Source organism: Terrapene carolina, unplaced genomic scaffold (genome assembly GCF_002925995.2).
Source record: "Terrapene carolina triunguis isolate 2854851 unplaced genomic scaffold, T_m_triunguis-2.0 Scaffold93, whole genome shotgun sequence".
Taxonomy (NCBI): Eukaryota; Metazoa; Chordata; order Testudines; family Emydidae; genus Terrapene; species Terrapene triunguis.
This window is the reverse complement of record NW_020664444.1, coordinates 29,577,998-29,703,586: the sequence shown is the minus strand read 5'-3', so window position 1 is coordinate 29,703,586 and position 125,589 is coordinate 29,577,998. Positions and strand designations below refer to the sequence as shown.

The window sequence follows — 125,589 nt, the reverse complement described above, 5'->3', positions numbered from 1 at the left end:
CTCTATGCATCCGAAGAAGTGAGGTTTTTACTCACGAAAGCTTATGCTCAAATAAATCTGTTAGTCTTTAAGGTACCACCAGACTCCTTGTTGTTTTTGCTCCTGAGAAGAGTCCATGTGAATCACTTTGCAGGATAAGGCCTTAACCAAGGGACACTCAAGTACAAAATAAATTTTTTAGAGATTAAATAAAGATTTTAGAGATTAAATAAAGAATTAAAAATGTAGTTTTCAATTTTCATACTTTCTTTTTCTTTTTTTAGTACATTCAGCTTGGTCAATGAAAATAGGCTGATCAGTTTAATTCTGTGACGTCAATTTCTGATCAGTTTTGTTTTCTTGTCTTTGTATGCTTAGTAGGACCTGGGTTGCAAACAGATGTTATTGCTCTAAATATAAACTGTTCCTGTTGGAAATTCAACCACGGCTGAAACATTTATTGATATGTTTTGCAAAAATAAGTGCTCAACCATAATATAAATGACATATTTACAGAATTACATATTGCTATATACAATAAGAGAGCTTCAGAGTAGCAGAAGGAGAACGAAATCAAAAGGGAGAAAGAAATGGGAAAAGGTGGTATTTGAAAAAGGATGGAATTGGTGAGACAGAGAAAAGAGAGGTTGTTCCAGGTGGTAAGAGACTAGAGGAGAAGGCTCTTGCATCAATAGGTGCAAGATTCTACATTGAAACAAACAGGATGAAGCTGGTAATCCATCATTGATAACTTCTCTCCATCGGTATGTTCTTTCTTTCTTTCCTGCTCCATCCTTCTTGGTTCTGTCCTTTCCCTTCTCTTCCCCTTTGGTCTTTGCTGAACCCTGATCATCTGTACAATAGCCAATTCCCAAATAAGGTGAATGGTATTTTTATACTGAGCACTGCTATCTGTGTTATATAAATGCTCAAAGGCATTGCCATGTGTCATGTCTCACCTCAGAATTGCTTGTTGGGATGAATTTCCAACCCTCAGCATGTTTTTGAATAAAAGGAGACAGGAGTTTTGGGAGTTTCTCATATCCTTTGGGGGGGGAAATTTCAAGTGATCCAAAAAGAATTGCATCCGTAGAATGGACCTCAGGATAACAGGATTTTTCACAGATGACATCCCATGCTTAGCTTGTCTCTGTATTGTTCAAACTACAACTTTTATCTTAGTTACTGTAAAGAATCTGTAATTGACAGAATTTTGTCCTAAGAGTCCAGTCCTGCAAACACTTAAGCATGTGCATACATTTATTCATGTGAATAGTCTTGTTGAAGTCAATTGGAATACTCCCATGCATAAAGTTATGTATGTACTTCAGTGTTTGCAGGATCAGAGCCTAAGTCATTTTCACATTTTCTAAGATGGAACTGTTTTGTGGTACTGAATAGTTCTATTCCTATTTCCTTCCTTTTTCCATTCTTATACATATCAACAAAAAGCTGACTTTCTGAGTTCTTTAATCAGTCTAATGCTCTTTTAATCATCCTAGATATGTACATTTCATGCTTATTCTAAGCTACTATTTCTCTGAAATAATTATAATATTTTCCATATCCTTAATAATATTAGAAGTGTGGATCCGTAGCCATAGGAAAAAGAATAGTGGGCTAGTAAATAAAAGCTAATGTGGCAAAAGGAGATACAGAAGAATACACTCACATGAAAAGTTTGATCATCGATAAATCCTTCCCATCATTTTTGTTTTCCTTTCCATATGAGTTATTTCAAGCAGACATGCAGGGAAAGGGTGGTCTTGTGACCAAAGAACAAGACTGTGCGTCAGGTGCCCTGATTACCTTTCCTATCTCTGACAGAGACTTACTATGTGACATCAGGCAAGTCACATAATCTGTCCATGCCTCTGTTTTCTCAGCTGTAAAATGAGGATTCTATTTTGTTCAGATTCTTATAACACCCTCATCACAGCAGTACCTCTGAATGTTTTCCAGTAGTACATTAAGCAGTATAACTAACATCTGTTCATGTGTGGACCATTCTATCTCTCACCTTCTTCCCAGGGGGAAAATTGTGTGTGCAGTGTAGTGTTTAGTTAGTGGATTTTTGAAAATATATTACACATTCATAGTTTATATTAGCAAAGGCAAGGTCAAAAAAGTATGTCTTGTATTTAGAGTGGAAGGTGGATGAGGTTTGGATAATAGTACCTACACAGAAGTGGGCTAACTTTTTGGCCAGAGGGCCACATCTCAGTATGAAAATTGTATGGAGGGTCAGCTGGGGCAGGGGATTGGGGCACACGGGGGGATCAGGGCTCCGTCTGGGGATGCAGACTCTGGGGTGGGGCTGGGGATGAGGGTTTGGGGTGCAGGAGGGTGCTCTGGGCTGGGATGGAGGGGTTCGGAGGGCGGGAGGGGGCTCTCGGCTGGGGCAGGGGATTGGGGCGCATGGGAGGGTAAGGCTCTGGCTGGGGGTGCAGACTCTGGGGTGGGGCTGGGGATGAGGGGTTTGGGATGAAGGGAGGTGCTCTGGGCTGGGATCAAATGGTTTGGAGGGTGATGAGGGCTGGGGCAAGGGGTTGGGGTGTGGGAGAGGCTCAGGGGTGCAGGATCCAGGCAGTGCTTACTTGAAGTGGCTCCTGGAAACAGTAGCCCATCCCCACTCCAGCTCCCAAATGGAGGCGGGGCCACGCCGCTATGTGCACTGCCCTGTCCTCAGGCACCGGCCCCGCAGCTCCCATTGGCCACGGTTCCTGGCCAATGGGAGCTGCAGAGCCAGTGCTTGGGGCGGGTGCAGTGTGCGGAGCCCCCTAGCTGCCCCTGCTTCCTGGAGCCACGTGGAGCTGCTGCACGCACAGAGCGGAGCAAGGCAAGCCCCCGACCCCGCTCCCCGGCTGGAGCACCGGAGCGGGGAAAGCTCCAAACCCTGCTCCCTGGCGGGAGCTCAAGGGCCAGATTAAAGGGTCTGACGGGCTGGATGTGGCCCGCGGGCCATAGTTTGGCCACCCCTGACCTGCCCGTGAGGCTCAGTTCATTAATGTTTAGTGTTTTATTTTTAGTTTTTTATTTTTAAAATCTCTTGTTAAAACAAAAACTTCACAAAGGTCAGACAGCTGGTGTGCTGTGACTGCTGCCTGTCATGTCGACCAATATTGTCTCATTTTTTCCTTGTGCTACCCCATCTGTCTCCACCAGTTGTCTCTTCTCTGACTTGATTGTAAGCTATTTGGGGGCAGGGATCCTTTTTTTATTGTATTTGTACAGCGCCTAGCACAACGAGCCCCGGTATATGACGGGCTGCTAGGCACTACCACAGAGCAAATAATACTGTGAAACCTACATACAAGCAGCTTGGCCCCGCATCCTAAACAAGTTTAAGTATGTAGCTTTATTCATGTGACTAGTCCCAGTGAAGATTTGAGTGGGGAGTTTTTTCCTAAGTTCTGCAAAAGGGAAAGACCTGGTCCATGGGCTTCCATTCCTTTCCATTGGCAAGAGTCAGTATCCTACAGCAGGAGTTCTCAATCTTTTTCTTTCTGAGCCGCCCTCCCCCAACATGCTATAAAAATTCTACGGCCCATCTGTGGCACAACAAGTGGTTTTCTGCATATAAAAGCCAGGGCCTGCGTTAGGGAGTAGCAAGCAGGGCAATTGCCTGGGACCCCATGCTGTGGTGCCCCCCCCCCCCCCCCGTGAAGCCAAACTGCTCAGGCTTTGGCTTCAGCCCCAGGTGGTGGGTCTCAAGGCCTCAGGCTTCAGCCCCATGCGGTGGGGCTTCAGCTTTCTGACCTGGCCCCCAGCGAGTGTCATGATGGCCCTGCTCACAGCCCCCCAGGGGGCCCTGGACCCCTGGTTGAGAACCGCTGTCCTATAGCACACTATGCTGGTATTCTTTGGCAGCTTGTCTGACAACTGTCTCAGGCAAGGAGCCAAAGAATACCAATGAGAATCTGGGAATCTGTTCTCCTTATTCTGAAACAGCTAAAATGTAATTTTTTTCTTTCTACCCAATGGAAAGATAGTAGCAATTTTATTCCGCATGTAGCACTAATAATTTTTTGGGGCTTCCATCTAGGAGCATAAGGAGTTGAGAATAAATTCCTATCAGCCAAGTGATTTCAATTTGCACAAAACCTCCTCCTATCCAGGTTATAACAGAGGCCTTTTTGGGCCATTACTTTTTTATTTTTAAAACTACTCAATTTTCAGGTTAAAAAAAAGTAGCTTAATATTTAAAACTCCATTGCCTTTGGTCAATGTTCCCACCAAAAATTTGCTTGTTTTAGTTTTTCATATGAAGGGGAAAGAGGGGATCATCTGATAGTCAAGTATTGCTCTAGAGATCTTGAGATTTTTTGGTAATTTGTTTTATACTCTGACATTGTACCAAATGCGTCTCTCAGCTTTACAATATTATTTAGTAGAGAGATGGGTCTTTGTAGGTGTCTCTTTTCTCTGTATAAAAGCAATATTGCTCTAGAATGTAATTTTTAGGAGTGGGGCCCAGAATTTACAATGCTGGGTTAACTTTGCAATAAAAAGAGATTTTTCCTCTTTATTTTATGTTTATAAAGATGTTGTTAGACTGGCGCTATTGGTGACTGGCATTTTATTAGCTTTCTGTTAGTTCATAGCATTTTTAATTCCCTCTACAGAACTGAGTTGTTCTAAGCTTTCCTCAGGGTCCCTCTAATGCAAACAAACGAGTCTTTTAAGTAATCATCAATTTGCTCTTGACTAGCCAGTGGAGAGGACTAAACTTTAGAAAACAATAAAAGCAAAGTCTCTGTGAGAGGGAGGCTGGAAAGCCTCAGCTCTCAGTGTACATCCAGGAAGTTTTATTTTTTTCCCTTTCTGCTCTTTTCTTTTTAACGTCAGTTTTTCCACCTCCAAGCCTCAAAAATCATAAGCCAGTTCTCAAAAATCACGAGTTTTTTTTAAAAATAGTAAACTTTTGGGAGAAGGGTAGTTATATATGCCTTCTGTTTTCTGAGTCTTTGGCTGTATTTGGATCAAGTTTTCAAACTTTTCTCTGCAGCCATGAAGAAACTTACTCTTCTTTAAAAATGAAAGGTCTGATTTTGACATAATCACTTGACTCCAGAAGCTGGGGCTTTAAAAAAATCACGAGACACAGTAAAATCACAGGAGTTGGCAACATTGTTATTCAGAGACAAAACAAACGGTACACACCTCCTTTCACCTCTCTGTGTTCATCCTTTTATTTCCTTTCCTTTTATAACATATCAGCTCTTTGCTGCTGTCTCCATCAAGAGCTGTCTTTTTCTAGACAGGATTCAAAATGGAGGACTGGTCATTTATGAAAGGGGCTTCTCCTTCAGGCAGGGTTATATGAATTAGATGGACTATAATTAGTTTTCCTATTTTATTTTATTTTTGTATTGTGGGAGCTCCCAAAGGTCCAAGACAGGAACATAGCCTCATGATACTAGATGGTCATAGAATCATAGAATATCAGGGTTGGAAGGGACCTCAGGAGGTCATCTAGTCCAACCCCCTGCTCAAAGCAGGACCAATCCCCAACTTTTCTATATATAGAAATATATAGGAAGACACAGTCCATACCCCAAAGAGCTTGCAATCTAATTGGAAACAGGACACAGGTAGGTGTAACAAGCAATAGAGTGAAGGTGGAGAGGAAGGATGAGGGTAACAGTGATGAGATCATATGGTTTCTGTGATGAGGTGTACCACAGCCACTAAAGGTTTAAGAGCTAGGCTAGCTGCCTCCTCAACTGTTGCTAATTGCTGGGATAAGAAGGCTGCAAATAGGACATACTGAGTAGTTGTTAGAGAGACTGAGAGCTACCAAGAGGAAGGTGCCCAGTAGCAGACTGGTGGGAAGCTGTGTAAGGAGTTAGACTTCCACTGAGTGAAGACTGGAGGAAGGAGTTCAGTGAAAGGTGCCTGTGCAGAGAGAGGTAGGAAGCAGTCCAGAGAAGCAGCAAGGGATTGTAAGGAGTAGGTTCTAGCTGCTGAAATGCAGGGTCCCTGGGCTGGAACCCAGAGCAGTGGGCAGGTCTGGGTTTCCCCCCGATGAGGGGATCGGAAAGCCTCCCTGAGGAAGAGTGGGCAAGGAATATAGAGCCTGGGCTGGGCCTAGTGACCTAATGCAGGCCCATTAGCCTTTGGGACTTGTACTCTTATCCCTTCTGGAGTAGTAGTAAATGATCTGGCCAGAGGGCTGGAGTTGTGTAAAGAGGCTTACCGTTGCCAGGCCAAGCAACTGTCTGGTGTGGTTAACTGATTTGGGGCTGCTGTCACGCCTGGCCATGAGGAGATGCGCTGGTCAGTAAGTGACTGTGGCAGTTACATAAGCTGTCTGAGGCTGCGGCTTCACCGTTTCCAGCTCACGTAGACACGATGGCGCTAGCTCAATGAAAATAGCAGTGTAGCTGCAGTAGCATGAGCAGAGGTGGCATGGGCTAGCTGCACTAAGTATGTACCCACAGAATTCAGGCTGGTTTTACTTGGCACGGCTAGCCTGTGCGACTGCTCTTTGCTGCCCAACACTATCATTTTTAATGTGCTAGGTTGATGAGAGTTAGTGCAGGTATGTCTGCCCAAGCTGGGAATCACATCCCTTGCTCATAGGGCCCTACCAAATTCATGGTCCCCTTTGGTCAATTTCATGGTCATAGGATTTAAAAAATGGTAAATTTAATGATTTCAGCTATTTAAATCTGATATTTCACAGTGTTGTGACTGTAGGGGGCCTGACCCTAAGGAGGAGGGTTGCAGTGTTGCCACTCTTGCTTCTGCGCTGCTGCTGACAGCAGCGCTGTCTTCAGAGCTGGGCTGCCAGAGTGTGGTGGCTGCTGGCCGGGAGCCCAGCTCTGAAGGCAGCAGCACAAAAGTAAGGGTGGCAATAGCATACCATGCCATTGTTACTTCTGCATGACTGTGTTGGCAGCAGTGCTGCCTTCAGAGCTGGGTGCCCGGCCAGCAGCCACCGCTCTCTGACCACCCAGCTCTGAAGGCAATGCAGAAGTAAGGGTAGCAATACTGTGACCCCCCCCTACAATAACCTTGTGACTCCCCCACCTCCTCTTTTTGGGTTAGGACCCCCAGTTTGGGGAAATGCTGGTCTCCCCTGTGAAATCTGTATAATACAGGGTAAAAGTACACAAAAGACCAGATTTCACAGGGAGAGATCAGATTCATGGTCGGTGACGTGTTTTTCATGGCTGTGAATTTGGTAGGGCCCTACTCATAGTACGCACACAGCCAAAGCGTGCAACCTGATTGTGTGGTTAATTCAGTAGGTGTTTTCTTATATAACAGCATTCTGTTTCCTGCTGTGCTACTCAACCTCCCTGTCACAGCTAGCTGAGTTCTCTTTAGCATCCCAGCAGAAGTTGGTCTTGAGAAAGGATTTAAAGGAGGAGGGGGTAGTGGCCATGGGGATTGCCTCAGAGAGGAGGCAGCATGAACGAATGTGCTGAGGTATTGTGGGAGAAGCAGACAAATGGGCATTCAAGGGGGCATTGCTGGTGAATCAGAGCAGCAATGAGCAGGGGTGATGTGCATAGGGATAAAATGAAAAGTAGGGAGGGGCAGAGTTCTGAAGGGCCTTGAAGGAAAGAATAAGAAACTTAAATTTGGGTCTATTTATATATGTCAACTCATTGAACAGTCAGTCTGGTTTAGTTCTGGAGCAGCTGTAGAGACCCAGAACACTTGCATGAGGCTGGTCAAAGACTTGTCTTCAGCCATCTACACATATACTATCTATGTTTACCTTAATGTTCTATCAGTTGTATTATTCATTTACACTTGCTGTTTAAAGTCACTTTTCATATATAAAACTCACCTGAGCACTATACATTGCACTCTGAATGATGATGGAAATTGTTCTGTTCTTTACCACCTCCTGTCTTCCATCACAAAAGACACTGGGACACCCCTTACCTGTGCCTTGTGAATACCTGCCATCTTTCTAATGCAGTTTCCTGGCTCTCTTGGAGCAGGTTTTTGTCAGCTTTGTTTCCTTTCTTGAGGAAAGAACTTGTAGAGAATCTGAGTGAGTGAATGGTACATTCTGTTACAATGGCATTCTTTCAAAAAAATAACAAGAAGTAGCACCTGGAATCTCCTACTTGAATGCCATAGGACCTATTTGGCACACAGGCAGTGAAAGATTCTCTGTGCATAGAAAAGAGATTCCAAGTGAAGTATTTGAGATCTATTTCAGAGAAACAGATCTTTATGGTAGGCACTTTCACAGGTTCCTGTTTTTAGCACCCTTCATGTGGCTAGTACGAAGAGTCGCACTGTTAATAGGTAACCAGTCCCTTCATTAGTGATTCAAATGTACCCACTTTTGAGATAAAATATGAGTACTGTTTAAACAATACACAGCAACACTGCATGCTAGTATAGGACAGGAAGTGAAGAAGAAAATTTGCAGAGGGAACTTTAGTAGACAAGATGTAATAACTCAGTTGAAATTTGTTCAGCGTATTACCTTTTGATATGGCTAAAAATGCCCTGGGATATCAGTGAGTTGACATCAAAACTGAAAGATGGCACCTCGTACTACACAGTGACTGTAATATGGCTGAGGTATTTAGTTCAGCAAGAATTACTGACTCACCATCACACCTTCCTGTATAACCCTGGATTTTTTTTTTGTGGAGAGGTCCCAGAGTATTTATCAAACCCAGCATTGCTTGTTTTATGACATGTAATGGTATGGCAGCCCAAGGAGGCATGACTGCAGGGCTGTTGAATGTTTTTGTTCAAATTTATATTGTACAGCTATAAACATTTCAACAGTGATGTTTAGATAAATAGAGAACACCCAATTGAATCTAGGTACTCTAATAAACCTGTTGGCAAACTTGGTGGAGATAGAGAGGATAAATGGTCCAGTGGCCTTCTGGGGTTGGTACATTCATGTCATGAAGGTGTTAATACTGAAGCCAACCACTTGTGGTCAATTGACCCTCTGGTCAGTTGTCCTTAGAACTGAAACGGTCAAAATGCTGCTAGGTGAAAATGACCAATGTAACCTTGCACCAGAGTATACTGTGTGTCGATGGCAAATGTAAAACTGGTACATGGAATGTTTGAATGTTGTCCAAAACAGCTAAGCGAAGGCCTGAAATTGTGGCCATTATGTCCAGGGCCAGCTCCAGGCACCAGCTTAACAAGCAGGTGCTTGGGGCGGCCAAGGGAGATGGGCGGCACCTGCGGCAATTTGGGGGCGGCAGGTCCGTCACTCCCTCTAGGAGCGAAGGACCTACCGCTGAACTGGGGCGGCAGAAATGCTGGAGCCAGCCCTGATTATGTCGCTTTAGTTCATGCTTAATTTGCAGATATCTTTTGGGAGGAAAAAGGAAAGAGAAGGCAAAAAGGGCTGTCTAGTCTAAGGATGCAGACCAAATACAGGATTCACAGGAGGAATAAGAACATACTAACTGGGGGTATTCAGGATTTTGTTTTTCAAAGATCTGTAACTCTCTAGTGCTTTCAAGAGTAAAAGTGACTAGTTAAGGAATTCCTTTGCTAAGCCTGTATTCCTTATTTGCATGCCATGTTGTCCGTGAAAGGACAGTAGCTGAGATTTCCCACAGCACAGTGAAGCACTGAGGGAATATAAATAAGCAAATAGGGGGCTTGAGAGGGCTAAGGCACTAATTCTGGAGTTTAAGGCGGCTGCGGAGCCCCACATCCTAAGGAAGGGTGGCAGACATGAGATCAGCACCTCGGAGTGTGCCTTAGAAACCCAGAGCTAAGAACAGTGACCTGACTCTGCCCAGAACCAGTTGGCTTAGGAGCATGTGGGATCCAGTGTTTGGGGCCACTCCCAATGGACTGTCCAGAGTGGGGAACAAGCCTTGTAACAGAAGTGGCAACACACACACGCACACACACACACACACACACACACACACTTTCATTGTACAGCTTTTTGTTGCACATACTGATGCTCTCTTGTTTGTGAAATGATACCATGTTACGATCCTCGCTGTTTTGAGACCAAGGATTTTTTTTAGGACCTGTATTGTAATGTATCTAGCCAAAAGTTTTAAAACAAAACAAAACATGTAAAATGATCATTTAATCTAGCTTTCTACCAGTTTCTGGTAGCAGACACACAGCAAATAGAACCAGAAAGAACAAGATGCAGACTTGGTTTTTCAAATACTATATGTCTTCTCTCAAAATGAAAATGGTTCACAACATTGTTGATGATGAAGGTGGGTTCTTCATTGCTTTGTGATGATCTTTCTTTAGCCTGTAGGTGGGGTGAGAAAATACTTGTTAAATGGATTGGAAGCTCTTTTTCATTGTTACAATAAATACTGCAAAAAACATTTGGGGCAAAATTCTCCTCTCTAAGCTGTACTATGGGTCTGTATTGCATATGATCTACTCCTACTTACAGATCTCCCACTGCTGTCACTTGGAACTAATATGTAATAGAGCAGAGGTGGGCAAACTATGGCCCGCGGGCCACATCTGGCCTGTGTGACCATCCTGCCTGGAACTTGAGCTCCCGGCTGGGGAGGCTAGCCCCTGGCCCCTCCCCCTCTGTCCCCCTTCCCCCGCAGCCTCAGCTCACCATGCCGCCAGCGCTCTGGGCAGCAGGGCTGCAAGCTCCTGCCGGGCAGCGTGGCTGTGAGAGCCCCGGTGCTCTAGACTGCGCGGCGGCATGTCTGGCTCCGACTGGGCGGTGCGACTGCCAGTCCTGGTGCTCTGAGTGGCATGGTAAGTGGGCATGGAGTGGGGGGGGTTGGATAAGGGGCAGGGGATCCTGGGGGGCAGTCAGGGGACAGGGATCAGGGGGCAGTTGGATGGGGTGGAGGTTTGGGGGGGACGGTCAGGGGACAGGGGCGGAGGGGGTTAGATAGGGGATGGGGTCCCGGGGGGGCAGTTAGGGGCAGGGGTTCCCGGGAGGGGGCAGTCAGGGGACAAGGAGTGTGTGTGTGTGTGGGGGGGTTGGATGGGGGCAGGGGCCAGGCTGTTTGGGGAGGCACAGCCTTCCCTACCCGGCCCTCCTTACAGTTTCGGAACCCCGATGTGGCCCTCAGGCCAAAAAGTTTGCCCACCCCTGTAATAGAGGTATACACAGTGGTGTTAAGTTTTCACGGGCCATAAAATGCATACCTCCAGACTGAGACTTTCAAAGCAAACTAAGGAGATTTAGACACCCAACAATTCCCATTAATTTCAGTGGAAACCATTTGGGCTTTGCGCATCTCAGCCTCTGTCTATAATGACCTATTTTGACTTCTGTTCTCTCTTTAATCTAAGTCTCCATAAGAGAGCAGTGTGTGTGCGTGCGCATCTCATCCATTACAGTCTGCAGCAACTCTGAGGATAATATGTCAGCTGAAATCTGCACACAGGGATTGTTCTTAGAAAAGTAAAGGTGTGGCATGCAGAAAATGAGACGCATAATTACACATCATACAAACAAATCTCACTAAGTGACCCCCTACTAATCTGGGCACTTTTCCACTTGCACCAAAAAAGGGTCATATCTTTCCTATTCTCAGCAAATATGAATAACAGATGTTGTGATGTCAACTATTACTAATACCTAGAACCAGCTTATGTGGCTGTTCTTCCTGTCATCCTGGGTAGCTTCCATGAATGTCAAAAACTATTACCCTTCACTTCTAATCTAGTTAAAGAACTGCTCTCACCATGACTACAGCTATCACAGGTGACTAAATTATGCTCATTTTGGAGGTTTAGAATCTCACGGTAGGTAAGATGTTTCTGAGGAGTCTGGTGGTTTCACATTTCACACTCGACAAAACCAGAGGAAAACATATGCTCAGACTAAAAAAGAAGCCTTGGCAACTGCATTTTGAGTGAGCGCATTTCACCAGTGTTCCTACAGATCATTGCCGCTTATAACAGATTGTTCAAGCCATTTCTAGAGTCTTGTACCCAGAGACAGATGATATAGCTAACAAAACATCTGGTACGTTACTGTTAATTAGAAACTGAAAATGCTTTCTGTGTGTGTGTGGGGGGGGAACCTATTTATTTCAAGTTATAGATGACATATATACAAAAGATATATATCTTGCATTACACTTAACTGAGAATGGGTTTCCTTCATCCAAACATTTTGAGCTCAATACCTTAAGCACAGAAAAACCGAATTGAGATGTTTCCTATACGTGCACAGTCCAACTTTCAAATGCAGGAAAGTAGGAATAGGCCTATTGGCTCAAACAGACACCCCATCTAGCTCAGTGTTTTTCTTTGAGAATGGGCAGTACAAGATGTTTCAGAGAAAGATGCAAGGCACCCTATAAGGAACAAGTATGGAATAACCTGTCCATAGGGAAATTTCTCCCTAACCCTAGGTGGTTATTCCCTGAACATGTCTTATTAGACATTTATGTGAATAATATTCTTTTGAATCCTGCAAAGTATGTAACTTTAATGGTATCTCACAGCAGTGAGTTCCACAGGTTATTTTATGCATAGGTAAAAATAGTATTTCTTTCCATCTATTTTAAATCTGGTGCTGTCCTAAATTTCATAAGCCATTCCCTTGTTCTAATATTATAGGAAAAGGTCAACAGGATCTCCCAATCTCTTTCTTCTATACTGCTCATTATTTTAGATTTCTCTATCATGTTGCTTTTTGTAGGCATCAGTGTTACTGCAATACACATTGCTATGTCAGGTTCAACTTTTACAACAGACTCATTCTGAGGTGAATTGTTACCTGAACTTGATGCAGAATTTTAAAAAAAAAATAATTTTTTTTTTAACATGTCACTGAACTGGTTAAGAGTAAACTGCAGTTTAAATTTCATAAAAACCTGGGTGTTTAGAGGACAGAAGGCAGCAGAAGCAGTGCTTCCTGCATATGTGCATTAACAGGAGTATATATTACGAGTTATATTCTCATCCTTAATATTCATCCACAACATGAATTGCAAGCACTCTTTTTTGTTTTATCTTCAGTTGAGATCTTTCTAAACAATGGAGATGTTAAACCTTCCCTGCTCCCACCCATCCCCCAATGGGGGAAGGGTGGAGGGAAGGAGGATTTTCATAATGTAACTTTATTTAACATTCGTTCCAGCTCTAATTTTTCACAGAACTTTATGGGTACACCAATGGCACTGCTGTGGTGCTGTTGCTGATTGTTTAAGAGTAAAAGAAGAGACAGGTTGCCCTTGTAGCCAAAATATTTGGCATGGTCCTTTTTGTTTGGACCGTGAGGACCAGGGGCATGGCCCTGAGACTCTTTTTGTTGGCTTCAGGGGGGGCTGGATCAGGAACCTAATGCTGACATGTAGTGCTGTCTAGTTTAGCATTCCATATGAGTGGAAGTGATTAACATGGTTGAAGAGGATGCTGTAAATGTGGAGAGGGAGATGATTGCTGGTAGCATAGGAAAGGAACCAGACGCCGTCGTCCTCTTTCCTGTTTAAATCTATTTAATATGTGTGTTTCCTGCAAATTTTTTCCATGAAATTGTTATTGTGCTAAGTGCTATCTCATTCTGATGAAGGGATTGGGTGTGATCCACAACTGCTAAGCTAATTGACCCACAACACCATCAGCATGGCTTTTGAAATGGGCTCCTCTCACTGAGGTGCTTGCTTTGACAATCTGCCTTCCTGGTGGTAGTGTGCTGTCCAGAAAAAACACTATTAAATGTATCAGTTGTCCAGATTTCATCTCCTAGCCTCTCTATCTTTGACTCCAGTGGGTTTGGATTTGTGCTGCTGCACAAGAATAATACTTCTAAAACCAAGACAATAAGAACTGCTGTACTGGGTCAGACCACCTGGTCCCTCTAGCCCAGCATCCTGTATTCCCACAGCGGCCAGTGCCAAATAGTTCAGAGGGAGTGAATAGAACAGGCAATCCATCGAATGATCCATCCCCTTTCATCCACTCCCGGCTTCTGGCAAACAGAGGCTAGAGACACACAGAGCATGGGGTTGCATCCCTTGGCTAATAGCCATTGATGGACCTATCCTCCGTGACCTTATTTAAAACCCCGTTATAGTTTTGACCTTCACAACATCCCCTGGCAACAAGTTCCACAGGGTTGCTGTGCATTGTGTGAAGAAGTACTTCCTTTTGTTTTAAACCTGCTGCCTATTAATTTCATTGGGTGACCTGTGGCTCTTGTGTTATGAGAAGGAGTAAATAACACTTCCTTATTCACTTTTTCTACACCAGTCATGGTTTTATAGACCTTTATCATATCCCCCCTTAGTCATCTCTCTTCCAAGCAGAGAAGTCCCAGTCTTTTTAATCTCTTCTCCTACGGAATCTGTTCCATACCCCTAATCATTTTTGTTGCCCTTCTCTGTAGCTTTTCCAATTCTAATATCTTTTTTGAGATGGCGTGACCAGAAAGGCACGCAGTATTCAAGGTGTGGGCATACCATGGACTTATACAGAGGCATTATGATATTTTCTGTCTTATCTATCCCTTTCCTAATGGTTCCTAACATTCTGTTCGCTTTTTTGACTGCTGCTGCACACTGAGCAGATGTTTTCAGAGAACTATCCACAATGACTCCAAGATCTTTTTCTTGAGTGGTAACAGCTAATTTAGACCCCATCATTTTATGTGTATAGTTGGGATTATGTTTTCAATATGCATCACTTTGCATTTATCAACATTGAATTCCATCTGGTATTTTGTTGCTCACTCACCCAGTTCTGTGAGATCCCTTTGTAACTCTTTGCAGTCTGCTTTGGACTTAACTATCTTGAGTAACTTTGTATGGTCTGTGAACTTGGTCAGCTCCCTGTTCACCCCTTTTTTCCAGATCACTTATGAATGTGTGGAACAGTGTTGTATGACAATTGCATGTTACCATCAAGATGTTATCACCTTGTGATGCAGTATTATGTATGATCCAACATCAGTATGAAGACACAGGGTCTGGGAAGACTCTCACTGACATCAGTGGATCAAACTCACAATGACAGTGCTGCCATGCAGAGGCTGAAATAAATTTAAGACCCTAAGGATACGTCTACATTGCAAAGAAAAACTCATGGCACTAAGTCTCAGAGCCTGGCTTCATTGACTTGGGCTCACAGGGCTCAGACTGCAGGGCTAAAAATAACAGTGTAGATGTTCCCACTCAGGCTTGAGCCTGGGCTCTGACCCTCCCCTCTGTGCTGGGCTTCAGGACCTGAGCCCCAAGCTGAGGCCAACCGTGTCTGCTGCTATTTTTAGCCCCATGAGCCCAAGTCAGTTGACTTGAGCTCTGAGACTCAGTGCTGTGGGTTTTTCTTTGCAGTGTAGACCTACCCTCAAGGGCCTGGTTTCCAGAGGTTATGAGCCCTTCCATTTCCCACTGACTTCAATTGATGGTGTAAGAGTTCAGCGCACTGAAAATCCAGCCTGAATTGTCTTGCAATCCAAAGCTGGATGTGGAAAACACCTGTGAAATTTGAGGTTGTTACACCGTTTGGGCAACTCTACCTCCTTGGGTCTGAGTGGACCCAGGACCCAGGTATTATGACTTTCTAGCAGGCTCCAACGTAATAAAGTTAAATGGGTACTTTTTGCTATTTACTTGCCCTGAATCAGACCCCTCTGTACTATAGTTAATGCTACTGCAGTCCCTTTTTAAATAACTAAAGAAATATAAAACAAAATTAAAACTTCTTGACATCTTCTATATTGTCACAAGAAAAATGGTCCTCATAATTGCTGGCTGAGAGAATCCTAAATAATGAAGCATTCCATAGATGCATGCTGTTTACTAGAATGTTTCCATTGAATGTAATAATGCTCACATATATATTTCATCCAGAATAATCAATGTGAGTGTGAAATATGACTAAATTATGACTGGAAAATGATTGAACCAATGTTTTATTGAGATTTCAAAGAGTGGAAATGCAATTTTTGGTGTCTTGTATATTTTAAAGGCGTGAATAAAACATGATTTGCAATGAACAACATGGTACCTCCTAAAATAAATCTCATATTTGCTGATTCTCTTTTTTCAAGTGCAACAACATTGCATTCCATTCCTTAGCACAGATAAATATTAATTAATCAGTAATGAAAACTTAGGGATTTATGGCACAGTCTCTTATCAAACTAGAACAAGATAGACTATTATTGCTGTCATAAAGTAGCTTTGAGGAAAAAGGTTATACTATGGAAGCTTAAGAGGGAAAGGATACAGAAGTTTCCTTTTTGCATTAGGTAACTTTTAAATGGAGGAATTTTTTTTTTCTGGGCCTCACTTAGCAGTCTCAGACGATGTTCTATAAAAAGCTCATTATGACAATGTATTTTGCTGTCACTCCTCCAGAACAGGTGCAAAATAATCATCTGACCAGAAGATAACTTTCTAACTGGATATTCGCCTTTAATTACAGTTGCATTTGCTGCTGTACAACTCATACCCATAAAGGGTCAAGTTCCGGTCTTACCCCTCTAACTCTGGCCTCAGTGGAGTTACCCCTGGTTGCCGGGAGTGAGAGAGAGGAGAATCAGGCCCAAAGAGGGCAGACTGCTTTGTTTCATGGGGAGACAAATAGGGGCTTGTTTACACAGTCACATAATGTGCTTTACAAGGGTGTAATTTCTATAACTTATTACATGTTAATTGGTCCCTGTAGACCACACTAAAGGTTCTCTAGTGTGCCTTAACATAGTGCTGTTTCATACAGCGCTGCATTACAGAGCACCAGCAGGGTCTACACAGATCAATTAGTGCACAAAATATTAGTGTGCTTTAGTAATGAACTCTGAGGGTGGGAGGTGACTTACCCTACTGTGCAGACAGTAGAGCCTGATTCTCCACTGTCTTGCACCTTGTGTAGCCATTTCCTCCTGTGTGAAGTTGGTATAAAATGCTACTGAATCAGACCAGTAGCATTACGTACCAGCTTCACACAAGTGTAAATGGCTCTATAAGGTGCAAGACATGGAGAGTCAGGTCTATTGCATGGCACCTGGCTCTGAGACTCAATGCTAAATGTTAAGGCATGAGCTTCAGGCACAAGAGCACCTGGCTAATCTAGGCATGTGTAGCACTGATGTCGATAATGCTGCTCTGCACTGATGTAGCACCTTTCACACAAGCATCTTAAGAGTCATCTGAGGCCTAATAAATAAAGGTTCATGACATCCTCTTTATTACTGGTGCTGATGTGGGGGAAGGCAGGGAAATCTGACTGGACTTTCAGAGTTCAGGGTAGGCTTGTAGGGCTTTCCCTATTTTTCAAGGGTAAAGGATTGCCCAGTGGTCAGGGTGCTGACCTGAGACTTGGAAACCTGGATTCAATTCTTTGCTTCACCACCCACAGCTTTCCTGTGTGACCTTGGGCAAGTCACCTGGTTGCTTTGTGCCTCCATTTGCCATTTGCAAAATGGGGATAATACTTTCCTAACTTACAGGGGTGTGATAAGGATGAATACCCTAGAGCAGGGGTTCTAAAACGTCATTGCACTGCGACCCCCCCGCCCCCATCTGACAACAAAAATTACTACACGACCCCCACAAGGAGGAACCAAAGCTTGAGCCCACCTAAGCCCCACCACCCTGGGTGAGGAGGCCAAAGTCAATGCCCCACTACCCAGGGCTGAAGTCCTCAGGCTTTGGATTCATCCGCAGGTGGTGGGGCTCAGGCTTCGGCTTCAGCCCTGGGCCCAGAAAGTCTAAGTCAGCCCTGGTGACCCCATTAAAATGGGGTTGTGACCCACAGTTTGAGAACCGCTGCACTAAAGTCTAAAGGTGCTCAGATATATGATGCCCATTACTACACTGAGTACCTTGTATAGTAACTACTGGTAACCATTTTTACTGATGGGAATGCTAAGTGAAAAGTTAAATGGCCTATTCAGGGTCCTAGACTCAGTGTCAGCCCCAAGATTTATTTCTTCTTTTGTCTGTGTGTGTACATGGTCCCAAGCATTGTAATATCTGAGCCCAAGACTCCTAATTCCCATCTCCCTCCTTCCAATGCTTTCCCCTGGTGTAACTATCCAAGCCCTAAAGAAAACTGTACTTACCCCTTCTTTCGTTGGATGGCAGTATAAGTCACCGATGAGATGAATATTAGCACAAGCACCGCTGCTATGGCACTTAAAATTATAGCAACAAGCAGGATGTTTGGCTCTGGCTGTGAAGTATCAATGAGCATTTTCTGTGTAAATGCTAGAGATCCGTTATTGGGCTGTGGATTGATGCCCAGGAGTTTACACATCAGTGGATAAATGTGGATACTGTCAAAGGGCTCAGCTAAGTAATTCTCTTTGAAATCAGGACCAAAAGCTCTGAATATTGTCTTCATGTCCATATCCTCATTGTCAAATCCATGATCTCCTTTGTTAACATATAATATAAACCTCTGGGAAAAAACAACCAACAATCAGTTTTAGCTTTATCTAGTGCCTTTCATCCCAAAGGCACTCTCAAACTTAACATCCCATACAGCAGTCACTTAGTCACTAGTCCTATCTGAAGATGCTTCTGCTTCTGGGGTGAAATACAACTGCTATATAATAGCACACAGCAATACAAACAAACTTAAATGAGGCAGTGAAGGAAAAGACAGTATCCAGCTGAAACTGCAAGGGAATTAAGGGAGGTGGAAGGCAATTTCAGTAAGAAATGTGTGAAGAAAAGCATTAGGTTCAAGAATGTGCTTTTGTGTTAGCTAATTGATGCGTTAGATTGGTGTAACACTGAGCTTTGACAATTCCAGCTCATGTGTCTCTTTAGATTTTCCAGATAACACCCCAAAACATTCACTTTCTTTGTTTTATTAAAATATGGAGCCAAAATGTTGTCCTAACTCTGACAATGGTCAAGACACCTGATTCCCCTCTGGATGCTAAGGCCAGATCGTGCCTTGATTTATGCAGCAGGGCAAGGAAGCAAGGAGCACCTTATGCTTCCTTGTGCTGGTTATCCAGGTCATGGGAAGGGCAGCTGTCTCAATGGGGCTGCTACGTTGGCTTCCACCCAGCTGTGGGAGTGGGTAGAGCCTTTGCTCCTGCCCCCACAATGCACTGGTTTGCATAGCTATGCGGGCACAATGGGGAAAATATGCTGTAGCAGGTATAGGCCATCTCCAGGGGAAGTATCTGCACAGCTGGGGAACTGGGAGGCAGATTGTGACTCTGAAAGTCACAATCTGCTTCCTGAAGTGCTCCTGGAGCAACACAACAATGCTCCGCCTTCTGCTGGAGGCTCATGGGAAAGCCACAGACGAGCTAACTTGTTTTAATATTAGGGGATTGTGATAATGCAGGACATGTAATTGCCAAAAATAACAGTGGTGTGAGTATCATTCCACCAAAGCTTTGCACTCTGTTACTGGGTTTATGGCTTTAGCCTGATTCCATTTATCTTGATATGCAGAAAGGGTGACTTCCTAGAAAAATCTTAGGAAAAGGTGGTTTGCATTCTTAAAATACTTGCAGTGATCCATTGTAGAAAATAGGTATTGCTCAAAAATGTTATAGTGCAATTTACCAGAACCGTAATACACAAAGATAACAACAAATGTTAAATAGTCTAATCCAAATCTCCCATCTGATTTAAATTCTAACCATGAGCAGTCAGCAAACCTTAGGAACTGCCTTGCTGGCCACTGTACATCCCTGTTGCTCCATAAAGTAGCTGTAGGCTCATTATTTTGGCTCAGATTAAGCTGACCAAAACTTCTGAGGACAAAACTGGAAGTTATAGTGTAGATTATTGAGCATTTGTCTACCACTTATAGGACAAGCTCTATAGCTTTTTATCTCCCCCAAATCTGTCATGTAACTATCAGTCCAACAGAGGGGAAAAAATACTCGTTATATCAATATGGGCAAATGGATACTCATTGCATAGAGGTATCCATGTGGGGAAGAGAATGACAGTGTTTTTGCACAGCGACTGAAGGAAACTCTATTTTAGCAACAGGGAAGAGCTGATCCCTTAGTATGTCTTTTTAGAGTCAGGGAGGGGATATTACTTTCTAGAATTCTGAGGATGATTTTTCAAAGTCCAATGGAAACAAATTACTCACAATTATACAAAGTGGTAATCTGAGGCTCAGAGCCATTAAGCGGGTCTCCCAAGGTCTTTCACACAGCAAGTGAGTGGGGAAAAAAGAGAATAGAACGTGAGATACCTGACTTCCACTGCGTTTGCTCTCCTCACTAGACTGCCCCATCACACCTACTGTATAAACTGATCTAGTTTTCTAAATAAAAAACTCAACCCCGCAAACTAATTAACAAACAGGCGGTGGTTTGTCTGCTGTAATTGAAGTTAAGTTCCAATTTCCTTTTCAGTTGCTCATAACTTTCTCAAACATGCTTCCATGTGTGTCCACAGTGAAAAGGAGAGCGGGCGAATCCCCAAACACATCATCATTAAAGTTCTACAGCGTCCCCTGCATCTGAAAAGAGCAAATGCTGGGCTGAAGCTTAAAAGAAGTGGCTGAGCTTAAAAGGACAAGAGGGCTGGCAACCCCACCAAGTCAGTAAGGCTTGCAGGGATAAGTGAACAGCAGCAGAAGATAGTTGGGAGGGGGAGCAGGGAGGAATAAATACACTAGGGGGAAAAGTCCATGAAAGAAAATGGCCTCACTTAAGGTACAGAGACCCAGTGCCAGCAGGCAGATAGGTTACCACTTGCTGCCATCATCCATGGGTGGAGGTAAGCAAGAGGGGAAAAGGGTTTGAGCCTCTGTCAGGCACTCAGAGGAGTGACGGGAACTCTGTAGAAGTTACTCCATAAGAGACAGAAATGGTTCTGAGAAGGCAGGGCTCTATGCCCAATTGACAAAGAAGTGGGTTGTAGCTTGAGCTTAGCCTCTTCTGTATGACACTGATGCCTCTGAGACCTCAAAAGTGAAACCTTGTGGGTGGGAAGAAAAATTGCTGCTGCTAGTGCAGAGGGCCCATTCCACAAGCATGCAGGTCCATTGCTAAGCAAGCCGTGAATGAAATTAACAGTGGTTTAAAATAGTTCGTACTCCTTTTAAAAATGTCTGCCACAAGAACAATGAAGACAAAGTTTGGATAGCTGTCATGTGGTGATGGATAGTTTATAAAAGAGATAAGGAGCAGTCTAGGGATTACATGGGTCATATGAGCATAAAGAAATCAGGTGTGTTCCTACTTAATATCTTTAGAGCTACAAGAGCAGAGTATTAATGAAATGTTCAGCTAGCACTAAAGCTGGGGGAGGCATGGTGAGAGGAGATAAATAATGCAAAAGGGATCTGAATAGACTAGACATGTGGGCAAAGTAAATAACAGTGAGATTCAAGGTAGAAAAATGCAAATAAATACATTTAGGGGGAAATAACCTCAAACACACATGCTGCATGAGAAGGAGAAACCTGGAAGGCAATAAAGCCCTTGGCACGATAGTGGGCTGTAGGTGAGATAAGAGTTTGCTGTGTAACATGGCAGTAAAATACAGCTATGGTTGTCACATTCAAGGGCTCCATATGGCATGCAGGGGGGTGCTAGTTTCTCTCTCTGTACAGTTCTTGGGACAGCCACATCTAAAATACTACTTTTGGTTGTGGGCACCCTATGATCAGATGCTGAGAAGTTGGAGGGGGTTCAGGGAAGGGCTCTGAAAGTGAACATGGTGCTGGAGGGATTGATCACAATGAAAGGAATAAAAGAATTAAAGGTTGGCTAAAGTAGGCTGGGTAAGCGACAGCTAGGATTGTTGGTGGGGACATAGTTGTCTAAAAATACTTGGCACATGACAATACAAGGAGAGAGAATTTGTTTAGGATGGACCAAATAAGTCTAATTAGGAGTAATGGGATGAAATTGCCATTGAACTTCCCAACAGTGTGGTCAGTTAGGTTGTGGAATAGTCTCCCAAGGGAAGTAGTTCTGTCGCTTGGACAATTTCAAACCAATCTGGATTAGATTAATAGGTCTTTTCTCTCGTTAACTTCTAAAATTCCAAGTTTGATTTAAGGTCTGCTGAGGTCAATGAAGCTCTTTCAGTTTGCATCACAGAGACTGTGGCCTAGGAAGCTCAGCTTCATGGGCATATTCTCCCACTCCACTCAGCCCAGGAGTTTAGCTGTTAGCCTTGGGAAATGGATGAGTCTTAGCCAAGCTGTGCATATGTAGCATTTTCTCTTCTGAAGAATATTCACGATAAATTCATAGCTGTCCTGAACTGAGCTATCTATAACTGAGCCTCCTTAACAACTGTCTAATTGAAATACATTAAAAAGTCATAGAGATATCCTAATGCACGTGCATGTCCACATTAAAAAAATCATAACTTTCAATCTACTTAACTGATTTCTTTACTTTTTAAGACTCAGAGAGAACTACAAAGCGGTCATGTGTGCAGCTTCTAGGTCCAGCTGTTTTGGAGTTGCATGGTCACAAAAATGTTATATGAATATGTGGAAAAATTGTAACTTGTTCATATGTGCATAACTCAACTAGAGCTCATCCAGTTCCGCTCAAACTTTTCCAACAAATGCAAATTTGGACTATGACCAACACTGATAAATTTCTACATAAAATAGATTTATTTAAGAAAATAATAAGCAGGGGAGGTATGCATGTTGAAAGTCTCATCTTATTAAGTGATTTGCATGTATAGTACTCCCAATCTGAGGCTTATGCAAAATTAGTCCTCTACAATTCCACCTAGAATAGTAAAAACAAAACAAACAAAAACAAAAAACACCCAACCCTCGTTTTTATAAAGAATATTTTTAAATAGGAACATCTAACTGACACATTGCAGAACTCCAGCAATTCATCTGAACCCAGATGGCTATGCAATTGGAATTTTAGTTAATGGGAGTTTTATTCTAGTCCTCTGAATGAGGACGGAAATCTTTGGCTCATAGCAAGTATAGTAGCGAAGAGATGATATCCATGGATGAAGATATTGTTTCTCTTAGAGAAAAGAATGATAGTTTTAAAAACAAACCCCCTGAAAGTGCATGGTACTGTAGTAGGATGAGAGAAAAAACAAAATGCTAGGGAATGTGTGTGATTTGGGTTTTGTAAAGGATCGTGTCCATGTAGTTAATAGTGTAAACTTTCACAGGAAATGAATTTGATGTGAAAATCTGTCAACCATTTTATGTTCTTAAACCTGCAAACTTATAGGTGAACACAGTGTCTCACCAGAATCCTTACACTTGCCTGTATTTTGAGATTCAGCTATGTACTATAGAAGACATGGCATTCAGATGCCATAACTTATTAACATGAAGCTGGAAAGATGAATTGAAGATATCATTCTTATTGGCCTTCCTAGAATAAAATGCTGGCTGAATATAAACTTGACATGCATCCGACGAAGTGGGCATTCACCCATGAAAGCTTATGCTCCAATACATCTGTTAGTCTTAAAGGTGCCACAGGACTCTCTGTTGCTCATAAACTTTACTGGAACTCATTTAGGGCCTGATCTGAAGCTCACTGAAATCAATGGTGGGATCTTGGGATTTTTTTTTTAAACCCTTCAGACTCCCTTTTCACCCTGTTTCTCTAAGTGAGCACCTCAAAAGACCAGGCATTTTAAATCCCCCAAATGGCTTAATGTTTTGATTGTCCACAAGGTTCCATTGGTCAGAGGTTTTAAGGCAAGTGAATTGTTCCAAATTCCAAACCAGAGTCCTCAAAGCCTGCTAAAACTCAAAGATTCATTAAGTAAAATGTGTGGGGCTCATGTAGCTTCATGGCAAAGCTCAGGTGGCACACTCGATAAGTCTGTTTTTTAATATGGGCTCCATCGTTTCATAGATTTCAAGGGACCATTTGATCATCTAGTCTGACCTCTGTATAACACAGACCAGGGTATTTAACTCAGTTATTCCTGTATTGAGCCCAATTACTTGTGTTTGACCAAAACATGTCTTTCACAAAGGCACCCAGTCTTGATTGGAAGACATCAAGAGACGGAGAATCCATCTCATCCCTCAGTAGCAATGAAAATGTTCTGTTGGTGTAATTGTTATTTTCCTGTAATTAATAGGATAAAATAGTATGTACATATTTATTTATATAGTAGTTGCTCTTAGGATCCCAGTCATGGACCAGCACCCAATTGCGCTAAGCACTGTGTAAATGCCATGTTAACAAAAAAGAAGTCCCTGCCCCAAGAAGCTACAATCAGTACCATAGGCTAATACATCCTTATTCAGGATGTGGTAAAAATACATGTTTTATTTACCAGCACTGGAAATTGCTTAATTTATTATGGAGCAAAACCAACACCAATTACAACTTGTGAATAATACTGTAAAGTGACTTGTCTGTGGAATCTTCTAAAGGTTACTCTATGGCTGCCAAGAAACCTGATTATGGTTTTAGATTCAGTAATGAACTTACCCCATTAACACTATAACCAGGGTCACCATAAACAAGGATTGGTAAAACTCGTTCATTTTTCGCATAGTGGAAGTGTTCAGGAAACTCTTCTTTTTTATACACCTTTAGATGAGGATGAGCATTCTTCAGTGCCTGATATAGTTCCTCTTCTTTTCCTACTTTGGGGGTTATCATCCCAAAGCCACCATAGTCCAGTATGTCAAACTTGACCAAGTTGCTGAATTTGATGTAGTTGGACAATAAGATCTCCTGTACTTCAGGTTTCTTCTTTACTGTGGTCATACCATGATCAGATGTAATGATGACATTCAGCTTATTCTTCAGGTTATGTTTCTCAATAGCTTCTACAAGGTAGCCAATGGTCCTATCAATCTGTTGAATGATAATCTTCCTGTCTTCTGTCTCCGGGCCCTTTGCGTGCCCCACTTTATCAGGTTCTCCATAGTAAAGTGTGACAAAATCAAAGTTCTCTTTGGTAAACCAGCTCATAACCATATCGATGTTTTCTCTCCACTCTGTCTCATTGCTGTCAGGATGATCAAATGACTCTACTAGAGTTCTGTCGACCGACTGTCCCTTGTAAGTGGCACCACCGCCAGGATAATGGAATGAGGCTGTTTTTTTCCCCTGAAAAATTGAATAGATGGAAGGTGATATTTGTACTATTAATAACAGGGCAAAATCTATAACGTCAGTTACTTCTGACAGCTGTGTACCATACCTGTATATTAAACAGATTTCAAAACATGAGAGCTAAGTGTAGTGTATGAAATATAAAATTATAAAATTCAAGAAAATGTAGATGAACATAGCTCTTAGGACAAATACAAAGCATATATCTTAAAAATAACATTTAACATAATTTGATGGCATATGTGAAATAAACTTGCAGTCTCATCTTAGTTCTTAAGGGATGAATGATGTGTAGATTGGATGTATATATCCACTCTCAGCCCTACTTCCTCTCTACTTGTCCCCCAGATCCTCCCCAAAATATCACTGCTACAGATACCATTGGAACATTAGTGGTAGACTCACTATGAAATGGTAAAGTTACATGGAAAACCAATTATCTTCTCTCTCATTCCCTCTATCCAGAGTTACCCCATCCAAAAAAGGATTGAAGCATGTTGGCAGTGCATCATGAAAGAAGCTCATGCTGCAACGAGGAAGATTTCAGGCTGTACAGCCATATTGACTGAAAAATGTTACGGCATGAAATATATCTTTAGTGAATTATGTGCACATCTGGATGATAGAATATTAGTGTTTGCTATTCAAGGAAACTAGAAATATTGAAGAACAAAACAAGAAGGGAGAGCAAGAATTTGGATTGGATTGTGCAGGAACATTGACGCAGGCAGAGCGAGATTGGGAGTTGAGAATTATAATTAGGAAAAGGTCTAAACTGATGACTTTGGATCTGAATCCAGATCCATCTTGTAGTTTATGCCAAGTTCAGAGAGATTTACATCTAGGATTACCTGTTTGCCCTTTTATAGTGATAAGCTTGCATCACACAACTGGATCCAGGAAGGTCAACCCCAAATATTCAACATTCATGAGTCAGGCCTCCCAAAATCATCGGACTAATAAAAATCATAAGTAATGTTGGATTCTTTTCATTTGTCTTGTGGTTCTGAAGCAATTGGTGTTCATGTTTTCCAGCTTTTCTCTGCCACCTTGAGGGCTAGAAATTGAATCTTTAATGAAAGCAGAGATTGTCATGAAATAACATGATACCAGAAGTTGGGGTTTTAAGAAAAGCACAGGATAACATGAAAGACACAACAGGTCACCAACCAAAGTTCATATTTACAGTGAATATGACTATTGGTTGGTGGCCTGTCTGCAACCACATTACATATTATATATTCTTTCTTTCTTCTCCCACAGCCTCAGGGCATAGAGTGTCCATGTTTTCTCCCACTTATTTTGGGCTTGTGCTGGTTTGTTCAGGCTTGAGTGTCATGTTGATGGATTTGGTTTCTCTCTCTATTTTGCATAATATTTCTTTAGGTTACCTACTTTTTCTCTTTCCAAGTGGTATCTGTATTATCACTTGCCATGGAAGTCATGTTGGTGGCAATCTTAAAGCCTGTTTTAAATATGGCCACTGTAATCATCTTACCATATTTGGTGCTTTAGATTGGTTTGTTCTACTTAGAATTTCCGTTGTTGCAAGAAACTCTTTCCAATGGACTCTGAACATCTTCCGTAGGCATTTACTTAGAAATTGATAAGATCAACTCATTCTGATTGTTCATTTCAATGACTCTGCTCCAGAAAGTAGGACAGAGATGATGCCGGTGTTAAAAGTTTGAATTTTGGTGACAATACCAATTTTTCCAAATCTGTTCAACTTTATTATATGGCACTATGAATTATTTATATTGATGCTGCTGGTGGGCATTCTGCTTTATAGACATCTAAGAAAACATGTTTTCCCCCACTCGAGGAGCTTTCAATATAAATGGTCAGAATACAGACAAAGGAAGGAGGAAGGGAAGCGCAAACAAGCAAAGGGATTGTGCGGTATATTTGGCCACAATCTGATTAGCTCAAGGTCATTGGATTTGTTTTTATGTTTAAATTATAGTGTGAGATAAATGTAAATGATTATAAGGTGAAGTATGTGAGCAGGGATGGATTCTGAGAGGTGAAGGTGCTTTCTGTACATAGTGCTTACTTATCTCCAATAAACATGGCCCCTCACCTGTGGGGCATGCAATATAATTTGAGCAGATGCATTATACACATGTAAAGGGTGAGCCCTGCTCTAAAGCTCCCAGACTTTAAACTCCCATTCATTCCACTGAAATCAATGGCAAGAGTCCCATTGACTTCAATGAGGTAAGCTCAGGACCAGAGTCAACAGCGATCTGCAATGAAGGGCTAAGTGAAAGAAGTGGGTGTTAAGGAGGGATTGGGTGGTGGAGAGGCAGGCGCATGGCACATGGGAAGTGGCGGGGTGTGGAAGGGGAATCTTCAAGTCATCACCTGCCTGTTGCTGCAAGAGAAGTGGGGGCCAACCTCTTGTGCTGGGATCAGCGCATTGTCAGCATTTCATTTATTATCCATTGGGCTATTGTCCAAATAAGCTGGAGGCCTCAGAGCTATTACGGTCCCAGTCACTGATGGGTTTTGTGTGCATTATAGTGAGTTTCAGCACTTTAAAAATGCTTTACAGAGCTTAACTAATTAATCACATGAGCAGTTGATCAATACATAGTATTATCTCAAATTTACACACCAGGCAGAGACGTTAAATGTCAAGATCATGACCAAGACCTAGGATTAAAATGCAAGTGAGTCTCTTGCCTTTCAATTAGTCTAAGTCCACAGGCCCATGCGGCCACTCAAGCTAGTGAGCTACTCCTCCTTTTAGCCTGTTTCATGTACCGCATGCTGGGTAATAACACAAAAGGACTCTATGCTTGTAAAACTAAACTGGCTGTTTATTAACAGAACTGTTTAAAGAGCTGCTGCAACTGCAGCTAGCATTCTAGCCATGTGCACATAGACGGACTTCCTTGTACCTCTTCCAAACTCTTTTCTTCTGCAACCTGTGCTCCTTCCTTCCAATTCCATGCAGGTTACCACATAGCCAGGGGTCACAATGCTGCTCAGCAGGGAAGCCTGCTCAGTTGCAGGCAACTGGCTGGAGGCAGCTTACAGCATCCCTGGCTTCTTTTTAGAATTGGTTTGAGGCTCTCCCAGAATTCAAGGGACCTTGGGGTCATAGATTTCATACACCGAAAAGTCTGTCATGGACCAGTGTTAGGGAAGAGGATTGTGAGGAACCTATGGCTTCTGGAAAAGTCATAGTCAAAAATTTGCATCCCTTGCAATTAGTTTACCATCCCAAGGTACTCTCTCTTTGTAATCAAAAGGGTCAGAAACATATTCTCCATTTAGTTACTCCAGTTGTCACCTGTGTAACTTCTTGAAATCACTAGTGATATAGAGAAGTAAAATGGAGCTACACACTCGAAAACCAGGCTCACTGGTTTGTTATGAAAATTGAGATTAGCCATGATATTTCTAGGTCCCAAAAATCAGGGGATGAGAAGAGGCAGAAAATATGGCTCTAATTATGCAGAAAATATCAACTGAAGGAGGAACAAAAAGCAAGCAGCACATATTAAATAAGAATTTTATCAATTGCACTGCCAAAGGGCTCAGATTTCATTTTTATACACACTTACGGCACATGAAGTATATTTTCATTGTTATATAATTAAAGACCTTTGATCCCTGCAATTTATCTGATATTTCACTGTGCTTTAGATTTTCCTACTTGCTTGGAGGTCACCATTGGCATGGTAATTCCCTAGTTGATTTTAAAGAACCCCTGACCCAAAATGTGAAATAGGCTTTTGTTTCTGCCACTCTCTGATTCACACTTTTGTACAAACTCTCAGTTTATACTGGAGAGAAGTCGCACAAGACCCTGTACTTATTCCATTGCGCATGTTCATAATGCGATATTCTGATATGATGCATGTCCTGGAAAGCTGCTGAAAATCAAGGTTCTTTTAAAGAAAGAAACATAGATTCATAGATTCTAGGACTGGAAGGGACCTCGAGAGGTCATCGAGTCCAGTCCCCTGCCCGCGTGGCAGGACCAAATACTGTCTAGACCATCCCTGATAGACATTTATCTAACCTACTCTTAAATATCTCCAGAGATGGAGATTCCACAACCTCCCTAGGCAATTTATTCCAGTGTTTAACCACCCTGACAGTTAGGAACTTTTTCCTAATGTCCAACTTAGACCTCCCTTGCTGCAGTTTAAACCCATTGCTTCTTGTTCTATCCTTAGAGGCTAAGGTGAACAAGTTTTCTCCCTCCTCCTTATGACACCCTTTTAAATACCTGAAAACTGCTATCATGTCCCCTCTCAGTCTTCTCTTTTCCAAACTAAACAAACCCAATTCTTTCGGCCTTCCTTCGTAGGTCATGTTCTCAAGACCTTTAATCATTCTTGTTGCTCTTCTCTGGACCCTTTCCAATTTCTCCACATCTTTCTTGAAATGCGGTGCCCAGAACTGGACACAATACTCCAGCTGAGGCCTAACCAGAGCAGAGTAGAGCGGAAGAATGACTTCACATGTCTTGTTAACAACACACCTGTTAATACATCCCAGAATCATGTTTGCTTTTTTTGCAACAGCATCACACTGTTGACTCATATTTAGCTTGTGGTCCACTATAACCCCTAGATCCCTTTCTGCCGTACTCCTTCCTAGACAGTCTCTTCCTATTCTGTATGTGTGAAACTGATTTTTTCTTCCTAAGTGGAGCACTTTGCATTTGTCTTGGTTAAACTTCATCCTGTTTAACTCAGACCATTTCTCCAATTTGTCCAGATCATTTTGAATTATGACCCTGTCCTCCAAAGCAGTTGCAATCATCCGCAAACTTAATAAGCGTACTTTCTATGCCAATATCTAAGTCGTTGATGAAGATATTGAACAGAGCCGGTCCCAAAACAGACCCCTGCGGTACCCCACTCGTTATGCCTTTCCAGCAGGATTGGGAACCATTAATAACAACTCTCTGAGTACGGTTATCTAGCCAGTTATGCACCATACCTTATAAAACATGTCTATTTTAAAGTGTTTTTCTATTAAATGCAGTGTTAATAGCTCATTTTTGAGGTGTAGCCTATAGGTATAAAGTATCAGAGGGGTAGCCGTGTTAGTCTGAATCTGTAAAAAGCAACAGAGGGTCCTGTGGCACCTTTAAGACTAACAGAAGTATTGGGAGCATAAGCAAGACTTGCATCTGAAGAAGTGAGGTTCTTACCCACGAAAGCTTATGCTCCCAATACTTCTGTTAGTCTTAAAGGTGCCACAGGACCCTCTGTTGCTTCCTATAGGTATAGGTACATAAGTCATAGGTATGGATTAAGGTAGTAATGTAAAGGCTTACATGTATTGAGCCTGTAAAGACAATATCTTAGCCAAACTAACTAAGGCATAAGCCCCAAAAAGCCTTAGCATAAGCAGCTAACCAGTGATACCTTAAGATCTAGGGTTACTCCTGGTTAGCTGCATATGCTAAGGCTTTTGGGGTCTTATGCCTTGGTTAGGGCTTGTCTACTCTTACTGTGCCGCTGTAGTGCACACTGAAGATGTTACCTATGCCAACGGGAGAGCTTCTCCTGTTGGCATAGATAGTCTACCTCCCCGAGGGGCTCCAACTATGTCGACGGGAGAAGCCATCCCATTAACATAGTGCTGTATACACCAGGAGTTAGGTTGGTATAACTGCGTTGCTCAGGGGTGTGGATTTTCCACACCCATAAGCAATGTAGCTATAGCAACGTAAGTTTGTAATGTAGACCAAGGCTTGGTTTGGCTAAGCTATTGTCTTTACAGCTTGAGACATGTAGGCCTTCGCATTACTGCCTTAATCCATACCCATGGTTTACCTGTAGGCTATTTCGGATTAGACTAGCACATCATAAGCCACCTATGAAGTTAATTCTCACTGGGCAGGAGGAACAGCATGTCTAAATTGTCGAGCTATGACAGAGCATTCTTTCTGCTATTGGAAACTGAGGAACAGTTCCCTGAATGTTTGCCAGTGGCCTGCCACTCATCTGGTAAGTAGGTTTGATCTTTACAGGCCTGATCCAAAGTGCATTGAAGTCAGTGGAAAGGATCCCACTTATTTCAGTGACCTTTAGATCACAGATTTTATGGCCAGAAGACCGTGATCATTTAGTCTGATCTCCTATACCTACGCAGGCAATAGAATTTCACCCAATGATTCTTGAACTGAGTCCATCAATTTGTGGTTAAATTAGAGAAGATCTTTGAGAAAGAGATCATACTGGAAGACTTCAAATGATGGAGAATCCACCGTATCCCTTGGTAAACTGCTCCAATTACCTTCATTGTGAAAAGCGTACATTTTAGTCTCATTTAGAAATTTGTTGACCTTAGCTTTTCAGCCTTTGGATCTTGTCTGCTGTTTCAAAGAGACCTCTGGTATCGGAGACCTGTATGAACTAGAAATTGTCTATTATGTTTTGCCATTTGCCTCTTAAGCCCATGAGGAAATGTACAATTTTGTGATGTACAGAACTGCGATAATAGGGTATTGGCTTTCTATGAGATCATTGCTTTATAACCTTATCCCCAGTTAGACTTTTTAGCAGTGGGGAAAAGGCAGTGGAACAACTGAAAGAAAATGATCACAGATCAAATTTTTCTCATTTACACTCCTGTGGAGTTGCTCCAGTTCTATGGACGTAACTGAGTTTGGAACTGTGACTAGGCCCATAGGCCTCCTGCAGGAGGCCTCATGGTCCTGCCATACTCATCCCAGGAAAGAAACAGTGGAGATAAGTCCTTCAAATGGCCTAGAGAGACTGCAAAGGGCTAGCCAACCAGAGAGGCTACAGGGAGCAGCCAATCAGAACCCAGGAGGGCCATATAAAAAGGAGATGTAGAGCCAGAGACAGGCAGTTCCTTGCTGGAGCCAGAGGAGTGCATATGGTGCTCCTGGCTGGCCAAAAGGAACTGCAGCACCATGGACAGCTCACTGCCAGCAGGGACCAGGGCAGTGAGGAAGAGCTCCTGGCTGCCTGCCGGGCCTGAACATAGAAGAGCTTGGTGAAGTAGTCTTAAGGCTAACAAAGACCTATCAGCATATTGTCTTATCTATGCTTTGCGTTCCCCTAGGTAGGCATGACTTAGTCTGGGTGTCCTCTGTTCTCTCTGGGCACTGAGTTACAGCTTGTTTGCTGCAGAGCCTGGCTCTCAAGTTAGCCTCTCTTGTGTGCTGACTCTGTGTCCTTGTCGGCTTCAGCTAAGCTGACCACCTTCCCCTTTCATTTCTGCCAAGGGCACCCTTTTAACCCCTCAGGTTCTTTGATCTCAGCCTGAGGCTGAGAAGAGAAAAACCTCCTATTTTGGATGGTTTTTCCCCCAATTGATGGCCCAGCCATTTTAACTCTTTTGAAGCAGGTACCTGAACCTCCTTTGATTGAATTCTATGCATTTGGCTAGGCAGCAATACAAATTTGAATAGGGGAAAAACAAAGTCAAACCCAATATTCCTAAAAACAGCATACGAACACTTTCCCGGTTAGTCACAGGCTTTGAGAACCGAACCTGTGCCTGTCTGGCAGCATATGACAGTACACAGAACTACCACTAAACTCCCACCAAACTAGCTTAGCTAGCCTCCAAAACCAGCCCCCTTGACACCAGTTTTATTGAACCGCGTCCGAGACCGAGGGAGTACGGACTGAGGAATAAAATGTTAATAAAAAGGGGCCACCTGGGATTCTCCACTATGAGGATGGAGATCCAGGTTTAGTTACTGTTCCCAGGCATAGAACACTGTTTAGCAGTGTGATAAACTCAGGACAGACGGCTACAAGGGGGCGGGGGTGTAGAAAACAGTCCCAGAAGGTTAAAAGGCCCCTCCTCCCTATCAACTGAGGAGGGGTGATTACAGGTCAATCAGGTTCATCTGAAGGGGGGTTACCAGAGATCAATTAGGATCAGCTGAGAGAGCATTACCTGAGGTCAATTAGGAGCAGCTGATTCCAACTAAGGGCTGCCTGAGACATTTTTAACCCCTCCCCTGTTGGGGGGAGAGAGAGAGAGGGAGGGAGGGGGGGAAAAAACAGTAAGCGTCAAGCTGCCAGTAGACTAAGAGCAGCAAGCCTCACCAGGAGGGGAGGCTGCATTCCCTCCCATAAGGGAGACTAACAAACCCAAAAGACTGGCTGAGAGAAGGAACGGACTGCCCCTTTGCAGCCAAGAGGGACTGTTTTACCCAAGCCCGTCTCGCCAAGGCTAAAAACAGCTGAGGCTGGTGAGACAGAGAAGGTGCCTTGCCACAGCAATTAGAGCAGGAGCTGGCAATCAGGACTCCTGGGCTCTGTCACTGTGACCTTGAACATGCCCAGTGAATGAGTTTTCTGTGGTCGAAACGTTGAGATTTTGAGGATAAGTGGTATGAAAGAGGCGACAATGAGGAGTCGGTTATCTCTCAGGGCTGTAGTAGATTCTCTTTCCTTCTCCTGCACAGAAGTTAGGGAGAAAACCTACCCCCATAAATAATTTATAGTATTTTGATTTAATTAAATGACTTTCAAACTAGCACTTAATTTTTTTTCTCCATTGACTTTCATTATAGATTATTAGCCTGAGGCTCATAAATCTGAAAAAAATTGTTTCTGGTGACATTCTTTTCCACATCATTTAGGATTATCGAAAGGTCAAAAATAACTTCAAAGTTAATTTTACAAAGAGAAACACCACAGAAGGCAGAAGACATATCCTAGTTAGTAATATCATTAATGAAAGAATGTTACAGAAATAATAGAAGAAAGTATGATCAATACAGTACCAGCTCCAGAGCCAAATTCCAGGAGGCTGCATGTACTGCTTAGGACCAGAAAAATCAACCGAGGAAGCAATGGCTGACTCTTTTTTTCACTGAAAAATGCAGATTTGGGTTGGCCATGTTTTGCAAATTTGTGTCAAATTCAGTTAGTTTAGTTTAATCTCCTTCCCACCCAAATTCTAAACCAATCAAAATGTTTTGTTTTGACACTGACAGAATGAAATCTTTTGTTTTTTTTCCAATTCAAAATGACTTTTGTTTCAAAACTTACTTACATTTTATTAAAAAAAGAAAACAAAAACGAAACAAAATATTTCACTTGACCTTAAATTCCCCCCCCCCCCACACACACACTTTTTGATTTGCCCCAAAATTTGAAAAAATCCTTGTTTTAGGTCAGCCCAAAACAATTTCCCCCCCCCCCAATTATTTTTCTTTTCAGCTCAGCCAGGAACCAAAAAATCAGACATGCACACAGCTCTACTTCAGGTTGCTTATACTGGCTTCAAGAATGTGGAAGGTGTTGTTGTATTATGATCATGTTTAAAGGCCCTGAGATGGGTGCCCCCACAGTGCTGGACACCATATACATGCAGCAAGAGACAGTTTCTGCCCAAATAGCTTGCAATCTAAACAGATATGACAGGAGAAAAGGGTGGGAGGGGAAACAGAAGTACAGAGAGTGGAAGTAACTTGCCCCAGGTCACAGCAGAGATGGGGATAGAACCCAGGTGTCCTGACTCCCAGTTCACTGCCCTGTCCACTATGTCAGTGTTTCTCAACTTTTGCTCCTTGTCCATCCTTTTATTCAAAATCAAAAGATTTTCACAATCTTTCCCCCCCCCTTCACATTTACTATACAAGTACAAGTGAAAACTGTCACAATGCCAACTCATTTGTGTGTTTTGTGTTTAGAAGCTGACCTAGAATAGTTGACTTTGAAGGGTAGAAGGATGCAGGGAGTGGGGGAGTGAGATTTTCTTTGCTTTTTATGGTAATACAATTTCAACGCCTCATGACCCACCCGGTTGCTTTTTGCAATACCTCGGGGGGTCTTGAACCACTGCCCTAGACCTCACTGCCTCCCAACTTGCCTTAGAGTGGGTGATAATCATGTGACTAACTGGCTTCATATACTTTTTTGTGAATGTTTTGAATGCAATTCTCTGCAGCCTAAGAGGTTGAAATCATATTGTGGCCAAATCCTTTTAGGGGAATTCCTCACATCCCTAATTCCAACAAACAGTTTAATGAAACACTATGAAAATATCATGCCCAAACAACTGGGTATTTACTGTTCTTCCCCCATTTTATTAACATAATCAACTTTATTAGCAGCAATCAATTTACAATATTGTTGGTTTTATTGGGACCATTATTTTTTGTTACTGCTGCATTCCTTTATTACAATGATCACAGCTATTCCGGTTACGCTTATTATTCTTGAAAATGCTTGTGCATAATGACTTTTTGTAGTCTGTTTCCTCAGTATAAGGAGTTTGGGACTCTGTGCTACTTTTGCACTTTCCTTTGCACTCTGCTTTCAGTACAAAACCCATTGAATTGAACCTAGAGCATCAGTTTGGGCTTTATTACTGTTCCACGTTAGTGTCAAATCCGTATCAGCTCTCTTGCTGTGTGAGGGTGAATTTCTTTGTTTAAAAAAAGCTACATTTCCCATGGGAAACAGAATTACCAGAACAGAAATATCTGAGGTAATGTAATTCAAGAAAGGCCATATAAGGGTATTCTAGAGTGTCATCCTCCTTCAATATTATGGTTTAATGCTCTAGCTCCTCATTCTACCATCCCATTGATTTTTTTTTTTTATTCCAGCCTTTTCAACATACCTCCAGTGAAACAAATCTTTCCTCAAATTTCCCTTCAAGGTCTTTTAACAGTGGATCGATTTTATTAATTTTTTAAATCTTGTTTATTACTCTAAAACCTAATATTGATGAGTTGACATTTGTCAACATTTAATTTAATTACCAACAGTCCAGACATGCACAGATGGTTTAATATTTTAAAACGACAGTGGCCTGTAATAGTTCTTTATATTCATCTAGGCACTGAGTTAGGCTAAAATAGAGATGAGGGACTTTGATCTGGGAACCTCAAATTGTTCTGTGGACACTAATGAAATAAGATTCCAAAGATCCCTGTGACCAGATGAGTCTTAACCATATGCCATTTACAAATTGAGAAACTGAGGCACAGGATGTGTAAATGACCTCTCTCTGTGTTTGTTGCTCTCTTGTGCCTTATTGCATTCAGCTTGTGTACAGTCTCTGGGCAGGAACCATCTCTCGTCATGCTATTGTATGCCACCTAGCATGTTATTGGATGCTCAAACCCTCCCTGCCCACCCCCATTCCTCCCGATTTAAAAATTTGCCCAAGGTCAGCCAGTGTGTCAGTGGAGAGGAGAGAATGCAGCACAGAAATACTGACTGCCAATCCCCGATTCTAATCACTATGAAATTTTGTTCATTGCTGACATTGATTAGACCAGACTTCAGCAGGGAGCTAGGTGACTCAGGGGATCAGTAATGGCATATTAAATCTTTTGCCTCAAGGTTAAAAGCCTAAAGTCAGCCAAGACTGGTAGTGGCCAAAGATTGTTTGTGCTTCACCTCTGCTTTTGCATCCTCCCACCTCCAACGGGGATCCCACCAGATTGGGGTGGGGGCTCTGTCACCTTGGAAGAACAAACTTACACGTATGCTGCAGACTTGTATTTATTTACATTTACACACACTGAGAACTGTGGTCCACACATTCTAGCTACTCTTGATAATTCCCTGCCATTGGAGGGACCTGGAGCGCTGGTGGCCCCTTGGTCTTACTTGTTGCGTTTCTGATTAGTCTCCTTAGTTCTGAAATGCTTTGGTCTAACTCAAGTCTTCCTGTAGGGGTATGTGGGTGAAATTTAATGACCCGTGACATACAGGAGACCTGACTAGATGATCTGATGGTCTCTTTTGGCCCTTAAACTCCATGAAACATTAAACTACCAATATCAAAACTCCATTGTCGCTATACCTCAGCCATCCTCTCCTCTGTAAACCCAAGCCTCAAAGCCAGGCAAATTGAAACTTAAACCATCTTCTTCTTCCAACAATTAATCACCCTTGCAATTTTCCCCACTTCTCAAATTCTTGGGGAAAATGGATGGACTTCATCTTAAATCCTAAAACCATCCAAATCAAGCCTATTTCAGCCCAAGGCAGGAGGAGTGAATTCCAAAGCTGTATGGCCTCCACAGAGGACCAATAGGGCTCCAGGTAGATCTTCAAGCTAAACAGTATGGTATGGGGGAGTGTCACAGAGTGACTGGCCTCTTTAAGGGGGGGGGAGAGGGAGCCACATCTGTGCCATAATCAGTTAGCTGCTTCCTAGCCCAAAGGGGCTGAGGACAGAACTCCAGGGGAATGAGCTTGGGTGCTTGGTGCTCTATCCTAATGCCAGAAAGACTCCCGAAAGTGGCTAGGAATGGGGCCAAGAGTAGCTCCTGAAGGGCAGAAGAACCTTTTTGTTCGTTGGGACTTCTTAGTTGGACTCTTGCTGGAAGGGATTACGTTTTGTATGTGACTTGACCGGAGGGCTAAGCCAAATCTCCAGCACAGACCGGTGTGTAGAGAGCTGAGGAGACCCACCTTGGGGAGGAAACTGAGGCAGAGATCACTGACCATGCCACACGTGGCCTGAAGTGGGTGGTACAGGGCAGCCAGGTTCTCTGACAGGGAGGTTGACAGGCGTTCTCTCAATAAGGAAGGTTCTAAGCCATTTCATTCTCTCCTATCTTTCAATCCAGCACTTTTCATGAAGAGTGGAAGAACGGAGCTTGACATTAATTTGTTTAGAATTTTTTACTGTGTCCCCCTTTCCCAAGGTACTCACTGAACCTGACACCAATAAAAACAATTTACAAAGACCAGCCAAATCATTGCACTGTGTATTGAAACTCACTAGGAATGCTGGAAGCAGCTAGCTCCAAAGTGAAGTCCCTACAGTGACAACAACTAACTGCTGGTCATGGAAAGTTTCAGTTCTGTGACTGATAGAGTGATCCAGCGTGATTCTTACTTCATGAACGGAAGTAGAGAGAGGCAATCTCTTGGCTCAATGGATGCCCGTTCAGTGGCATTCCTGCTGATCCCTCATACTGAATATCAATGCAACCTACTCGCCTTAATTCTCACCCATTTCTATCAAAAATCCTTCTTAGGCTTTGATGCACCAAAGCACTTAAGCATGTGCTTAACTGTTAGCACTCACGTAGTCTCTCTGCAATGAGGAGAGAGAAGAATGAACAGTGGTAGAGTTGAAAAGGACCTTGAAGGCGAGGACAAGAAGCTTGGACTTGAATGAACAACCCTGAACTTAACAGAAATCTGTTCAGCCACATTAAATCCTGGTATATTTATTGAAAAGATGAATCCCTTTTCTGAATAAATTTCTTGGTTCAACCAAACCTCTCATTTTTGGTTAGGCTATGCTGAAGGATCTTGTGGCATTTGTGAACTGGTGCCCCAGTGTAGGCGCACTTAATAATGGGACTCTTTAACAAAAGGCGGTTGGGTGATTCAACCATTGCTCTGATATCCTCCACCGAAAGCATACCAATTATCCTGCATTGTGATAGAATGTTGGCAACATCAGTTTGATAGAAAGAAAACATTTCCGCTTTACTAAAGGTTAATTCATCAATCTCCACAAAGTTGCCATAATGGACCAAGGAGTGCAATGGATTTCTTTATGGTGAATTCTGTCCAAGACCATGTCCCAGGCAGCCCATGCAAGTAAAATTTTGATGAATAGAGTTCTCCTGCTGAGTTAGTTGGCCTGCAGCAATCAGGTTGCTGTAATTGTAAACAACAGTTCTTTGGTTTGTGGAAGAATGCTTGCAATCTGCTATAGGGTAACTGTGGAGTTATTAAGAACCAGATGCAGCAATTTAACATTTACCTGCCAGATGAGTGATGAGTCACCAATTCAGATGTCAGTCGTGTTCTTCATTAAATGCGCTTGCTGAACAATCACTTACAAACTCAGAGGAAAGGAAGGGGACAAAAAAAGCTCAGATTATGAGTGATGGGGGTGGAGCGGAACAAATATGCAAAAGTGTAATTGGCAATCAGACAAATGCAAGGAATCAGACACCAATTGCAAACACCAGAGGAAATACAGCACAAAATCCTATAAAATGCAACCCCAGTGTAAGATAAAGATCTTTAGGGCCATATTATTAAAGCCTAACACAAAACAAGTGCCTGTCAAAATGCATGTGGAGCACTATGCTGTACAAACTCACTGTTGCAAACACAAATACCTATTAGCTGGTAATTACATACACCAATGGATAAGCAGGCAGTTATCCTGTTTGCATATGCAAATACGGCTTTCTGCAAGGGCAAAGGCTACATGCACATTGTAATGTTCTTTTGTCCTTTTGGTTTTGTATCCTATGAGGATATTGAGCCTGATTCAAACCCCACTGAAGTCAATGGAAGAACTCCCATTGACTTCAGTAGGCGTATCGATTTCTTTGGATGTGCCACCAGCACTTAGCTGTGATGTGTGAAATAAGTCACTGATATAACCACTGCTTAGCTAACATAGCTTCAGTGTTGCTTGATGTAGTACTGTCCATGTTCCATTCAAGCAAAGGGATTAAGTTACTAAAATGAAAACCAAAGTACAGGTATCGTATATAGTGTCAAGACTTTCTATGGTACCTGGTTCTGAGCTGTGATCCATAATGGCAATACCCCATTGTCCCACCACTCTGTCTTGTTTTGGGTTGCCTTATGAGAAAACTTCCTCAGGGTCTCTGGGTTAAACATCAGATTGTGAATCACTCCATGATCTTCAATCCAGCGACCTGGAATGCAAAAGAGGATGAGATAAGAGATAAACATGGGGGATGTCTCTGAAAGGAAATAAATAAGGATGTCACATAGGTGTGATGCGGCAGATCCCGGAAACACAATGCAGTCATTGAACGAGCTCTTTCCAGATAAATGGATTCAACTGTTCCAGCTAACTGGGAAGAAGTATAAGAAAAAGATAGGGCAGGGGTAGACCTTCCTGGAACAGGCTGGCTTACCACTATTGCTGTCACAAAAATCACTAAAGATGAAGCTAGCAATGAATGGCTTGAATTTCCAAAGAGTCAAATCTTGATCATATTGAATTTCATGGAAGAACTCCACATTGGTGCAAATAAAGCAGGATGTGGCCTAAAGAGTTATAGCTAGTTAAGGCAAGACTATTACACTGCATTTTAATAATTCTATTGTTTTACTAATTTCATTTTTACCACAGTTTTGTTTTTTGTTAGCAGCCCTTTTCATTCTCACTGAAGGGGTTGGTGAATGTGAGGTCAGAGGGGGATCTGGATGTTTGGTGTATCTGTGTTATCCTGCCTAGATCTGATGGGCCGGGTAAGGAAGAAAGAGGGAGTAATATCTGGTCCTTTTTTCACATATTAATTCTTCATCAAATAAACTATTTCATGAATAACTGTTTTACGTTATTTGATCAGCTCAGTAGCTGGTAAAATTCTGTTTCTTAAGTAACAGTGCTGGATTCATCATGCTTTTTCATTATTTTGCCTACTATGAAGCTCCATGTGTCCTCAAGAAATAATAATGATGCATATTAACAAACAGAAATCATCACCACAGGTTCTGATGCTGTGATGGGAATGTTAGAAATCAAACCTTTGGTGACAGTCCAGATTGAATTGTTTTCTTCCTTTTATAAACTCCCATTGGGATACAAATCCCTTTTCCTTGGGGTTTGAATTGTGCTGGATAAGAGGAAGTGCTGAGCTCTCTGAATAGGTGCTTTGGGCCTGGAGAGCACTTTTGGGGAGAGAGTGTGATTTGGACTATACATCCACACAGGGGAGTAAGAAGTGAACCCCTCAGTTACACTTTTCAGGGACTGCCCAGACACTGAATCCAGAGGGATAGGTGTGAGGGGGTGGGCGGGGCGGGAGGGCTTACAGGCCACTTACTCCCTTTTAGGAGCAGGCGGGTGGGTCGAGGAATGGGTAGAATCTCGGATGCATCCCTTGCTTGCTGGGCAGCATTGCTGAGTCAGTGTGGTAGGGGGTGGATGGGGAGTGTGAGTAATTCACTGCTGGTACAGGACAGCAGTACCTTGCCACACACCTTCCCCCCCCCCCACCTCTCTCTGAAGAACAAGAGAGACCTGTAGCCCTCTGAGCCCCAAATCACTGGAATGCTCCAGGGCTGATGCAGCTACATGGCTCCCTTTACTATGAGCTATGTCCTTGTGACAAACTCTAGCCTTCAATACATTTTATAGGATTTATCATGTTGATAAACTGAGTAAGAGAGCTGATCATCATATGACTTCCATTTAAACCTGGATACAGATGAATGAACATCAGTGGCTAGATTCATGAGCCTGTTTCACGTGACAAGCTCTGCTGGCAACACGGAATGTGAGGAAAGCACAAGCAAATGCATAATTCACTCGGTTCCAAACAGCCACTCTTCATGCTTCGCCTTGCCACTCTGAGTGTATGGAGAAGTGCAGTTAGCCTGGCATTGCACAGGACTAGATGATTTTATGCAATTCACCAGGGTTTCTAGTTACATATTATTAAAGTAGGAGTGAAACAGTTTTCCCGGCCTGTGAGGTTTTTAAGAATTGAAAATTTTCCCATCCCAAAATGGGATAAAATGTCAATCTTGAAAATTTTTGTGAACTGAGAATCTGTTTTTCCTGTCAGGTCAAGTCAATTATGTGTTTCAATAATATTTGATATGTTTATTTTGATTTTGACACTTTTAAATCTTTCTTTTTAGTGTAAATTAACAAGCTTAGAAAAGTCATTCTGAATTGAAAAATGAAACTTCTAAAAGAAGTCAGAATGGGATGTTTTGACAGTTTTGAAATTTTATTCAAAAATGTTTCAAACGGGAATATTGATCAAATCTGGCTTCCTTTTGAACAGCTGCAGTGAATTGACATCTTCCAATCTAAAAGTTTTGTCCGCAAAATATTTTGTTTTGGGTCACTGTGACGCTGAATTCCATTCATAGAAAATGTCCATTTTGGCTAAACTTTTCTGGTTTCTTGACTAAACAAACTGCACAAAACAAACATACCCCAAAAAACAAAAGTTATTCAGTCTTCAGTAAAAAAAAAATCTTAAACCAATTTTTTTAACTGAAAACTGAAATTGTTTATCAAAAATGGTTTTAGAAAACTGAATATTTTTAATAAAAAAGCAAATATTTTTAGAAATTTCTTATGAAAAATAATGAGCATTTTTTGACCAGCTTTGTACACCTGTTTCAGTGCTCTGCTGGCAAAGGCCCCTGCTTCTGGAAGTGGTTATATGCCTGTGACCAATTCTTATCTCTAGTGTCAAGGAGTTCCATTGTCTAGGCCAGCTCCTGTGAAAGTCCCAAACCCCGCAGTCCCCTTTCAGTCAATAGTTTCACAGTTCCAATGTAATGTAGCTGTTGTGGGAGGTCATGGTTGTGGACAGAGAGGAGATTTTCTAGTTCACTAGGGCCAGTCTCATGGAGGGCTTTGACTATCAGGACAAAGACTTGAACTGGACTCTGTATTCCATGGGAAGCGAGTGCAGAGAGCAGTGCACCAGCATTCTGTGGAGACCATTGTAGCAAACCAGATGGGCTGCTGTGTTTTCTGCTAATTAGAGCTTTTCTCAGAGGCTTGTTTTCATTGCTATGGGTAATGAAATGCAAGCCTGGAGGAGGATGAATCACTGTGGCCAGGTCAGTACCTGAGAGGATGGAGCAGAACCTTTGGGCTCTTCATAGACAGAAGAGGACATTTTTTTGCTATCATGGTTATTTGGGCATCCACCAGCACTGAGGAGTTCCAATGGACCCCATGGCTGTGGATCAATGTTAAACTGGAGAGCAGATGCCTTTAATGGTGGGAGATGTTATGCAGGATGCACATTTTATTCCTCTCAACTTATTATTGCAACAAGAAGTTAATACTTTCTCAGTGAATAAGGGCTCATGTACATTCAAAGGTAGCTTTGTGTCCAAATTTCTGAATTAATGGACTCTTAGGGATACATTCTGCCCTAAATCACACCACTTAACTTCAGTGGTTGTAAATCAGGGCAGAATTTGGTTCATAACCTTTCATTAACCCCCAGTTCTTTGAATGCTCCTTTCATGATGTGGCAAGTAAAGCAGATTGGTGAAGGTGGCCTCTCTGTCATGCTGTGGAGTATTTATAAAACATCAAGGAGATTCGCGAGCTCAGGTGCCCAAGTTTGGCTGTCACCCTAATTGCCCGTCAAACAGAAATGTTAACGGTAAATGCTAATGAGTATTTACAGTGAGGTAAGTTGTGACAAGGCTGTTTGCTCTAAACATATTTAGATAAATATTCATGTTTCCAGATTAAATGTATTCCAGCCCCTTAAAAAAATGTGAGGCCTTTGCAAAGATTCAGAGATTCTATGGCCAGCGACGCCCATTCAGATCATCTTGTCCGGCAGTTTTCAAACTTCATTGCACTGAGACCCCCTTTGAACAACAAAGATTACTACATGACCTCAAGAAGGAGGACCAAAGCCTGAGCCCGCCAGAGCCCCGCTGCCCTGGGGGGAGAAGCTAAAGCCTGAGGACTTCCATCCCAGATGGGGGGCGGGGGGGGGCGGGGAACTGTAACCTGAGCCCCACCGCCCAGGCCTGAAGCCTTCAGGCTTCAGCTTCAGTCCCAGACAGTGCAGCTCTAGCTTCAGCTTCAGCCCTGGGTGGTGGAACTCAGGCTTCGGCTTCAGCCCTGGGCCTGAGCAAGTCTAATGCCAACCCTGGTGACCCCATTAAAAAAAGGTTGCAACCCACTTTGGGGTCCCGACCCACAGTCTGAGAATTGCTGATCTAGTCTGACCTCCTGCATAACACAGGGCAGAGAATTTGATCCTTGAATTCTTGCCTTTAGCCCATAATTTCTAGCTGAGCTAGATCACGTATTTTAGAAGAAGACACAACATTGCTTTTGAGGCTACAAGTCACACTGTTGAGGTTATGAAACAGTTTCAGCATTGTAATCTGGCAGCTGGGCCAGCACAACTCTCTCCTACTGGATGCTTTGAAATGAGGCCCCAGCTCTTCCAGGCTATCCTGGTGTTAACATTCTAAGAAATATTGAGAAGGGAGTTGCTACTGCTTCTCAGCAGTGCCCATTCTGTATCAGTGAGGCCCATAGCAATGGAGAACTAAGCCTGAAGCCTTTGTTCCACTATGTTTACCTAGAACTTTGTGAGACTCCCTAGAGTTGTTTGTAAGGCTCCTGCAGTGGCGGGTGAGGGAGGCGAGAGCTTACATAGGAGAAGCCCCATTACTCTTGCCAAATTCCAACTTGGGAGACTGGATTCTGTATGACTATAACTGTATCAGTTGTGTAGCTCCAGCATGGAGCTAGTTGCTTTATGATAAGGTCTGAAGTTGAGGAGCTTATGGTCTAAACAGGAAGAAAGGAACAAAGAGGCAGTGAAAATTCAGTGTGAATGAATAGCGTAGTGACCCTTGGTTGGGTTATTGGCAGGGATTGAAGTTGGAACCTCTAGCATAGATCTTCACCCTCTAAGCAAAAGGACTTGAATCCATTAGCTGGAAGCAAGGACTGGGACCTGTCCTCTGTGGGTCAGCCACAGTGAGAAACAAAGACATAATTGGGCAGTGTGTTACAGGAGTAAAAGTGAGCATTCATCATTCACACTGCAGGATTTTTTTTTGCTTATTATGTTTTTTTTTTGGGTGTTGCATTTATTCTATCTGAGTCCCCAATGCAGTGTCAGTGGGATATGGTTGTGACCGCTAAGGCAGCTTTCTGTATGAAGTTTATGTATTATTGTCTGTCAGGGTGTATATGTGATTCCATGGAGGAGGGTGACCAAATCCCTCCAGGAACTAAGAACAGTGAGGGGTGACTAGGCTAATTTACTCAGATTGTAACTCTCCAGAGAGATACCACCCGCTGGGGAGACCTGCATATACTGGTTCCAGTTGGATTCTTTAGAGACCAACAGAAAAAGGACTTTTGGATAAACAGTTTAAACTGATTCAGGGCCTCTCTTCTGATCCATCAAATAGACAAGACCTTCTCTCCCATGGTAGCCCAATACCTGTGGAGGAGTTGGAAGGACTTGACCTACTGGGGCCCCATAAGACTGATGGATGACCTCTGCTGAGATTTTAGCTTGCATATAGGCACTCTTATTGTTTTTTATGTTTGTCTGTAATGCTTTCACTTTAAGAATAAGTGTGCTTGGTTAGAGCTGTGTGGCAATTCTTAACAGCTGGCAGTTATGTTGATATAGCCTCCAAGGAGAGCACAAAGCAGGTCTCCTGAGGCAGTCTGACTTGCTGGTGAATTCACAGTATAGCCAGGGAACTGTGCAGCCTGGAAATACTGTGGTCAGGGGGGAGAGAGATGCATGTCTCTGCCCAAGAGAGGTGACTGCTGGGGAGCCAGAAACCTGACAGTGGATGCCCTTGCTGGACCACAAGGGGTAAATACAGGTGCAGTTCCCTTGAACTGTGACAATGGTGTTTTTCTTCATTCCTTAGTCTAACCTGTTTTGTAGTGTTGCGGTGTGCAGATAAACAGCTGCTGTGCTTCACCCCAGGGGTTGCATATTTCAGTGAGGGGCAAAGTGATTCCTATGTCCCCTATGTATCGCTCTCGCATGATCAGTTAAATTCATAAAAGCTCTTTTGTTTGCAAGGTGTTGTGTTAACAATGACCTTACATGTATATACTGTAAGCCTAAATTGCTTTTATTCTTGCATGAACAAGATCTGTCAACAGAACTGTGGAGCACTTGCATCCCATCCTGACTGACTGGGTGTAGATATTGGGATAAGAGAAAATAGGGCAAAGCATAAGCTGCAGCACTTAATGGGAAAGGCGGCTCAAGGAACAAGCTAGGTGAACCAGAAATCAGTGACAAGCCATTTAACTATTCCAATTTCATCTGGGTATCGTGACTTTAGGTAACAGGGAGTTTGCTGTTCCACTGTCTCAGAACTGTCAGGCTGTAATATTTTTGAGGTTTTTTTTATAGATTTGTTTGCTGTCTTGAAAATATATGGTGGGCATCTATATCTGTGGTTAATTATATCAGACACCTGCCAAATCGTATTTGCTTATGTAATGCTGCACTTCAACAGAGATCAGAAGACAGGTCTGTTCCTGCCTAGCTATTCTGTTAAGAGGGAAAAAATGCTCTAATTTTCCATCTTGTATGTGGAAATTTGTCATCTTAGAGATAGGCCACTTTGATGGATGGAGGGCCTGATCCTGTGAGGTGCTGAGGGCCTCCTGTGTGTTGCTGGGAGCGCTCCGTTCCCATAGATCTCAGTGCCACCTTACAGGATGCACTCAGCAGCTGGCAGGATGGGGCTCTGAGTTTCTGAAATACTCATTACAAGGTGAAGATCTGACCTAGACTTTCCAAAAAAGAGTAAGATATGAAAGACAGGAGAACTCTTCTTTCCCCCCCAAGGCTTCCATTGACATTGTCTTGTTTAGAAGACAGTCCTATTAAAAGGACAATAGGCAGTGCATTGTGCAGCAATAAACTCGGATGATGGATTTATTTAGGGCCAGATTCAGTTGGACTATTCCTGGATTAAGGGATTACTCAGTGTGAGTAAGGGTGGTAGAATGTGGTTCTTATTGTGGCAATGTAAAGAGGACATAGTGTAAATGAGAATTAGTCCCTCCATCATTAAACTGATACTGTTGTGTTGCAGTGAGACATCAAGAGATGCAAGTCAGACCAGTAGAACCCACTAAACCCTAAATCTATGATAAATGAGGATATTCCGAACATCCGAGCCAGCATTCAATTCCAACATCCATTCAGTGACAAACAGTTTGATATCTTCTTTCAAGCATCTGTTTCCTTCATCCTTTCAACTTCCAGCAATGCAATGAACTAGAAGGCTCAAAATATACAGATGATAGGCTAATTCTTCAGAGGGAGTGCAGTCCAAGTGGCATGGCAAAAGGCTCTCACATCAAAGTACTGTAAACATGTACTTGAGAATCCAATCATTGAAAGTGCAGACAAATCATAAAATATTAACAGCTCAAGATAAAAGAGCACAACGGCCTCCCAAACAAATAATGTGCGATACAAAATCTATATACCTGGGACCAAAATCTGACTCCAGACTCAATCCAAATGAAATGGGAAAAGCACAAAAGGAAAAGTTAGCTACACCTATTGCTGTGGATCCAGTGGCTTCCAGGCTATGGCACATCAAACTCAAGTCTGAGCTGCTGCTCCATCTCTGTTTCTCCTTTTATTGGGCTCAGAGTGACTGGGGAACTGTCTCAGCTCATCCCTCCCAAAGAACAACATTGTATCCCTGTGGTCTAGTGGGTTAATGGACACGGTAGATGTCAAGAAGTTACTTTAGCACTTCTTTAGGGTACATCTACACTTCAAACACTACAGCGGTGCAGCTGCAGTGTTTAATGTAGACACTACCTATGTTGATTGGCATAGGGAATCCACCTCCCTGAGAGGTGGTGGCTAGGTTGACAGAAGAATTCTTCCATAGATCTAGTGCTGTCTATACTGGGGACTAGGACCATATACCGGTAGCTACATCCTTCGGGGTGAGGATTCTTTACACCCCGGAGAGTTGTAGCTATACTGATGTAAGTAAAGTCCTAGTGTAGACCAGGCCTTACTGTGATACAGCTACCTGGAATAAGTGAATAGCACATCAGTGAAATTCTCAGTCTATATTAAACTGAGAGGCATCACGAACAACAATGAGAACGGAGGAGTAGTATAATAATGATACACAATGGCCTTAGAAATGCGAGCAGGAAAGAATCAAAGGATATTCAGTTTGGGAAAAATACAGCCTAATGCAGCTGTAGAAAAATTCTCCAAAACAGAGTTCAATGGGAGGAGGAAACCTGCAAGTCAGTAATGCTAAAGCAGATCTAGACAGAAGACTATGTATGAGTTTGCAATATGATAGGCCAAGCTGCCAGTGACCTTAGAGCCTGATCCTATGAGCTGCTGAGGGGCTCCTGCAAGGTGTTGAGCGCTCTCTAATCCCAGTGAAGATAACGAGAGTTCAGGGCATTCTGAACCTCACAAGATGAAGCTCTCACTGGGTGTCTTGTTAGAGGCTGTGTCCACACCAGCAAATGTAGTGTCTGCTCTTCAGTACAGTGCAAGACTAGACTGAGCTCGGGCATTTACAGCACTGTGTCCTGGCAGGACTATGTAACAGGACAGTAGAAACACCTGTGTCTGATCTACACTTGTGCTGGCATTGTTGCTGGTCCCAGTGCAGCTGCATCAATTCTGAAAACAGGCACTAAGGTCTGAGTTCTGCAAGCTGACTTCAGTAGGGCTGGGCACAGGCACAGAGGCTGACATGTGCTAGTGTGAGGATGCACAGAACGAAGCCCTTAGCTAGGAGTCCAAACAACAGGTGAGAATGAAAATGTACATCTAGATAAAGAGCAAGGGAACAATACACTGAAGCCTTCTGGGCTCCCACCTCAAGTACTGTCCTAGAAGGACATGACTATCCCATAAGAGCAGCCCTCTTCTAAAGGAAGCAGAGAATCAATTTCTAAAATAGCCGAGTGTCAAAATGTCTCCTGCCCATAGTTAATCCAGGCCACCGAAACCCCCGAGCGCTGTGCCAGGCCGCCCAAACCCCCGGAGCGCCGGGCTGCGCCGCCGAAGCCCCCGCTCCCCCGAGCGCTGCACTGGGCCGCCCAAACCCCCAAGCGCCGCGCCGGGCCGCCCAAACCCCTGCCCCGAGCGCCTCGCCGGGCCGGCCAAATCCCCGGAGCGCCTCGCCGGGCCGCCCAACCCCCCGCTCCCCGAGTGCCTCGCCAAGCCACTCAAACCCCCGCCCCCCGAGCGCCGCACCAGGCCGCCCAAACCCCTGAGCGCCAGGCCGCTCAAACCCCCCGAGTGCCGAGAGCCTCACCGGGCCGGCCAAACCCCCGGAGCACCGCGCCGCCCAACCCCCCGCCCCGAGTGCCGCACCGGGCCGCCCAAACCCCCGGAGCGTCTCGCCGAGCCACCCAAACCCCCACCCCCCGAGTGCCTCGCCGGGCCGGCCAAACCCCCCGAGCGCCTTGCCGGGCCGCCCAACCCCCCCGCCCTCCGAGTGCCTCGCCGAGCCGCCCAAACCCCTGCCCTGAGCACCTCGCTGGGCCGGCCAAACCCCCGGAGCGCCGCGCCGCCCAACTGAGCGCCGTGCCGTGCCGCCGAAGCCCCCGCCTTCCCACCCAGCACCACACCGCCGAAACATCCCCCGCGCTGCCCGGCCAAAACAAACAAACAAAAACCCTTGAGCGCTGCCCCACCGAACAAAAAAAACAAAAAACAAAAAACAAAAACACCGCGAGCGCCCCCCGCCACCCCAACACTGGCAGCCCCAAGCACATGCTTGGTCGGCTGGTGCCTGGAGCTGGCCCTGGGTGCCGTTAGTGGAAAACAGCATTTGTGCTGAAAGGCTTTAGTTCATTGTTTACTACGGTGCAATGCAGGGAAATGCAGCCCCATTTAATGCTGTGGGACAGTAGAACCAAGAGGCCCCAACAGAGATCAGTGACCTGCACAAGGTCACATGGCAGGTCAAGGACAGAGTTGGGAATAGAACTTAGCTCTCCTGGCTCTGAGTCCTCTGTCCTGACCACTAGCTGACCCTGCCTCCTCTTGGGCCCCTCCTCCCCTTCAAATAATGACTGCTTCAAAATATTTGTATCCTTCATGTGGGGGAAGAATCCTGCTTTTTGAGCCAAATAGAGCTAGAGTCAAACTGGTGTGAATGACTGCCCAAGGTGCAGGACAATGGAGAGCTAAATGCAGTGTTTATCAGCCTGGCTTCGGGTGGGGAAGCCCCAGACTAGTGCAGGAAAGGTGTGGGTCAGAGAAGAACAATGGGGAAGATGGGGGAGAAAGTTACATGGCTGTGGACTGTCCCCAAGGCACATGTGTGCCTGTGGCTATGGAAAATGCAGTGGATGGCTCCATAAGCTTGCTCCCCTTCTCTCCTTGCTCCCACAGTGCCCCGGTATGCAGCCAGCCACTGGAGTAGCCTTACACGAGCAGGGCTGAAGGGTCAGGGAGGAGCCCATAAACCACACTCATTGAACTGTGCTAAGCTGCAGGACCATAGGCAAGCAGCCTCATGCAACCACCAGTGAAAAGCCCCATCCAAAGCAAGGGAAGTAAGGACCAGGGAGTCACAAAGCAAGATGGCAAAAAAAGAGCCAAATAAAGGAAAAAGGGAGAGAAGGAAAAGCTGAGAAGAAGGGGGTGAAAGAACCAGTCAGAAAAGGACAGATGAGAGAAAACAGTCAAGAAAAGAGATGGTGGTGGTTGTGTTGGAGTAAGGAGCAAGATGATATGAGGGGGTACACTAATCCATGGCAAAGGTAGATCTTTTCTGGTGGAGCCGACCAGGTCTCTGCAGTTTCTAGATTCTAAAAGAAGCATAAAGCTCCTTGTTTTAATTCTGGGAACTTGTGTGAAATCTGAACAGCTTTTGCGTGTTCTAAAAGGGCACTGGTATGGGTATGCCTTTGTTCCTCCTTAGTGAATTGAGATGTAGCATAGTGATGACGGATCACCAGCAGCTTGAGGAGATCCATATCTGGTTGAGTGGTTCCTTGAAAATGTCCCGGTGTTGGGACTTGGTGACTGATTACTTGTCATCGGCCATTTGCTTCCTCTTGGTTTGTGCTCTCCTACTGTAAAAAGTGTAAAGGCTGCCCTGCTTGCTTGCTTTTTGGTGACTTGAGTCACACATTTCTAGGTTTCTAAAGGAGGGAGCAATGCATTATTTTCAGGGTTGAACCTGATACAGACCTTCACTCAGGGACCAGCATTTCTGCACATAGGCTCCTTTCAAACCCATTGCCAAATCCTGTACACTTCTGTTTTGTTTTGCACATGGGTATGATGGTGGTGTTGGTAGTACTTAGCCTGCTAGTTACTATCATTGGTGCTAGACAATGAATCTGTTTAGATATGCACTTAATAAGCCACCTCTTTCTACTTACAACCCTGCTCCTTCCAAATCTCATTCTCCGGCTGGGCACACTCTAGGATTTTAGCTATTATGCCAGTTGCATAGCCAGCAGTGACTGTGTGTGTGACCTGATGTAAATGCTGCTGCTTGGCCTGTCCTGCTCTACAGAGCTTAACTTGTTCTGCCTAAAGATGTTTTCAGGGACCCAGGCATGCATGTAATTGCTCATGTGGTTCTTAGATTTTCAGAGAGTGGGCTCTATGGATCCCTTCCTTCAGAATAAAGATGATTATTTATTATTATTATTTTTAATCACTTGTTGCTCTAGGACTTTATTGCTTCACTACTAGTTCCACTTGAATATGGGATATATTATGGAGAGGGAATGACCAGTATTCCTTTGTTCTTCCTTGTGTCAGTGATAGCACATTTTTCATTACAGTCTTCACTTGGCATTTTTTTGATCTTCATTTAATTTCAGGGATTTTTCAGTTGCAATGAGCTGCTCCTGCAGGAGTTTTCTATTTGAGTGGTTTTTACAGCCCTGTCTAACTAGGATTCTAAAAACCATCTGCTGTGGCTTTAATTGGATTTGCCAGCAGTAGCGTAAAGTTCCCTTGTTGGTGGTGTCTGCTGCAGCTACTTGAGTTTTTGTCTTCACTTTGCTTTTTTTTTTTTTTATTTGAGGCCCCTCTGACCTACACAGTGCTTGTGTGCTATCAGTTGGTCATTCTGGTATGAGGAAGCATTGTCTTCTCCTCTGTGCTAGCCTCCCTGCTGGTCTACACTGGCTGAGCTCAGAGCTAGTTGTCTGCTAGCTGATATTTGCTCCATGTTGGAAGAAGTCATTTTGGACAACTTCCAACCCATTGAAACACAGTGGGTTCAAAAATCGGCCAGGGAGTGGAACTTAAAGGTGTGAGCTGTGGTTAAATTGACCCAACTTAGTGAGGGAACACAGGTGAAATGGGAACTGGAGACTATCAGTTACATTCATAACAACATTTAAAGCACTTAGGACCCAATCCAAAGTCCACTGCAGTCAGGGTGAGTCTTTCAATTAATTTCCAGGGGCTTTGGATCAAGCCTTTAGCTAGCAAAAGTGACAGGCGCTTTGTAGTTTACCTATCTGTCTACTAATCTAGGGTGAGCAAGAAGAAACTGTCAGCCAAGCAGAAATGGGCCGCAGCTGCCACAATTGGATTAAGGTGTGGATCAAAGTTTTTGGAAAACCTGGGAGTTTTCAAATTTGGGTTTCTGGTTTATGCCCAATTACGGGCCCAGCCACACAGTCTTCATGGACCCAAATCTCTGATTAACTTCAGTGGGAGATGTGGATGCCCATAAACTACACTGGAACAAAAACAAAAAAAGGGTGGAGGTAAGGGTGCAAATTCCCAAGGATGATACCTCAGTAGGGGGCAGATGACCCTACAGTTGCCTCCTGCAGGGTTCCTGCACCTTTCTTTGAGGCACCTGGTGCTGCCCACTGTCTGAGTCAGGATACTGAACTAGGTGGGCCATCGGTCTGAGGCTGACTGGCGATGCCTATGTTCCCAAGTTTCTCATGATGTAATGGAAACTAAATGGGCCCGAATCTTTTCTGGAGTAATTCTGCTTGATTCTTTTATTCTTTTACCCTCAGTTTTGTATGATTTAAAAGTCTCTCTTTGAACATTTGAACCAACTCACTCAAGGAAAAAGTTCTTCAACCTGGGTACAACAATAGAAAGCATTTTTCCAGCACAAACTCTATTGATTGTTCTTATTTCTAAACCTTTTCTTGAAAAGAACTGTGTGGAAATGTTCAGCTCTGTTAGATGGCGTTATGCTGTTTGCAGTGGCTAGCTCTCTACAGTACAAAGCTATTTAATTTTAATGTGTACCTTTCACCCAACTATCGTGCAATGCACGACTGTTATTACTATTAATAATCTGTACGATCATAGACTCTAGGAGCCCTAGGACTCCTACAGGGTCCCACTGAACTAGGCGCTGTACAAACAGAGGAAAAAGACAGCCCAGGTCCAGATGAGCTTACAAGCTAAGTTTAAGAAAAGACACAACAGGTGGATACAGACAGATGGGGGAGTGAAAGAAACCGCTGAGACAATGTTGTTTAAATACACAGCACAGACACAGGGTGTGTGTGTGGGGGAAAGGATAGAACACACAAGCAGAGTGAACAGTGTGATGGTGGCAAATGTCATATGAGTTACATGGGCTTTTTTGTGCAGGTGGTTTACTTAGGAGGAGATTAGCTAAAGGGGAAGGGAAGGCGGGTAAGGGGGACGGCAGGGGAGGAGTGAAATTGAGGTGAAGACTGGGAGAGAAATGAATGGGGAGCAAACCACCAATCAGCGCAGGGCTGAGAAATTTGGAGAACATTGTAGTTTGCACTGGACTGTCCGGTCATGGTACAGCCATGGGGATGCTATGGTGCAAAGGTTTGCGGTAAATGGGGTGTATCCTGACTTTAGTAAGGCTTTTGGTACTGTCTTGCATGACCTTCTCATAAACAAACTGGAAATAAAACCTAGATGGAGCTACTATAAGGTGGGTGTGTAACTGGTTGGAAAATTGTTCCCAGAGAGTAATTATCAGTGGTTCACTGGTTCCAGTGCAACTGGAAGGGCATAACGAGTGGGGTTCTGCAGGGATCAGTTCTGGGTCCATTCTGTTCAATATCTTCATCAATGATTTAGATAATGGCATAGAGAGTACACTTATAAAGTTTGCAGATGATACCAAGCTGGGAGGGTTGCAAGTGCTTTGGAGGATAGGATTATAATTCAAAATGATCTGGACAAACTTGAGAAATGGTCTGAAGTAAATAGGATGAAATTCAATAAGGACAAATGCAAGTATTCCACTTAGGAAGGAACAATCAGTGGCACATACACAAAATGGGAAATTACTACCTAAGGAGTACTGTGAAAAGGGAACTGGAGGTCATAGTGGATCACAAGCTAAATATAAGTCAACAGTGTAACACTGTTGCAAAAAAGCAAACATCATTCTGGGATGTTGTGGTGGGGCGGCTGCCCCATACCAGCAGAAGAAGGGTTAAAGCGGCTTTGGAGAGGCTGCACAGAACCCTGCCAATCAGGAAAGGGCTCATTGGGAGAGCCAATCAAGAGAAGGCTTGCTGGAGCAGCCCCTATATAAAGGGCTGCTCAGCAGAGCAAAGGCAGTCTCTCCTTGAAGGGCAAGGGGGAAGGACTGTCTGCTGAGGCGTACCGGAGATACTGCAGTGCTGGGCAGGGTAGCAGACAAATAGGGGAACTCTTGGCTGACCATGGCCAGACTGAGGCCCTGAAGCAAGGGCATGGAAGGTGCTAGGACTACAGGGGAAGTGGCCAAGGGAAAGTAGGCAGCGGGAATAGGAGGAGGGGCAGAAAGTGGCTGCCAGCGATAGGGTCCCTGAGCTGGGACCTAGAGTAGTGGGCAGGCCTGGGTTGTCCGTTTCCTCCCCCCCCCCACCTCTACTTGCAAATGAGGAGAGTGGCCTAAATCCAGACTGCAGTAGACTAGAGACTGCAGTTGGCTGCTGAGGCAAGTGCAAGGACTGAGGACCACCTGTCCCCCGAAAGGGGGCAGACAGTGGGCTGAGGCACAGCCGGAGGGCCATGTCCCAAAGAGGATGCCATGGTCCAGGAGCGACGCAGGTCCAGATGGTGGAGGAAGTGGAAGTAACGGCGAGTGAGACACCACTAGTAAAAACAACAAGGAGTCTGGTGGCACCTTAAAGACTAACAGATTTATTTGGGCATAAGCTTTCGTGGGTAAAAACCTCACTTCTTCAGATGCATAGAGTGAAAGTTACAGATGCAGGCATTATATACTGACACATGGAGAGCAGGGAGAACCAGTTCTCCACTTGCGAAGTAACTCCCTGCTCTCCATGTGTCAGTATATAATGCCTGCATCTGTAACTTTCACTCTATGCATCTGAAGAAGTGAGGTTTTTACCCACGAAAGCTTATGCCCAAATAAATCTGTTAGTCTTTAAGGTGCCACCAGACTCCTTGTTGTTTTTGTAGATACAGACTAACACGGCTATCCCCTGATACTTGACACCACTAGTAAAAGGCACCCTGGTGGTCCAAGAGAACTAATTCCCAGCATGACCAGCCGGTGGCGCCACGGCAGTGAGTTGGCACCACTACAGATGTATTAGCAAGAGTGTTGAAAGCAAGACCAAGAAGTAATTCTTATGTTGTACTCCATGCTGATTAGGCATCAGCTGGAGTATTGTGTCCAGTTCTTGGTGCCACATTTCAGGAAAGATGTGGACAAATTGGAGAAAGTCCAGAGAAGAGCAACAAAAGTGATTAAAGGTCTGGAAAACATGACCTATGAGGGAAGATTGAAAAAACTGGGTTTGTTTAGTCTGGAGAAGAGAAAACTGAGAGGGGACATAACAGTTTTCAAGTACATAACTGGTTGTTACAAGGAGGAGGGAGAAAAAATGTTCTTCTTAACCTCTGAGGATAGGACAAGAAGCAATGGGATTAAATTGCAGCAAGGGCAGTTTAAATTGGACATTAGGGAAAACTTCATAACTGTCAGGGTGGTTAAGCACTGGAATAAATTGCCTAGGGAGGCTGTGGAATCTCCATCATTGGAGATTTTTAAGAGCAGGTTAGACAAACACCGGTCAGGGATTCATATTTTTAAGAGCAGGTTAGACAAACACCAGTCAGGGATGGTTTAGATAATATTTAATCCTGTCATGAGTGCAGGGGACTGGACTAGATGACCTCTCGAGGTCCCTTCCATTCCTGTGATACATGGGGACAGCATGGAAGGCTGGGCGTGAAAGGCTGTAATTTACTGGGGTGATAGGAGGGGTCTGAGTTTAAGTCTACTGAAGTCAGATTATGAGACTTTTCTCTGCACTTGGCATCTAGAAATAGGTGAGCAGATCCATTCAGTTGGCTCTAACATGGAACAAGAAAAAGATACCTGCCTTTCAGTAGCAGTCCTTGGCTATTCCCCTTCCTGCCACACACCTTCCCTCCTAGATTACAATTTTCAGACACTCCTTGCCACAGTGGCAGAGCTACCGGAATGACACTTGAACATAGCAGGTGAAGCAGCAGGGAGCGCAGGCAAAGGCAGGAAGTGGGCATTTTGCACCTGTCTACTTACCAAACAAACAAACCCCCACCTGGAGATCCATGCATAATTTATGGAGACACGTGGGTATCTGAAAGCTTCAAGAGTTTAATCTTGTGCTGCAAAGATGCAGGGCCTGCCTTGAAGCAGGAGAGGATTACTGAAGAGAGGAAGAGATGATTGTCCTGTTAACACAATGGGATCACACATAAACCCATATGTCTGCCTCAGATATGTACATTTTCCTCCCACTCTCTGCCATTTTATACTTGTGCCCTTGAGAATAGGGGAGGGAGCATGAAACACATTGCACAGTGGGGACAGCCATGCTTAGCTCTGAACCCTCTTTCTTTCCACCCCCCACAAGCACTTGGTATCAACAGCCTTGCATACCGTGCAAAGGCCTACAAGATAGAAACAATCGTACGATGAGACTCTGAAGGGAGTCTTGCAAGCAGCTGCGGATCCTGCCTGGGATGGCTTGCTAATCAGCCACTAGATGCAGCACTTGTTCTGCCTACGCTGCCCAGTGTGTGCGTTCTGTGGAAGCAGAAAATCTGAAATTGAGAGGCGGGGGTGGGAGAAGTATATCTTAGAGGGGACAAAATCCCCTCACACTTATTTTTTGCTGTAGTCTGCCTTATATATAATAGTGTTCCCCTTTTCACCTGTCTACTTTCTTGTCTATTCAGCTCAGTCTTGAAAGATGTAATTGACAAAATTATAATATCAGGCATGATACTTTTGATAGCTTTTGTCCAAAACTCTGCTGCAATAGCTTCTTATTTCCAGCTGATTCATTGGGGGAGAAAATATATGCTACTCCATTAGAACTTTCCATTCACACACCATTTACTTGACAGGATTTTCTTAGCATCACAGCATAACTTATCCTTACTGCTATTCAATCATTTTGTAATAAAAACTGAGATTGCAAAAAATGTTCATTGTCATTACTGGTGACGGACCAGTAACCTTCTCCATGGGGGGGGGGGGGGGGGGGAGGGGGAGATCAAGGATATATTATACTTAAAATAAGGCTGACCTGCAGAGAATTTGTTTTGCAGTCATGAGAAGTCTGAATGGAATTCATATAGTAGAGGAGAGTGTCAGATAATACAGTGGTCTTGGATCTGTAATCTGTCCCTTTGAATTGGTTTCCCCTTCATTTAAGGAAATAAATACTTACCGTAATAATGCTCTAGGGATTATCCCTCCAGATTCCTGATTGGGACTTTGGAACAACTGAAGAAGAGACTCCCTTCTTCAGGGCAGAAGCCAACCTCTAATGGATGGGGTTCAGTGAGGAAAAGTTTCCCTAGGGATAGGTTATCCCATAAATGTAGTTTTCAGGGTTTCTTCCACCTTCCTCTTAAGCAGTTGGTCCAGCTCTACTTGAATCTGATGGGACCTGACTACAAGTGTCTCCAACACTGCCCCCTTCACTGTTCTCCCTTGCCCCACAGTCCTCCATTCCCTCCCTATACCCTTTCCCCTCCCATCAGCACCATCCTGGCTCCCTAGCACATCTGACTCCTTAGGGACCGGAGAGTCTGGCCTCTGGTAGTGAGGTACCCTAAGCAGGAATGACTCTGGTGGAGCTGTAGGATTCAAACTCCCGGCAGTGGGACTGGGGTTGATTTCAAGGGGAGTGGTAGCTGCAGTGGTGCTGCCACTGCCCAGGGAGATGGGAGCACCCCGGGGCTGCTGGCAGGTTGAGCCAGCTGCGGGGCTGGTCTGGTGTGGATATCCCATCTCCCTTTTGTGCCTCTGCATGGGATGGCAGTGATAGCCCCCCCCAGGCCAGCCCACACTGCTCTGACCCTTGGGCTCTGATGGCTGGGTACCAGATGCTCTGGGAGAGGTGGAGAAGCTGCTTGGCCTTATCCCAAAGAAGGGGCATCTGAGTGAACCACTGCCGGCCCCCTGGTCCCTGAGGAAGGGTTGGCTTCCCTGGTGAGTGGGGCCCAGCTCGTCAGCTCCTGTGGGTCCTGAGCTTCCATGTGGGCAAAAAACACTAATTCTCTGGGCATGGATGCCCCCACCTGAGCCTGCAGCCAGTGACCTCTGTGTGTCTACCCATAGCTTCCCAAGCAAAACTAACACTCAACAAGTGTCAGGTTTGGGTGGGGGATGAAAACCATGTAATACTGGGTCTTGGGTCAGGTTTGGATTGGCTGTGGTCTAGTTGGATTCAAGTCGGGTTTTAAAACCCGAGCAGACCTTTACTAGATACACCATTGCAGTGATAGTTTCTATATTCCAATGACTGTCCCCAGTGACTCCAACCCAGATTTTACATTTAGGCCAGTGTTGGCTGGAAAAGTACTTTTAAATTTAGTCAGTGCTGCATGGATCAGATGTGATCCAGGAAACCCAGCTTTCATACCCCGTACTGAATATCAGTTTCTTAGTTAAAGAAGATCCCCAGTAGTGTAGAGCATCACACTTATTACAGAAAATTAGAAATTGAAGTTATTACTATTTTCTCCATTCTAGAGTAAGAAGATTGCACTCATATAGCAAAGATTTTGAAGCACTGCACAAACATTGCATAAATCAAGTAACTTGCCACAAGCCAATAAGAGTTTTTGCCTGGATGAGGATTTCAGTATTGGGTACAGAGCAGATCAATGGCAGAGCAGGGAATAGGAGCCAGGAAGCCTAAATCTCTTCTGACCAATAGATTGCACTTTGCCACAGGATGAAAGTAATTTGTGTTAAATATAATTAATTGATCACAAAATAATACTAATTAAATCAGTTCCTGGGTGATGTGTTCACTTTGAGGATGTTCTCTTTAATGAACATATTTCTATACTTGTGTAAAGTAATTAAAATCTACTAGGCGGTTTCCAAGCATATCTATTCATTTTAAATAATGCTCAGTAAATAATGAACACAAATAAACTGCATGTAATTTGTTACTGAACTTCAAAGCTGCAATTAAAACGACTTCGTCTTTTTTCTCTTTGAGCCTTTCTGAGCCTTACACCCCAATGAAAATGTAACCAACAGCATTACTCATCACAGTAACTGGTGCTTCCTTGGGGTGAGGTAACTGATAATCTGAGCCCTTGACCTGTGAAACTGTTTCATCACTTTCACAGTCCGCAGCCTCTATAAAAAGTCCCAAATTTAGTCCAACTGAAGTTTGCTTCTAGTTGGACTTTTGCATGCCTGAATATTAGGGGCAGAATCAGCATGTTTGTATGACAGCTGCTGGCAATGTAAACCCCAGCATGGGGCTGTAGCAACAGAAAACCCCTTTGGTGGTTGGGGAGAGGCTGTGGTACTACAAAGCAGCCATAACCTCCCCTCCCCTGCAGGTGACATAGGAAGGGGACAAAGCCATGGTGGCCGAGGCTGCCCTTACTTAGTGCATCTCCTTGCAGCATATACTGATAGAGCTGGGTTTCCCCCCCTCACCCCTGTGAACTATATCTGCTCCTCTTTGTGTGGCAGTGTTGCCATCTCTGTGTAAAATCACCCTCCGGAGGAGCAGGGAGCCAGCTTGGTGCAGACAGCTAACACTTCCCTGAGCCATCTTCATTACACCCACTGCTATTGGTCAGGCAGCTTGACTCCTGTTTGCAAAGGAATAATTGTTGCTACCCCTGACTGGCTTAAAAACTTGTGGAACATTATATTCTTCAGGGAATAGAGAGAACATGTGCTGCAGGAAACAGCCGTGGTGGCTTCTTACAGTAGGTGACACTTTTCCCTCAGAGCTGATACCAAACCAATGCCCCAGGGTGGTGCTAGGGGGTGCTACGGCTCCTGTAGCGGCCAACTTTCTGAGGCGGTGTTAAGCTGAAGACCTAGCCTCTTGTGGTCACTAATTTTCCCATGTCACTTTTGCAAGAGTTAAGAGTAGGAACTCTGATGTCTTGGCCAAATTCCAACATGGGTTAATTTTATTCCGGTGTCATAAAACTGCCCTAGCAGTTTAGTTGCATCTGGTATCATATTCTTCATTCCCTGTCCTATGAGTTGTGCCTATTAACGGTTTTATTATATATTATTTGTTCAACATCAGTGATGTGCTCAGTGTTGCAAAATCCCTGCCACTGAGGCGTTGACAATCTGGAGTCCACAGTCGCCTCCATTTCACTGCAGAGGTGACGACAGTTTGGTGGTGGGTGAAGAGGTCTCTGCCGGTAACTAGCATATCAGCATGCAGAGGACTTTGGGCTTTGAAAGCGAGACATATGTTAGTTGTGATTATTTGTGTCTCAGGAACAGGCTAATTTTGCCTTTCGTAGTAGAAAATAATGACATTATTATGGGCCTTATCCACACAGGAATCACTGTGGATTTGCAATATCTCTCTTTATTATCTAACTCATCGGTGAGAACTACTGGTCATTAATAAAAATAAAAAACCACAATCCTTCACTAGCATCTCTTCTGCACCAAGGCAGATCCCAGCTAAGGTCAATGCACAAGGGTCAGCACTAGCAGAACCTTCAATCCCATCTTTGTCCCCTCTTTTTACAAGTCTGAAGGTTCACTGTAAGCAAATCCGTTAATTAGTAATTGACCTTAAAGAGCGAATTTTATGGTGGTTTACATCAGGAATATCCTCTGGGTAAGGGCAGAGCCAATATTTTTATTTTATTATTTTCCAGTCAGAGATATTCTTTATCACATTAGGGTCAGCCGGGGCATGTTACTGTCTGTTCGTAACATACACAGCAGTGAATTCTGATAAGTTTTCCATCATCATTATTTTATTGCAGAAATACAAGTAACTTATTCATTTAAAAAAATTGGTAGCTGGGCAAAACTCCAAGGCTTCAGAAACTCTAATATAATATAAAAAGGAAATGTAGATCAACAGGAGCACCAAGCTAAGTATTTTAGTTTTTGGGTGAATTCTTTTCTGTTAAATTTCAGGGCAGTTAGCTGTCTGCAACCCTAGACTGCTATGAAAATCTGCAGCCACAGTGAATGAAGATTATTATAAATAACAGTAATGGAGGGTATGTCTAAATCCTCTAAACCGATTAGAAAACCCCAGCCTGTGATATTTACACTGCTTTCTAGAACCTTCAGTTCTCAGTCTTTTCTTCTATTTCTTGATGCTTGTTAATTTAAAAAAGGTACAATTCTGTCCTCCTTTGAGCCCATCCAGTGGTGGCTGAGTTTAATGAGGGCAGCATGGCTGTATTACTGAGCGCAGAATTTAGATTTTAAGCAGTTTTGGGTCAGAGACTGCTCTTGCTATGTGCATGAACAATGCAGCCATGCTTAAATCCAGCCTGTAGGTGCAACTAAAATAGAGCTAATAAAAATCACAGTTGGGCTTGATGTTTTGATCTTTCTTGTGGTGATATTCTGCCACTCAAAATTATCTTGATCAGTGAGGATAATGCAATGGTCTCTTTTCTACCTCAACAGTACATGAATGCACTTGGATGTTGGTGGAACAGTGGGGCCTTGTTTAAGAGAACTGCAGCATTTGGCTTACTATGGTCATCCTCGGTCAGAAAAGATTTGTGTCCCAGGGACTGAATTAGAGAGAGAGAATGAAAATGAGGGGGTTGGTTTGTTCTTGCATAGAGATAAAAGCCCTGTTTCCCTCGGCTGCCAAGTCCTTAAACCTTATGAGTGCAAGTGAAATGAACACATAATTAAAATGATGTTTAGCTTGTGCTAAAGAATGCTCCAAAAATAAAATTAAAATAAGAAAATCAGCTGATAGATGTTACTAAATTTAGCTATAGCTTACTCCAGAAGTAAATGCAATTCCTGCACAGTGAAAAATAAGTGAAAATTCCTTAGATTCTGTAGGAATGCCTTCTCTAACAGGCTGTGGGCAGGGGTGGCACTGGGAGGTGCATTTTTCTAACACAATTAAACATTAAACATTAAAGCCTTGTTCAATTTTTTTTAATGGAACCTTACAATGCCTTCAAGCTGTTTATATCTGACCTTCTCACTGCTACGCATAACAGCAGAGAAGAGAACACAGATTGCACTGGCAGAACGGGACCTACCAGTGATGGTTGTGAAATGCGATGGGGAAGTCATGGTCACGAAAGGAGGGGTGATGTACTCAGCCTTCACTCCCTGCTTCACCAGGAGATCCATGTTTGGGGTGTCGACATCCTGGTCGTAATTCCAACGGAATCCATCAAAAGAAACCAGAAGGAGTTTGTTAGAGCTCTTTTCCTTCTCATTCCTGCCAGCCGGATGGCAGGTGAATGGCTTCAGGAGGATGAGCAGAAGCAAAAGAGAACTAAGTCTCTTCATGCTGAGATAGCTCACAGGACAGAAATCACATGCCTAGTTTTTTGCTCCTGCTTTTCTTCCTTTCTTATCGGTGGCTGAGAGCAAAGTTCAAGCCCGATAAACCTGTTCAAAACTGTATCCTTGATAGCATATGGATTTATGAAAGTAAAACCATCTGGGCAAAGATTTTCTGAAGTGATTAGTGATTCTGGAGTGCCTCAGTTCACTGGGTAGCTGACTAAGTTTCTTACAAAGGGGACAGATTTCCATAGGATGTGTGTTCAACACTTTCTGAAAACCAGGCCCTATAGCAGAGTTGGCCACCTCCTAAGCACCCCTTCATGGCCTGGGGTGGCCCTGTGGTGTCCTGTGTCAGTTTCCCCTCTGTGGTAACCCAAGGACTCTATGCCAGCCAGGTTCTCTTGCTTACATAATATCCTCCTGGGGCCAGTTTATTACAAAACATAGTGCGAGCACTCTGCAACAGAAGTCCCCAAACATAAGATACCTCTCGGCTTTTGCTCCCCCAAAGGAATACACTCACAAATAGCACAGGCATGTTTTTACAAGCCCTTTGAGAATTTGATCCCTTGTTTTTGCCATTAGATTTGGATTCTCAGATTAACCTTACCTTCCAACAGCTGACTAGCCACAGTAATAATATGTCGAGTGAGTCTTCAGGAGAGCCCAGCCAGGGAGGAAAACCATAGTTCTCAGAAGATGAGAAGGTCAATAATTAAAGCTGTGGTTGTTCTAGGAAAGGAAAGAAAAAAAAAATTAAACTGCCAGCAATGAATAATGAGAAATCTTTGATTAAATTAGTGATGCAGAACAGATACTTAGTACTTCCTTCTTTCCTCCAGAGTCTAAAGTTTTAACTGAGAATGAGTTGGTGAGGAGCAAGTGTGTTGAGAATCTGAGCCCCACAGAACTAGTCACAAGAATCTAGTTAAGCCGAGAGGGAGTGAGTTAAAGGACTTCAAACATGATAATAAAGATAAAGCAAATGAACAGATCAGCGCTTTCTGGATATATGGACAAATTATACCCATGCAACCCCATTATCTACAAGACCCTTCTTGTTACCACCAGAATATCTAGATAGTCAACCTGGCAATGAGACTATTTTATCATTGCTATTCACCTATATGTTCTCCTGGACAGCTAATGAGCCTGTATTCTTATTTTTAAAAGGATCTTGAGGTGGAGAAGAGAAATGTATTTGAAAAAAATAAAAATTGGGGAGACCATGTTTACCAGCTCCCTTTAATAAACTCACCTGTGTAGATTTTGCACAGGGGAGGGGTGGAGGAAGTGTCTGTATGGTAGGAGAAGGGGAATCCAGAAGACTTTGTAAGGAAAATAAGACTAGCAGATAAGAAGTAAACATGCTCTGGAATAATTAATACAGGTGCAGCAGCCAAACTGCAGCAGTAAAAACCTTCTGATGTTCAGAAAACTTAGATAAACATTCAGCTAAAGGACAATTCTTATAAATGATGTTCCCTTTTCTTCTTCATCTCTCAGTTAAAACAAATAATTTCTCAGGACATTGGCATGGAAACAGAATGTTTGTTTTTCAAAAGTTCATCTATTTGTGCTACTGCCACCAACCAAAACCCGTGATTCCACATCCTTTCATTTATGCCATTGGAACTGCAGTGAGGTCAGACAAGGGACAGTTTGACCTGTTATCTTCTTTTTGTGACAGCATGGTCAGTGGAGGAGGAAATGATTCTGATATTGCAGGATGCAATGCAGGATTCTATCTATCTAGGGTCTTATTGCATCCATCATCATGGTACCTGAACACTTCTCCAAATTATGAAGCGTGCACATAAATATTTATTTTTCGCATCTCTCCAGGCTGCAAAGACTTGGTGGACTTGGTTTAATTTGAGTTTTCCTTTTTTGATGTTTTTGTGGGATTGTGAGGTTGGAGAAGTGAGGTTTGCATTTTACTCTGAAAATGCTGAGTTTTGTGGTAGTCATGATCTATCCTGAGAGCTCCAGATTCAGAGGAATTGCTGTGAAAGCTTTCTCTTCCATGCACAAGCCTTGCTCTTGATGTTTGGTCATTCTGTTGTTTGAGTGGAAAGTAGCAATCGAAGGAGGTCATGGTCTTGCAGAGGCAGTTTAATTTAGGCCAGTCCTATGGAGGGATTTGAAGCTGAGGACCAAACCATTGGGTTTCACCCTTTGTTCCTGTAGAGACAGTGAAGATGCCTATGTTAATGAGCAGACAGGTCAAGGGATTAGGAAAGGAGAAAGAGAAAATTTAGGCTAAAAGTCAGCAAACCTTTCCTGGCTGTGAGATATTTTAGGATGAGGAATAGTTTCCCAAGGGAAATGGTTAGGACCCCATCTTCTGGGACGTTTAAAACCAGAATGGACAAAGCACTACAAGACATACAGTGGGGTATAGTTCCGAACTGTCAGGGTGATGGACTTGAAGCAATAGGCTTTTTCAGTCTAAAAATAAGAGCTCAAGCACCATAGGTAAATGAGGTCCCTATAGTCCTCTCTGGTTTGTAAAGCCTGGAGGGACAAACACACAATACATGTGGTGGAAAAGGTGCCATGGGAAAGGGGAGTGTATACAGGGAGGAAATGCAGCCAAATGGTATCCTTTCCCCATTGCACAGAGCTGAATACACATTCACAGAGGTGAATACTGCAATCAATTCCCTGTGAATATTGGTTTGAATTTTTAAACCAATTGGCTTCAGATGTGAGGGTGTTCCTCTTCAAGTTTCTTGCTTCTTAATAGTCTAGCTAGCGAGCTGGATGGCAGGAATGCCTGTAGAAGCAGCTCCTTGTCATGAATATTCACAGAAAGCAAAGTCTGGAGTCATAAGCACACAGAGGAAACCTGAGTTTTTAAAAGTTCTGCTTGTCCAATTAGGGAACAGGAACACACTATGTGACTTGTGTGTCCAGCAAAAAACAACAAGCCTGAATTTCAGCTACCCTTGAACTGCTTGTATATAATCCTCAAAACAAGAATTATTCGTGGTGGTGATTCAGCAAATAAATTTAAGAAAATTGACATCTGCTTGTGGGCCAATTGCAAACAACAACAGCTGTAAAATAGTTGGATAAAGTATTCATTATGAATTATTCACCCAACCTTAGTCCCAGCATCTTCTCCAGGTCAGCTGTGGGGGATTTCACTTTTACAATGTCTCACAATGAAAGTGGGTGGAGGAATTTGGGAGCAGCTGCTCTATGAGGCTTGCCTCTGGGAGAGATGGTCACAGTTAGTGCAGCAAATGTGTCTGCATTAAGTCTCCTTCTCTGTCACACAGGGACATGTTGGCGGAGCATAGATGAAAAGAGTTGTGAGAGCTAATACCGGCCTGGCATGTCGGTCAGCCACAATGGCATTAATGGGGAAAGGGCTTGAATGGGATGCAAAAGAGTCCCCTGCAGGAATGGCTGGGGAACCATCGGTTTGTGAGTAATTTTCCCATGCATCCCCAGCCTCTGCTATGCCCTTGCTCCCTATCGCAGTGGTACCAGCCACTGTGTGTGTGTGTGTGTGTGTGTGTGTGTGTGTTTAGGAAGGATGATGCAGCCTTGCAACTGTACTTGAGCAAGGTGGAGATGGGAAACCTAGAGCCAAATGTGAGTAGAAAGACCATGGGTCCATAGCTGCTGTTGAAATGGTCTATTAAACGAAAAATGAGTAGGGCAAGTTGGAGTAAAAAATCATGAAGCCTCAATCTAATGGGCTTCAATTTCCAGTGAATGCATGACATTGAGCGAGAGGGGGCAGAGAACTTCCATGGTCACTGTATCCAAAAGAGGCCCAGTTCTGCATTCTGAAATTGCTTTCAAGTATCTGTCAACATTAGCCCTCCGCCTCAGCTGAAATAGGGCTGTTGATACATCACTGTCAGGTAGAATGCAGAACATGCCATGCTTTGTCGACAGAGGTGGCACAAAAGAGTAAAATGAAGCATCACCATGGCTTATGAATGATTCTCACAATTAAGGGACGAACTCTGTTAGCTAAACCAGAGATGTGTTTGGAATAATATTGCTTGGAAGAAACCTAAGCAGGGTGACACAAACCCAGCTGCAATTTAGGAAGGGTTTCTCCCATGCCTTTTTTCAAGGCCCCTATTTCTAGCCATGATATTCAGTTTGTGGCTTTTTGGGGCCCTGCATTATGGCATCCATGGACCTGATGGGAGTTCATGATGCTCAGGAGTGAGATTCTGTATTGTGCAGACAATACTGGGGCAGCACAAAACTCTCAGCCCTGAGGAAGGAGAAGCTAGGGTGGCTTTAAGCCACTTTGGAGCCCTCCCATTCCTAGGCTGCTCCAGCAGTGGGAGAGGCCCTGGTGTAACATATCCCTGGCCACCTGTCTACATTACAACAGCCTTCTGGGGCTGCACTGTGGGCCACAGCATTGCCTGGAATCTTTTGCAGTATTTGTGCTGCAGCCCTGCGCTCAACATGCTCCTCCTGGCCTCAGTTCTGCCCCTGATGTGCCCTCTATACTAGGGCTCATGAGGCAGTCCTTGTGGGGCGGGGAGGGGCAGCCTTATGGCTATTTTCCACAGTGCCTGCACTGGGAGAATTTAGGGCTCCTTTACACTGCTCTGGCCACCTTATCCAGTGTTCAGGGGCTGGAGCAGAGGTGAGGATCTCACCCCAGGACCCAGAGGAAGTGCTGATCAAAGCTTCCAGAGGTGGGGAGGGACTAAGGGTATGTCCACCTTGGAGCCAGAAGTGTAACTTCCAACTCAGGGAGACATACTCGTACCAGCTCTGATCAAGCTAGTGCACTAAAAATAGAAGAGTAGCTGAAACAGTGTGAGCAGCAGGAGGCACTAGCCACCTGAGTACGTGCCTAGGTTTTCAGACGGGATCGTACTTGGGGTGTCTAGCCTGTCCTGCCACTCATGCTGCTGCCACAGTTACACTATTATTTTTAGTGCAGAGCTAGTGTGGGTTTGTCTTCTTGAACTGAAAATTACACTTTCAGCGCCAGTGTAGACTTATCTAAATGATGAGTCAGTGGATGAATGTGATCCACGTTCATGTCCCATCTTTCCAAGAGGCCAGGAAGTTGGGGTGCATAGGGGAAAGAAGCAGAAGAAGGGTAAAGGGAGAGGGAAAGGACACTATCAAACGGGGTAACAGATAATCCTAAAACAAAAACCTGGCCCAAAGCCCACTGAAGTCCATTGACTTCAGTGGGCTTTGGATCAAGCCTTAAATGCAAATATTGCATTACCATTTTTGTCGTGGGTGCTGCATCACAATAGGGAGATGTTGATGTAACATCACAATTCAAACATGGCAATGCAACATCAAGAGTCTTGTGCCAGCATTATTTTGTGGCTCTCTGTAAGTTCCTTTGATAGGTCTCTAGCTCTTCAGGGTTGCTTATAGTTTGCATGGAAGATGGAATCATCTTTTAAGTTAGCATTGCCATGTCAAAACACTGAGAATAGATATTATATATCTTGGTAACCTTTTGTTTAAAAATCCAGTGGAATTTTTTTCTGGCAATTTTCTCCAATATGACAGCAATACTATCCTAAGTTTGGGATGATTGCTGTAGTGTTTCTAATAAGAGTGCTAAACATTAATAAAAAGGTAAAGGGAATAATTTCTGTTTATCTTGAGAAGTTGTCTTGAGCTTCTGCAAATAAAACCCATGTATTTATATCTCAAGTGTTAAGGAAGTGCTGAGTCTGACAATGCAGTAAAAATCGGAGTCATTTTCCTTGACAGTCCAGTGTCTATTTACAACCTGTTAATTAAAATATCGATATGCAAATATAAATAATATGGCTATAGATAAGGAAGGGATAGTTATTTATTTAGATTTGTAAAAGTGAAACAAGAACAGCCCAACTAATTCTCTGGGTGCCCTTGACAATTTTTTTAAAATATACTAAAATACCTGAACCCGTCCATAGGTGCGGGAACTAGGGTGCAGGGGGTGTTGCAGCACCCCCTGACTTGAAGTGGTTCCCATTATATACAGGATTTACAGTTTGGTTCAGAGGCTCACAGCACTCCCACTATACAAATTGTTCCAGCACCCCTGTTCCTCCAGATCAACTCAATACAGTAACTATTCTATGTTATATAGGTTCTTGTACTGTGCTCATCACTATAGTACCACCACCACCAACCCCTTAAATTGGGTTTCTTTTCCTGAACATGGGGCTATCGCCAGTGCTGCTGGGGATCAGGCCAGAGCCTTGCTGCTAAGGTGGATCCCCAGCTCCTTGTCTCTAGTTGATTAAAAAATGTTGACCAAGGTTTTCTGATGCAGCTCGTCACCAGTGGGTGCTGTGAGGAGGGGAGTGGATGACTTGGATTTGGTTACAACCCCTTGATACTTAGGTTGGCTTTTTGGAGGCCTAAGCAAAGTTTAGAGCAGCCAAAGGCTGCGCTGAGCTCCACCATCTGTTAATGGCTCCCCCAGAGCCATCTGGGGACAGCCGAAGTGCAGTACATTTCATCAGCACTCACTCCTCTCTGCCCACCATATGCCCCCTACACAGGGTTATGAGCCAGTTATGGTGGCTCTCCACCATCAGGCAACTCCCTGCTCCAAAGAACATATAATGTTAGTTATTAAGACGCAAGAGATGGGTGAAATAAATGGGTGAGGATATGGGAGGGAGGACAAGATGACAGTAACAGCTGCAAGCTGTTTTGGTGTCAACTAGCCATGTATATAATATAGCTCGCCCCAGTTAGATGGAGATCACTATGCTTCAAGTAGATGCCTTAGAAAAATGCTGATAAAAATAAACTTTTAGCAGCAGGTTCACAAGAATCCATAATTTGTTCTTATTATATTTGTGCATGAGAAAGAGAGAGTGCGTGGGCAATATATGCTTAGTTCCTGTTCTCAAGTTAGTGGGACTAACCTTATAAAGTTTAAAATATAGTTCTGTCTCCTGCTTCCATTCAAGGAGTCTGCTCATTTCATTAATATTTGTTGAATGAAAGCAGTAAGACAACCTTAACTTAACTTTGAGTACTGCCTGGATTTAAGGGCCCAAATGTCACTTTTCACAGATCATTGATTTATTTCAAAATAGCTGTAGCCACATTAAATCATTAATGAAGAGATTGTATTTTTCCTCTGAAGACACAGAGATATAGCTGGTGGAAAGAAATCTCCCCAGAGCCTCACCATCCACAACAACAAATTTGAACAGACTCTAAAGAATGGAATTGTCCAGTCATCTTGGGCTTGCATAACTGAGCTACTCCTTGTGGTCTGAAAGGGAAAGGGCTGCATAAGGGGCTTCTTTAAATATCAGCTGAATTTAGAGCAGCAATGGGAGTTCAGTTTGAGAAGAATTGCCTAGTTGAGAGGAAAGATTGAACATGCAGGCAAGATACTTAAGCACGTGCATAACTTTAAGCACATACTCAAATTGCAATAGAAGATGAGACGGGAACTATCCAAGCAAGCCACAGGTATTGTCTCTGCAAAATGTGTTTGAAATCTTGATGTATGCAGAAATTAAATTTGCCTCTGGGCAGCTTTGACTGGCCTGACTCAGCATTTATCCAGCAGATCGCTCTAGGTATCGTTATCCTTGGCAATGTTACAAGAGTTATAATTTGCAATGAATGAATAATTGTTAAACAATTTCTTCAGTGTATTGGAAACATGCTTTATTTATTTTTCTTTTTAGCACTAGTGATTAGAAATGCACCCTTTTTCATTGCTCTCAAAACCATTATTTGTTGTGCTACAAGAAAAAATGAGGGTACATGACACCTTGCAGGAATGGGCCCCAGTTGAGGCCAGCTGTGGTGCTTCCTTCAGAGGAACTGTGGGAAAGTTCCAGTGAAATGAAGATTTCATTGATCTGCTATCTTTCAACCAAATATTTTGCTTCAGGGAGAAGGGAACGTACGGAAATGCTCAAGAGAGACATCACAAAACTTGAAAATCTTCAGACAAAGCAAAGCTGCTTTAAGAGGTTGACTTCTCAGCTTTTTAACTTACTGTGTTAACCATGGGATATGAGGGGCAGAAATGTGATTATTCAAGGAAACTGGTGGTAAAGAACTCTTCGGAGAGCAATGGCCAGCTCTCTGGAAATGGGCTGATAGCTTCAATTCAGTGAGACTCAAAGGAGACTGTCGCTATAAAATGATGTACCAAGGGTCAGACAAAAACAAATCTCTAAGCTGGCAGAAATGAGGCTTGCAGGCTTGTGAGGAAATAGAGGACTTAGACCATGTTTTCTTAAATCATTTTGGGACAAGTTATACAGGACTAATGGAACCCCCTTGCAATTCCCTTAGGATTCGTGTTGTGACATCCAATCTGGGGAGCCCAGCACTTTAGAAACAAAATTCTCACTGAAGCAACTAGATGAGTGATTTGCTGCATAGTAGAAGGACAAATTTAACTACCCCAGCAGTCAGTATTAGTGGGAGAGAAGCTGCAACAACTGACTCAAGTAAGGAACCAAAAAGCAAGGGAAATATTTAGAAATATGAGGAAACATTTAGAAACTCCTCAGCTGGTGTAAATTGCCATAGGTCCATTGACATCAATGGCCAGATACCTTAGCGATTTTCAGAGTAGAACCACTCTTTGAATAACGACACTAGAACTGGTTGAAAAATGGTATGTTTTTTTGGGGGGGGAGGGGAACCTTTCTAAACAACTTTGGTTTTTTTGAAAATTTTCATGAACTTTTTTTTTTTTTTTAAATCAAATTTTTGAAAATATTTTTTGGTAAAATGAAAATGAAAATTCTTACTGAAAACTGAAGCTTTTGTACCAAAAATGATTAGGTATTTGGTATTTTGGCCAAAGTGAAAATGTGTATTTTAGTTGAAAAAGCCATTTTTGTTTAAATACATTTTAAAAAGTAAAAATAAAAAAGGTGGTTTTTTTGCCATCTCTACGACTGATTTCCGCACATACGTCAATCACAATATAGTACAAGGAGTGAGGTCTTTTCTGAGATCACAAGCTGGCTGCTAAGGTTCCCCAAACCTTCAGACCTCTTCCACGCCCATCCGTGGCCAGCTCTTTCTCCATCAGGAGATGTTGAAGCAGATCAGCTATTTTCCCTGTCCCAGCCAGCTCTTTGGCCCGTGACAGAAAAAACACCTGTCAAATATGGCAACGAGGATGCTTTCTCAATGTGCGGTATTGCCTTTTTGGGAGGGAAATATTAGAAATAGTCAGTGGAGCTATGCCAGCTTTCACCATTTGAGGTTCTGGTCTTAGACCTACAGCTCTAGGAAGAAATAACACTTATTATTTTGAAAACTACATTAAAATCAAAGCATCAGAAACTCATAATTAAATCTTAAAACAAACACAATGAAGTGTGTGTGTGGGGGAGTGCTTTGTTTTTTAGTATTTTGAACTGTATCTCAAGATAATGTATTTAAAGCAGACAACTGTAGTGTTTGGAAGACTGAATTGCATGAACAAGTATCCATTATTCTTGCATGAAATGGAATAATTGTAAATGAATGGCCAAAACACTATAGGTTTGATACATCACAGCCATTGCTTTCATTCATTGATTTCTACTGATTTTTAGTGGTTACACTAATGTGAAACTGGAGTGACAGAGGGAGAATAAGGCTCTACTACATATTGCAATGTGCTTCCTGCAGCGATCTATAGCTTCTACTTCAGAGTGTAACAGACCCACGTGGGCCTGATTACAGAAGTAATGAGGGCTCACAGCTCCTCTTGATTTCAGGAGTTGGACACACTCACTTGCTTTTCAAATCAGGCCAAGAGTATGTTCTGATAGAGGAATATCACAGCCTCAGGTATATGTGCTGCAGGAATGCATTTGGGGAATGGTATGCATGTAGTATCTCCGTGCAATATTAGTGATTCATGAGTGCCACCTACTTAAAATGACTGTGTAACCAAAGCTGTCATGCTGCTATATATTAGGTTTTTTTTAAAATGCATCTTCTGGATGTGTCTGAGCTGAATGATAGGTTCTTAAAATGCAGCTTCTGTTGGTAAATCGTAATGCTAGGACTACCTTTCTGGTACTCTAGATTATGAAGTGGTGAATATACTAGTAGGCTGTATGTGTATTTGCACATGTGGGCATGCGGCTGTATTTCATTCTTGTAGGCACTTCATTGTGTGAAATGGAAGCAGGTCTGCAGTGCTATAGAACTTATGACCCTCTTTACCACAGCACAGGGTAGACTTACATACAGTCAGATTCTGTAGCCCTTATGTTGAGCAGCATTTCCATTACTGTCAGTGAGCCAAAAGCCAAACACAGTTCTCATGGTCACTGGTTTGAATGAGAGAGACCAGAATTTGGTTCAATGGAATTACTAGCATCAGGATGCAGAACTGAGCCCATCAGGATACTTTGTTTGAAATCTCCCTTTTTAAATTAAACTGGTCAGGCAGATGAAAAAAGAACCAGCTCCAATCTGCTCCACTATGAATTATCATTGCTAAGCTACAGATGATATTGACTTACATACAAGATTTACTCCTTTTTGGCCATCCTATCTAAAGGTCTTGGATGGTGAGCATAACTTGGAGTAAAATATATGGAGCCCTTTAAGACAGCAGGTACTGTGAAATCACTGATCTTTCTCTATCAGAAAGCCCATTGTTCTACGGGGTCCTGGACAATTTGAAGACTTTTAAGGATGCTTCCCAATTGACTAGAAGAGAGAAAATTTTCTCTTCACATTTTAAGCCTACTGAAGTGCCCAGACTTAAAAAAGAAATGATAAAAACACAAACCAAAATGCTTCCCTTTAATATCTCTGACTGTAATCCATTATCCAAGGCCTTCTTGTGTACTACATCATCAGAGCAATGTTCTTTGACTACTTGTATAAATTATTCATACATCTTTTTATATCACCGACTGTGGCACCAGCTGGGGACAAACAAATATTACAAACATGGCACCAATAAAAAAGAATGTATAATCAGTCTTTAAAAATTCTTTATGTTTTGCCAAGGCTCGCACATCACAGTAGAATGTTAACAACCACCAGAGCCCTCCAGTTCGAAGCATTCCTGACTACAAATGCTGTTGTTTTAATACTATTTTCTAAATTGCAGCCCATTTTCAGCTTTCATAAATGTGATGGACTTCTTTGAATACAGTCAGATTTTTTTTTTTAAATTCAAACATCAGACTTGTAAAGCTTATAACAGGCTTAACACTTTTATTTGTTACAGATTAAAGATAAAGTGTTTGAAATACAGGTGGGAAGCTTCTGAAAGGACACATGGTTTTATGGTGCTACTAGCTTGAATTCAAGGCAGATACTCACACTGATGTTACTGCCTGTGGGGGCTGTATTTCCACTTGTGGTAGATGAATTCATTTAGGAGAAGGATAGAGTAGGTAGTGGATTTCTCCAGGAAGTAGGGGCATGAGAACAGTATTCCAGAGAGTTTCAATATAGGCTCCATAATATTTTTTTGGGGAAGTGAAATGGGTCCAATCCAGGCTCCAGCTCTAGACTGTAAATTCTTTTAAGAAGGGGAACCACTTCCCTGCAGTATCTGTGCTGCTTTGTTCTGCTGATGTTTCAGCAAGAACAGATTAAGGTTACCTGCATCCACCAGATATATGGGGCCTCAAGTCTGCATGTGGATTGCGGGGTGATGGCACAGTCACAAAATTTGGAGCTTGTTAAAAGTCCCATAGCATCCAACCTGTTTCATCTTGCCTTAGGCCGCTGATGTGTTTTAAATTTGCATGATGACATACAGGTACATCCAGCAGCAGCAGAAGTATTGTCCTGTGTACAGTGCTTGATTCATTAGGCAGCAATGAACACATGTTCAAAACCAGTAAACTGATGTAGCTCTGTTTAAGTTGTTGACTTCCCCAGGCTGAGAATCCTGGTGCAATATGTTTAAGTGCCATTCATAAATGACCACATAAATTCCACCACCCTGCCAGTTCTTCACTTTTAGTTTGTACTTGAAGGCTGAGATTTTCAGAAGCACCCAAGGAAACCATGGGAAGCCTGGTACTGCAGCCCTGCTGCTCCCCTGTCAGTGCTCTGTGACATGTATGTTTGATTGTAGCAGTCACAGTTTGCACTGTACAGATTAGTTGAAAAGATCATATGGTATTTTTTTCTGTTCCCTGTTAGGATGTTTTGTGTAACTATTGGCCACAGGGCAAAGTGTGGCTATTACAGCTGAGTATACAATTCAGAATTCATGCTGAGTTGCTTAATTGAGTAAGTTATACACGCTAATTGATAACTTACATAGGCCATTTGCATATGGCTAGAGGGGGGAATTGCAAATGGTGCAATTAACTGTAATCTTAGCAGTTTCAAGGAGCTGCAGACTAAGAATCATCCAATGAAGAAATTCACAAATAATTTGAATTTGAGAACTTTTGCAATCAGCTTGTGGATAACTTCCAAATAGAATTATTTTTTAAAAGGGCAAAATTCACTGATTAAATTTATTCATAGTGAATTATTTATTCTCTGTTCTACCGAATGCCACAAGATTTGTAGCAATTCCATGCTCATCATTATTTATGCCCTTTTCTTGGATCCAATTCTACCCCTTAAGGCAACTCTGATTTGGGCTCCACATTTAAGGTCCAATCCACTTCCAAAGGCACCCATTAACTTCAATAGTTGTTGGGTTGGGTTTTTTTTTAACTTCCCTTCAGAATTCCCATTAACCCTTAAGGGAGTGCATGACCTAGACAATTTCAAACAAACTTCAAACCACACCGGCTCCTATTAACATTTATTAATAGTAAAATACACACAGTGGCTATAAATAGCAGTTTTTTCTTCTACTTTTTATTCCACAATATTTTGTAGACTTTGGGCTGTTAATATAGTGTGATACACAATTTAACACTAAAAGGCTAAGACTTTACATTCAGTATATATATTTTTACAATATTTGTATTATCGCACAAAGCATCATATTGTTGTAGATCATTCAGTTTTAGATTTCCTTGGGGCCTGGAAACTCATGACTTGAAATGCCTCTCCCTGTCAAATACAGGTGTATTTCAAATATTCCTGGGATATTTTATAGTAAGCAACTGTAAAGGTAATATATCGGTGAGCACATGCTAGTCGACAATAGATATTACCTTTTTGCTGCTAAAGCCAAGAAAGGAAGGGAGAGGCATTTTAACTTGTCGTTCAACTGGTAAAAAGAAGGAATGAGATGGACGTTTTCAAGGCTGATTGCAATGTTAGGTTGCTCTATGAAGGTAAAGATATATCTTTGTTGTTGTGCTGACAGATGTGGGTACGTTATTAGAGAGACAAGGTGGGTGAGGTAATATCTTTTATTGGACCAACTTCTGTTGGTGAGAGAGAGAGAGAGAGAGAAGCTTTCCAGCATACACAGAGGTCTTCTTCAGGTCTGGGAAATGTACTCAAGTGTCACCGCTAAATATAAGGTGGAACGGATTGTTTAGCATAAGCACTTAACCCATATTTCAAGGGCCTATTCAATGTGAAGTGGCCTGTTTACACTCCTCGGGTCAGGGGGGGGGGGGGGGGGGGCAGAGGAAAGCAGGGGGAAAAAAAAGACAACTTGGGATGGGCGGGTTGTTAGTGGGTTGTAGATTGTTGTAATAAGCCATAAATTCAGTGTGTCTATTCAGTCTATGATTTTTAGTGTCTAGTATGATTGTGAATTTAAATTCTGAGGCTCATCTTTTGAAAGTTTCCTTTGAGAATGAGGACTGAGAGGTCAGATAAAGAGTGATCATTTTGTGAAAAGTGTTCTCCCACAGGTGATATAGTGTTTTTGTCTTTTATCAGTTTTGTGAGTTCATTCGAGAATGTAGCAATTACCTAGTTTCACCCACATAGTTGTTATTGGGGCATTTAGTGCACTGGATTAGGTACACCACATGTCATGATAAGCATGTGTAGAGCTCATGTATCTTGAAAGGTGTGTTTGGGGGTGCTGATCATGATAGCAGTGGAGATATGTCTACAGATTTTGCATCTGTTGTTCTGGCAGGGTCTGTTGCCGTTTTGAGTTGGTGTGTCCTGGTCTGGGGGAGCTTGCTTCTGATGATGAGCTTGGAGAGGCTGGGGGGTTGCTTGAAGGCCAGAAGAGGGGGTTCAGGAAAGATTTCTTTCAAGATGGGGTCCCCATCAAGGGGGTTGAAATTGTTTAATGATACCCCATATGGGTTCCATTGTGGAGTGGTAGGTGACAACTAGGGATGTATGGTCAGAGGGGGGTTTATTTCTGTCTTGAAGCAGGTTCTCTTGTGGTTTTTGGGTGCCCCATTCCATGATGTGATCTTCTTCTATGGTGGACTGTCCTTGTTTGAAGGCAGTTGTAAGTGTTTTAAGGTGTATATCGTGGTGGGCAAACTTTTTTGCCTGAGGGCCACATCTGGGTGGGGAAATTGAATGCAGGGCCACGAATGTAGGCCTGAGGTAGGGGGTTGGGGTGCGGGAGGGAGTGTGGGGTGTGGGAGGGGGTGCAGTGTGCAAGAAGGGGCTCATGGCAAGGGGTTGGGGTGCAGGAGGGGTGCGGGGTGCATGAGGGGGCTCAGGGCTGGGGGTTAGAAGGCTCAGGACAGAGGGTTGGGGTGCAGGGTGCAGGAGGGGTTTGGGGTTTGGACTCTGGCCTGGCGTTGCTTACCTCGAGTGGCTCTGGGGGTGGGGTGGGTCAGGCGGCTCTGCTGTGCGCTGCCCTCGCCTGCGGGTACCACCGCCGAAGCTCCCATTGGCCACAGTTTCCTGTTCCCAGCCAATGGAAGATGCGGGTGGCGGTGACTGCAGGCAAGGGCAGCACACGGAGCCCTCTTCCCTGCCTCCCCTTCCCTAGGTGCCGCAGGGACATGGTGCTGGCTGCTTCTGGGAGCGGCATGGGGCCAGGGCAGGCAGGGAGCCTGCCTTAACCTCCACTGTGCCACAGGGCTGGCAATCCTGCAGGTCGGATAGAAAGCCCTGATGGACCGGGTGCGGCCTGTGGGCCGTAGTTTGTCCTCCCCGGTGTATATCTTGGACTTTCTCCTCAGAGCAATTTTCATGGTATCTGAGTGCCTGGCTGTAGCAAACAGATTTCTTGGTGTTTTGGGGAGGGTACTGGATCTGTGAAGATTGGTGTGGTGATCTCTGGGTTTCTTGTACACCTCTACCCCGATATAACGCAACCCGATATAACACGAATTCAGATATAACGCGGTAAAGCAGTGCTTGGGGGGGCGGGGCTGCGCACTCCAGTGGATCAAAGCAAGTTCGATATAATGCGGTTTCACCTATAACACGGTAAGATTTTTTGGCTCCCGAGGACAGCGTTATATCGAGGTAGAGGTGTATATAATTGTCTGTAGGGTTCCATTGTTGAAACTAATCATGATGTGAGTTACCCATAGGCAGCATATTGCAATGGAATTTGTCTTAACGTAAGTTTAACTATGGCAATTTTGACTTAAGGTTCTCCCCTTTCCCTCACTCCCAGTCTCTATGAAGAGTTAACAGCCTGTTTTAGTAGCTACTGAACATGCTGCACATAATTTTACATATGCATGCTTTCTCCATAGTAACCTTCAAAAGCCTTTCTTTTTTTATAATTTTACCAAATAGAATTTCATAAATGGGATTAACATGGGTGAAACTGACAGCAGATTTTGGCCCTCTCTATATGGAAATGGAATAAGCACTCGTGCATGCGCGCACACACGCGCGCGCACACACACACACACACTTAAAAAGATAGGGGAATTTTTATTGGAAACATAAGTGCCTCCGATTTATTAGACTCATGAGAATTATACTAGACACAGAAGATTACACAGACAATAATTCAGTTAAGAGGATATACCTGTGACGCATTCAGTCACAGAGATCCCCTTGGGACTGTCACCTGATGTGCTGAAATTACCTCTGAGACCGTTTCCTCTGCCAGCTTGGGACTCCAGAACCCTGCCTTGTTGAGCCAGACACGCTAGCCTGCTGCAACATAGACCCAGGGTCTTGGCCACGCCCCCAAACCTGCAGACTTTAACTAAAAACAGCTCAGCGGGTTATCTATCTCCAGCACCCAGACACCCAGCTCCCAATGGGATCCAACCCCCAAATAAATCCGTTTTACTCTGTATAAAGCTTATACAGGGTAAATTTGCAAACTGTTTGCCCTCTATATCACTGATAGAGAGATATGCACAGCTCTTTGCTCCCCCAGGTATTAATCACTTACTCTGGGTTTATTAACAAACAAAAGTGATTTTATTAAGTATAAAAAGTAGGATTTACTTTGTTTTGGCTGTTAAGTGTTGAAAACACTTAAGTCACAAAGCAAAATAAAACAAAACACGCACGTCTAAGCCTAATACATTAAGAAACTGATTACAGGTAATATCTCACCCTCAAAGATGTTTCAATAAGCTTCTTTTGCAGACTAGACTCCTTCCTAGTCTGGGCCCAATCCTTTCTCTTGGTACAGTCCTTGTTAGTTCCAGCAGACATCTCAGGTGGTAAGCAGGGGTTTTCTCATGTCTGGCAGCCACTTTTGTCGTCCTCTACCCCCTTTTATAGCTTTGGCACAAGGCGGGAATCTTTTGTCTGTACTTGTCCCCACCCCCGCCTCATCAATGGAAAAGTACAAGGATTAAGATGGATTTCAGCATCATGTGACATGGTCACATGTCACTGTAAGACCCCCTAGTCTCTATTCTTCCTGGGTTGGCCCACAGTATACAGGAAGGTTTGCAGGTAAATAAACCATTTACAACCAATTGTCTGGGTCAATGGGAGCCATCAAGATTCTAAACCACCATTAATGGCCCACACTTTGCATAATTACAATAGGACCTAAGAGTTATACTTCATATTTCTAGTTTCAGATACAAGAATGATACATGCATACAAATAGGAGGAATATATTCTGTAGGTTATAACCTTACAAGAGACCTTTTGCATAAAGCATATTCCAGTTACATCATATTTACACCCATAAGCATATTTCCATAAAACATACATAAATGGAGATATACCTATCTCATAGAACTGGAAGGGACCCTGAAAGGTCATTGAGTCCAGCCCTCTGTCTTCACTAGCAGGACCAAGTACTGATTTTGCCCCAGATCCCTAAGTAGCCCCCTCAAGGATTGAACTCCCAACCCTGGGTTTAGCAGGCCAATGCGCAAACCACTGAGCTATCCCTCCCCCGACATATGGAGTGCAACGTCAGAATACCAACGGAACATTATATTTCACTCTCTCCCTCCAAAACTGAATTGAAGTCTACCATATTGACAGTGCGGGAGACAGAAGTCTTCTGCCCCGCTACAGACAAGCTGTAACACAAGCAGCAGTGGTCATTCCCCTCCTCTTGTTTCAGCCGTGCCCTGAAGGGATGTGATTTAGTCAGTCTCCAAAGTCAGTACATTTGTTGAGAGCTGACATTATCACCAATTATGAGCATGATCCAGCAGCCATTGTGCACACAGCTGTTGTATTCCATAAGACAAGGACCTGAAGAAGAGCTCTGTGTAAGCTCAAAAGCTTGTCTCTCTCACCCACAGAAGTTGGTCCAATAAAAGATATTACCACCTTGCCTCTCTAATACCTTGGGACCAGCATGGCTACAACACCACCGTGTCACTACAGTGGGGTTTTAATCAGTGCCGTAAAGATGAAAAAGATCCATATCCCAGATTAATTCCCAGAGCTATCTAGTCCTCCTGACTCAGCATGTGCATGGGCAGAAACAGATTAAAGAGACAGAAGTACCACCCATAAAGAGAGAAAAGGAAAATTTAGGAGGACTATTCACAAGATGTCACAACTAGGATTGTCCTTTCCCTCTGTAAGACAAAGGATGTTCAAATAGATCTACGGTTGAAACTGCTACCAAACGCAGCATACAGTTCCATGTGACAGTTCCATATCAGTCCCTGATATTAGTTGGATTTTCCCATGTCACCAATTTTAGTTTTAGTGATCAATTTTAGTTACTTCACCAGGACAGGCTAAAGTAAGGTCTACTCAGTTGAGTAAATGCTTGCAGGATTAGGTGAACAGAGAGGAGCATTTGGAGATACTACAATGTCTTGTCTGTTGGGGGTTATTAAGACTGGGCATCTGATTGGGGGTCTGGCTAAGAGGAGTGTTTGGCTCAACATGTGGCAGGTAATTTTCATTTTGTTGTGTTTCCAAGTGCCTTTTTGGTTTTGTTTCAGGTTTCAAAAACTGAAATATAACTAAAAGTCTGGAATTTTTTTATTCAAATTAAAATTAAGCGAACATTTTAATTCCAAAATTTCCTACAATATCAAAACATTTTGGAAAAAAAAAGTTGAACACAAATTTTTAATTTGAAGTTTTGTGTAGGGGGAAAAATGGCTCTTCATCCAGCTCTAATACTGGATAAATTTAATCTTAAAGAGATTATAAAGTTTAATATTTAATATGTCTGCACTACAGTCAGAGATGTGATTGCAGCACGGGTTGTCATACCCTGCTAGCTTAAATCTAGATAGCATGGCTAAAAGTATCAGTGAAGGCACAGTGGCCTTGAATGCAGCACGGGTTAGCAACGTGAGAATGAACCCAGGGTTCTGGGTGGGCTTGTAAAGCCTGTGCCACTGTGTCATCACTGTTATTTTGAGCTATACTAATCTAGATTAAAGCTAGCACAGGTATGACTACCTGACCTGCAATCACACCTCTGATTGCAGTGTGGACACACCCAGAGATGGGGAGCTGACTCAGCCAGTCTATTTTGAAATTACGGCATTGAACTCTTAAAGCAATAAATAAGCAAACCTTGAGCCCTTCTAGCTCCTTAGTTATATAAGCAAGATACACACAATTCCATAACCTTCACACTTTTGATTTTTAAGATTTTTTTGTTATTGTATTTAACATAGGCCTGTTTAGATAGATCAGTAAAAACAATCATGTAATAATTACTAAAATATTAGATAACTTACACAGTTAATATATTACATGTCATTTTCTGTGGCTATTTCCAGTTAAGTAGCACCAGTGTATTTATAGTCAGCTATATCAGAATTATTAGTATAGTTCTTAAAATTAATAAAGATCAAGGCCAGATCTTGTGAAATTTTTCTTCTAGCTGCATTCCTCCACATTGCTAGTTTTCTACATTTTCTGGATCATTTAGTCCTATAATATACAGGGAATAAATGTGATATGTGTTATTTTAAAATAAGTCTTTTGGCTTTAATATGCGGCCTTAGTAGAATTTTAGATGTGCATATCATTAGCACATATGACAGACAAAATGCTGGCTGCAATTGTACAATGCCTAGCACAATGGTCTTAGTCTATGACTAAGGTCCCGACTCCCTAGGAGATATGGTAAAACAAATAGTAAATAATCATAACAACCATTTCATGCTGCAAAGGAAGAGGATGGATCTGAGGAACCTTTTCTCTTGGTCTCCCTGTGCATTCTGCAGAAGCCAGGCACCATCCAGACTGAATGCTTCCTGCAGTAGTAGTCTTTTCGACATGCAATGCGACGTGTCTGCATCCCCAAACCCTTGTGTGTTCGCTAGCCTCTGTCAGAAGTTGCATACTGTTCCTTTCAATACTAGGTGAGAGAAGCTTATTTTTTGATGATGTTTCCCTCTCACTGTTAGGGTGGTTTAATTGACCCATGCTAAATCAAAGCTCCACCCCTGGACCAGTAGCCACAGTTCTGCACTCCTTTAGTGCTTTGGCAAGGAGCAAAGTCACAAATAGGACTTTACTGGATTTACACCATATTCCCAATTAGTCAACTTTTATTAGTTTGAAATCATTTAAAATGAAGATTGTTTTCTTAAGTGGTATTTTTGTTGATTCATTTCATCTTCTTTTTAACCACATTTTCACATGTTCCCTGGAATTTCTGGTAAGAAACAATTTTCTAGCAAACGATGCACCCACAACAGCTAATGCCTAGAGCTAACCTACTCATTTCAGGCATCTGGTTTATTTAAAAAGGTATGCAATATGTATTTGATTAGCAATGTAATCTTTGTAACATAGGTAGAGCTACCTGTATATATTAAAAAATTCCAAACGAACAATTTTTCTAAATAGGCCTCTTCTTCTCATGGATCATCCATGCACAGATGGTGATTTTCCTAAATGTCTTCATTATTAAAAAGCATTTGATTTTTGTTTGTTTGTTATTGTGGTTTTGTTGAACTCTGGATTGATCACCAGCAGTTCTCTGTGTGTTTTCTTTATTTGAGCTGTTTGGATTAGTTGTGAGTGGTTAAATATGTCATTGTGGTAGTGTTTCTATTCCCTGATTGAATTATACAAGCGATTCTGGAGCAAATATTTGCCCAGGCAAATTTAAATTCAGCTTCCATGGGTAATAACATGGCACTTTTAAGTTTGCTATCTGTGAAAACTCAGCTGCATGGAATGGGAATACAATGGGGTGTAGGGAGGGCCTAGCAAATTCATTTCAGAATTGAACTGTGCATACATGAAAATCTTTTATTAGTACCCACCCAGTTGTAATACATAGACTATGGCTGATGTTAAAACTACTGATGTAAATAAATGTAAACTTGACCTCAGGAAATCCTATCCTGGTTGTTTTTATACAGAACCAGCACATGTATTAAAAGGAGAATGTGTTTCAAATGACCACGCCTGACTCTGGTTTTCAGAAGCATTGAGCACTCATCATTTTCATTAAAGCCAATAGGACTGCAGATATCACTGGCAACAGATCAGTGTGGACATCTGGGGAGTATACAGCTGTCGTCAAAAAAGGCAAATATTGCATTAAGAATTGGGTAGAGAATTATCCTGGAAATATGGGGCCATATTCAGGACAAAAATCCTTATTCAGGGCAGCACTTACATACATGATAAAGTCTGACTGACTTTAATGAGATTTAAGTTCATCGTGCTGTGCTGACTAGCTATGGACTTAAGTACCTATGTAAATGCTTCCCTGAAAGAGAGCCATAATTAGGGCCCTACCAAATTCAAAGCCATGAAAACCATGTCACGGACTCTGAAATCTGGTCTTCCCCTGTGAAAACTGGTCTTTTGTGTGCTTTTACCCTATACTATACAGATTTCATGGGGGAGATCAGCGTTTCTCAGATTGGGGGTTCTGATGCAAAAGGGAGTTGCAGGGGGGGGGTCACAAGGTTATTTTAGGACGGTTGCGGTATTGCTACCCTTACTTCTGCACTGCCTTCAGAGCTGGGTGGCCAGAGAGTGGCAGCTGCTGACTGAGGGACCAGCTCTGCAGGTGGCAATACCATACCATGCCATCCTTACTTCTGCACTGCTACTGCTGGCGGTGGCTCTGCCTTTATGTAAGCGGGGGAATGATCCCGCTATTGTGGGGAACTTTCCTGGCTTATACACTACCCCGATGAAGTCGGCTATAGAAAGGATCTGAGTCCTCGCTCCCACTTCCTTTACCCAGAGGCCTGCCTGACCTCGAGGGCTCCCCTTCCATTCTCCTGTGTGGTGGAGTCCTCGTAACCCAAACAAGGCTGGGCCCAGGATTCATGGGGGGCTCGACCCCCAACCTTGTTGTGGTCACTTAGGGCAGGGGCTAGGATGTCCCCACTCCGGGGTGCTCTCTCTGCACTGGACGCTTCCCTGACCCACTGATCATTACATACAGTTCAAAGCAAATAAACAGCAATCAATTAAAAAAAATAAGGAAAAAATGGGAAAGCTTAAAGCAAAACACGTCACCCCGCTCTGAGGCACGGGGACATCACAACTAACATCTCTGGGATGTATGGGAAGTTCGGTCTGTTCCTCACAAGGCCCAGGCCTCCTTCTCAGGCCCCGGCTGTGCTGCAGGAAAGCTGCAGGTCGGACACTTGCTCTGGTGGTGGCCACACGCTCTCAGGCTCTAGGTGGCGGGACCCTTCTTCCCAGCATCGCCCCCGCCCCGTCAGGGTTACAACCCCTCTCCAAGTTTGGCCTGCAGGGCCTCTTGGCTGGGGTCGTCTCCCTGTGCTGGGTCTGCTGCCCAGGGTCCCCCTCACTCTCCCCACCCAGCTCCCGACTGTTCCAGTCTCAGCTCCAGCTCCACCACTCCGCCTCAGCACAGCTGCTGCTGCTGTTCTGCCTCCATCTCCCTAGGCTGCTTCTCTGGACCCTCTAGCTCTGGTTGCTGCAGCTCTCCTCCCAGGACTGGGCTGCTTCTGTGACTCTGCTCTGACCGGCTTCCTGGGCTGCTTTTCTGGCCCCTCTGGATCTGGCACAGTTCTGCTCCCCAGCTCAGCTTGAGTCCCTGCTTTCTCCTCAGCCTCACTCTGTCTGATCCAGGCAATTCCAGCTCACATAAAGGACGGGACCCCCCTGGCCTCCTGACTCCCTCATTAGCCGGCCCACCCTGTCAGTCAGGCTGACCTGGTGCATTGGCCTCTCCCCATTGTTCCTGGGGACTGTCAGTCTCAGGGTCCTGATTTCCCATCGACTCTTCATGTTTCTTTTGGTACTGGGAGCTAGCCAACCAAAACACCCCCACTGAGTTTTAGTAGGGTTACCATTCGTCCGGATTCCCCCGGACATGTCCGGCTTTTTGAGCTAAAAATAGCGTCCGGGGGGGAATTTGTAAATGTCCGGACTTCCCCCCCCATGCAGAGCGCGCACGGCTAACAGGGCAGCCGGCTGGATGTTGCCACTTACATGGGGCTCCGACAGCCAGAGAGAGCCCCTCTTTCCCCCTGCAGCTGAGATCACTCCCTCCCTCCCTGCATTCGCAGATCGCCTCTGGCAGTCTGGAGCTCCTCCCCCGCTCCCAAGAGTGCCGGGACGAACGGCTCAGGCCGTTCCTGAGCAAGTTCACAGAGACATTAGGCGAAGGCCAACAACAAGGGAGCCAGGGGGTCGGAGAAGGGGCAGGGAGGTTCTGGAGGGGGCAGTCAAGAGACGGGGGGGGGGTCGGGAGTTCGGGGGGGGGCTTTCTGGGGGTGGGGGTGTGGATAAGGTTTTGGGCAGTCAGGGTACAGGTAGGGGGTAGGGTGCTGGGGGGCATTTTGGGGGGGTCTTAGGAGGGGGCAGTTAGGGGACAAGGAACAGGGAGGCTTAGGTAGGGGGTGGGGTTCTGGAGGGCAGTTCGGAGCAGGGGTCCCAGGAGGGGGCAGTCAGGGGACAAGGAGCGGGGGGAGGGTTGGGGGTTCTGAGCGGGGGGAGTGGGAGGGGCGGGGCTAGGGCAGGATGGGGCGGGGCTAGGGTAGGACGGGGTGGGGCTAGGGCAGGGCTCCTCCTGTCCTCTTTTTTGCTTGCTGAAATATGGTAACCCTAGTTTTAGTAAGGGGACAACAGTCCCCTTACATTTAGATCTGGGCTCCCAGCCAGCAGCCACCACTCTCCAACTGCCCAGCTCTGAAAAGCAGCGCTGCTGTCAGCAGCAGTGCAGAAGTAAGGGTAGCAGTACCGCAATCCCCCCCGCCCACACACACACAATAACCTTGCAACCACCCCCATAACTCCTTTTTGGGTCAGGATCCCTACAATTACAACACCATAAATTTCAGATTTAAATAGCCGAAATCATGAAAATTACTATTTTAAAAATCCTATGACCGTGAAATTGACCAAAATGGACCATGATTTTGGTAGGGCCCTCGCCATAATGAATACTGCAATCATTTCTGATCACCCGATCTCTGAATAGATCTAGCAGAGCTGGAAAAGTGACGGGATAGTGCAATGCATATCTTTAGAGGCATGGACATTTTTTCACATGAGAAGAAATTTATCAGATGTGTGCTGTTTACTATTTGCTATGCTCCTGTTTAAAATGTCTCACTTGGCCAATCAAGGAGCAGAAACAATGGGGTGTGATTCAGGTGTCCACTCCCCACAAACAATGAATTGTGAACAGTTTAAATGAACCCTGTGTAGTCTCAGAAAATGAATAATCCAGACTGCTAGGAGAACACTAAAGAATACTTAATCCATTCAAAAACAATCCAGATTCTGTGTCTAAAAGTGTGTGTGTAGGGGGGTGGGGGTGGATTTGTAACAAATAATATGAACAGTTGAGCCAGCTGTATCATCAAACAAAAATAGCACATTAACCTCCCTTTGGAATTTTACCTAAGTGCAGGATCCCAGCACAGGTTTAAATTCTTGAAGGTTTAACTCAGCTCTTCAGACGTGGGATGTAGATCAATTGAATACTCAATGTAGGTCATTAGGATGATGAGACCATAACAATTTATCTTGGGAAGGAGAGCAGAATTTGGCCTGAGTGGTGGAAATTAGTGACTGTTGCACCAGTGTAAATGAACGGCATCATATGGATTTATGACTTCCATTGGGGAATAAACAGCAAGAATCAGTGAAGTCTAAATTACCTACCCTCATGTTACTCTTTTCATGCTGTAATTAAAAAAAAAATGGAGAAGAGAAATTGGAACAAACTGAGTGATAAGCAGAATTGCTTTTACATAGAATGTTTCTTGATGTTTTCCAGGAAGCAGCTGCATCTCTTAAATGCTACAGCAAATGCACGAGAGTTTTAGTTTTCTGTTTCAAATCTGATTCGAAGGAACACCACAGGCACCATCCCCTTCCTCTCAGATTGATGTCCTGAATCCTACATTAAAACCATGAACGATCCCAGCTTAATCTCACTCTGGCATTTTAGAAAGGAAATATAAATGGATTTGCTCTAAATATTTAAAATTCAGGGAATTCTGCATGACTGGTTAACACCCGCATTCCTTCTTCCCCCTGAAACAGACCTAATGCTTTAGAACAGGATTTTTATTTTTAAATATAACATATCAGAAGCCCATCAAGTCAGAAAGGAAATTGTTTTTGAAATCTTGAATATTTTAAAGCCATTCTATCGTGCAATTTGGATTATCTCATTACTAATGGTATAGCCCATTGCTCTTTCCTCCACCGGTGTTCTTTTGCTCTGTGTTGGTTTCTAGTTAGTGGGTGGAGGTAGGATTACATGCATAGCCTTGGACTTGATGTCAGTCACTTTCCTCTGTACTCACTAAGGGCCAGATTTTGCCCTGCTGCTCTACCAAGGAGAGAAGCATCCCCAGGCAGCATGGGGACACATCTGCGGTCCCTGAGCTCCCTGAAGCACAGGATGTGTTCTGGGTCATGGTTTTCCAAGCAGAAGAAAATCTATAAAATAACGAGCACTGCTGCCTTTCCATCTTTCATGGAGAAACATAGACGTTCCCTCCCTGTCCCCAGCTGCTATTCCTCCTCGTATACGCTGACCCTTTAGGCTCTAGCATCCCAGTTGCATTTTTCTGGCTCAGAAAGACTTGACTCCTTCTGGAATGCTAGAAGGGTTACTCCTTAATCATCATTCTTCTCACTCTACAGGAGCTGAGGATGCTGCCTCTGCAATAATGCCAACAGCTGGAGATTCACCAACCTGTCGGACAAACTCAGATAATCTGAAATGGTGCAATCCCCAGGACACTGGGTTAGCCCATATGGTTCTGTTTTTCCAATTTAGACTGGTTGTGTCTCTCAATTGCTGGCCAGAGAATAGAGCAGACTTATTAATAGAGGATTCCAGCGTATACCCTATATTTTGCATATATCTCACAAATTGCCTCAGATGGTAGTCCAGCTGGGACCCTTGTGGCCAGTAGGCAACAAATCGTGAGCTTAACTCTAACTGGGCCAATAGGTGCTGTGCTAAACTCGTCTTGCAAGAAGCTCTTGCCATAGATCACATTTTGGCCCAGTCTCCACTGCAAATTGCATGTGTACATAAAACATTGAAGGGACAGCCATGTTGTAGGCAGGTTTCCTGATATGACGGTGTGTGTAGTATAGGGGGCCCTGAGTGCACCAGAAATGGGCCACACTCTTGGCCCTGCTTGGGCCGATTTGCACTTCTTCAGTGGCATGATCAGCCGAGAAGCTGAAGGAACTGTTCCTTTGACCATTCGCCTTCTGCATAGCGGACCCCAGGATGTGTGCAGATGCTGAAGTGGCTCTACACCCCTTCCAGTCCACCTTAGTACAGGACACGCTCTTAAGAGCATTGGAGACATGGCCACATCCCAGCTGCCAGAATGCCCCCTTGAGACCTGCAGGCTGCTCTAAATTACACTGGAGGTTGAGCCAGCCCTGGACTGCCCCAGGACTGAGAACATAAAGGTGATTTAAAATCACCTTTGTTGTCTGTCTCACTCTGGTCCTTCACCAAGGATGGCTTGGCCAGGGCAGACAATCAGGCCCAGTGTGTTTAACTGAAGCAGGTAACGAGGTCACCCCAACCTTTTTTTTTTATTGGCCTTTGATAACAAAGTAACTACAATGTAGCATTGTTAATATTCCCCCTAGTAAATGTAGGTGAGTTACAGCGTCAGGGGTACAACAGTGATGCTAGCTAGCTCAAAGCAGAAGAAGTGGGGAAGTCTTTAATAACAACCATTTAGATCTCTCTTTATCTCTCCATCAGTAAATGGTCATGGTAGTTCCACTCACTAGCACCCAGTTCGGCACAATCTCTAATATATTTTGTCCTTAGGTTTCACTTCCATGTAACCAGTGCCAATGCCATCATAAATTTAGTTCAAGAATGGAACTTTTAATCATTTAGATGCAAACAATGTAATTCTAAATACACTTTAGCAGATTTTAGACTCTTCAGTCCCTCATCAGTTAGACTTCTGACTAAGTTGTACAAATGGTTCTTTTCTTTAATGCTAATGATCTAAAACTGAAATGTACGGAATCAGAGCTAGCGCTAATGTTTAATAAATCATGTCTTCCGAGATTTTAGTTGAACTTCATGATAAATACTGGGCTTAAATCACAATTTGTTAAATGAAGGCAGATGGGCAGGGCTCTTTCAACATCGAGGTTATGCACATGGTGTGTGACCTGATCATCTTTCACAGCGCTGTCCCTAGGGAACACTATCCTAGGAGAGTGCTGGATGGAGATGCATGGATGGTGAGAAGTGCTGGATGGAGATGCATGCAGGGCCGGCTCCAGGATTTTGGCCGCCCCAAGCAGCCAAAACCAAAACCAAAAAAAAAAAAAAGCCGCGATCGCGATCTAAAAAAAGCCGCGATCGCGATCTCCGGCGGCAATTCGGCGGGAGGTCCTTCACTCCCAGGCAGAGTGAGGGACCGTCCGCCGAATTGCCGCCGAATACCTGGAACTGCCGCCCCTCTCCAGAGCGGCCGCCCCAAGCACCTGCTTGAGAAGCTGGTGCCTGGAGCCGGCCCTGGATGCATGGATGGTGTAGAGTGTGGGATGGAGACACATGGCATTAATGGGGGAGAAGTAGAGCAAGTATCTGAAAATAAAACCCATTTCAGCAATCACTTGGGTCTTTTCTGCCATTTTGTTCAGAGTGCCCCAAACTTGTGTTAGGTGATTCAAGAAACAAGCGAAAACCTGATCCAGGCCTATTATTGTGTATACAACCCCTAGCACCATGGATCCTTGTTGCCTGGCTGGGGGTCCCTAGATGCTACTGCAGTTGTCATAATCAATTGTTAGGGGTAATCACTAACAGCCAGCATGGATTTACTAAGAAATCACACCAAGCCAAGCAAAATGAAATTCAGTGAAGACAAGTGTAAGGTGCTACACTTAGGGAAGAAAAACCAAATGCACAAATACAGAATGGGGGATAAGTGGCTTGGCAGCAGCACTGCTGAGTAGCATCTGGAGTTGTAGTGGATCACAACCTCATCATGAGTCAGCAATGTGGTGATGTCTCAAAAAAAGCAAATGCAAATGTAGATTGTATTATCAGAGGCATAGCATGCAAGCCACCAATGTATAGAAAGTTTTGGTCACCAATGTATAGAAAGGATGTATAGAAACTGGAAAGGATCCAGAGGCGAGTGACAAAGATGATCAAAGGGATGGAATGCAAGTCATATGAGCAAAGGCTGAAGGAACTGGGTATGTTTAGTTTGGAAAAGAGGAAATTAAGGGGGGACATGATAGCAGTCTTCAAATACTTGAAAGGCTGCCATAAAAAAGATGGAGAAAAGTTGTTCTCTCTTGCCACAGAGGGCAGGACAAGAGGCAATGGGTTCAAACTACAGCATAGGAGATTTAAATTAAATCTCAGGAAACACTTTCTAACTGTAAGAACAGTAGGACAATGGAACAGACTCCCTAGGGAGGTTGTGGAAGCTCCTTCACTGGAGATTTTCAAAAGGAGGCTGGATAGCCACCTGTTTTGGATGGTTTAGATACAACATATCCAGTAGCTTGGCAGGGGGTAGACTAGATGACCCTTGCAGTCCCTTCTAACCCTATGGTTCTGTAATTCTATGAATTCAAGTGTGACATGACAAATGAGGGTCATAGATAGACAATAAGGGCTTGTATGCAGTGCAGTTGCTGCTGTGTTGGTCCCAGGATATTAGAGAGACAAGGTGGGTGAGGTAATATCTTTTATTGGACCAACTCCTGTTGGTGAGAGAATAAAGCTGTTGAGCCACACGGAGCTCTATGCACACACAAATGCTAGCCACATATCTAGCTGGCCATCTGCACATGCAAATATGCTATTTGCCCCAGATGTGGTGATTGCGGATGTGGAGTTGGTGTTCTGTAGCCAGGCCCATTCTGTTCCCATTTTAGGTTATGGTAAGTGTAGGAGAATGGCTATCCTCATCATAGGAGGATCTGAAACTGTAGGTATCTGATTTAAAACTAAACATTTCTCCCTTTGAAAGTGTAGGCCCTGTGGCTACTCATTTTTCTGGCTTGTAATATAGTGGCCAAGTTGTGCAAATATATTGTTATGATGGTGAGAACTGCTGGTATCCCTCCCTCTTTAGAACTCTGTTTTCACAGAGGAACTAGAGTAAAGGATGAAAATCTCTGGTTGGAGGAAAGGAACTGGACTCACTGGTTTCTTTCTTTTCCAAAGGAAGATGTGGTACTACCTATTGGAGTCTCCTTGCCTCAGTTTTCTAGTGCTAATAATGTAACTCTTCCTCCGGGTTATCTCATTCTTTTAATTAAACCAATCAGAAAATGCCCTTGCAATTAATCAGACAGTCTCTGCTCTTGCGTGTCAGTTGCACGGCTTTTCAGAGTTACCCAGGATTTAAATGATTCCAACATTTTTCAAATGAGCCCTGCACAATGGCAAAGTCAACTGTGTTTGTGAAGGGAACTACCAAGGGCTGGGGAGGATGGGAACCACACCTGGCTGGGAGCAGGGAATGGGGCAGCTCCATAACTGCTGCTCTGACCCAGTCATTGGGACTGTGACGGGTTCGGTCACAGAGACCCCCTTGGGACTGTTAATTGACGTGCTGGAATTACCTCTGAACCCATTTTCCCTGCCAGCTTGGGACTCCAGAACCTGGTCTTGTTGAGCCAGACATGCTAGTCTGCTGCAACACAGACCCAGGTCTGGGTCACGCCCCCAAACCTGCAGGCTTTAACCAAAACTGCTCAGCAGGTCACCTCCCTCCAGCACTCAGACACCCAGCTCCCAATGGGATCCAAACCTCAAATAAATCCGTTTTACTCTGTATAAAGCTTATACAGGGTAAACTCATAAATTGTCCGCCCTCTATAACATTGATAGAGAGATATGCACAGTTGTTTGCTCCCCCAGGTATTAATCACTTACTCTGGGTTTAATAATAAACAAAAATGATTTTATCAAGAATAAAAAGTAGGATTTAAGTGGTTTCACGTAATAACAGACAGAACAAAGTAAGTCACCAAGTAAAATAGAGCAAAAACATGCAAGTCTAAGCCTAATACATTAAGAAACTGAATATCTCACCCTCAAAGATGTTCCAATAAGCTTCTTTCACAGACTAGACTCCTTCTTATTCTGGGCCCAATTCTTTCCCCTGCTACAGTCCTTGTTAGTTCCAGCTCAGGTGGTAACTAGGGGATTTCTCATGACTGCCGCCCCCCTTATTCTGCTCCACCTTCTTTTATACCTTTGGCCCAAGGCGGCAATCCTTTGTCTCTGTGGGTTCCCACCCCTCCTTCTAAATGGAAAAGCACCAGGTTTAAGATGGATTCCAGTATCAGGTGACATGGTCACATGTCACTGTAAGACCTCATTCTTCATTAACCACAGGCTGGCCCCCATGTCCACAAGAAGGCTTGCAGGTAAATAAATCATCTACAACCAATTGTCCCAGTCAATGGGAGCCATCAAGATTCTAAGTCACCATTAATGGCTCACACTTTGAATAATTACAATAGTACCTCAGAATAATACTTCATATTTCTAGTTTCAGATACAAGAATGACACATACATACACATAGGATGAACACACTCAGTAGATTATAAGCTTTGTAATGATATCTTACAAGAGACCTTTTGCATAAAGCATATTCCAGTTACATTATATTCATATACTCTTAAGCATATTTCCATAAACATATGGAGTGCAATGTCACAGAGACTGAATCCTCCATGAAACCCTCACATGGGGTGGATGTGTATGTGTTGTGGACACTGGACTGGAGTAATCACAAAGCCAGTGGCCACGTCTGCAGACATACACATGATCATCCCCTTATACAGGGCACTCAACTTCGCAATGGACCAAAACCCGATGGGAGCTCACCATCCCCCAGTCCAAACTGCTGCTGTTCTCCTGCTTTAGGGGCCTTTGCTGTCCTCCCACAGGAGAGTAATTCCTGACTGTCTAAGCTCAAGGTGCTTGTTTTTAGCTCCTGCTCCTGCCCTGTATTTATTCTCCCATTTCTCTTCCATTTCCCCTTTAGCTTCATACACCCAATGGAGTGCGAGTTGATACAGCCCCAAGCTGCAGAGCCTTGGCTCTTTAGCTCAAGTTGTAGCACACATTCACCAGTGGGCTACGTAAGCTTGGCTGTTTAGCTTAGCTATTCTTCATTGGATGATTACTAAATAAAATGAAGCCAGTGCATTAAAACTTGACTCAACTTTGCAAGCTGTCACACTCACACCCCAGCATGATTAATGGTGGTGGTCTTGATTAATTACCCTTCCTGTCCCTAGAAACTAACGACTCCATGACTAAGTAAAAATATTTTCCTTAAAGCTAATATAGTTCTAGCATACTGCAGTAGTATAATCTAGGGAGTACTGGGCAACTTGTCTCAATGGGGCAGACAATTGGTCTTCCTAGACCAGTATAAATTAGGAAAGAGCAGGACAGAAATAATTGAAGAGCGATACCTGTATCATTGTTTTTGGATGGTTCAAGTCATCCCACAACCTACAAAACTCCAACTGCTTTAGTATAGGACTGTAGATGTTCTGAAAGGTCTGAAAAGGAGTTTCTATTCCCCATGCTACATTCAACTGAAGGGTAGGTTAACTCTGTATGGAACTCACAGCACCTCTGGTGGAATTTGCAACAATCAACAGCCTTGGTAGTTTTTATATATTACCTGACCTATTGACCTCTCTTCTTAAGGATGCATTTTCCTGTCAGGGCAAAAAAGTCCTTAGATGTAATTCAGGTCCAAGCAGTTTCAAGACTAGAGTGGAAATTATGAGATTTCAGAACTCAGTGACTGTTAGCATCATGTCAGATTCTTAGCTTGGATGCTCCTTGATGATGATGTTAGAGTACCCAAGGTACCTGAAGGTCAGAGGAGTAGAGTGAGAGAAGCTCTGGATAGGGGGTAACCTCAGGAATTTCTGTTCCTGTAACTGTACCCCTGTTGACAACAGATGCTGCACAGTGAATTATTGCCAAAAAGTGCCCTGTGGCTTTAAGGGAACCACAAAGTTCTGTGTTTAAGGAAGCACTGATAAATTCTGCTCACTCACTTTCCTGATGTAAGTAAAAATACCCATAGTTATTTCATTATCATCACTCACCAGAGCACTAGGCTAGTGTAACAGAAATCCACAGCAGCAGACACAGGTATCGGTCAAATAGGAAGCCAGCACCAGACGCTTGAATGTCCAGCTCCAAAAACACAGGCCTCAGCCACTTGAGCTAAATGACTCCTTTAGCTGGTGGTCATGAAAAGTCCTTTGTCTTCTCCATACTTAAAGGGCAACATCACTCATTGACACCCACACATTAAAGCCCTAAGTCTATAAAGCATTGCTGAGTCAAAGCTGAACCCCTGCACCCAGGTTGAGGCTAACTGTGGATGTAACTATGTCATAGAACCAGCTGTGACCAGCTGTAGATATCTACCAGAGTTAAAACATGGTGATTGTAAAGTGCTACAGTTCAGATTTGATTGCATTTTCCACTCACTTTGCAAAAGCGTAATTGACGATGCAAGGGGCAAGGCAGATTGGAGAATCAGGCCTCTTGTCTCAAATGGTGCTTTCATATGATAGACCAATATTACCTACATCCCAGCCATAACATTTCTTCATCACTCCCTCATGGTCAATACAAATTAACCCTTAGCGATTCTCCACCTCTGTGCACTGTGCTCTACAAAAACAGGCCACAAAACATTTCAGTTAATTACAAGTGCTTCAAAAAAGGCAATTTAGTCTTCCTGGGTGATAAAGAGGTAAGAAACATGCAAGCTGTGATGTCTCATTAGTGCTATTGTGAAGTGCTTGTGAATTGAACACATTATTCTGCTATGAAGTACAACCACAGGAAATATACTTAACCCCAAAAGAAGCATGTACTAGAGAAAGATTCCCTCTGCAGCACCCTTTCTAACTCCAATGAAGGTAAGAAAGGGGGGCGGGTGTAGGAAAGTAGAAGGGAAAGCTAGCTATCCAACTATTATTACTTTCTCCTCAGAGTTGACATATGCAGGCTCATTATTACATTATGTTTTATTCAACAAAATAACTTCAATGTTGTAGCTTAAATTGAATTCGCTAAGACATCTTCATCTCTTGCTTAATGCATCTCAAATATCTCCTTGACATTTGCATTTTCCTTAGAGTTATAGCAACGAAGCTCTGGAAAGAGCAAAATTATATACAATCTGCAAAACAATGCAGCTGTAATGGGGTAATCGGCCTTTAGCGTAATTAAAGAAACATCCCCTCATCAAAGCGATTCTGTCAGAGAGACTGCGGGGCTCTCATTGTACAAATCATCCACTTAGTAAAAATCTTGATCTGAGTTGCATTTGAAATCAGGTTATGCAAACAGATTTGCTTATTGGGTAGCAAAAACAAAAAAATTGCACAAGTTTAAAAATCAAGGTGATTAAACAAACCTGCTTCCTCCTGATGTAGTGTGGAATGTAACTTCTTTTTGTCCAATGGGTCACAGCTCAATTTATCTATTAAATAAGATCTTCCGCAAGAGAGGAAAGGCACACCCAAATTGGACAGAGTGATAGTCTGGGCAAAATTGCTGTAATTTGTAGTAAAATCACCGTAAAGTATTACACTGAGATCTGGAATATGACATTAAGGGTGTCTACACTGGCAGAGTGAAATCGCCGGCAGTTACATCGCCGCACATAGAGCGCAGAAGGGAAACCGCTGTTGTGTGTTCACACTGTCAGCTGCCTGAGCAATAGTGTGTTCACACTTGCGGCACTTGCAGTGGTATTTGGAGTGGTGCACTCTGGGCAGCTATCCCACAGAACTTCTCTTTCTCTTCTGCCACTAAGAGTTGTGGGAAGGCGGAGGGGGTTGTGGGGCATCCTGGGTCCTGTCCCAATGCCCCGTGATGCATTGCTTTGCATCCCAGCAATCCCTGTGCTTCCATCCACATTTGGCGCCATCTTTCAATGGTTTGTGTACTGTGCGCTCTGCCTCTCGGTCTGCAGGAATCATCCCGCACAGTTGACCAATATGCTGCTTGCTTTCACTAACACGTTATGAGTGGCAGTGGAGTTATTCCTTAAACTACAAAGGCAAAAGGAGTGCGACATTGATCTCGCCATGTGTACTAGCAACGACACAGGATTGCTTGTGGCATTCATGGAGGTGCTGACCATGTAGAACGCTGCTTTTGGGCTCGGGAAACAAGAACTGAGTGGTGGGATCACATCGTGATGCACGTCTGGAATGACAAGCAGTGGCTGCAGAACTTTCCAATGAGGAAAGCCACATTCATGGGACGGTGTGATGAGCTCACCCCAGCCCTGCGGCGCGAGGATATGAGAATGAGAGCTGCCCTGTCTTTAGAGAAGCGTGTGGCGATTGCACTGTGGAAGCTGGCTACTCCAGACTGATACCGATCGGTCGCTAACCAGTTCAGAGTGGGAAAGTCGACTGTTGGACACATGTTGACAGAAGTGTGCAGGGCCATTAATCGCATCCTGCTCCAAAAGACCGTGACTCTGGGCAATGTGTGTGACATTGTGGATGGCTTTGCACAAATGGGCTTCCCTAACTGCGGAGGGTCGATAGATGGTACGCACATTCCAATTCTGGCACCAGACCACCTAGCCAACGAGCACATTAATCAGAAGGGATATTTCTCTGTGGTTCTCCAGGTGCTTGTGGATCACCGTGGGAGTTTCACGGACATTAACGCAGGCTGGTCTGTAAAGGTGCATGATGCATGCATCTTTTGGAATACTGGCCTGTTTAGGAAGCTACAAGCAGGGACTTTCTTCCCGGACCAGAAGATCACTGTAGGGGAAGTTGAAATGCCCATTGTGATCCTGGGAGACCCTGCCTACCCCTTAATGCCGTGGCTTATGAAGCCATACACGGGAAACCTTGATAGCAGCAAGGAGCGGTTCAACAACAGGCTGAGCAAGTGCTGAATGACTGTGGAGTGTGCTTTTGTCCAGGTATCATATGCAACTTTGTCCTTTGGAGTACAGTGCAGCGGGTACTGTACTTCAGCAGGGCTAAACTGCAGAGGAATGGGTGTTGAGTGCAGTGGGTACTGGGAGTCTGCAGGGCTGGACTGTGATGGGGCAGGAGTGGAATGCAGCAGGTACAGACTTGAGTCAGGAGGTTGTTAAGAGTGTGTTGGCAGTGTCTGGGGGGGAGGGGGGCGCATGGGAAAAAGTTTTGTGACAGTGGCTGAAGGGGAGGGCAGGTGCAGAGCTGCTCGGTTTGCAGTGCTAGTAGCGCCTGGATCATGTCCGCTTGGTGCTCCATAATGTTTAGGAGCTGCTCCATGGCTTTGTTCTGGCGCACCACATTCTCCTTTTGGTCCCTCTTCTCACTCTCCCGCCACTCCTTCAATTCTTGTTTTTCGGCCACGGAGTGCATCATGACATCACGCAGAAAGTCCTCTTTAGTTCTTTGTAGCCGCTTTCTAATTCTGCGCAGCCGTTCAGCTGGCAATAACAAAGAGGGAGGCTGGGCTCCCAAGGTCATATCTGTGAAGCCAAAATGCAACATTTTACAGAAACAGTATTGTTTGCAACACACAGACCACTAATTCAGTGATTTAAAACACAGCCACTATTCACATACCTGTCACTAGCTGGCTGACCCCAGGCAAGCACACATGAGCCACAAGACCCCCAAAATGGTGAGTAACTGCAGGGGCAGGGGAAATCAGTGTTCCAGGACTGTACTGTACACTGGGCACGTGGCTCTTGGGGACAGCCAGCACTGGGGGAGAGTGTGTGAGGGGGCTTATAATCATTCCTGTCCCCACATTTTCCACAGGCTGTGTTCATTATGGAAGATATCTCGCTGCTGAGGGTGAGCAGGGAATCAAGGGAGGGTCTTCTCCAAGACTGCAGCTTCCACCCTGGCCCTTATATGGCTCGTCTGTCTGCAGCAATGCTTGACACCCCCCCCCCCCCCCGGCAGAGTTTAATGGGGCAAGAAACAAAGCAGCTCTGCCAAAGAACCTGCGGCAGCAGATTGCCCAGTATCTACATGAGAGTTTCGTGGAGATCTCTGAAGCAGATTCCCATGAAGTGAGGGAGTCAATCAACACCCTGTTTCACCGCTCAGACTAGGCATGCAATGGTACGCGCATCATACATACACAAGCCTGCTTTCTGCAACCCTCCTGGCCCCAACTCACTTCAGCAATTCCCAAAATCAAAGCCACTTACCAGGGGCCTCCTCTCCTGTTTGCGCTTTGCCAAGCTCCGACAGCTGACTGGCTAGGATCTTCTGGGGTAGAAAAGAGCTCCTGACTGCATGCATCTCTGGCCTCCGAGTCATTCTCTGCCTCTGGTCCCCCTCCACATCCTTGTCCAAGATTTCCTCCTCCTGGCTCGGTCCACTCTTGACTGACACGCGAGCCACCGAAGTATCCACAGTGGCCTTCGCAGTGGAGGTAGGGTCACCACCAAGTATCGTGTCCAGCTCTTTGTAGAACCGGCAGCTTGTGGGCGCAGCACCGGAGCAGAGGTTTGCCTCCCATGCCTTGTGGCAGGTGTTCTGCAGCTCCTTCACTTTGACCCTGCACTGCAGTGTGTCCCGGTCATGGCCCCTTTCTGTCATGCATCGTGAACTCTGTCCATAGGTATCATAATTCCTACGGCAGGAGCGCACCTGGGACTGCACAGCTTCCTCTCCCCAAATGCTGATGAGGTCCAGCAGCTCGGCATTGCTCCAAGCGGGGAATCGTCTGGTGCATGGAGCAGGCATGGCTACCTGGAAAGATGCGCTGAGACCACTGCACGGTCACCAAGCAAACAGGAAGGGGACTTTAAAAATTCCCAAGGAATTTAAGGGGTGGGACTCACAGTTGGTCACCTGAGGGCAGGGCAGTGAGTTCAAACCGATGACCAGAGAGGCGAGAACAGGCATTGTGGGACACCTCCCAGAGGCCAATCGCTGCGCTGTAATCGACTAGGGTGTCTACACTGGCACTGTGGCGCTGCAGGCGTAGAAAGCTCTATGCCTCTCGTCGGGGTGGTTTTTTTTCAGCACTGCAACTGTGCAGTCTCTGCACACTAAGTGGCTTGGCAGTGTGTACACCTTGGGAGTTACACCGCAGAAAGCTGCTTTACTGAGCAGAAACTTGCCAGTGTAGACAAGGCCTAAGATTCCTTCCCTCCCTGATAACAATCCACCCAGGATCACATCAGATTCCCGTGTTACGGGGACACGCAAGGGCTGACCTCAGCTGGTGTAAATCACTGCAACGCTGTTGATTTTCAAGGAGTTACACTGTATAACTGAAGCTGAGGATCTGGCCCACAGGCCCTATTGTCCTAACTCTTGTCTAGTCATTTATGCTGGGGCAGTGTAGGTGTAAACTACTGCCAGTCTGTGGAAGCACTTTGCATTGGTGTAAATGACTGCAGTGGGTGCACGGTAAAGGAGAATCAGGATCACACTTTAGAAGAGTCCATGGCATTTTGGCAACCATTGCCCTTGCTGATAAGAGACTAGAACACCATTCCATTACTCCAGGCTAAATCAGGAATAACTCCTGACTGGAGTTACATTGGTGTGAGAGGAGATTCAGGGCTTACAGCTTTAATTTGTGCTCTTGCATGTAATGGTGACGTATTGTAAGGCCTTGGGTCAAATCCTCAGCTGGTATAAATCAGTGAAGCACCATTTAAATCAATGGAGTTTCACTGATTTACAGCCCGAAGGTCTGGCCCCATCATTACACTTTCCACACAAAACCGATCATGCACAGGAGAAAACTAACTACAAAGTCAAGAGAGGCTTTGGACGTGGAGGGAATGTAGGACTGGGACCTCAGAGTACATCTACACTGCACTAAAAGACCCATAGCACAGCCATGGCTGGCCTGGGCCAGCTGATTGGGCTTTCAGGGCCAGGGGCAGCAGGTTTGTATAATTTTTGGTGATGCCCAGAATGGATACAAGTCCCGCCCTCCCCCCACACCTGCCTAAGGCTGTGGGAGGGAGTTTGGGTGTGAGAGGGGTGCAGGCTCTGGGAGGGAGTTTGGGTGCTTGGTGTGGGCTTTGGGCTAGGGCAGGTGTGCAGGAGGGGGTGAGGGGTGTGGGCTCTGGGAGGGAGTTTGGGTGCGGGAGGAGTGTGGGGTGCAGGCTCTGGGCTGGGGCAGGGGGTTGGAGTGTGGGAAGGGGAGAGGGGTGCGGTGCTTACCTTGGGTGGCTCCCGAAAGGGACCCGTACAGTTCTCTGGCAGCGGCTCCTAGGTGGGGGGACTGGGGGGGTCTCTGCGTGCTGCTATCTGCAGGCACTGTCCCCACAGCTCCCATTGGCTGCAATTTGCAGCCAATGAAAGCTGGAGAGTCGGCGCTCAGGGCAGGGGCAGCACGCGGAGACCACCCCCCTGGGGCCGTAGGGATGTGCTGGCCGCTTCCGGGAGTGGCGCAGAGCGAGAGCGGGCAGGAAGCTGCCTTAGCCCCGCTGCACTGGTAGGTGGTGGTGGCAGTGGCCGGGGGCCCCCAGGCCCTTTTAAATCGCCCAGGGGTGGCAGGCAGGGCCAGGAAATGCTCCAGGGGAGGCACGCAGGGGCGGCAGGCGGGCCTGGGGGAGAGACCGTGCCCCGAACATTGGTGGAGCTGGGCCCCCGGGCCCTGAATATTCCTGGAGCACGGGCACCATGGGCCCATATAACTCTCTGCCCCTGCTCAGAGCTCAGGCTGCAGGGCTATAAAACTGAAGTGTAGATGTTCAGGCTCTGACTGCAGCCAGGGCTCTGAGACCCTGCAAAGGGGGTGGGTTTCAGAGCCTGGGCTGCAGCCCAAGCCCAAATGTCTACATTGCTATTTTTAGCCCCACAGCCTGAGCCCTGTGAACCCACGTCAGGTGATCCAGGCTCCGAGACTCACTGCTGAGTGTTTTTTATTGCAGTGTAGACATACCCTAAGAGCTCCAAACTGTTATGTAGACAGTGCTGTTGCGTACTGATGAATAGCTACTGTGTTCCTCCCCAGAGATAGTGCATTTCAGTGGCTGGTGAAGAGATTTAAAGTGCTTTGGGAATCCTTGGGATGCCATATAGTTGGGACGGGAGGTATATACCCCCTAGAGGGGACCTGACAGCCGTGATACTCCCTTACAGCCCATTGGTGTCCCAAAAGGAAGCCCGGCTAACCAAGACTGACACCGGGGATCTGGGGGTTAAATCTCAGGACTTCCAGATGCTGGACCCAATTCTGCTGTTATTTACATGTTTTATCCCAGTCTACCTGTACTGAGAGGTAGTGTCATCTAGTGGCTAGGACTTTGCACTCCGACTCGGAAACAAGGGTTCTATCCCTAGTTTTCCTGGTGACTCACCTTGGCCTACCTGTGCCTGTTTTCCTTCCCAGCCTTTGCCTGTCTGGCCTGTTTTAGAATTGAAGCTAATCAGGGAAGTGACACTTTCTATTTTAGTGTCAATTTAAAAAATGGTCAGTGGTGCCCAGAGCACTGGATGGGCGCTCTTCGTACATCTTGTACAAATCGAAATAAAATGCTAAGTGTTTGTACAGTGATTAGGCACAATAGACCTCAGAGAGCTACCGTAACCAGTGATGGCATTAGGCACTTGCAACCCATACAGTTGCAGGGGGCTCTGAGGCAGCGAGGGGCCCCCTGAAAGCCAGATCCAGCCTGCTGAGAGTTAGCTGCTCCATTCTGCTCTGTGCTGCCTGGGGTCTCAAAATGGCATCCTCTGCACAGGGTGACCTTGTGTGCAAAGTTAGGGGTTGGGGCTATACAACTGAGCACTGCGGGGGCCTCCCCCAGGACAAACTGCGCCACTGACTGAAACGTGAATAACACTGACTTTAGTGATGGTATATCTAGCTTTACACTGGTGTAACAGAGAACAATTGCACTTATCCCTTTAAGACTCCCTTTGCTGACCTGAGCTCTGGGTGAAGGGAGCATGAGGATGCCTGTTTGCACCTGAGGTGATTAGATGCAGCTGAACTAGTTAAAAGGGGCTTGGCTTACAGCAATGTTTCTGAGAACAGAGAGAGATTTAACTTCAGTGAGGTATGAAAGTTGCCCTGGTTGTATGGTGGGTGTTGAAGTTCAAGGAGTGTTAGCCTGTATACAAAGAAGAGGGCCTTATGCTTATTCTATTTTGGTTGCATCAGGCCCCCTTGCTTAACTTGGGACTCCTGCTGAGTTTCTGCCTGGTGACTGCACCCTGATCCTGCCATTGCAAGGTGTGGTTACTTGATAGTATTTGCTGTACATAACTGAGCAGAAATGTACTCATCTGAAAATCACACTAAATTTGCATTATTTGAATTTTAGTTGTTTTCAAGGGGGAGAGGGGGAGTGGAATAATAACAATAATAACCAGGCTCTATGCTCAAATAAATATGCAGAAGAGGATAGGGAGGTGACAACAATTAAGTACACTCCAGAACTGAAACTCGGCTTTGCTATGGCTGTCTCTACTCTAGATGTCTTCTTAATATTTCTCACTGTTGCTACCACCATTGCAGCAGTAGCAGAGCATTTTAACCAATTATTGGAGCTGATGCAGTGGTTAAAAAGCTAATGGCCAACCTACAGCAGGGCCTACATTTCTGTCTAGAGAATCCATGGCACCAGTTTTAGCTACTAATTAGTGTGTGCATGGAATGATTCCCAATGTATATTTTGTGCTTTTTGTAGTGTCAGGTATGTGTGGTGATTTAAGGAAATTTGGGAAAAGCAGAACACTGGGAAAGCCTGTCCCCTCTAGTATACATTTGCTGTCCCCTGCTGTTGCCTGAGCAGTACCATGGTGACATTAGCGGTAACCAGTCTCTCATTGCTCACTATCTACCCAAGAATACAAATAAACTGGAGAGTCCTTCAGGTCCTGGTTGTAGGGTCATGGCCAGTTATACTTTTGGCCTTCTCAGTATCCCCTGGCAATGAGTTCCACAGGTTGAGTGTGGGTGTTGTGAAGAAGTACTTCCTTAGGTTTGTTATAAATCTGCTACCTATGAATTTCATTGGGTAACTAATGAGATAAAATCCTAGTGCAGATAAGGCAGTCTGTAGTTTTAACATGAGTAAGGTGGTGGAAGTAAGCCCTAGGTTCCTTCATTGTTAATTACTATGGCCTCTGAGATCCTTGTCATATGAACATTCAGAAATTGACTTCCAAACACTAAACAAATACACAGGGTGTTGAGTCTGTTATGCAGAAGCTTAGTAAATAACTGTCAATATCAGCATCACAGCTACAAGAAGGAAACATCAGGTGTAATTGATTTCAATAATTTATTCCCCAGAGAGCTGTTTGACCTCTATCTCTCTCTACCTAAATACCTTGCCCTCTGGGGACTCTATCCTAGCATAGATGGGCTGCAAGACTGCTCTCAAGTTTCCGTACCTGGATAGTTTGAAAAGAAGCCTCTTATCTATTTTATTAGTGTTTGTTTCTGTGTCAGACCACTAAGTGACACAAGGCTCCCTTTGGTGACCATATAGGTAGATGATCTTTTTTTTTTTAAATTGTCAAATGGCTCAGTATGTCCCAGGTAAAAGTCTACTTTTAAAAGTGAATGAAATAATGAGCTTTGCCAAGCCAGAGTGCAACATAGAATCAACAGATCTCAACAAGCTATTCAGAAATTCAAGAAGTAAAAAGGCAATGAAGCTGTAAACAAGCAAAAGTTGTGACTATAACCTTAAATCAGACTAAAAGGAGCTTAGGCACTGCTTCCAGCCTGCCTGAATTTTTGTCTAGAGAATCCATGGTCCATAACTAGAAGTGGTTGATACATTTCTCCTCCCCCGAAACTCAACCAAGAAATTTTTTAAAAGAAAATTACATTCTTGTTTCCTTGGAAATTTTTCAGGTTTTCAGAAACAATGTTCAGATTGCAAAATCACACACTCAAATGTTAGCATGTACCCTGCATCCTTAATTGTGGCCCCTTGTGCGTATGCATGATGATACAGTGTTTAACTGCATCATATGCTATTTTTTCAACAGGACACTGTCTCATTCAGTGCACAAGGTGGATGAAATAAGGGTCATGCCGTGAAAGGTGCTGTTTTCAGTAGGCCCTGCCCTTATTGGCTGCAGAAGTTGGTAGGAAGAGAATGAGGCTGGGGGATTGCAGAAATAGAGAAGATGGTTTAGTGGCTAAGGCAGTCAAATGCTGTTCTAGTGAACTGGATTCTATCTGTACCTCTGCCATACAGATACTTTGTTTTTTTTTTTTTTTTTTTTATGACTGGGGAACACAAAGGTCGCTCCCTGGGGGTCATCCTCTGGGAAAGAGAAGGAGATGTCCCCAGGGGCGGCAATAGCACCATCGAAGGTGGAGGGGATAGGAATCGGGGCAGGAGTAAGGGCAGGGCCGGGGGCAGGAGTAGGGTCGGGAAGAGGGACAGAGGTGGGATCCTGGGCCCCAGGAGCTGGACAGCCGGAAGCTGGCTCCTTGCGGTCGGGCTCAGGGGTCTAAGGGTTAGGGGCGGGGTCCCCAGGGATGCCGGGCTCAGGCTCTATGGCAGGTGGAACAGCCACGGCAGCAGGAGGTGAACAATCCTCAACGGGGCTCCCACCCAGGAAGGAACTCAGTTGCCCCACGCCAATGAGGGATACCCCTGGTAACTCGTGTCCCAGCTGCGAGGCACCGGCCGTCGCCTGAAAAGGCTCGGCAGCCGTCAGCGGGGTGTCACTCGCAGCCGGGCAGGTCAAAGATTCCAGGGGCTCCTCTGAGGCTGGAGCAGCGGGTAGGGGCACAGAAGACGGAGAAAGGGTGGCTGGGGTGAGGTCGGCCAGATCGAGGCCCGTTGGCAGAGGGTCGTCCTCCCCCTGAGTGACTGGGGTCAGACCCAGGGCCTCGATCTCCTCATAGATAGAGGGCAGCTCACCTCCCACCACCCCAGGGTCTTCCCCGCTAGCACCCGAGGCGACACTTTCCTCGGGCATCGCAGGGGGGGGGGGTACAGGTGGCAAGGGGGTAGGAGGGGCTTCAACGGGGGGGGGGTACTTTGTGTTACTGGGCAAGTGTCTTAAACTCAAACTTTCATAAAAGGCCACAAACTGTTGCTCTTTTTCTGGGTACCCATCCAACTTGAGATGCCTGGGTAGAGCTGGGCAAAATTTTTCTACTAAAAACTTTTGGCAAAAAAGAAGATTCAGTGACCCTGAAACCTCCTGTGAACTTATGTCAGTTTCTCTTTGGTTTGTGTGTTTGTTTAAAAATCCAAATTAAAATGTTCTGGTAATTTTTTTCCAGCGTGACATAACTTCTTTCAAAATTTCCTTTAACATTTTCAAATTCAAAAATGTTTCAAATGCTCAGTCACCAAAATGAAACGTTGTCTGATTCTTACCTTTTTTTATGACTTTTCAAAATTGTGAACAAACCAACAAAATTTACTTGCCCTGCCCTAGACCTGATTTGCAGAAGTACTGAGCACTGAGAGCAGCGACTATAGTCTATGAGAGCTGTTCTCTGAACAAATATAGTGTTATATTTTTTCTGAATTTCAAGTCATAGGCATCTCAAATTGGACACTAAAACTGGTGGATACTTTTGACATTCAATGTGTCTGTGCCTCCATTTGCCATCTGTAAAATGGGGATAATACTAGCTCACCTCACAGGGCTGTTGTAAAGCATGTTTGTGAAGCATGCTAGTGATGCAATGATGAGCACCATGGAAAAATCAATAAGGAAATCAATAATTCTGTCTTCAGAGGAGAGCATTTTGTGCAGTACATAAGGCCTGGGGCCAGACTGAACAATGAGGATAAAAGGAAATATTAAATACCTACTCATTCAGTGAGTACAATCTATTCTATGTGCTGAATGAAACAGTATGTGATCACATAATTCAAGACTCTCACAATGCATACGCATAAGGGGCCAAATTAAGTTTGCACAGGCAAGCTGAGTTCTGGCTTTTCCTAAGTTGAGTGCTTGATTTTGCTGCTTTAACTTTCTTTGAATGTAGATTTGTCTATATATATATTTCTTTTGCACAATCTCCTTGATCCATGGGATGGGTGTATAAGGATAGTAAAGCCTCGGTGTCATTATGGAGTAACACAGTGAGATGTCTATGCTACTGATCCTATGGTATGTGGATCTCATTTAGGATGTTGTTTGGTATTGAAGTCGATATACCTGGTAAGGGGAAGACTCCAGAGAGAATCTTGCACAATAAGTCTGCACCTTGCCCCTGCAGCGAAGTAATCTCAGAGGTGGAAATGCAATTATAAGCACATCTCCCACTTCAAAACTTCTTGTATGTCTCTCATTTAGTTTAGTCCCAAAGTTTACCATGTTCCATACCAAAGTGGTGTCTCTCTGATTTTTACTATAGAAAATCATTTACATCAGCAATAAAGGATCACCTAACTGAATTTGCACTAAAGGAAGTTTCCTGCATGAAATAACTTTTTGCCCTTCATTTTGGGGGTTCACCTGCACATTTCATGCAATATTTGGGTCTCAGCAAGCTGAGAAGTATATCAAAAGATGGGAAGGAGAGGTCAAAGCCTGCTCCTGTTGGGGTTTGAGACAGAGAAACAACTTGGTATGACAGCTTAAAAAAAATCCTGATACTTCTGAAACCACTCTAGCTGGCAGTCCCCTTTATTTTTACATGTTAGAATCAAAATCAAACCCTTTTACAGACAGATTTTAAAAATGTTTTAAAGGTTTCTAGAATAAACTTTTTGCTCTATTAAATTTTGTAAAAAGGCAAATACCATCATGTTCTGTAATTGAAATGTTATCCCATTTAATCTGCCTAGTAGCTCTTGCTCCAAATTCCTTTTCAGATTTGATATTTAACTAGTTAAATCTGTTTTCAATTAGATTTTAAGTTGAAATCTATTAGGAATAACAAAAGCCCCAATTCGCCAATGTGCTCTGTGCAGGCAGATCTCTGCAGTCTTAGCATCCTATTTCTAAAGACATTCAGGTACCAAAGTGCAGATAAGGACATATGGGATTTTCAAATGTGCTGAAGCAGGTTAAGTGCTTAACTTCTATTGATTTCAATGGGAACTAGGTGCTACTGAAAATCCCACTATATCTCCTGGAACCTAAATACCTCAAAAAATCTGATTCCAGGTCTCTTAGTCAGCAGCTCTGGCTTTTGGCTGATCTTCTTTGAGACCCACAAGTTTTGGGAACTAATCCCCTACACATTCCATGGAGGGGTAAAACCTGGCCCCATGCTGGAAAAGATACAGAAGAAACTCTGTGGGGAGACTTTGGATAAATATTCCCACGTATGGGATGATCTGACCCCTAATCCCCCACATCGGTTTATCCACAAGCAGAATGGGTCAAACACCTGCCCAAGGGGAACCCCTATGAAACTCTGACCTGGGGGACTATGGCCCCTGATTGTGCAAACTGATCAATTCTGGAGGACATCTCTGCTTTTGCAAGGCCCTGTTGGCTTTAGGAAGGTTCTGCAGTGGCCTAGAAGTCTATTTGCATGGAGCAGCTTTCAGGATCAGTGACCTATCTGAATGCAAAGCATTTTGGGATGATTCTATTTTTGTGAATGTCCTTCACACACTGGGACTCTGGTTACCTTCTTCAGACCTGAGGAAGAGCTCTGTGAAGCTCAAAAGCTTGTCCCCTCAATGAAATGAGGTTTGGTCCAATAAAAGGTATATTACCCCATCCACTTTGTGTCTCTCATATCTTAGGAACCAGCATGGCTACAACAGTACAAAAAGCATAACATCAGATATTTATAGGTGATTTGAGTTTGCTTTAGGAAGAAGAGAGAGGTATTGACTAACATTTTATCTTTGGCATTTTAACTCTCTGAAAATACTGAATTGCCCATATGAGCCCACAAAATACCTTCACAGATATCAGCTTTATGACCTATTTATTTCTGACACTTGAGTTCCTTCATATACATGTTCCTTGCTAAATGCCTGGACCATGACGAGGTTATGAGCAGAAGGAACATATTCCCAAAGTGACCTGCAGGCATGGCATACTTGGGAGGATGTTAGAGGGCTGTGGTGTTTTTGTTTTTGACAGGAAAGCAAAATATTTAGAGTTCCCTTTTTCAGCAGGATGGATGCAGTCTTGGAAGCAGGTGCTACAGATTAAACCTAATCAGTGGATTTGCCAAGGCATAACATTATTCAGTGTTCAGCATCTGTGGTGAGTTAGGGGTTAATGGTTATACTAAGTACCAGGTGCATTAGGAAAGAGTGATTGATTAAAAAAAATTTAATGGGACAGAAAAGCTAGGAGGAGAGAGAAATATCTTATCTTTGTGTAGATGTGGATTCTTTCTTGTTCAGTGTAACTAGCAGCGGTTTGTCTTTATGTCCTGAATCTTATCTGTAGGAGATGCATTGCATTTGGAGCTAAACAGGGAATTGCACAATTTATGCATCTTGTGAGCAGAGAGAGACCATTTACATTAAGTGGGTGTGTAAAATGGGAGTGACAATCTAAGCATGTCAGAGAAATTTCCTAAGGCAGATATTAACTTGATGCTCTGGTCAGGAGAGGGGAGTGCTGTTTTGGAAGCACCCACTGAAGTGAGCTTTTACTACCCTGGATAATTGAATTTGTTTTAATAATTGGGACTTAATTTATGAGAGTCTCTTCTCCCAGAATCATTGGTAGGGTAGAAATGGTAAGGAACAAACCTGTGTTAGATACAAAATAATCCATTTACTGAAGCTAAAGGATCCTTTGCACTGAATTGTATAAATGAATGAGTGGTGCTAAACTAGGTACAACGTAACATATGGTGTGTGGTTTTGTCTAGCAACATACTATGTGTTTAAGAAAACTTGATACTTGCTTTTTATATTTTGGATTTGACTGATTTTTTTTCTCTCCCAACCATAGGTCATACACTTATCTACAAAAAATGTGCCACTGGTTACTGCTTTCCTCAGATTTTTCTACCTAACTTCCTTTGATTGTAGCTCCATTTGCATGCTTTGCAAACCTTGCAATGCAAACAAAATCTAGTGTTTCTGGCAATTTTCTTTTTTATAACCCAACTTTCACACACAAGAAAAGGGAGTATATTTAAATAATGGCAATACATGATGCTACTGTAAGGGAGAAGGAAAGCCCTAAATAACCTTATTCTTGAAACCATGAAGCTGTCTGTTTCATGGTTCTATGATGATGCCTTTTTTCATAACTAGGTATGCCTAGTATAAATTGGAGTATAAAATGTTCTGCTGATTGCTGGCTGTTCTAATGGACAGTAACGTTTTTGGAACTGAGCAATATTACTGCTTGGAAATTTTTCATTTAAATGTTTTTTATTGGAAAATGCTGATTAGTTGAAAATGAGGGTGAAAGACCTTAACCCCAGAATAGCTCATAGCCCAGTGGTTAGGACAGTTACTTGGGATCTGGGATGCTCAGGTTGTAGTCTCTGGTCCAAATGAGGCCAAGCAGGGACTTAACCAGGGGTTTCCCACATCCCAGGTAAGTATCCTAACTGCCAGGCTATTGGCTATTCTAGTGTCTGTCCTGTCTCTCTCTCTCCCCACCCCAAAATACTCTTTAAAAGGTCTTGGCTTCCTTCTGCATCAGAATGGAAACCAATGTCAAAAATCTCAACTTTTCACAAAATGGAATTCTTGTTTTCTGGACAGCTCAAGTGACCAATGGGTGTCCTGATACCTGGGGATTCTATGGAGACTAGTTGAAAGTTTCCAGTGGAATCTATTGGTATTAGGAGTCTGTGAAACATTACAGATTACCCGCACTGTACCACCTGATGTCATTGCTCTCTGTCTCAGCCTAGATAAGGATTTCTGCATTAAAAAAAGAGTCTATTTTCATATTAGAAAAGGTCTTCAAATGCTTGATGTGCCGTCATGGCCTGAAAAGTGACCATATAAAAATGCCACCTTACAGTGTGATTTGGGCACAAAATGTTATTTGCTAAACTTTACTGATTTGAAAAAAACAAGTCTTTGCTAGCTAATAGTACAGAGCCAATACAGCTATGAAAAAACTGGCTGGAGCTAGTCTGTCATATGCAAGTCCTGACAATATTGTCCTCTAAACTCTGAATATAAAGCCTTTATTGCTGATGTTGTAAAATAACATAATCTGGGAAAAATCATGCTGAGTTTTTAGTAAATTGAATGAGTAACTTAAATAAATCAAACTGATTTTTTTTTCAAGACAAAGTCTTGTGATAATGAAGACTTTTCTTAAAGAGCAGTTCAATGCCCTTTTTTGGGGGGAGAATATATTTTTAAAAATGAAAATTGAGATGTTTATAGCCTTTATGGTTGCAGAGACAAGCTTGAAAATGTGACCCAACTGCACCCTAAAGGCTCAGAAATCAGAAGGCTGATAAAATTAATGATTTTAAAAACAAATATTTTTTACTCCTGGTTTTTGAATGCTTAGTGTTGACTATACTGGCTTTACTTTTACCTCCTCAAACCAAAATTATCCTTGTTCAACAGTGTGTTTTGGATCTGGCTTCCCACTAACTAAATACAGCCAGCATTCATTGATTGGGAACAAAACAGAATGTCTGTCTCCAAAGGCATAGTTTGAGGCTACTGGAAAAACTATAAGGTATGAATGATTTTGACATTTCTTTTTTTCCTCTGTGAATTTTATTCACAGTAAATTTAATGTCTTCCCCCTGTGGTAAGAATAAAAACTGAAAAATAACTATTGGAAGGTTTGTTTTTTAGTATTATATTTTCATGCCAGTTAAGCGAGATGTGAAAAGAATATAATGGCTTAAACATGACACACATTTGAATAGCTGCTGGTTTTCTTTATTGTCCTCTATTCTGTAGTACCTATATCTCATTCTCCAAGAGCTAACTTCCTGAACTACATTACCTCTGAGCAATGTTAAATATCCCCCTATTAACTGCAAGATAGGAATATTTTTGCCTGTTGTTTTTAATGTAGAGAGTACCTTTTGTGAAGTGTGTTCAGTAAAAACTGTCTCTCACTTCCAAGCAAATTGGCAGAAGCTGTTAACCCATTTGGGTAGACCAGTAATTCAGCCATTTTCTCCTTGTCTTATAACTGGTGGGGTCAACTCCAAAAGGAAATGGGGGAGACTCTAATTTCTCTCTCTTCACATTCGTTGATATGCAATACTTTTCCCAGTTAACTTAAAGTAATTTCCTAATGCCTTAAAAGAAATGCATTGTAAAGCTGAACTGCAAATGCTTTCATTTTAAAAAGTAGCATGTTGCCACTATTGATGTGTTAGCTGATAGTTTCTTAACAAAAGTTTAGACCGTTGCCTTTTATAAAGTCTGGAGACATCTGAGCTGTACATTTTTTGAATGACAGTGCAGTTAGCCTAAACCAAAGGTATGAAAAAAACATACTGTTCAAACCCCTGACTTATCATTCCCTTTTTTGTTCTGAGGTAGCTGTGATGCAAGACTCTCTGGCAGAGAGATGGAGAAGTCTACGGATTTCTCAGTGACTGTGACAAGGTGACAGTACACCTCTACCCTTTCAATTTCACAATGCAGGTGTGCCAGGCAGCAAGCTGCTCAGCTGGGAAGCCTGCCAGGAGGGCTGCAGGTGACTCCTGGATGCTGGGCAGTCCAGCAGTCTGCTGGGATGAGCTGGACACCTCTGGTAAGAAGGTATCTCGGGGAGCTAGGGGCCTGGGAGGACCACGGGCAGTTCCTAAAGCTTTGATGGAATTGACAAGTTCCTGGGGAATGTTTCAATTCTGTTGAAGCAGAATTTTCAGATGGAAAACTATTCTGGTAGGGGAATTCTTTAACTAGCTCCACCCAGTCGCTATATTGTCCTCCTGGCCTGTTCCCCACCCCCTTTGTTCCTCATACTGATTTTGTCCTTCCTTAAATTAGACTGTATGCTCTCAGGGGCAGAGGCCATTATTATTTGGTGTTGCTAGGGGCTATCGCAGTGCAATGGGGCCCCTATGCCCGATTGTATTAGGGGCTGCACAAACACATGACTAATGGACAGTCCCGGCTCCAAAGCCTGGCAGTTCAGCTGTGAGTGTAAAATGGTATCCCTGATTGGCATTAAAACCAATAATGACAGACCCCTGCCTCCACGTAGGTGGCATGCCAATGTGTCACTCACAGCTAGCCATTCCAAATGGGGGACTCAAGGTATAGGGAATGGTTTTTGTTTTCCCCCAGTCTTTTTTTTTTTTTTTTAAATCCATCCATACTGTATGTACAAAGACATTTGTATTGAAGTTTCTTGACATGGGGACCCTGCTGGTGGTGAACTTGCTAAGTGGCTGTGCCTGGGTGTGCAATAGTTGATCTTCTTTCAAGGCACTATCTGTGCTGATGCATGCCATCCTGGAAGAGAAGGGCGGCAGTAGATGGTGGAAAATGGAGGAGTTTTAAAATTACATGTTCTCAAGGGCATGTAGCAAGTTTAGTTTACAGCTCCTTAATTTTGTGATGTGCCCCATGTGAAAGAAATTCAGAGTGCAGTGGGACAACCATAAAATTGACTTGCTGGTGAAATAGAGACTAGTGAGTGACTTTGCTGTCTTCAGAAGCCTAGATAGATTTCTGTGAATAAAACTGAGCAGAACATTGTTCTTACATGCAAAAGGTATTTTCCTCCTTGTATTGAATGACTGCTGGAAAGCACTTCTTTATCACCATATGGGTGGAAGCAAGAGAAGGTCCAACCAGTTGGTTTTACTGAGGGCGGAAAAAGGGTATAAAAGGGAGATGGAAGGAACTGGGATTTGTTACAAGTGTGCCTGCAGGACTGTGCTAATGGGGAGACCGAGAGTTGGGTCAGTTAACCGTTGTTTTTTGCAACATTTAGAATAATTTGCAAAATGCCTGAAGAGGGTATGGAATTCATTCCAACTTCAGCCCTCAGCCAGGCAGAGGGAGCAAGCGGAAGGTGCTGCACTGCTCCAATCCGGGGCTGCTGAGAGCCTGGTGCAGGCTAGAATGCTCTCAGGACTGCCCTAAGTTGTGCCCTGGCTGTAACAACCCCTATGACTATTCCAGCAGCTGATGGGGACAGCAATGGTTCACGAGTGTCCTCTAACTCCCTCGTCTCAGTACGTGTCCTGCACAAGGGTTACCTGTGGAGGGGGGGGGGGAGGGCTTGGAGTTGTGTAGAGCTAGCTATGAGTATACACTAGAGGAGGAAAAGGGGCTTAAAGCTGCTTTGTGGCTGCTATGCCAAATATATCAATCTTCTGATTAGCCCTGATATACAGTACATTGGTTTGTTATGCAATCACACACTTTTCTTTGTTTACAGTCTCTAATACAAAACAATACCTTACATATTGTAATCATCTGCCTTTACACACTACTTCCAATGAACCTGGGTCCATCACTTCCATTATACAAAAATCTGAACCTGGGATTTTGTTTCCTTGGGATGAGTGAACTGTACTTCATAGAAGTTGCCACCTTTTTAATTAACTATTGATTTGGAGGGTTGGTATACTGAGGTTAATCGGGTGTGACAAGAATAGATAACTTTACTTGGCTTGTTGAAATTTGAGGTATATAAATCTGAGGCAGTGTATCCATAGATTAGAATGGAATTTCCTGCTAGGAGCAATCAATATGCCCCTGGAGCTAGGAATTCAAACTACACCTCACCTAAAGCATATAGGAGTCTTGTTTATTAAAAGGCTTTTTTTGTGTCAAAAAGAGTTTAATTTTAAAACAGATTACGTTAGCATTACCATGGATGTGCATTAACATGACTCATTCTCATAAGGATACAGACTCCATTTTCCATTAAAGATTTTATTCCCAATTGTAGGCTTCAGCTAACATCTACTTTTGAAGAAAGTACAGGACCCTTCAAACATGAGTGGGAAGCTTCTTTGAAATTCTGTTTTACAGCATTAATTTGCAATAAACCCATGTCTGCAAAGTCAGTCACTTATAGAGAGCCGAGACAAGAACCATTGCCCTTCAGTGCCAAAACCAAAGCATCAATAACATGTGGAGAAGGAGACCTCCTCCAGTAGCTGATGGAGGTAGGTCTTTTATCATTGCTACCAGCACTCTCTTCTGCACGCAACTCCAGTGTGCTACAAACTTTGATGGATAATTCATTAGCATAAGTAATGGTTCCCTGGTTTGGGTCTCAATACAGTACTATTTAATGTGAGGGGAATAAACTAAAAAAATAAAGGGTTAAACGCACAAAATACTACTTGATCCTTTTCATATGACTGAGTCATAGTGCACTATTGTCCCCTCCCACCTCCCCAATTTATTTTCTTCTGGTCCAGCACCATAACTACAGTTATCAAAATTCCCATGGAGGGTTAGGAAGTTAGTAATCTGGAAGACCGAAGGAGATGGGGAAAAGGGAGATCAATTTGAAAAGGAAGAGAAAAGATTTTACAGTGTTCATATCCACAGTCAAATATGTCAGATGTTTATCAGGACATGATTCTTTTGTGTCCTACCCTATCTCGAAGGACTAGTCAGAATTTTTAAAAGGCAGGAATTAGTATTACTTATGCTGCAGCCTTCTTTGGCATTTCACCAACTGCAAAAGCTGTTTATTGCTACTTCAAGAACCAGGAACATTATCCCTTAATTACCAAATGCTCCAAATGCACTCTATTTAGTTTCATTATAAATGACTTGGATAATGTATGCTCCTTTAGTCATTCTTTATGAAATGGGCAGTCCTCAGCCCAAAGGAAATGACTGATTTTTTTGAAAAGTGACTAGTGATTTTTTTTTTTTTGGATGTGTCAGTTTTTACAAGCCAAACCTGAGACCCTTTTCTGATTGAGAGGGAGCTGAGCACTTGCCCTATGAAAATTTGACCTCTCTTAAGTCCTTCAAGTTGGGTATTCAAAAACAGAGGCATCCAAAACCACTAATCACTTTTGAATGTCTTGGCTAATAGGTTTGTAGTGATTGACTGACTAGATATCTGTTTACTAACTTAGTCACAATGAGTCATTCATAAAGAAGTGCAAAAATCTCAGAACATGTTAGCCACCATAGTGCCTGTGTTCATGTTAACCTTTCTTTCCTTTAAATACCTCCCAGGTGAGGTGTTATGTAACCATGTTGTACTGGCTAGGATTACTAAAGGAGCTGACACCCAAATAAGTCACTGCAGGATCAGGAGCAAAGTCTTGCAATTTGACAGTGGCTCTACCAAAGGGGAAAGTTTCCCATGTTGGGGCTAGAGGGACACAATCATTTGGAAGCTAGTGGCCCAGTGCAGTACTTCTAGTCAATTGGATTTGGGCACCTGAAAATAGGCTCCTGAAAATCACACCCATTAATGCTAAATTCAAAATCACCCTTTACAAAGAATTAAAGCAATAACATTGCTAGGCCTGGAGAAAATAGAGCTATGTGAGAGGGTGACTTGTCCTGTGGCTGGAGAACCTGGGGCTAAGCCAGCCCTGATTACAGAATGGGGCCACCTGAAAGGGATCAGGCTTTTCCTGCACAAGAGGAGCCCAATTTAAGTGTTGATAGCCTTTCCCCTGCTAGGCCCTAACAGGAGGAGACTGCAGGGAGCAAGAAGGCTCTTGGTGAGAGCATTGATGCCAGGCCTGCCCATGAGGGGGGCATACAGTGGTGAGTGGGCACTGTTACAAGCTGCAAAAGAACTCTTTAAACGTCACCTTGTCAAAGGCAAGCATTTCCCCATAGTCCATTCTTGGGTGTTTTGTCCATCTTGTATTAAGAAACCAAATAGAGAAATTAGATTCCCACCACTTTCCTTGAGAGACTCTAATTATTCCAGTCTAATAGAGCTCACTGTTAAATTATCTGCTCTAAAGTTTGATCCCATTAATTTTATTAATATTCACCAAAAAATCCTCAAGAAATCTTCTCCCTCCTCAGTGTTTACAGCCTCCAGATAGCTGTAGGTTATCATTTCCCTCTCTGTTACTATTCAGTCAAGGTATTAAACATAATCAGTTCTTGTAGTTTCTTCTAAAGAAATCCCTCCAGCCTAATTATAGTCTAAGTATTTGTGCTTATTAACCAAAGTGCATCTTCAGTACAAATGGATGCAGTTTTTGCTAAGTAAACAGCCTGCTGATTTACAGCTTATCTCTACAGTATTTATGCCACACATTCTTATTCTTAGATGAACTTCATGTTGCATAGATTCATCTTTCTACCGGATGGTTAATACACCATCTCCCCTTTGTCTTACACAGTAATAGACTCAATAGTTTAGTGCTCAACTTCATGCAGTGTGAGTAGATCCAGTGACTTCTCTCATTACACTCAGTGTACAAAATTAAGCATCTGAGTAAGTAATTGTAGGATCGGGTGCAAAGTCTTAGTCTGGTGATACTTCTAGCTAAATTGGAAGTAAGCATCCCATGTTTCTGCTACGGGGACACAATCCTTTGGAAGTGAATATCCCACTATAGAACTTTTCAGTCTTGTTCCAACCTACCCCCTTCTCCCCCCACAACTAAACTGCCAAATTAAGCCACACTCTGGTTCCCCTCAAAGGGTAGCCTAGCTCTCTCCAAATTTGTTTATCCCAGTTTACAAATTCCTAGACCAATGCTTGGAAGGAATAACATGTCTTTGCCATTTGGTAGAATGCATTTGATTTGGGGTTCTAGTCTTCTTAATAGCACTGACTTTGCCTATAGCATTGGGCAGCCACTTGAAATTAATGGCATCTGAGGGTATTTGGTACCTTTAAAACACAGGCCATTAAAATATCTTCTAGCTAATTTGGCAGGAGAGAGCAAAATAAACAGGTGGGTTGATGCTGAATCATGATTCTAATCTAAATGGAAAGGGATATTGCTACAGTTCTGCAAGGTCTGTTTGGGACAAGGTAGCATGCTAAAATATGTGTAATGCGTAAGAGTCTGTATTGTTATGAATGCGTATACCATGCCTCCAGGGACCAGCTCACCAAATTCATGGGAAATTTTTGTTGGAACATGAGAACCTCTCTGATCTAAGGACCACCTGCTCATCTTCCTTGATGCAGCATGGTTCAGGAGCAACCTTTCCCTAAAGTTAATGGAGTTATTCCGTTATTTGCCACTGTGTGAATTGGGACTATCTGGCCAGGAAGCTGCCCCATTATGTAATAGTCTGTAGCGGGGTGGTTACCTGCTCCAGCCCTGACAGGGTTAAAACCAGCCCTGGGAGAGGGCTGGGGCTGGGTCTGGGGCAAGAAGCCTGGGCTGATTGGGGAAAGTAGGCTCAGCTGTGGCCATGCCCCAATCAGGCCCAGCTGGCCCCTATAAGAGGCTGTGAACTAAGGCCTAGTCCAGGGGTCTCAAACATGCGGCCCGCAGAGCTCTTCCCTGCGGCCCGCCAAGCTCCCTGCGCCCCCCTGTTACTTCCTGTTGCTGCCAAACTCCCCTCACCCCCGTCCCCCCTGAGTTATTTTATGTGGCAGCTAAGCTCCCTGCGCGCTGCTCCCCAATGTTTGGGGCCGGGTCTCTCCCCCGGCCCCGTCTGCTGCCCCCACGCACCTCCCCCGAGTGTCCCCTGGCCTCACTTGCTGCCCCTTCACTGCCCCGGAGCCTGTAGCTCATGCTCTGCTCTGCCGGCTTCTGACATCACTTGCTGCCGCAAGGTCCTAGTGCCCCCCTGCACTAGTGTCAGTGCAGGCTGCCCTTCCCCTGCCCTAGTCCTGAGCCTCTCCAATGCCCCAAACCCCTCATCCCCAGCCCCACAGCCCTCACCCCTGCACCCCATCCTATCCCAAAACTCCATCCCAGAGCCTGCACCCCCACTGTGGCTTACACTGCAGTCCGCCCCAGTGAGCAGGGGGGCTAGACGGGGTCTGGCAGTAGCCGAACACGGAGGAGAAGTGGGAATAGTGGCTGGGGGTTCCCCTGGGAGGGGGAGACCCTGAGGCTGTGAGGGGTTACTGCCAGGGGAAAGCACCCCAGATAACAGGGCACCGGGTCCGGGAGGGACACGGGGGCCCAAGCGGCAGCGGGACACCGGCCTGCAGAGGGCGCTCCAACGGCAGGAGAGCTAATTCCCAGAGATGACCAGGAGGAGGTGCCGCAGGGGTGAGTCCTGCACGCGTACATAGTCCCATGGCCAGAGGATGAACGCAGACTAGCTACATGGCCAAGAAAACTGCACATGCATTAAACAAGTACTGTAGAAAATGGATACTAATGACCTGGGGGAGAGAAGAATGTTTAAAGCAGAATTGTTAATTTCAATTCTTAAAATTGTTCTATGTTGCTTCAATATATTAACTAAAATATCAACATTAACAAAAATGGTTCTACACCGGAGTCCTTTCAGGAAGACCTATTGCTACATTAAAAGGATAAATTTGTCACATAAGATATTTCTGCTTTAGTTCAGGCTCTGAATTAGTCTTTCCAGATCAAATAGAACAGCGATCAGCGAGAGTGTTTTTTTTTTTCTCCAAACAAGCCAGAAACCCTTTTTACATCTTGTTTCTTGTCAAGCAATAATCACTTAAATCGCTAACCCTGAAAGAACAAAATTTACAAATCCCAGAGCTCAGGTTCTCCCCCCAACCCCATGCCCCCTTGAATTAATTGATAGCTTGCTGAGAAGAACAATAATATGATGGTTGCAGTTGTGGCATGGTAATCAACTGCCACAGCCAACACTACATGGTGTAATGAAATCCAACAATAGAAAGTAATATTTCCAGAGCTTGCCTTTGCAAAGCCTGCAGCTGTGGACCTCCTGGTTATGGGGGAATTAGAAATGAAGGGTCTTGGCTTCTATTTAAGTCTTTTTTTCCCCCCTTGCAGTGATGGCCTTGAATATGTAAAATACATGTACATTTCTAGGTATCTATTGCTAGGGTTGACAGGAGCAAGCAGCTGGGTTCCAGTTCTGGGGAAAGCTGATAGGGAGAAACGGGATCTATAGATCACTTGTGCAAGAATACATTTTATGTACTGTGATTTTCTTAACATAGGGTGTATCCCAAATCATTTCGATTCCTTTCACAGATCCTTTAGCCTGCTCTGTGCATGGGGGTGGGTAAGGAGAAAGTGATAACAAAAATGGGAAAATCCACTCCTAATATTTAATGACTTTGGGCTTCAGAAGTCTGTCTCTATTAGAAGTTCTGACCAACAGATGAGGGGAAATTCCAATATCAACTGAACTGCATAATACATGCAAAACTCTTACCCTTAATTACTTTCCATGGCCATCACTCATGTCTTAATTAAGAACATTTCTTAACTCCCGCTTAACTCATCTGATGGCTGTTAAAATTCTTCAATATGGGGAATGCTAGCTACAGTTACCCATAAAAGATGTTAATGTTGGTCAGTATCTAAATTGACCTGTTCTAGAGAGGCAACGTGGTGTAGTCGATAGAACACTAAACTGGGTGCCTGGAGAACTAGGTTCGGTTCTTGGCTATGCTACTGGCCTCAAGTCACCCTTCTGTGCCTGTGTCCCTATCCATAGAATAATGATGCCTAAGTCATAAAGCACATTTGAGATCTATGGTTGAGATGCTGTATATTACATGAAACGCTTGTGCATTAGAAAGAGATACAAAAAAAACTGGGATTGGGGACACAGAAAAAGCGCACAACATACTAGAAGATATGCATGGAAAAACTAGGTCTGGAGGAACGGATTCTAGTATTACTTAGCTTTCCTCTGAGAGAACGTTTACATGAGACTGCTCTCTACACTCAACGTTTAAGGTCCTGCTGCTTGCTGCCATTTCTTATCACAGTGGGCCAGACCCTTAAAGGGTGTAAATCAGTGTAGTTCCATTGAAGTCAGTCTCTGAGGACATGGCCCATGGACTGCATGTATAATGAAGCACTCCTCTCTGTGAGTATATGTGGTGGAATCAGTGTTGCTCCATTGTGTCTTTATATGTTTGCATAGAAAACATTGTCCTGGTTTGTTATAACCCAAAGCTACAGAACGTTGTTTTAAGTGTTCATTCCTACGTTCTTTGCAAACAAGGGGCACTCACCTCAGAACTTCCCATGTAAGCCTGGTGGGTTACCTAGCTGTTCAGGGAATGATCAATCACAAAATCACTAATGCTGTACACATGCTATCTCAGCCTCTTTTTAGAGAAGCCAGCTTCTATTAAATGTCTCCCTACAGCTTCAAATTGAGGGTAGTTTTTATGACATTTAATGACTTTCCTGTGTGGTTTGCATCATAAAGGTACAGCTGTTTAAACTATGGCAGTTGGTTACTAAAAAAGGGACAGCTTCTAAACACATGGGTGGTGTGCATTTATCTAGATTGAAATAGACCACTACAGTTTATGATTAAAATGTATTCATTTTGTCCTCCAGATGTGACATGAGAACCACGTGGTTGACTTGGTAGTTCAGGTTTTGATGAGAGATTTTTACAGTCACCTGTGAAATGCAGGACTACTCCTGGTCACATAGTATTGGGAAGATGCTATTAGTTGAATGGCTTTTGTGGCTAGATCAGACTCCCATTGCTGCCAATGGCAATACTTCAATGGGAGCAGGGTGCAGTCCATTTTGGGATGGCCAGACAACCTTGCACTGCAAAATGATACCAGGAACTGAACTTGCATATACTTTTCCTTCAGTTCCATTCTCCTGACAGAACAAATCAAAGCATCAGTGTATACTGAAACTCTCAGTATGTAGACATAAATGCCCAGTAGAATGGCGTTTATAAGATTTAATTTGTGGAAGTGGTTGAAAAATGCCAATATTTTCTGCAGGGAAATAAAAAGAATTTTAGCTATTTTTTTTTTAAATTCCTGCAATTGTTTGTGTGTTTTCAATGGAAAAACTGAAGTCTTCTAAAAACCATTTTTAATTTTTTTAAAATGAAGATTTCAGATAAATCTTAGAAAAATAAGATGAAAAATTGAAGTTTTTTTTTTTTTAATTGGAAAAATAAAAAATGTTACTTAAGTTATTGATTTCCTCACTTTGGACAGAATCTGGAAAAGTTGGACCAAAACAAATTTTATTTTAATTGAAAAACAGTCTTTCAATAGAAACCTTTTGATTAGCTCTAATTTATTTTCAGACAAATATATTGAGGTTCACACTCCAGACTCAAAATATAATATCCACTGCATGATACTGAAACAATTCATTTGATCTGAGGAGGGAAGGAAGAAGACACTTTTGTAGTTTCAGGTCATCTGTTTGAGATGTATAAATAATTAACCATGTGGTGAATTGCACAGCAGTTTCCAAAACACTTACTCTTGAGCATTGGAACATGGATACCACTGTAGGACTGTGTGCTCACCTTTGAAAGTGCATCAGTAGATGCTTGTCTGCCACTAATTGGCAAAATAATTTTTAGCATGGGTTCATATTGCTGTAAACCAGTAATTGCAATGTGTTTTCCCCCATATCTTGCTTTTTCCAGGAAAAAAGGGAAGGTTTCTATCAGCAAAACAGCCAGGTTGTCTTCATCGGGCTGTAGAATTGGTATAACTGATGCTATCCAAGACTAGACTGGCCACTTACTTTGCGGTGGTTTAGGAATAACAAAATCAGTCCTCCAGTCTTGGAAGGAGAGGAAATATCACCCGTTATATAAGATCTTCCTAACCGAAGCTATCTTCTTTACTAGGTTCGAATGATGAGTTGAGAAGTTCAGGCATATAGGCAGAGACTTTCAAAGTCCACTAAGTAACTTTGATGCCAGGCTTCCAAATCACTTAGGTGGTTCTGAAACTCTCAGCTATATTGCATACCGATAACCCTTTATTTTTTAGGAGTTGAATATAGCTGACAGAGTATGTAAGGCGCTTCTAATCTGGTCTGTTTGTACTGTATTCAGTACAATGGGGCTCTAACTCAGATTGGGTCTCTTGGCCCTACTATAATTATGCTAATTAATAATGTTACCCCTTTTTGACCTGAGCGATAATCAAAGCATGGGGCACTGGGGATGTTCCAGTTGGGATTAGAAATTGACTATGAAGTCTAGTATTTGATGCAATCTTGTTTATTTACAAGGAATGTACAAAGTCCTGCTTCTCTGAAAACAGGAGCAACTGAAGACAAAAGGAGTAGTTTCTTAGCTTACGTATAGATCCAAGCTTCTTTCAGCCAGCACACCTGACCCAGAGCCTCTCAGTGTTCCCCTCAGGGTTATACCGTGCTTACAGGCTGCTTCTTGGATTTCTGAAATCTGTCTCTGATTCTGTGTTTTGCCTTCCCTTATGCAAAACAGCTGGGTTGGTTCACATAACAAGTTTGTCCTTGGTAGGGATCTGATTGATTTATTCACAGTTATGTTAACACACCCATCATTCTCCACAAGGTTTTAACCAGTAACTAGATTTCACTTAGTTCATTACAATTATAATTTTGGATGGGCTTTTCCAAAACATTCAGCTGTGATTGTTCTCTTCTCCCATTGAGGTTAATGGTAAAACTCCCCCTGACTTTTAGTGAGAACAGCGTTGGGCCAATACTAAATGATGTGGAAAAATCCCACCCTTAGTCATTGCCTACAATGCAATCAAAAGTGAGATGGCAGAATATGTAGATGCACAACAGGTAGCTTTGATCATGCTAGTTCAAATAACAATATAAGTGATGCTACTCCCAGGACTCTGGGTGTGCATTCAAGTGACTAGCCTGAGCTGCCAGAGCTTCAGTACTAATATTATTTGCTCTAGCTAGCTCAGATATGTCTACACATGCTGCAGTTCGCACCTCTGACTGCATGTGTAGACATGCTTATATTCATAGCTGGGTAAGCTAAGACAGGGGTTAAGTGAGTTGCCCAAGGTCAGTTGGCAGAAGAGGGAGTGGAAAGCGGCGATCATTACTCTTAGTCCTGTGCTATAACTACCGTTCCCGCTCTTATTTAGTCCGTGTTCTCAGTGTATACAAGATTACTGTGGACAGTTGTGTAAAATATTTCTGGTGCTTCTGTTATTGAAAATGCACTCCGAATCCCAGACTGCAAAGGGTACTCCCATAAATCCTCAGGACAAGGAGACTTTCACTATGTTAAAACAAAACAATCACTAAGAATAAAACAACAACAAACAAACAAACAACCTCACTGCTGGCTGCAAATCACCAAAGTCAGCGTAAGCAAATATGCAGCATTTCACTGGCTCTAGATCCCTGAAATAAATCACTCACGCTATTTTATGACACCCATTGTTGTTATAGCCCCTGGAGCTGCAATCAAAAAGCTGAGATTAAATCTGATTTCATGAATAGAGGACAGACACAATATGAAGTATTTCATTACGAGAATTGGAACAATCCTTCTATCCCAAGTTGTGCGTGCTTCTAAAGTCTATCTTAACACAGCCCCTCTCTGAGTGACCTTGATCAACACCAGATAGGACCTCATTTAGCCCTCCTTAGACAATCCATGCCACTGTGCTACAGGAGCTTGGAAGATAGAAGAAAAGTCAAAGTTGCTCTAGTAGAGAACCTCGCCTTAATGTGAATGCAAAGAATCCTGTATGGCATTTTGGGGCTTGGCACCCTGCTGCTTCAGTGCACAAAATGGGTTGCGAGCACGTACCCCAAAATTCTGCCTTGTTGTTAAGTGATGACCCTGCTGGGAAGTGTTAACTGTTTCATTACCCCACTGCATTTAAGGGAGGAGTGATTATCTGTAAGAACTAGGATCTAGGTTAGGAGCTGAGCAATGCTAGAGAGGAACCCTAGGAGCAGTCAAGGCTGGGGAAAATGATTGGCTGGGATTTTGAATATCCTTTCAAGTTGTAGTGAATAGAACCATTAAGGAGGGCGATTAAGGTTTGAGCCAGTTCAACTTGTGTCGACTGTGTTTGAAGTAGGACAGGGAAAGCTATCTTCTCGCAACTCTGTGGAAATACGTCTACTGGTCTGTTACAATTGTCAGTAAATCCAGGTGTTTGTCTGAGAGTTTTTTACCAACTGTTAATCTTGTGGTTGCTATTTTATGTACTTCTGTATGTGGCTCTGTGGCCTTCACTCGCTTGCCAATCATCCTATCAATAATTGCTGGTAAATATCTGAGTAGGTGGATGGCTATAGAAATGCAACAGAGTTTCAGCACTTTTAACTCAATAGCCTACTTTTAATCATAGAATATCAGGGTTGGAAGGGACCTCAGGAGGTCATCTAGTCCAACCCCCTGCTCAAAGCAGGACCAATCCCCAGACAGATTTTTGCCCCAGATCCCTAAGGGCCAAGGATTGAACTCACAACCCTGGGTTTAGTAGGCCAATGCTCAAACCACTGAGCTATCCCTCCTTCCCTATCTGGCTTCCAGCCATGAAGACTAAGTTCACTCACCTTGATGCTTTCAATGTTCTTGCTCTCTTGTCACTTGATTTTTGACCTGCACTATGATCTAGCTCCAGTGAGTCTCACAGAAATTCTGGGATAAAGTTCAGTTTTAGGAGCTGGTCAGCAAACTCGAACACAGTTGTGAGATTCACTTGTAAAGTTCCATTGTACCAGTTCAAATTTTTCTCTACTATATTTGGTTTTGTTCCCTACAACACACAAATAGCAAAAATGAAGGTAAAACATAATTTAAACATCTTAATTTCTGTGAATTTGAATGCTTTGGGCCAAATTTTTGAGGGCAGCAATAACTGGCTGCAAAACTGCTCCTTGGGGTAGTTGGGGGTGCAAGTAACATGACCTTGAATATGTATGTACCTCATTATGCCTATCATCCATATGATGGTGCTCACACTTGAAATCTTGTAATAGGAATTACTTATATTAGCAACTTGCATCCTCCAAAGTGGAGGCCACTTGTAGAAAAGTTGGCTTTTGGTTTCTACTGAACAAAGTAGCTTTTATTAAAGAGGAAATTGCATAAGCTGCTGGTCCATAAAACAAAGTTAAAATAAATGTGCAATTGCATTTTTAAAATCAGATTTTGTCAAGGTGAAGTATTTTTATTAAATAAATGAGCTTGCACAGCTGCTGCTCATGATATGTAGAGCTAGAGTGAAGTTCTTCAGTATACAAATGCCCATTGATACAAAGGAGTTTGGCATTTCAGAAACAGCCATGTACAGTAAATCAAGTTCATATCCATCAAATTAGGAATATTGCATGCATACCTTTATTGCATGCCATGACTCTTCTCTGACATATCCTAATATCGAGGGTATCTATAGGGTAATATATCTAGTAGTAAAATGTTCCGAGGAACTATGAGGCGTCTGGCTTCCTGCCTTTTTGTTTGTTTGGTATTTTTTTGGACATGGATTTTGTTTTTGCAAATACAATTTTGTGACTATAAGTAACTTGCCCAGAGTTTTGAATATGCAGTACACTCCAGCTGTAAGAGGTCAAACCGTCTGGTAAATATCGACTAATGTATGTGCCCATAATTAATTGCAAGTGCAAAAATGTAAGTTACCATCAGGGCCGGCTCTAGGCTTTTTGCCGCCTCAAGCAAAAAAAATTTTGGCTGCCCGCCGTCCCAGCCCTGGGCTCCTCGCCGCACCCCCCTGCCACCCCAGCCCTGGGCTCTCACCCCCCCCACCTGCACCCCCCTGCCACCCCAGCCCTGGGCTCTCCCCCTCCCCCGCACACACACCACCTGCCGCCCCAGCCCTGGGCTCTTTTCCCCCCCCGACCAGCACCCTCCTTCCGCCGCAGCCCTGGGTCACTGGTAAGTCGCTCCCAGGGCAGGTCATTCAGCAGGAATTTTAGATGTGCACAGAACACAGACAGGACTGGTTCCCGCATGGTTACAGAACTGCAGTAAAGTGGAACAATTTTCAGCTTGTGTGATTGGAGGATATCTGGATGCATATTATAAGACTGTCCTACATAAATGAGGAAAAGTTGAGGTCCCTTTATTATTCTTTTGTTCCACTCTTTCTTTCTATGGGGAATTTGCCAATGCAATATCACTGTCTTCCTTTTAAACAAACAAACAAAAAAAAGGCAATGGCTGTT

At 43.7% G+C, this 125,589-nt stretch overlaps 1 protein-coding gene across 1 annotated transcript; it reads right to left on the bottom strand.

Annotated features, from left to right (window-relative positions):
* Window positions 1-17,955: 17,955 nt before the first annotated feature.
* LOC112116601 (ectonucleotide pyrophosphatase/phosphodiesterase family member 7-like) lies at window positions 17,956-62,106 on the bottom strand. Its single transcript, XM_024214208.1, has 4 exons — window positions 61,851-62,106; window positions 39,400-39,545; window positions 24,284-24,910; window positions 17,956-18,297 (listed from the first exon to the last, which is right to left on the bottom strand). Exons 1-4 carry the CDS (start codon window positions 62,104-62,106, stop codon window positions 17,956-17,958), a joined length of 1,371 nt encoding a protein of 456 aa, XP_024069976.1.
* Window positions 62,107-125,589: the final 63,483 nt, after the last annotated feature.

Coding starts and splice junctions, on each gene's coding strand:
- LOC112116601 (XM_024214208.1), bottom strand. CDS start 62,106: ATGAAGAGACTTAGTTCTCTTTTGCTTCTGCTCATCCTCCTGAAGCCA. Junction 24,911..39,399: donor GGATCACAGCTCAGAACCAG/GTACCATAGAAA, acceptor TCAATTTTTCAG/GGGAAAAAAACAGCCTCATT. Junction 18,298..24,283: donor CTGGTTATAGTGTTAATGGG/GTAAGTTCATTA, acceptor GTTTTTTCCCAG/AGGTTTATATTATATGTTAA.